The sequence below is a fragment of the Dendrobates tinctorius genome, unplaced genomic scaffold (genome assembly GCF_039654945.1).
Source record: "Dendrobates tinctorius isolate UK_male_01 unplaced genomic scaffold, ASM3965494v1 ptg000165l, whole genome shotgun sequence".
Classification (NCBI taxonomy): Eukaryota; Metazoa; Chordata; class Amphibia; order Anura; family Dendrobatidae; genus Dendrobates; species Dendrobates tinctorius.
The window spans coordinates 16,219,529-16,363,707 of NW_027361832.1; the positions used below are offsets into that span (position 1 = coordinate 16,219,529).

A 144,179-nucleotide genomic window follows, 5' to 3' on the forward strand; every position below is an offset into this window, starting at 1 on the left:
TACTCGGGAGAAATTGCACAACAAATTGTATGGTGCAATTTCTCCTTTTACCCTTATGTAAATGCAAAGTTTGTCTCTTCTTCCCTTGTGATGATGATGTTAGCCCTTGCTCCTCCCTTCTTCTTCATTATCAGTTTGCTGTAGCCATCTTTGGATGCACATGTATACTTCCCTGTTTGGGATTACTCTTTCCACCTGCTGCATTGTACTTAATACAAGATTTCAGAGAATATCAACTCTGTTTTTCCTGGATTCTTATTACAAGTCACTGTTGGCTGAGTTGGCCCTATCTGAGGATGCCTGGCATGTGAGTACAACAATCATACAGTTATCTAAGGGATTAATGGCTAAGGATTTAGAGGCTCACACTGCCTTGAAGAGTCAGAATAGTGGAAAAAGTGATCTGCCACCATGAACGGTATAGCAGCTTACAATCCAGAGAAAGGAACTTTTATAAAGCTAATTGTGATGATGCAGCAGCTTACATACAGTCTGCAGCTACTGCCTGTGCTGCTTATAAATTGCAACATTGTATGTGAGCTCCTCTGCAGCTAGGAGCAGAACAGCCCCACCTTTGCATTCCTGTGTACATTGGAAAAGACAGGAAGAATTTCTAATTCTCTGCCTGATTTACAACAGCAAGAAAAAGTCAGGATCTCATACAGCCTTCAGTTAACGATCCAAATGCTTGACTAAACCTACATGGAAGATCGAAGACAATCTCGAAACCGCCAAATGTGAATTACTTTCCAGTGTAACTTCCCTATGGGAAAGGGTGATGAATTAAGTGACTGTCTTATCTATGCCTGGAGCTCATAAGTTAACACCAGAGGGAGCCGTGGAACGACTGTACTCAGCCTACCTGTCTTTCAAGGACACTTGTGAGAAATATACCTCCATCTTGGTGAGACTAAACATGCCAGAGTCTCTAAAGGAACTTCAGAGCTTTCAACAACTCCATTTTGAACGAGACTGCACTGTACGCTACATCGTGAATAAAATGGAAGTAATAATTGGCAGATGTCGGAAGCATTTTCCAACAAATCCAGGTCTGCTAAGTACTCAAAGCACTCATCCATATCAAGTGCATCAAAACTCTCAACCCACAGTGAACAGCTTATAAAAGCACGAAACACGAAGCAGAAACTACAAAGGTGCAAGCAATCCTTGCCCAAAAGAAGGCAGACATGGAAGCTGAATCTGCATGCAAGAAAGCAGACATGAAAGCTGAATCACATGAAAGCTGAATCTGCACGTAAGAAGGTGGAATAGAGAAGTTCTATAGAAAGAATGCTAACATGCGACAGCCGTGGCAAGGTTAAAGGTCATTGAACAAGCTCTAAGTGGGAGTCAAGGGGACAGTATCAGCTTGTGTGAGATAGATACAGAAGACCCCCTTAAGCGCACAAGAGACTGTACTAAGCCAAAACAGTGAACCACCGATCACTACTAACGTTCCTGTCAGTTCCGACACTTCTCTAAGGCACCAAGACGCTGATCCACCTGCAGCTCCCAGCTTTCAAGGTCAGTCCAATGCACAATCAATGTCCAAACCCAAATCTCATTCATGCTCCAACACGCAGCCAAACACTGCACCTCAGCAAACTCCATATGCCAGTGTCTACATGCAACCTAACATGACAGCAAGTCACCATACCCTTGACAACCGCACGGCTCCAGCCTCGCATATGACAGATACTGTATACACCAAACCGGTCCTGGGTTTAATGTTTATGCCGCTCCATACGTTCCCACGTTTCTGAACCAAGAAACTACAACCAAAGTGAACAGCACTACTCAGCCAGCAAGTGGGCTCCCAAGGTCAGAAAGAACAGACATGTCCGACTTTGCGAGGTACATGATTCACCGAGAACTTGCCAACACCTGTCTCACAAGGTTCGACGACCAACCCGAAAACTACACGGTGGAAATGTGCCTTTTAGGCTAAGTGCACACGTACCGGAACTCTCGCGGAAATTACCGCGAGAATTCCGGAATTCCAGTCCGCGGGAAAATCGCATTTTAAATTCCCGCGATTTTCCCGCGGAAAAACTAGCATTTTGCAAGTGGAATTAGCTTGCAGAATTGCTAGCATTTTCCAAGCGATCTGGAGCATCGCTTGGAGATCTGATTGACAGGTTGGTCACACTCGTCAAACATAGTGTTTGACAAGTGTGACCAACTTTTTACTACTGAGGCCGCTGATGCAGCATCAGTAGTAAAACATAGAATGTAAAAAAAATAAAAAATGGTGTTATTCTTACCCTCCGACGTCCCGCGCAGCCGTTCCCAGTAATCCTTTGCGAAAATGCCCGCGATGACGTCCGTTCTCGCGGGATCGCGATGTCTCGCGGTCATTCGCGATGACGTCGCGCAAATGACCGCGAGACTTTGCGATCCCGCGAGAACGGACGCCATCGCGGGCATTTTCGCAAAGGACTACTGGGAACGGGAGCGTGGAGAGAGACGGGAAGATTGCGTGGGACGTCGGAGGGTGAGAATAACAATATTTTTTATTTTTAAATTCTATTTTTTACAGGGATATGGTACCCAAAGCCTGGAGGACAGTCTCCTCTCCTCAGGACCGTGGGTACCATCCGCAATTGTTCTGCTTACTTTCCGCATGGTGGGCACAGCCACATGCGGGAAGTAAGCGGAACAATGCAATCCTATGGGTGCGGGATCGCCGCGATTCCGCAAATTAATGACCATGCTGCGGTTTTTACCGCAAAGCGATTCCGCCGCGGCAAAAACCGCAGCATTAGCACAGCATTGCGGAATCCCATAGGAATGCATGGGATGCTTATTTTTTGCGTTTTCGCGGCAAAATTGCGCGGTTAAAACCGCCGCGGAAACGCGAAAAAAACGCCACGTGTGAACTCAGCCTTAAACCACTACTAGTGACCTTGGCATTACTGCTGCTGAAGAGCTGGACCTGCTGATCAGGTGGCTGGGACCACGATCCACAGAGCGAATCAAGAGACTCAGATCCGTTTACATCAGCGATCCAGCGGCTGGTCTCATGACCGCATGGGACAGACTAGAGAAAGGTTTCGGCAGTCCTGAAGCTATAGAAGACGCACTGCTCAAACAATTACAGGATTTCCCTAAAATATCCGGCAAGGACACTTCAAAATTCCAGGAACTCAGTGACCTGCTGTTTGAACTCCAGCTGGCCAAGACAGACACACATCTACCTGGCCTCAGCTATCTGGACACCGCACGTGGGGTGAAACCCATAGTCGCCAAGTTTCCATATAACGTGCAAGAAAGGTGGACTACACTAGGGACAAGTTACAAAAAGGAACACCAGGTGTCCTTTCCTCCGTTCTCCTACTTCTGCGAGTTTATCAAAGACATTGCAGAGCGTAAGGCTAACCCAAGCTTCACCTGCGGAGAACCCACTGGCACTGCTTCACCAGCTCCTAAATGTGAGTGCCATCGTCAAATTGACAGAAAACTTAGAGGCCCAGTATCTGTAAAAAAGACTGACGTTCTTCCCACACCAGCATCGGTTCCTGACAAGGACGACAAGGGCGAAAGAGTAAAGAAACCAAACTGTCAGTGTCCCATCCACAAGAAGCCACATCAACTGAAGAAATATATGGGCTTCAGAAAGAAATCACTCCAAGAACGCAAAAATCTTCTAAAGAAGTTCGGAGTGTGCTTCAGATGTTATGCTTCTACCTTGCTAAGGACTGTAAGGTTACAATCAAATATATGGAGTGTGACAGCGACCATGTACAAGCGCTCTATTTATCCCAGCTTAACCCTACACCTGCGCCTTCTCCCACCACAAGCCGTGGCAGGGAGAGTACAGGCCAAGCAGCAGCAAGTCATCTCACAGTATCTTCTTCATGCACAGAAGTCTGTGGAGAAGGTCACCCAGAGAAGACCGTGAAAGTGTATATCATCCTGGACGATTGGAGCAACCGATCACTAGCAAGGTCAGAACTCTTTGATCTGTTCGATTTAAAGGGAAGCGCCTACCCCTATACCTTAGGCACCTGCAGTGGCATCTCAGAGGACTTCGAAAAAAGGGCCAGTGGTCTTATGGTAACATCTCTTGAAAATACCATAGAAATACCGCTACCCATACTAGTCGAGTGCAATCAGATTCCGTCCAACAAGGAATAGATCCCAATGCCGAAAGCCGCTCTTATTCACCCTCCCCTGAAGACTATAGTCAGCAAGATTTCAGCTCTTGATCACAATGCAGAAATCCTGATTCTACTTGGGAGAGACATCCTCCATTTACACAAGGTGTGCCAGCAAATCAAAGACCCACATGACGCATCATTTGCTCATTGCTTCGATCTAGCCTGGTGATCATAGGGAACGTCTTTGTAGACAAAATGAAGAGACCTATTGCTATCTTCTCCCACAAGATGCACATCTTGCCAAATGGTCGCAGCACTCATTTCCAGTCATGCCCACATCATTACTGGGTGAAAGAGAATCTTAGCGACACCAAGTGGCGACAGCCACCACTTGACAGTGCAAACTCAGTCCCTGGGACGATGACCTTGGGTCAATGGTGTTCAATTCCACAAGTGAAGATAACACGTTGGCACCCACAAGAGAAGATAGAGTTTATAAGGGTTATGAACAAATAATTCGCTCAAGATGACTCCAACAGCTGGGTGGCTCCATTATCCTTTCGTTCTCCAAGACCAAGGTTGCCAAACAATCTGCAGCAAGTAACTGCAAGGTTCTCTTCTTTAAAGTGCACTTTAAAAAGAAGGCCAGAAATGCAAAGACTTTTCATCGATTTCATGCAAAACATCTTTGACAGAGATCATGCAGAACCCGCACCACCACTGAAGGAATGAGAAAAATGCTGGTATCTTCTATCCTTCGGGGTCTACCACACTCAAAACCCTAACCAGATCAGGGTGGTATTTGACTCCAGTGCTCAGCATGAAGGCATCTCCCTCAACAACTTGCTGCTTACTGGACCCAACATGAGCAACAGCCTCATAGAAGTGTTGATTCGCTTCAGTCAGGAACCGTGGCGATAATGGCCAACATCCAGCAGATGTTTCATAGTTTCTACTGTCTTCCTTCACAATGAAGCACTCTCCGATTTCTAAGGCACAAGAGCAACGACATCCCCGATGAGGTCGTAGACTACCGGATGAAGGTACACGTCTTCGGCAACAGCCCTTCACCTGCTGAAGCAATTTATGGACTGAGATGGGCAGCCCAGGAAGGTGAGAGAGAATATGGAAGCGATGCTTGTCAGTTTGTAAAGAAGAACTTCTATGTGGCCAACTGGCTCAAGTCTTTATCCTCGAGTGAAGAGGCTATTGATCTACTCACCAGGACTCAGGAAATGCTCTCTTCATCAAATCTCAGGCTCCACAAAATTATCTCCAACAGTCAAGATGTAATGGAAGCGTTTCCATCTGAAGACTATGCAACGAGCTTAAGAGACCTCGATTTAGGTTCCAAAGTCCCTCCACGCAATGCAGCCTCGGTCTGCTATGGGATATTAAGCAGGACACATTCACCTTTCAAGTGTCACCCTGCAACAATCCATTCACCAAACAAGGAGTCCTATCTGTCATAAACAGTTTCTACGATCCTCTTGGGTTCGTCGCACCCATCACCATTCAAGGCAAGATACTGCTAAGACAGCTCACTGCCGAAAATACTGATTGGGATGCTCCGCTGCCGTCCCAGAAACAACAAAGATGGGAGACCTGGAAGAAGTCACTAAAGGACTTAGAACAACTCCAAGTCCCATGTTGTTATTCTGTAAAATCTTCAGTTGCTGCCAGAAGAGAAGTCCACATTTTCTCCGGCGCGTCTACAGAAGCCATAGCTGCAGTAGCTTATCTGAAGACCTCAGGAGCGCACAATGAAGTACACTATGGTTTCATTCTGGGTAAGGCCAAACTAATCCCTAAACCTGCACACACAGTACCAGGGCTTGAACTTTGTTCTGCAGTATTGGCGGTAGGAATCCCTGAAGTTGTGAGAGATGAAATGGACATCACAATCGATTCCTTTACATTCTACACAGATAGTAGAGTGGTACTCTGATATATAGATTCTATGTTGCTGGATCACAAGCTTCCCCTCTCCCTTGAAGTGCTGGTCACTTTCCTCGCATAGGTGTCAGCTATAATAAATGCAAGACTTTGGTTCCGGTATCATCCAACCCTGAGGCTCCAATGATTCTCACTTCAGCTACACCCCTTGCGCAGAAGATTGGAGCTGTTCCAGTCCCTCCCGGGGACTTTGATCACAAAGACACTTTCAGATGTCAATGGAAGCAGGTACAACATCTGTCTAATGTATTCTGGCACCGGTGGAAGGCTGAATATCTGCATCTACTTCAAAACCGTCACAAATGGCAGGATCCAACTCGTAACCTGCAAGAAGGAGGTCTTGTCCTTTTAAAAGACAAAGCAGCTCATTGAAACCACTGGCTGATGGGTCTTATCACCAAGGTTGTGCCCAGTGATGACGGAAAGACTCGGAAGGTAGAAGTCAAGGTGACAGAAGGGGGTTCAACTCGAATCTTCTTTCGCCCAGTCACCGCACTGGTGCTACTTTTACCAAAGGAGGACTTCACATGAACTGAACATTGTTGCTGGACTCCATTACGGCAGGGAGCATACTTCCTCATACCCCAGCCTTGTTAGGGCATAAAAAGCTCTGCGTGCAACCGGACTTGGACACTTCCCCGTGGATTAAGCATTACTATTGGATTGTTGGGTTGGTGGAGGAGTTGGCTTGTTGCGGCTTCCCCAACCTGAAGATGGGTTTTTCTACTGAACTCATATTCATTTTTTATTTTTTTTCAAGGACTACACATTGTCACTTAAGTATGGACTTGAATTCTTACATAATATTTTCTTCTCTCTCCTCTTTTCAGGTTCCATGTTGGCGTTGGACAGCAATGAATCGTCACGTCATACAGAGACATTGTGAAATCTGAAGATTTCAGACGGGGAATGTTGTGTCCCATCAATGGAAACAACTTGTTATGTATTTCTATGTTATGCATTGCATTCTGTCATTGCTAGAGAGAATCCCTGCTCTTTGAAATTTGTCCCTTCTTCCATTCTGTAGTTGATGGTTAGCCCTTACTCCTACCTTCTTCTTCATTATCAGTTTGCTGTAGCCATCTTTGGATGCACATGTATACTTCTCTGTTTGGGATTACTCTTTCCGACTGCTGCATTGTACTTAATACAAGATTTCAGACAATATCGGCTCTGTTTTTCCTGGACTCTTATTACAAGTCACTGTTGGCTGAGTTGGCACTATCTGAGGATGCCTGGCATGCGAGTACAACAATCATACAGTTATCTAAGGGATTAATGGCTAAGAATTTAGAGACTCATAATGCCTTGAAGAGTCAGAATATGATATGTGCTGGGAAAGATGTGGGCTCACCACCGGAACTCACATCAAAGGGAGGGAATCCGACATCAGCGTACTATTACGCCCGATGTCGGAAAAGGGTTAAACTGATCTCCTGGTTTGACATTGCAGATTGCAGTAGTACAACACATACCAATTTGGGCCTTTTACTCACCGTTTAAAAGCATAAAATGGTGCTGCTTCGCCTGTTCTCATCTTTTATATAGCTTTGAGAGGGACTCTCTTGATTGGCTGCGCTAGACCATGTAATGTGATCACTGCAGGGGATTATAGGGAAGCACCTCTGACCATCCCATTGTAATTTATTTATCTAGTAGACTCACACAATATGGAGGGCACCGCTGTATGGGATCACCAATTACATGCTGAGAAACTCCAACATAGACCAATAGACCATAGACCATGGACCAATAGACCATGGACCATAGACCAGAAAAGAGGCATGTAAATAATAGGGATCACCACTAGAATATATAAAGATGCAAAATTAATAAACTTTTTATTGAAACATCCACAAAAAACAACACGCAATATAAATAAAAACAATTAAAACCGCACAATGCGTTCATTTAACATGCCCAAAAAAGGGTAAAAACCTCTAGCACATAACCCTCATAATCCATATAGATAGCATATGTACTAACAATATGACAATAATGGTAATATGCTCACTATCAAATAATAGTAAAACCCAAATATGGCACCTAGCCCCTATATGATTATAAATGCAAAAATAGCTAATGAATCCAACAAGAAGATAGAATATGCATGTATACACTAGAATAGTAAATAGATCTTGGAAAAAATACCCCTAGAAAATAAGGAGTGCACATTCCGCAGTGTATGCACAAAGTATGGAAATTGGGTATACTGCTGCTATAAAGTAAGCAAGCAAAAGATCTAAGGGCCCAATGAAAAAATGGCCCCCTGCATACAACCTGTTGGAGACACAATAAAGCCGGCAAGCGGGAACTAGGTCCAATAGACAGTGTGGGTGAAGGGAAGAGGGATAAGGCAGAGGCACAAAAGCCCGACGCGTTACGCCAGAACAACTGGCTTCATCAGGAGCAGTAGCATGTTGTGGATGAGCGGTGTATAAATACCTGAAGTATAAACTCATAGCCAGTGGAAACAGGTGTGGAGTAGATGAATCATGCGAGGTCCGGACGCAGAGCGAGTGCTCACACGCCGGAAGGGGATTTCCGGCCCTGCGCAACCGCAGTAGGCCGAGATGAAGTATAATAGATGGTGTACCAAGATGGCGTCAAAAAGGATCTATTGCGCATGCTCGAATCCGCGCAACTGCCGGAGGCAGTCAGTTGACGAGCCCGGACACAAGATGGTGCTCATGCACCGGAAAATAAAATAAGGTAAGGTGCCCACCTTTGCGCAGCCGCAATAGGCCGGAATAGACTGCATTTGATAATATATAGAACATAGCATCAAGTGAAGCATGTTACGCATGCTAAAGACAATGCGACTACTAGATATGGACTGCCATAAAGATAATATATCACCCACATCAGTTGGAGTATGCACAATACCTTCGAAAATTAGAAACTAATGTATACATATATAAACTCATAATTTATCCAATAATTAGAGCACATACCTATGTATATTCGGTAAACACTATACTTTTCTTTTTAAAAAACCATGGTTTTTTATGTAGATCGAATGCAATTCATCTGCAGAATTTAGAAGTAACAACAAAATATGTATATACTCCTTATATTTTTATTCAATTATATTTTATTTTAAATTATACCACCATGAGTCTCTATAGACATATAGTCCGAATAATATACATACTTTATGGGTATCAATATAGCAACTGTCATCAAAAAACCACAAGAGTGCATAGCAAATGCGTCCGTCGAAAAGCCAGATATTTGATTGCAGTAGATATAATTCTTGGCCGAAGAGTACGTCTGCGCCCAGGTGTTTTCCAACTTTTCAGAAGGCAGTTCCAGCCAATTATTAATAGATTGTATCCCAATTCAGTATTTCACAATATACCAAGAGCATACACGTGGACTAAATAGAGGGTAGTGGAGATGTCAATATCCAATTGGATCAAACGAAGGGCGGAGCCAAAAAGGGCTGTTGAAAAAAAGACATATAGAGATATATAAGAACCATAAATGGCTGAAAACAGACCATAAGAGAGTAACCCAAAAGGAACCGTTCAAAATATCATAATTGTTTGTAGAACCCTGTAAAGAGTAATTCTTCATTAAGACCTCCTGGAGAGAGACTGCCCAGATTATGGATCCATTTGGATTCACACCTGAGCAGCCTCAGACCTACATCCCCCCCTCTGATGTTTGAGGGCACCTCTTCCAAACCCATTACTCTTAGTCCCGTAGAACGTCCATGATGTACCTCTAGAAAATGTGCTGCCACTGAGGTAATGTGTTTGCCTTTGTCCCGATCCCTATTAGCAGTAGAAATATTAGACAGATGTTGTTGTAGTCTCCTTCTAAGTTCTTGGGTTGTCTGTCCCACATATATTTTTGGACAGTTGCATACAAGAGCATAAACTAAATTGCGTGACTTACAATTGAAATATGTCTTTTTGGGTACAATCTGAAAAGGACAAATGGGCAGAACAATGCCATGTTGAGCAACCATGTACTGGCAAACATTGCAATCCCCACAAGGGTAGGTCCCCAAAATCCTAGCCCCCCTATTGAGTCTAACCGTGGGGCGTACATAATGGCTCTGACAGAGCCGATCCTTAAGGTTACGAGCTCGTCGTGCTACCAAACTAGGTGAATTAGATATATGTGGAACCAACTTGGCTTCACTCAGTAGGATACCCCAATTTTTGCCCAAAATTTTTTTTTTTCTAGAGGTACATCATGGACGTTCTACGGGACTAAGAGTAATGGGTTTGGAAGAGGTGCCCTCAAACATCAGAGGGGGGGATGTAGGTCTGAGGCTGCTCAGGTGTGAATCCAAATGGATCCATAATCTGGGCAGTCTCTCTCCAGGAGGTCTTAATGAAGAATTACTCTTTACAGGGTTCTACAAACAATTATGATATTTTGAACGGTTCCTTTTGGGTTACTCTCTTATGGTCTGTTTTCAGCCATTTATGGTTCTTATATATCTCTATATGTCTTTTTTTCAACAGCCCTTTTTGGCTCCGCCCTTCGTTTGATCCAATTGGATATTGACATCTCCACTACCCTCTATTTAGTCCACGTGTATGCTCTTGGTATATTGTGAAATACTGAATTGGGATACAATCTATTAATAATTGGCTGGAACTGCCTTCTGAAAAGTTGGAAAACACCTGGGCGCAGACGTACTCTTCGGCCAAGAATTATATCTACTGCAATCAAATATCTGGCTTTTCGACGGACGCATTTGCTATGCACTCTTGTGGTTTTTTGATGACAGTTGCTATATTGATACCCATAAAGTATGTATATTATTCGGACTATATGTCTATAGAGACTCATGGTGGTATAATTTAAAATAAAATATAATTGAATAAAAATATAAGGAGTATATACATATTTTGTTGTTACTTCTAAATTCTGCAGATGAATTGCATTCGATCTGCAAAAAAAACCATGGTTTTTTAAAAAGAAAAGTATAGTGTTTACCGAATATACATAGGTATGTGCTCTAATTATTGGATAAATTATGAGTTTATATATGTATACATTAGTTTCTAATTTTCGAAGGTATTGTGCATACTCCAACTGATGTGGGTGATATATTATCTTTATGGCAGTCCATATCTAGTAGTCGCATTGTCTTTAGCATGCGTAACATGCTTCACTTGATGCTATGTTCTATATATTATCAAATGCAGTCTATTCCGGCCTATTGCGGCTGCGCAAAGGTGGGCACCTTACCTTATTTTATTTTCCGGTGCATGAGCACCATCTTGTGTCCGGGCTCGTCAACTGACTGCCTCCGGCAGTTGCGCGGATTCGAGCATGCGCAATAGATCCTTTTTGACGCCATCTTGGTACACCATCTATTATACTTCATCTCGGCCTACTGCGGTTGCGCAGGGCCGGAAATCCCCTTCCGGCGTGTGAGCACTCGCTCTGCGTCCGGACCTCGCATGATTCATCTACTCCACACCTGTTTCCACTGGCTATGAGTTTATACTTCAGGTATTTATACACCGCTCATCCACAACATGCTACTGCTCCTGATGAAGCCAGTTGTTCTGGCGTAACGCGTCGGGCTTTTGTGCCTCTGCCTTATCCCTCTTCCCTTCACCCACACTGTCTATTGGACCTAGTTCCCGCTTGCCGGCTTTATTGTGTCTCCAACAGGTTGTATGCAGGGGGCCATTTTTTCATTGGGCCCTTAGATCTTTTGCTTGCTTACTTTATAGCAGCAGTATACCCAATTTCCATACTTTGTGCATACACTGCGGAATGTGCACTCCTTATTTTCTAGGGGTATTTTTTCCAAGATCTATTTACTATTCTAGTGTATACATGCATATTCTATCTTCTTGTTGGATTCATTAGCTATTTTTGCATTTATAATCATATAGGGGCTAGGTGCCATATTTGGGTTTTACTATTATTTGATAGTGAGCATATTACCATTATTGTCATATTGTTAGTACATATGCTATCTATATGGATTATGAGGGTTATATGCTAGAGGTTTTTACCCTTTTTTGGGCATGTTAAATGAACGCATTGTGCGGTTTTAATTGTTTTTATTTATATTGCGTGTTGTTTTTTGTGGATGTTTCAATAAAAAGTTTATTAATTTTGCATCTTTATATATTCTAGTGGTGATCCCTATTATTTACATGCCTCTTTTCTGGTCTATGTTATTTATTTATCTAGACGTGAGCATCACTGATAAATTGTGTGTCGATGAGACCTCATCTTTGCTCTCAGTTTCTGTCCTGTTTCTCGCACATAGAGGCCCCCAATAGGACATATAGTTCACAGAATTAAGAACACCACATTGGAGGAAGAGCATGTGAATGTCCTGGGAACCTTATAGTCCTGCTGTTTATTGGGAATCGGTATCCTGTCTTTGGTCTCTAAATGAGTGCAGGTTTTGCAGTTCTTCACATTGCACAGATAAGTTCCTCTCGGTGTATCTGAGGGCATTGAACTTCGGATCATGAGGTTTCATCATAGATAAAATGCTTGGAGACAAACAGAGCAGTATAATCTTAATTACTATTTAGCTCTGTAAGGGAGAGCTAGCACCAGAACTGAGACCACCCATGGACATGGAGCTTCTGTCTCTCCCATTATCTTTGCTGCCTGCTGGGAATGTTACTTGTGTAGGCCTTACTATTGCTGTACTTTGTCTACTAATTCACTGGGTGAAGAACAGAAAAGGACAGAATTATCCCCCAGGACCCTTCCCTCTCCCCTTGGTGGGGAATGCCTTCCATCTGGACTTCAGCAACTTACCTGAAAGTTTATCCCAGGTAAAACTATAGGAATAAGTAGGAGGGATGAACTACTAAAAACATGCAGAGCATTTGGCATAAGCCTTATTTCATACATCCGCGTGATTGTTACCATAACTCAAAATTCACCACACACTATGATGAATTATTTTATGAATAGCATATAGATTTATTAACCAAATCAAGGGAGAAAACAGAAGTATATAGTGGAGGCGACTATACAGAATGACGTTTTAGCTTTAATCATATTATCGCTTTATCCAGTGCAAATTAGATAATTAAATACCAGGGGGACCACATAGAAGCTAGACCATAGGGAAGTGCTGATTGAAGTTGCAGGTAAAAAGCCTGATAGCGTTAGGGACCTTGAAATAGTAGGCCTGGTAGCACCTTTCCCTCTCTACTGGATAAAGCGATAATATGATTTAGGCTCCGGTGGAACCGAAACGTCATTCTGTATAGTCGCCTCTACTATATACTTCTGTTTGCTCACTTGATTTTGTTAATAAATCTATATGCTATTCATAAAATAATTCATCATAGTGTGCGGTGAGTTTTGAGTTACTCGTATCAGGATCTATAAGGTCCGTTACACCAGCACCTTTATTTTATGACTGAGTGCAGGCTAACCTTACTTCTTGATTGTTACCATAGATTTTTTTTTTCTCTTGCGTTATCCCAGTTGTTTCTTCGTGTCTTCAGTTTTTTTTTCTACAGAAGCGGGTAGATTTTTTTTAATTCATTGACTCTTAATGTATCAGTTCTAATCAGATGTAAATCTGAAGTACAATTAGTTTTCATCTGCGTCTCACAAATTCCCACAGACTTTAAGGCCACGTGCACACGTTGAGTATTTGGTGGAGTTTTTTCTACCTCAGTATTTGTAAACCAAAACCAGGAATGGAACAATCAGAGGAAAAGTATAATAGAAACACGTCACCACTTCTGTATTTATCATCCACTCCTGGTTTTGCCTTACAAATACTGAGGTAAAATACTGACCAAATACCGAACGTGTGCTATATTCCCACACTGAGCTTTTGACGCTGCAGAATTTCTACAGCATTTAAATTAGGTTCAGAGGCATAGCTAGGGTTTTGGTTCAGGGGGCGAAACTTCTGAGTGGGCCCCTAACCATGTAACCTTGATGACAACTGGGTGACGCACCCTAATAGTGTAGGAGAACCTCAGCAGATGACTGCGCTGTTACTGAAAATAATTTCTATATAAAGACCAATATTGATATTACCGCCATATGGTTAGTGGTAAATACTAGTCCTACAGAACATATAAGAGATCACCGCGCAGTTACAGATGGCGACTTACAGCTGACGTTCTTTCTGATGGAGTCGTTCACGTTTCATATCTTTTCCATATGGCCCAGACCGACATGACGACTTCTTCCAGACAGGAGTTGGCTGCAGAAATTACAACAAAGACACATTTCTCTCCTCACATTTTCAGAACTGTCCCCATCTAGTCCCAACCTGCACAAACTCCTCATCCTGCTGATACCCCAATACTGAGCCGCTGCTGCCGTATGTGTCCCTATTACTGCACCTACTGTGTGGTTCTCTGTGCTCTCTAAATTCTAAAGCAACTCTAGAATATAGTAATGCCAGGTGCATTTGCCCTAGTAAACAGTGCCCACATTTGGTCCCCTAGAAAGTAATAATGCTCTGTGTGTGCCCTTTGACAGTCACAGTAACCTGAGTTCCCCTATAGCAATAAGTACCCACTTTACCTTTAATAATGTCCCGAGTCTCTTATCTGTACAGCCCCCGCATACACAGTATGATGCTCTCTTATACACAGTCTAATGCCCCCTCACTGTATATCTACTGACCCGACCCCTTAGTATCCCCCAAACTGGTTGATAGTTCCCACACTCTAATCTCCATATTGTATGATGGCCCCCTAGATAGCCTCCATATAGTATAATGCACCAAACAATCCCCAATATAGTCCTCAATATAGTATAATGCACTCCCCATAGGCCTCCATATAGCATAATGCACCCCCCATAGGCAGACTCTATAGTATAATGCACCCCCATAGGCAGCCTCTATAGTATAATGCAGCCCTTAATATAATGCACCCCCATAGGCAGCCTCTAAAGTATAATGTTGCTATTAATATAATGCATTTATTTTAAATAAAGCTGCTTTGTTTTTGATACTCCCTGGTATTTGGCTTTGACAAAACTTTATTGATATACTTAGGTTACATGCGCTTTTGATGTGTTTCAGTAAAAGGTGTGGCGTTATGAGCAGATTAATTCCCGTTCTAGCCAGTTGCTTTTGGCACACTTTTTTATGGTATTTTTATTGGCTGCTTCATAAAAACGGGAAGATTTTATGTATAAAAGCCCTGTTTTTTGGCCAGTTATGCCGTTCGTCTCATCAGGAGAAAGAAGATTGAAGATGGAAAGCCCCTTACAGAAATTGGTGAGGAGGGCCGGGGAGGAAGATGGAGCTGAATGGCTGAGAAGCTGCCTAACTATGAAACCTACCTCAGCAGCAGGCGAAGCCATATCTTCTCTTCCTGAACGGTGTCCCCCCCCCCACCAGTCTGCGGGTGAAGCCTCGCCGACGTCGCAGAGAAGCAGGGGTGCTTTGAGGATTCAGAGACCCAGGGTATCGTACTCACCGCTAGCATTTTCAGCGAGGTCCGTTAGCTGCACACAGGAAGTGCACATGAAGAAGCCGCAGCCCCGTCTCAGTAAGCCTTGCCGTCTAGCGCGAGACATCCAACACGAGTAGCCGGGGACACGTCCTGCTGCCGCGGTCATGAAAGCACTGCGGCGGCTCATCCTTCTTTTGTTGTCAGTTGTGGAAGCATCCCTATCTTGGAGAGCTGCAGCCACAGATGCGGAGGAAGATGAGGATCCCACAACACAAGCATATGCACAGCAACGCTCGCCCCACAGACCGAGCTTGAGCGTGAGCTGCGCTGAGATCAGGACCTTGGACATTCCAGGAGGGGTGAGATGCTCCATATGTCCATGTCTGTTTCACACACTGACCTCAGATCTTTGGTGAAAAAGCTGTTAGCTGAGGCTTTAGGCGGAGAAACTAATCCTGCTTTGCCTATAGCCAATCAACGTCAATTTGATTATAGCATTGCACCTGTAAGTTCTAATAATTGTGTACCACAGAACCTTTTGAAGGAGGCTCTGACTTGCGAGCTATCCTCATTAGGTTTCCATCTGAGATCTTATCTGGAGTAGGAATTATGTCGATCTGTTCTCCTTAATGCCAACCCAGAGGGAACAGCATAGTAAATTTGAAAAGAAGGATGACAAGTATGATTGGAGCTCTTTTTTTAGTCACAAAAATGATTTTTCCGCAATGATTTTTATTTACACCCGGGTAAAAGGAGAAAATGATCCACTAAAGTTGTTGTGCAATTTCTCCTGAGTACACCAATACCCCATAGATGGGGGAAAACCACTGTTTGGGTGCACGGTAGGGCTCAGAAGGAATGGAGCACCTTTTGACTTTTTGAATGCATGCTTTGTCACGTTTGAAAAGCTCCTAATGTGCCTAAACAGTGGAAAACACCCACAAATGACCCCATTTCAGAAACTAGACCCTTCAAGGAACTTATGTAGCTGTGTGGTGAGCATTTTGAATCCCCACGTGCTTCACAAAAGTTTATAACATAGAGCCATGAAAATAAAAGATCACATTTTTTTCACAAAATTGATCTTTTGGCCTTGATTTTTTTATTTTCTCAAGGGTAGCAGCAGAAAATGGACTGCTAAAGTTGTTGTGCCATTTTTCTTAAACGCCAATACCCCATATGTGGGGGAAAACCACTGTTTCGGAGCATGGCAGAGTTCAGAAGGGAAGGAACACCTTTTCACTTTTTCAACGCAAAATTGGCTGGAATTGAGGATGGACACCATGTCGCATTTGAATAGCCCCTGATGTGCCTAAACATTGGAAAACCCCCACAAGTGACCCCATTTTGGAAACTAGACCTCCCAAGGAATTTATTTAGATATGTGGTGAGCACCGTGCACCTCTAAGTGCCTCAAAGAAAATTATAACGTTAAGTCGTGAAAATAAAAAAAACATTTTTTCCACAAAAATGATCTTTTAGCCCCGATTTTTTTTAATTTCACAAAGGTACCAGGAGAAAGTGGACCGAAAAAGATGTTGTTTAAATTCTCCCAAGTACGTCGATACCCCATATGTGGAGGAAAATCACTGTTTGGGCGCACAACAGGGCTCAGAATGGAAGGAGTGATGTTTTGGATTGCAGACTTTGATGGAATGGTCTGCAGGCGTCATGTTGAGTTTGCAGAGCACCTGATGTGCCTAAACAGCGGAAATCCCCCACACATGAACCCATTTTGGATACTACACCCCTGAAGGAATTTATCTAGTGGCATAGTTTTTTAGTAATGATTTAAAATGCTTTTGGTTTTACTGGTGTTTGAATTTATAATGTGGTGTTATGTGTAAGGTATGCAGGGTACATCAAATTATAAAAGTGTGTTCTGTCAACAGGGTATAAACTAATTTTATTAATTTGTGGACGTGTGGTACACTTTTAAGCAATGGTTAATGCAAATGCCAGGTTTCTCAGGGCAGGTTTTACAATGGTAAGCTGTGTCCTTTTGGATTCCCCTCTTGGAGCATACTACGCACAGTTTTTGTGATCGTCCTGTCCTCGCTGCTTGGGAAAACCTGTCCTGGCAAATGTTGACCTGGGACTATATGGGTACTATCAGTTTCAGAATTGCTGGAACCCTCACCTTCCTGAGTGTCAAACATTAGGCCCTTGATGACTACCTCCGGAAACTGAAGGAAGAACCCCGTATTGCCTGCAGATTGGAACAGCACAAAATCATTGTATAGTGCCATCTGTAAAATGTGCATGGCCAATTTTTTCTACCATACTTTGGCTTTTCGCATGGCATTGCATGATTTGAGGACTTGATCTGAAAGATCTACACCCCCATGTACCGATTGTAATCCAAGATACAATCTGGCTTTGGGACTTGTGTTGTGGTCCCATGAACAGTGACAAGGAAGCTGTTGTCACGGTGTATGGTGGTCAAGATAAGGACATCCCTTTTGTCCTTATACTGGACCACCAGCATGATGTCGCTGCATTGGGCTCTGCTTTTGCCTTTTCTCAGTGTTTGCCCAACCTCGCTGATTTTTTTGCATGGTGCTGCATGCAACTGTACCTCTGACAGAGAGGGTCTTAAAGAGCGGGATGCTGTAACAACCCTGCCGGCATCACTGCATGGCCTCCCATCCCCCACCTATCTTACTCAATACTCATGCTGTGAATTCTGTCTGCTGCCGGCTCTATGCTGTTTGCCTCTTGCCTCATGCCTGCATACTTCCTGGCTGTGTTCCATAAGGGGGCAGCGCCGGCACTCTCTAGTTCTTATGGAATCAGTGTGCACCTGCCTATGGTGTTCACAGCCAATTACCAAGAGGCCTCTAGTATTTAGGGCAGATCCACCTGGTGGAAGCTGCCTGAGCAATGCCTTTACTCAGTCAGTGTCTTGCTGCTGAGTTGCCAGGCCCTGTCCTGTCTCTGCCTGCTCTGGGGGCTTCATTCCCAGATCTGTTTCTGTGTACTTTGTGTCTTGTTTTATGCCCACCAGGAGGCTGTATATCCTGGTCTCTGTATCTCTGTCTCTTGTGCATTTCTCATCCCGCCCACCAGGAGGCAGAATATCCTTGTCTGTTTCTTTGTTCCTGTGCACTTATTCATACCTTGCTTTGTCTAAACTCCGTCCTATACCTGTGTCCATCTTGTCCCTGTCTCTGTTCCTTGCTCGGTACGTTGCTTAGTCTGAACTCTGTCCTATTCCTCTGTCTGTTAGTCTCCTTGTCGGTGGCTCCTTTCCCTGCTGTGTTTATTCTTGAGTCCCCTCCCTCTGCCTGCTCTGGTTCCTTGCTCTGTCTGTGCTCTGTACTCTTGCGGTTCTGCCTGTGCTCCGCACTCTTGAGGTTCTGCTTGTGCTCCGCTTCTGTTGCTGCAGAACCTCTTGCTGCAGCTCCTCTCTGCATACCTTGCGGTTCCGCTTTGCTCCGCTCCTGCTGCTGCAGAACCGCTTGCTGCATCTTCACTCCGCTTACCTTGCAGTTCCGCTTTGCTTCGTCCTTGCTGCTGCAGAATGCTTTGCTGCAGCTCCTCTCTGCATACCTGCGGTTCCGCTCTCCTTCTCTGTGGCACCTGCTGCTGCAGAACCTCTTGCTGCAAAAGAACCTCTTGCTGCAAACTGCAGTTTCTCTCTGCATACCTGCGGCTCCACTCTGCTCTCCTTTCCTGTGGCACCTGTTGCTGCAGAACCTCTTGCTGCAAACTGCAGTTTCTCTCTGCAGCCTTGCGGTTCTACCCTGCTCCTCAACCCTGCGGTTCTGCTCCGTTTCTGTTCCGTATCCTGTGGATCCTTGTCCTACCTGTCTGTACTGGTTCCTGAACCAGTTTCTGCATCTTCTGTGTGAAGAGCTCTCTACCTGTTCCCTCACACCATTTATCTGTCTATGTTCTGTCCTTCCCAAACCAGTTCCTGCACCTTCAGTGTGAACAGCCCCTACCTGTTCACATATCCTACTCATCCCAGTCTGTGTCTCTGTCTTGTCACTACCGAGTCAGTTACTGCCTGCCAGTGCCTCCGCCGTGCCTGCCTGTCCTGCCAGAGTGCCAGCCTGTCCTTCCAAAGTGCCAGTCATGCCCGTCAGAGTACCAGTCATGCCTGTCAGCACCTGTCTGCACCTGCTATCAGTGTCCAGTCCCTCAGTGGGATCAGCAGCCACAGCCAGAGACCACCCAGAAGTGGTACCTGGCAGCTACCTGCCGCACAAGCCTGACCTCACCATCAGAGGCTCCAGTGAACACCAAGGTAGCTGATTAGTCATGCCCCTTCCAGGGTAGTCTGGTTTGTGGCACAGTGGGGCCACTCCCCTCGCTCACGCCCTGGCTGGGCGCGAGCTTTATAGATGCTGGTGTAAAAGTTATCAATATAGAGATGATAACCTATTTCCAGCAGTGGGTGCAGCAATTCCCACACAATTTTCCCCTAGGATGAGGGGCATTCAGGGGGGTTAATCTGGGTGTCCTTACCCTCATAGACCCTAAATCTGTTGGTTTACCCTGAGGTACACTCGCACAGTGTCACCGCTGCCGTGACTGCCACCACTGGTGCCATGCCAGCCGCTACCGCTGCCGTCTCTGCCCGCCGGTCACTTACCTGGTCCGCCTCGGTCCGCCCTCCTGCTGTGGGCAATGGCCCATCTGGCTCCTCTCCCGGGTTTCAGCATGCTGTCCCTGCTCAACTCCGCCGTGTCTTCCCTCTGCTTCCGCTCTCACGCTCTTCCCTCGTCTGCGCATGCACTGGGTTCCTTAAAGAGCACCCGCACATTTCTCTGCCTTTTATGCCTTCGTATGCCTCATTCCCATAAAGCTCAGTAGCCAATCCAGGTAAGTCATGGGGTATTCCTGGACACCTCCTCTATGGGGAGGTGCCTGGTTATTCAGTTCCTATCCGCTCTGTATCTCTGGCCTGCGCCTGCTGCCTCGTGTGCTTGTGTTCCTACTGCTTACACTTGCGCTGCCCTGTTTGTTACCTCACGCTTGTGTCCTAGTGCTTCTGCAGCCCACTATATACCCGTACTTCCGTATACTGCCCTGGCTGCATTCCCCTTCCTGTGTAACTCCTCTCTCCACAGCTACCTCCCGCTGCAGCCGTCTTGTAGTCCAGTCCTGACGTCAACTCCCGGAGTCCCTCCTGTACCCACCTGTTGTCCTGGCATCCGTGTCTCTGGCTCCTGTACCTCTGGATCCCCTCTTGGTCCCCATTCACTGTTTCAGCTGCCCCTCTTGGTATCGGCTACCGTGGTCCAGTGACCTCTGGGCTTGCTCCTGATGGTCCCTGTATAGCCTCCACTAGGTCAGCTTGCCCAGGGGTAGGTCTGTTCCACGGGCTTGAGGGTCCACTCTTGCGCTCACTTCCCCTGCGTTGTTACACACAGTTTGTACAGTTTTATTCCGTACCTGGCCCTCTTACTGGGGAGGTATTGTAGGAATTTAGCCGAGATTCATCTATAGCGATGTCCCTCTGGGGTGTGTATGTGGCGCCCCTGAGGGTTCAGTCGCCACAGAGGTACTGCACCTCCTCCTGAGGTGTGGTACCCCACCATTCAGGTAAGGTGGAGGCACCTGACCACACTCCAACACCTGCATCCCACACAACATAGTAGTGTAGCAAAGCACCCTTTGGTGGCTCCCTGCTTGGAACACCAAGAGTGCTGGGAGGTGGGTGGAGCTTAGTCTGCACCAAAAGATTGGGAAGAGTTTAGGATGAGGGGGAGTCTGACGGGGTCAGTCGGTGAGAGATCCCCGGAGAGGGATGGACGAGGGATGTGCTGCAGCGGACCTCAGTGACCTAGGTCTGCTGGCACAGGAAAGAGACATAGATGGAAAGCCTGACTCTTTATAAGAAAGATAGATTTGTACGGAACGTAAGGAGAAGAGGAGGACTGAGGATTAGGGTTAGAGCAGAACCCTTCCCAAGTTCACAGCGCATGGCCGGGGTCCGGTCCCCGAGGTTGTATGGATAATAATGGTCCTGCAGCAGACATCGGAGGAATAGAAGTTGTCACCACTTTATTACCACACAAGACTTGGGGGCACAACAGCAACGTGAGTGAGCCGGGACTTGGTAGCAAGGAGTCCCCGAAGCAGGCTACAGCTGTCTGCCGTACAAGTAGAGTTCATAGGAACATCTGACAGGAGGAACTCCAGTGTAACTCAGTACTGAGAGTACTTCACTATAGGCGCAAAAGGGAGACGTTCAGAAAAGGCACATATGTTGGCGGAGTGTTGGAACGGAGTACTTCATCTTGCCTGGAAGTTGGCTGAGCTCCTGACCCAGAGGACACAGCAATGATGTGGGCACCTGTATGCACAACAGACTGTGAGTAAAGCTTTGGAACTACATGCCCTGGTGTCCTCCGCTTATTCCTGCGCCAACACCCTCAGCGCTGCTACATCTCTGTGCCTGACACTGCACCATCTACGTCTCTCCCCTATCTCTTCACCTACACTGCCCTGGGACTACTGCCCTACCTGTGGAGGGCCACAACATCATTTCTGCACTACACCATCAGTTCCAGAGGATCTGTTCGCAGCATCAGCTTAACACTTTTCTTGCCGAACACCACAGGTGGCCTCACGAGTCATTCAATGAACATTTCCGCTATTTATAATGGGCGCCCAGGGCCACAGACCGGATCATAGCTGCCGTGACAACCACCCCACTCGTGGAGATCCGCGGGCCCGGTACCGAGTACCCCGCCGCCCTGGGTGCGAGGGCGACCCATGTACGCCTCAGCAAATTTTCTGCTGAAGTGTTCAACCACTGACTGAATTTTATATAGACTATGAAAGTTTGGATCGTCTCGGGGAGGACACTGCGCATTATCACTAAAATTTTTGGATTGCTTCAAATCGTGTCCTTGTCATGGCCATGCAGCATACTGGTGTACTGTAGAGTATATTAGTACTCCAGTATTGCCGAAGCTCTGGTTTTTGGATTATGCCCATATGCAGCAAAAGTCCCCAAAATGTCATTATCTCTACTGCATTTACAGGGGTCCAGGTGAAAAATTGATGGGCATACAAGTTTGACATTTATTAGTTCCTCACTGAAAAAAGAATTTGAAGAAGTCCATTTCAGTGGGACAGGGTTGTCAAACTGGATTCCTGAGCTGCTGATGAAATACGGAATGACGAGTTAATAATTTTCGGTATAATGTCCCCAAATAATGCTCTAGATATTGCTCCACACAGTATAATCAGCTCCATACATTAAAAATTTTTTTTAATAAAGAAATAAAATACCTCTCCTGTTCCCCGCAGCTCCAGTCTCTTCTGATTCTCTGCACTACTTGGCAGAGGGCGCTCTGTAGTGACGCCATTGCGCCCTCAGTCTTGGCCACTGTGCTTTTAGTTTACTCATCATAAACTGACCTGCGGTGCGTGTTTCCAACCCACAACATGTCAATTCCTCTTGTGTTTATGATGAATTTTATGTGCAGATTTTCCCCATAGACTTAAAGGTAACACAAAAACCCTTAGAAATACATTAAATAAAAACACAAAACTGTGAAAGGATAATCGCCGTGGTGTTTATTTAGGGTAACCAAATAGTCTTTATAACATTTTAATAAATTAATAACTAAAATAGCAATAAAAGAACCATCAAATCATCCAATACACCCAGATAGCTGGGCAATTTTCCCAGACTCCATGACTCAGAGGCATGCCCCGCCCCCCATAAAGCACCAGAGCCATTTCTCAATTATGAACTGAAGATCCACGTTAAAAATGTCACGTCCAATATCAGAAAGATGGACCAAATTGGTCCTGTAAATGCCAGAGGTGAAATCTTCTAAGTCCAAATGCCTGAAAGAGAAACCGCTAAGTAAAACCATAAATCTCTCAATTCCTTCTCAATTCTCAATTGATCCTCCTTCGGATTTTATGTAGAAAAAAAGAAGTTGGGCCTAGACCAAATTAATCTGGGAACAATCTCAGAAAAAAACAAAGCAAGAACGGTTAAACTCTACTTTCAGGCTGGAATGATCCTTCCTCATTAATTCCATACTGGCTAGTTTTCTCAGTTCTGTAATCAAATTCTTCTACTTCATTCCCCTGATACTGTGCGAAAAAACTTGAGGAAGATTTAAAGGACAGGTTCTCGGTATAAGACCTCTGGCTTGCCCTCCTCTGAGCACAGATTATATATGAATGTCCAACAATCCATACTATCAGGGGACCTAAAAAGTGAATATTAGAATTAATAATCATAGTGATCATGGTGAACATACAGTTTAAATCTTTCAGATTCCCATCTACCTATCCTCATAATTTTTTTCATCATGTAGACCTAACCTGGAAGCTTCGATCGCCGCTCCAGTCCTGAAAGAATGGGACGTAATTTTTAGATCTTCTTTGCCTAATCTAGCTAAGCATATCTTGAGAACGGAATTAAATTGATAAATGGTAGCATGTTCCCCATTGGAATGAAAAAAGAAAAGCCCAGAGATTTGGGCAACCTATCCAACCAACCATCTTTTTGCATTTGCTATCGGGCAAATATTAGAATCAGAAATGGGATCTAACCTTATACTTGCGCCCTTAACCGTCTGAAAAGTTTTGGATTTCCTTATAAATAAGAGCATATGAGAATCTTTCAACTAACATCAGAAATCAGCAAACCAAAAGGTTCAGACTTTTTTAATAAAACTAGTTCACCCACCCTAAGTGCTGAAAAGAAGGCTAAGCAAAAAGCTGAACTAAACAGGCTTTGTCTGATCAGAATTAATGCATACTGAATTTAAGGACAAGCATATGTCCTTCAACAAAGCGAAAGATATTGGGCGTCTACTCTCTGCTTTACAATTGCCTCTCTTGAATCCTTTCAAAAATTGTTTCACAGGGAATAATCTAATTAAAAGGGGTCTTACTGGCTACCCTTAAAAAGAAAGAAACTCCAGCCAGAGATTTCGATAAAGCCGAGTATGATAGCTCTTTATTAATTAAAAACTCAGCGAATCTTAAAGCTGGTACAGGACTAGATTCCGCATAGTCAAAATTGTTCTTAAGGCAGAAATTAACCCATTGATGCCAAGTGGCTGAATAATCAGCCCATGATCTATCAGCTAAAAAATTCTCGATGAAATAAGGAATTAACCCCAAATTATGTCCCAAACATCAGGAGGGTATGGCGTTGCTTCCTTGTCGGCATCTGGAGGCAGCTGGCGGAATACTGACCACTGGCAGAGACAAAAGGGAGTTTGAGGGGGGGGGCATTATACTGTATAAGCTGAGGGGGGCGTTTTCAGCATAGAAAAATTTGCTGAAAAACTATAGTATAGTATAGACGGCAGTTTTTTATTTATATTACACTGCAGGGGTTAACTACTGGGACAGTTTTATAGGGCGTATCATTCCAGGAGTGACAATACCGAACATGTACTTTTGTGCTTATTTTTACTTCTACATAAATAAATTTATTTATTAGATTCATATTTTTTCTTTTTTTGTTCTTTATTTTATGACTTTTTTTTATTTTTCCAACTTTTAATAACTTTTTTTCTTTACTTTTTACATGGTCTCAGGATGAGACATAAACCACTGTCTGATCGCTGATCTAATACTCTGCAATACTTGTCATAGTACAGCCCCACTCACCAGCGCACCTGTCAGTTTCCAGAGCAGGGAAGTAAGGGAGAATCTAAGGGCTCGCTCACACTTGCAATGATTGGACGAGTGCAATCTGATAAAAAATCGGATAGCACTTGCCCCAGTGTTAGCCTATGGGGCAGTGCAGATCAGAGTTTATTTTCTCATGCAGATTCGACATGCGAAAACAATCGCAGTGTGGTCTGATTGCATCCGAGAATAGGATCGCACAAACCCATACAAGTCTAAGGGTGCGTGTGAATCATTACACTGCACTCGGATATCACTGTGCAGTGCGATTCCTGCGGACGTCAGCAATGAAGGGAATGGATAAATTAATTTCTCCATCTTCTCCCCACCTGTGCTCTGATTCTCACGTACGAGAAGATTGAGGCACAGAGCCCTGACACTCCGCTCCCACTTGCAGCAGAGCTGGAGCCGAGTGTCATTATCATATTGCATATGGGTCACCCTCCCAGGGCTGTGGGGTACTCGGTATCGGGCCAGTATCAGCGGGATGTGTCACAGCAGCGGTGACCCGGACCGTGGCCCTGGGCGCCCAGTTAATGGGGGAATGTGTGAATGTAATTAGATGAATAGTTCGTGACACCACCTGTGGTGTTCGGCAAGTGAGATGTTAGCCGACGCTGCATGCAGATCCTCTGGGGCTGATGGTGTGCTGCAGCCAAGATGGTGAAGCTCCCCACAGGTGGAGCTGTAGCCCCAGGGCAGTGTAGATGCAGGGAAGAGGAGAGGCACAAACAATGTGAAAGCTGGTATCCAGATGTAGCAGTGCTGGGTGCATTGGCTCGGGAATGAATGGAGGACACCAGGGCTTGCAGTTCCAAAGCTTTACTCAATGTCTGTAGTGCACACAGGTTCCGGCCTCCGTGCTGTGTCCTCTGGGTCAGGGACTCAGTCAACCTCCAGGCAAGATGGAATGCTCCCTTCCAGCACTCTGCCAACATATGTGCCTTTCTGAACGTCTCCTCTATAGCGCCTTTAAGTGTGAAGATCTCCTAGTACTGAGTTACACTGGAGTTCCTCCTGACAGATGTTCCCAAGAACTGTACTTGTACAGCAGACAGCTGTAGCCTGCTTCGGGGACTCCATACTCCTGAGTCCCGGCTCACTATCCAAGTTGCTGTTGTGCCCCAAGTATTAGATGGGAGTAGTGCATTTACAGCCTTCTATTCCACTGGTGTCAGCTGCAGAACCATAAGTGTCCATACAACCTTGGGGACCGGGCCCCGGCCTTGCGCTTAGAACCTATAGGCAGGGTTCTTTCTCTAACCCACGTCCTCTCTGTTCTCTTCTACTCCTTCTTTCCGTACTTGTCTTTCTTTCTTATGGAAGCTTAGGTTACAGTTCAATGTCTTTCTCCTTCTTTCCTTTCCCACACCAGCTGGCTCAGATCACTGAGGCAGCTGCAGCACTCCTTCCTCCATCCCTCTTCCAGGGATCCTCCTTCCTCAGACTCCCCGTCTGACTGACCTCCTACAGACTGACCTGTAATTCTAAACCGTCTCGCTCTTTTATGTATTCTAAACTCCACCCGCCTCCCAGCACGTTTAGTGTTACAAGCAGGGAACCACCAAAGGTGCTCTGCTAAAGAAGTAAGGGCAGAGCTGCAATGTGGTTCTGCTGAACTACTGTGTTGTGTGGGTTGCGAGTGTTGGAGCGTGGTCAGGAGTTCCCACCTTACCTGGATGGTGGGGCACTACACCTTAGGAGAAGGTGCAGTACCTCTGTGGCGACTGAGCCTCAGGGGCGCCACACAATGTTGTCCCCTCAGATGCTATATGCTAGTGTTACTCCGGCATAAAATTGAAAATCGCATATGTGTGAAGTGGCCATGTGATGACTGCTGAATGCAGCAAGCAAAGCTGAATCCTTACAGTGAATATATTACATGCTGTTAGGACTGATAGATGACTGCAGGCTTCTGAATTTTCACAACACAATACACTGCACATTTTTAGGATTCTCCCTTGCAGATGGCGCCACTACCGGCATACAGGAGGCCAGGGGCAGTGCTCTCCTAAATAAAATTAAACAATCCCTTTAATGGAGGCTTAGAGTCATTGATACCAATACACCATTTGCCATAAATGCTCATTCTTACATTCTTAGCACATGCTATCCTTACCTTTTTTTGTTAGAATTTTATAAAATCATTTTTTTGTTTTTTTACTTGCTATCATTACAGAAGTGCAGTTATTAAAATGTATTTTTTTCTTCATTTCTCTTACAGTTGGGGAAGCAGTATGGAAATGTTTTCAGCATGCAGATTTTCTCTGAGAATGCTGTAGTATTAAATGGATATGATGCGATAAAAGAAGGACTAGTAACTAAATCAGAGGACACCGCTGACAGACCCTACATACCAATATTTGAGCATCTCGGATTTAATAAGGGTAGGTGTCAATAATTACATATGAGGCACCCCCAGGAGTATGGTCGCCACAGTGGCATTACCTTCCTCCTAGGGAGTGTGATGTCATGCTTGGAAGCAATGAAGGGTCTCTCTATCAGTTAAACATGACACACAGCACAGTTCCCACTCCAAGCCAGCAGAGGGAGCTCTGAACCAAAACTGGGGAGGAGCTGCTCTCTGGGGGCCAGGAAGGGGAAATTAGTTAGTTTGTGTGAGGGGGGAAACGTGTGTGGACATGAGGAGAAGAGCTGGAAGACTGAGCAGAGTTCGGGCTCACTTCTAGCTGTAGTGCATGGTCTGGAGTCCGGTCTCCAAGGTTGTACGGATACTGATGTTCCTGCAGCAGAAACCGGAGTAATAGGAAGCTGTAAATGCTCTGTTCCCATATAAGACTCGGAGGCACAACAGAAACGGGTGAGCCAGAAGAAGAAGAAGGCTACAGCTGTCTGCCATACGAGGGAGTTCTAAATGAGAACAAGCAAGTGGAACTTCAGTGTAACACAGTACTGCAAGTACCTCAGATAAGCACTAGAAAGGAGACTACACAACCAATCTGCATAGAGAGATTCCTAAGTTGCTTCCAAGCTGGCCAGCCTCTGTTCCATCTGTAATCTGGACCCTGGACTGCACTTACAAAGCACAGTAAAGGTAACAGAAACTGCACCCTGTTGTGTCATTGCATTCTTCCTGCAAACCCTCCAGCACTGCTACATCTCTGTGCCAAACACTACACCCTCTTCCTCAACACCTATTACCACTGCCCTGGGACCACAGCTCTACCTGTGGGGAGCTATTACATCTTGCTGCCTTATACCATCTGTCCCAGAGGATCTGCCTGCAGCGTTGGCTTAACCCCTTCATTGCCGAGCACCACAGGTGGCATCACGTATCATCCACTTATAAACTTTAACAAGCCACTCTTAACCCCTTTTACATGGATGCCCAGGGCCACGGACCGGGTCCCAGCTACTGTGACACTTCCCTCTGAGATACCAGCCCGGTACCGAGTACCCCACGGCCCTGGCGGGCGACTCACATACAGGAGTATATAATAAGGTAATATTCACATGAGGCAAATCTCATCTCAGGAGAACATACTGAGCCAGACTGCAGCTGTGACCTTTGTTGGCATTTGCTTTTTTCCCTTTATTACTTTGCCATGTTTTGATTGGCCAGTGATATAGAGGAGAAAAAGCCAATGTAGAGCAGTACCAGTTGGATGAGGTACTCAGTTCAAACTGATAAAAATCCAGTTAAAAACAGGCTATTTATTCTGTAGATACGAAGTGCTGACCTATATATCACAGAATTTTTGGTGTAGAGGATACAATCTATAGTCCGATTCAAGGAAAATACATGACAAAACCTGCAGGTAGTTTAAAAAAAAATGAAAAAACTGCAAATTCTGTCCGTGCCTCCACTTACACTGCAAGGGCCAAGTGTGCACACATAGTGTTAGTGTGCCTGTGTGCACACACTCATCTTTCTCTGTCAGCATTACCTAACCTAGCGGCCACTGCAGACAGCAAAGGAGGATGAGAAAGCACCTAGACAAACTGAAACTGTATGCTCTCAGTTCATGCATTGTCGGTGTGTGCAGAACTGAGAACTTTTTCATCCAGAAAAGTGGGATGATCTTTTTTCTCACTTGTCATCTGTTCAATCAGTTTTTTTTCTCCTCACAGCCAACCAATTTCAAAGTGGGAAAAAGCCCCACAGATCTGCACTGCCCCATTGAATAACATCAATCAGATAGTGTGGTGAGCTACTGTCCAGTGTGGCTGTTAAATTTACCTTCCAGCATTTTTTTCTTTTTTGGACATTACTGAGGTCCACAAATAAAGCCAGCAGGGCACATGTTGTGCACTGTTTCTATTGTGCTCCATGCGTGAGGGAGAGCCAGGGCTGTAGTCGTGGCCGAGGACACCGGGGCATCTAGGCCCTGGCCTCCCATCACATGAAAATAATGTCCATTAGTCAGCATACCTGTAACTTCAGGTCCAACATCATCAGGATCTCTTCTGCGGCACTGAATGCTGTTTGCAAACGGTATCACATGAATTGAAACATAGTCCATTTCAACTTGAAACTGAACCACTTTACTGTTTTCATTTCTCAACACATCCAAGTATTTCACAGCATTAATCACATGTTCAATCTTACACATCTCTTCCTCTTTCCCTGTACTTCTCTTGCTTTCACACAGCACGTTCCCAGGTCGGACTGCATTATACGGTTCCTCAGTGTCCTCCCTGTTTACCTCTGCGACGGTTAGACAGTCCTCTGTTTGTTTCGCCCCAGACATCAGATCATCTGTTCCCGAAGTCAGTTGCCACATGGTGAGTGACCTGCCCTTCTGTGCTCTCATAGCTTCTGTTTTACTTCCTGTGGCCTCCAGTACATTACGGGGACCTACCACCTTTAACAGTAATGCAGCGTCCTCTCTGCTTACACTGACTGTGGTTGGGGACTCCCTCAGCCGTTTTGCCCCGGATCTGAGGGCATCAGCCCATGCAATAAGCTGCCACATCATGGAGTCTCCTGTGTCCCTGTACTCTCCTGGCCTTTCCTTTAGCTTCTGCACCACACTGCTGTAGCCCACTGTAGTTCTGTCTTGCTGCTTTCCAGGCCTGTTGTTACAGATGGCTGGGCTCCTCACTTATTATAGCGTTGCGTGGTCACTGCTACGGTTCTGGACACTTAAGTCCATGCTATAATCCTGGGCACTGAAGCCCGTGAAGGCAGTTTGGGCACCGTGGCCCGTCTGAACACTATGAGGAAAATCTCCCTCTCTTAGCAGCAGCTGACCCCTCCTACATTAACTATTTACTCTGTGAAGCTCCTATGCTAACTTCCTACCATACTATGTACAATGCTAAACCTAGAATCATGCACCCCATCCTGTGGCCATAAACGGGTACTACACTATCCCTACTTACTAAACACTTACAATATTAAATATGTGCATAGAAGAAACAGTAAATACATATAACATGGGACATTTTACAGTAGCACAAATCAGCAATAAAATATTATGTCAAACAGAGCATATGGTACTGGGATGAGTAAAAAAGCAAGGACATAATATATCCCCTTACACATGCACAAGTGTAGCATTCTAATTTACGTGTAGCTAGTGAAAAAATATTAAACAGCCTGCTGTATCCCACCTTGTTATTTAGTGCTGTGGTGATATGAACATGTCTGCAGACCTAAGGCACATTAAAAAAATTATAATTTTTCAGTTGCAAAAAGTTAGACAACCCGCCGTATCACATCTTGTCAATTTGTTTGGGTTGAAATTAAGCAGTAGAGGCCTGATCCAGAGGCCACAAAAAATTATTCTGTTATTACCATCATAGAGTAAGGGACCTGACTTTAAAATTAGTTTGCAGAATCTGGTGTATTATAGAGACCATCTGCATCTGCACTACACCAAATCCATCTGCTAGATTTGCTGCAGTGGAAGACCTGTCTGTCCCTATTATACTATTTCTACGCTTGTGAAATTTATGCCACTTCTGTGGCGTAAGGCCCTCTTTTGTTTAAATGTGAAAACTACTAGTTGGGTGTCCATATGTTGGATTGGGTGTAGTGAAAGACCTGTCGGTCCCTATTATACTATTTCTACTGTGGTGAAATTGATGACACTTTTATGGCGTCTGGCAGTCATTTTTGGAAATGTGAACACTCCTGTTCAGGGCTGCCACTAGGAATTTCGGGGCCCCATACTGGCAACATTTCGGGGCCCCCTTTAGACTCCAGCCAGGCTCCACCCCAGCCCCGCCTCCACCCCTCAAACTGTCCACAGTCCCACCGCCCTCTCTTGGAAAAACTCCACTTCTCACCAATCACATATTAACAGTTCCCATCACCAGATCACACATATAGCCGGCAGCTTTTGTTTGGCCAAAAGATTTTTTAAGCCGCCATCACAACACTGTAGACACTTTTGGCCGAGCTCTACTCTACTGTAACCTATTAAATATTTGTTAAAATATGCAATACAATTTAGGTATATTTTTATTTATTTTTCAATTTTTAAAATGACCAATAATATCACATACAAGGGACAAATACCACCGCACCATGTCCAGACCACATATTACTACCACAAAGTGACCAAATAATAGCACATACAAGGAACAAATACCGCCACACCATGACCAGACCACATATTACTACCGCAGTGACCGAATAAGATTTTTTAAGCCGCCATCACAACACTGTAGACACTTTTGGCTGAGCTCTACTCTACTGTAACCTATTAAATATTTGTTAAAATATGCAATACAATTTAGGTATATTTTTATTTATTTTTCAATTTTTAAAATGACCAATAATATCACATACAAGGGACAAATACCACCGCACCATGTCCAGACCACATATTACTACCACAAAGTGACCAAATAATAGCACATACAAGGAACAAATACCGCCACACCATGACCAGACCACATATTACTACCGCAGTGACCGAATAATATCACATACAAGGAATAAATACCACCGCACCATGACCAGATCACATATTACCACCACAAAGTGACCAAAAAATAGCACATACAAGGGACAAATACCGCATCACCATATCCAGACCACATATTCCCACCACATAGTGACTGAATACTACAATACTGATCAGTAATAAAAAAACACAATACTACCACCATAAGTGCCATTATACACAGGGGATCTGTAATTAGCATGCAATGTCTGTGTACAGGTAATACAGTGATCAATGACATTATACACAGGAGCTCTGTATATAATGTATAAGTAATACAGTGATCACTGGTGACATTATACACAGGACCTCTGTATATAGTATACAGTGTATAGTGTCAGTGTATAGGTAACACACTAACTCACCAGTGATGTCTCTAGGTGAAGTCCTTCATCCTTGCTTTTCATCTTTCATCCAGCACAGATCACCATCACGTATTCCGGCCAGGGCTCGTCTCTGCAGGAAATAGCACAGTTATCTAGAGCTCCACTTGCAGAACACATTACTTATTTTTTCCCAACTTCTACATTACACCACATGAAGAAGAAAAGGCGACATAGTATCACTCTACAACACAGTAACAGGACCTCCCACCATTTAAAACAGTATACTAAAAAAATAAAATAAATACATCACTGGAGTAATAATAGCCCTTAATTAGCCCTTATGGTAATATTATCCCCCATCCTGGCCCCTGTGTGTCTCATTCCTGGCTTCAGCTATATGTTCTCCCATCCCGCCCTCATGAGTATCCATTGTGCCCCCTAGGATCTCCCCATCTGTCTCCATCATATCCATCCTGCCCCATAATCCTGCACCATGTGTCTCCCATCCTGCCCCCTCCTGTGTCTCACATTCTGCCCCTTCCTGTGTCTCACTGTCACATTCTGCCCCCTCCTGTGTCTCACTGTCACATTCTGTCCCCATGTCTCGCATTCTGCCCCCGTCATGTCCAGCATTCTGCCCCCATCATGTCTGTATTCTGCCCCCATCATGTCCAGCATTCTGCCCCATCATGTCCAGCATTCTGCCCCCATAATGTCCAGCATTCTGCCCCATCATGTCCAGCATTCTGCCCCCATCATGTCCAGCATTCTGCCCCCATCATGTCCAGCATTCTGTCCCCATCATGTCCAGCATTCTGTCCCCATCATGTCCAGCATTCTGCCCCATCATGTCCAGCATTCTGCCCCATCATGTCCAGCATTCTGCCCCCATCATGTCTGCATTCTGCCCCCATCATGTCTGCATTCTGCCCCCATCATGTCTGCAATCTGCCCCATCATGTCCAGCATTCTGCTTCCATCATGTCCAGCATTCTGTCCCCATCATGTCCAGCATTCTGCCCCATCATGTCCAGCATTCTGCCCCATCAGGTCCAGCATTCTGCCCCCATCATGTCTGCATTCTGCCCCCATCATGTCCAGCATTCTGCCCCCATCATGTCCAGCATTCTGGCCCCATCATGTCCAGCATTCTGGCCCCATCATGTCCAGCATTCTGCCCCCATCATGTCCAGCATTCTGCCCCCATCATGTCCAGCATTCTGCCCCCATCATGCCTGCATTCTTCCCCCATCATTTCTGCATTCTGCCCCCATCATATCCAGCATTCTGCCCACATCATGTCTGCATTCTGCCCCAATCATGTCCAGCATTCTTCCCCCATCATGTCCAGCATTCTGCCCCCATCATGTCCAGCATTCTGCCCCTATCATGTCTGCATTCTGCTCCCATCATGTCCAGCATTCTGCCCCATCATGTCTGCATTCTGCCCCCATCATATCTGCATTCTGCCCCCCATCATGTCTGCATTCTGCCCCATCATGTCTGCATTCTGCCCCCATGATGTCTGCAATCTGCCCCCATCATGTCCAGCATTCTGCCCCCATCATGTCCAGCATTCTGCCCCATCATGTCCAGCATTCTGCCCCCATCATGTCTGCATTCTGCCCCCATATCTGCCGTCTGCCTTCTGCCCCAATCATGTCCAGCATTCTGCCCCGGGCCCCCCCCGGATCGCCGCTTTCAATTTAAAAAAAAAAGTGCTGCTGAAGCGCACACTCGCTGGCGACTGACAGTGACGTCAGACGCCGGCGACGTGTGCGCTGCAGCTGATGTCAGCTGCCAGCCTCCGATTGGCTGGCGGCTGTTAACTATTAATGTGCGGGCCAACGGGACCGCATGTCAATAACGTTCAGCTGCCCCAGCGCCGCGCTAAGGGCCCGGTCTCCTCTGCTCACCGGGCCCCATACCCCAGTCAGGGCAGTAATGCCCTGATGGCGGCTCTGCTCCTGTTTTGGTCTCCTTCATGTGTGTTGCCTGTAGCAGTAGGCCTCCGAGACCGTCAGGTCTCCACTTCTTTGAACTCAAATACCCGTGTTACTATCCTTAAATTTTTCTGACAATGGTAGTCTACAAAACTGATATTTGTGCCATCTCAGTGTATCTCAGCATGAAATCAGGTAGAGTTGTTGCATGTGGTATCAGGGCTCCCAGCAAAGGAGGCCTACACCGATCCTTCACCCACCTCATCTTACTGTGAAGTTCAAATGAACGCTGTAAATGCTGTCCCAGAACCTGATACCTCATGCCAGGCTGATTGTTGCAGTTCAATGCTGCAGTTTGTACTGTGGGTGAACTGAGGCCACTTTCTTGGTGTCTGTCCCTCATTTGATGTGTTTTGGCAGCATTTGGGGCCGTTATAAGGTGTTGTGCATGTGTTTGTTTTTGCCTCCTATTGACATGAATGGCGTTCGGACTGAATATTGAAAAATTCGCTCACCTCCACTCAGCAGCAACTTCTGATTTACAGATGTTCTTCTGCAGGGATTGCATTCACTGGTTACGGCCAACATTGGAAGGAGCAAAGACGATTTACCCTATACACGTTGAGAAACTTTGGCATGGGAAAGAAATCTATGGAGGAGCGTATACGAGAAGAAGCCGGCTACCTCTGCTCTGCTTTTCAGGCAAATGAAGGTACCTAAAATTACAATCTTTTATTCTAGCTATTAGTATCAATTATACTAAAAAGAGAAAGGATGTACTAAATACAATGTAGAACTGTTTCTTTTTTGGTTGTCTGTTTTCAGGACGTCCCTTTGACCCCTTTATGGTGATTACTAATGCCGTCAGCAATGTCATCTGTTCAATTGCGTTTGGAGACCGATTTGAATACAGTGATTCGTCATTTCAGAGAATGATTTTTCTGCTCAAAGAAATGTTTGAGCTGGAAACAAAACCCATCTCTCAGGTAAATATTTATTCAGTATACATGTTGAATACAATATCTATATACTGTATCTTTATACTGTATGTATGTATCAGCCAATTTATTAACTTCTCACACTTCTCACCCATTTTTATGACTTTGTTGGCAACTCTGGTGATGGCATCTCTGGGCAGTGTAGGCTCCATACTAGCTTGTTATAATATCAAAATAAAGGGAACCTGACATCACTAAAACACGCCACCAATGTGCAGGTAAAAAGCATTAAATTCCGTTGTAGCCAGCTACACAGAGGAACTGAAGGTATAATTATGGTGTAATTATCATGCAACTACTCTCTCCGAATCACCGGGGTAGTGCATGACACTGTTTAAGTCACTGCTCCATATACAGGGAGCTCGGCCCAACACTGAGTGACAGCCTGCCCTCAGTGTAAGTGTACAGAACGAGCTGTCACTCTAAGTGCCGGGGCGTGATTACAGCCGAGCTCCCAGTATAATGAGCAGTGATTAAAAATTTTCTCTGTGATGCCGCACTTCGTCAGCCAGTTACATTGGATTTTAATGCTATATACCTGCAGATGAACCCAATAACTGCAGGTCAGTATCATATTTTATTATTGCATGATGGTTATTTTTGGGCTGGTCAGACAATTATTGTAATAGGTTTATCCCTATACTCCTGGTGCGCTATTCTTGATGCTGCATTGTGATCGTTCTTGGCTGACCTCCTGGTATCTGACCCCAGCTACTCCTCTGACTTCGCTACTGACTTTGTTTGCTGTCCCTGTTCTTGTCCCTCCAGTTTTTGACACGGCTAGCCTGACCACTGTTGCTTCAAGCTCATACCTCTGGCCAGCAGCTACACTGAGGTCACAACTTTCTTATTGTATATGTTGCATAGTTTGGTCACAGAAGAAATTTGTGAGAGTAGATTATATGGTATAATTCAACTTTTACCTTCACAGAACATGAGGTACATGCATCAGCTTCTTAATACAGCATAACAGGAAGTCTGAATTTTTTTTACCAGAGAGAGCTATAATTGATATCTATAAATAGCCCATATACATAGTGAAATCAGGCTATGACAGAATATACACTGCCCCCAAAAATAAAGGGAACACTTGACCCCTTCACCCCAAAGCCCGTTTTCACCTAACTGACCAGGTAAATTTTTTCAATTCTGACCATTCTCACTTTATGAGGTAATAACTCTATTTCATGGATTCCATTGATTCTTAAATTTGTTTTGTAACTTATTATACTTCATGATAGTGGTAAAATTTCTTTGATATGACTTATGTTTATTTGTGAAAAAATCAGAAATTTGGCAAAAAATTTAGAAAACTTTGTAATTTTCAAACTTTTAATTTGTATGCTCTTAAATAAGAGTTATATCAAACATTTCCAACATGTCTACTTTACATCAGCACAATTTTTGAAACATTTTTTTTTTTAGGAAGTTATAAGGGTTGAAAGTTGACCAGCGATTTCTCATTTTTACAACAAAATTTGAAAAACCTTTTTTTTAGGGACCACCTCACATTTGAAGTGACTTTGAGGGGCCTATATGACAGAAAATACGTAAAAGTGACACAATTCTAAAAACTGCACCTCTCAAGGTGCTCTAAACCACATTCTAGAAGTTTACTAACTCTTCAGGTGCTTCACAGGAATTAATAAAGGAATGTTGAAGGAAAAAATAAACATTTAAAATTTTCCTTTAGACTTACCCTTGCAAAAGTAAAAAAAGTTAATAGGAGAAAATGGACCATACAATTTTTTGTGCAATTTCTCCTGAGCATGCATTAGTCCATATGTGGGAGAAAACGACTATTTGGACAAACAACAGAGATCGGAAGGGAAGGAAAGCCATTTCACTTTTTGCAAGTAAAATTTGCTGGTAAATGTCACGTTTGGAGAGCCCCTGATGTTCCTAAACAGTGGAAACCTCACACAAGTGATACCATTTTGGAAACTAGACCCCTTAGCGAACTTATCTAGATGTGTTTTGAGACCTTGAACACCTAAGTGCTTCACAGAAGTTTATAACGTTGAGCCATGAAAATAAAAAAAATCACGATTTTCCCACAAAAAGGATTTTTAGCTCCAAATTTTGCATTTTTATAAGAGTAAAAGGAGAAATTGATCCATACAATTTGTTGTGAAATTTCTCCTGAGTACACAGATACCAAATATGTGGAGGAAAACACACAACAGGGCTTGGAAGGGACGGAGTGCCATTTGACTTTTTGCAAAATTTGCTGGAATAATAAACGGACGCCATATCGTGTTTGAAGAGCCCCTGATGTGCCTAAACAGTGGAAACCCAAAGTTCCTCCATTTGCCTCATCATAGAGAATCTTCCTCCAGAGTTTGCGTCTGAATCACGTATTTCAGAGAATTACATGGAAACCCCTGTGGAAGCACTCAGTGCAGAGCGCAGGATAAATGTATGCCTTGCTTTGATCTTTGGGAGGCAGAATGAAAAAAAATCAACAGCAAATTAAGAATTGGTTTTGTTTCTTTTTTTACGTTGTTCCTCGTGTGGTATAACTGATACGGTGACTTTATTCTGGTCAGTGAGATGTAAGGAGGCTAATGGCCGTGCAATCAATGGGAGGTATGTGTTACAGGGATGACTGCTCCCTGTGTTGTAACCCAGAGTATTTTTCTTTAGTGTTAGGAATGGCAGAACGCACTAAATAAAAATAATAATAAAGTGCGTTTGCCGCTCAGGGTCCACCGTGCAGTAGATGATATGACTGCTGCTAGGTGATGACAGAGGAGCAATATGGCGGTATAATGCGCACGGGTTCAACTTCACCCAAAGTGCGCAGAGCGGGCTCTGTTCACACACAGAGACACCGCAAGTAAAACATACAAAAACTCTGAGCCTGTTAGTGTCACAGGCCTCAGGTAAATGCTCACACGGTATCTGGTCAGAGGAGCAGGACCTAAGACAGAGGAGCTGCGTCCGTCTAGACCTACCGTGTGTGCGGCGTCGCTACTGCGAGCGCCAAGAAGGGCTGCAACTGCAGCGCGGCGTACGACACTGCCGCTCGACGACAGCTAGAAAGCAATCGCAATGTCGGACGCTAGCGTAGAGGTGCGGTGTGCACAGTGGCCTAAGGCTTGCCACTGACTGGCGCTGACTGCTAAACTAATTCCCTATCCACATGCCTAATATCAGAGGGAAGGGGTTTTATAATGAGTCAGTCACTAGAAACATACATCCGTCACCATTCATACATAGCAAGTATAGTCTATACTAAAGCATGGCGGAACGGCCATGCGCGCTTTTTATAGCCGTGCGGGACCTTCCAGATCACCGAGATGGACCAATGAGATCTGGAACAGGACCTGGGCACATGACTCCCAAGCTCCAATGGGAGATCATCTCGTGAGCATGCCCAGTAGGAATAAAGAGGGATGTCTCTGGAACGGTCTGCTGCAAAGTAATCTCCTCTGCAGTAGAAAGACAGCAGGAGACTGCAGAATGTGAGGCTCTGGATTCCTGCAGAGCAGACGCAGAAACCTGACGCCTAACATTTAGTGCATAAAAGCACTAAGTTGTTGTTTAGTACACTTGTGTCCGGGTTGTGGGTAGCTATGAGAGATGTGTCACATGGAACCGTCCTGTGTCACATGACCCACAGGTCGGTAACTAAAACAACAAGACACGGCACGTGTAACTGTCCTGTGTGACACGACCCGCAGGCCGGTAACTGAAACAACAAGACACGGGGGAAGGGGAAATAGTTACAACGGTGGGCCCTGAGATAGGGAACGGGGACGTGGAGACCTTCTGCACTCCCCTGAGTCAGTGTCCCTCACACTCCTAACGTTCCCTATACAGGCTCCTCACCTGTCGCCGAGCCGGAACCTGTCACCCTAGCACACCCTACACCTATCCCTTGCTAGGGAGCTGGGTGGTGCAGGCACTGGCCCCACTGCTGTACTTATAGACACCAGGGAAAAATACAAACAGGGATAACAGCACTTAGCTCTGCTCTGTTGCTCTTGCTCCCAGCAACAGAGTCCAGCACCAGAATGCAGCTTTCCTCCTGAATAGCTGCTACGTCACCAAGCATTGTCAGAGCTGCAAGGAACTCCTCATTGTGTGTCCTTCCACACCGGGACTCTGACCGTGCTGGAAGGAACTCTCTCTAGCTCCTTCCTCCACCAAGGATGGTTGAAATGACCAATATCACCAACACCTGCTCATAGACCATGTGACCCTATATAGGAAAGGGGAATGGTCAAATGATCAGGTGCCAAAAGCTGCTATAATCCCAGTGACCACCGGGGGCAAAAGGCAAAGCAAAGAAAACATCAAGTGCAATGACCCTAGCGACCAAAGGGGGCAAAACTAGAAATGAAACCACCAGCTTAAGGAAAAAAAAGGTTAATAGTGCTTTTATCTGTCATAATCCAGCATGGATCATGACAGTACCCTCCCTTAATGAGGGGCCTCTGGACCCTCAAGACCGCTCCTCATCAGGAAACCACCTATAGCGGGGACACCCAGATCCAGAGTTCATCCCTGCAACTACCTGCACGTCAGATTGATGACAAACGAGCACCGCTGGTATTAGCAGCGTATGTTCTGGAGGCACCACACATCTCTGAAGTGCCGATCTGGGGAACGAGTTGTGTATGTGCATGTTTGGGGGTAACGCGAGCTGGTAAGACTCCGCAACACACTTCCACTGGATGTTTTTTGGTGGCCACCCATACGTGTTCGTTCACACACAGGTCCGGACCTGAACATTTATTGCCTCACATTCGTTTGTCACAATTCGGTGAACTCATTCTGGGATTGACAATAGAGGCGTCCCCCTGTGTCACCACATTCACACCCCCGCAATTCACCACGGGGTACACCACCCTCCAACCCCTTCCACCACGAGGTCTGCGCCTCCCAGGGTTGGCTAATGGCGAGGGTTGAGACTTGCCCCTACTCTCATGCAGCACATCTGCTGCTCTCACTGGATAGAAAGGGGTTGGTTGAAGTGAGACAGCAGAGACTGTAGTCCCTAGGCAGCAGCCCTCACACGACTGCCCCCAGCTGACCACTTCCCTTGCCCGCCAATCTATTACCGGGTTGTGTTTTTTCAGCCAAGGGAGGCCTAAAACGATAGGTACTGGCATTCCCTCCAAGACGTAGCATGACAAGGACTCCTCATGATGTCCTATACGTAGATGGATATTTTCTACGAGTTGGGTCAAGCTCCCCTGGCTCAATGGAACAGAGTTTACGGCCTGCACACTTATAGGTTGGGCTAGCGTCCTACACCTCAGGCCATGAGTCTGGACAAAGCGAGCATCCTCCAGACTGACTCCTGCTCCGCTGTCCACAAGCACCGGTATCACCTCCGATACCCCGCCAGTAAACAATTCTGCTGACATAGTACCTTGAGAGGACAAAATGGAGGAAATAAACACTCCCTGGTCGCCTCCCTCCAAGCGACCAGGGGAATGCGGCTTCTGAGATGGCATAGATAATTTGGCGCGCATTGGGCAAGCCTTCAGGACATGACCAGTCTGCCCACAGTAAAAACATACCGCCACCACTCCCTGAACTATAGGCAGCCCTGTACACAAATTAGCTCCTCCTACTTGCATGGGTTCGTCTGGAGACTTGGCACGAACTGGGCAGGCTCTCATGAAATGGCCCGGCTTCCCACAGGAAAAGCATACCCCCCTACCACGACAAACCGCAGACAACCCCTTTTTTGTACCAACAACACCGGGCTGCTTGGGTTCCTCCAACCGCACTGGTGGGTCCTCCTCCCTAGCGAGGACTACAGGGGGCACATTTTGAGTATGTTTCTCCCTAAGGTGTCTATCTACCCGGATGGCAAGGGACGTGGCGGCCTCCAGCGACCTGGGGGCGGCGTACTGCACTAGAGTATCCTGCAACTTTGGAGACAGACCCTGCACAAATTGACTCCTAAGTGCAGGGTCATTCCACTGAGTGTCAGTGGCCCACCTCCTAAACTCTGAGCAGTACTCCTCAGCAACCCGGGCTCCCTGTTTACACCTACAGAGTCGGGATTCCGCCAGGGAGACGCCATCAGGATCCCCATACACAAGCGCCAAAGCTGCAAAAAACTCATCCACGGACTCTAATGATGGTGAATCGTCCGGCAGGGAGAAGGCCCAGGATTGGGGATCCCCCTTAAGAAGGGACATAATGATTCCCACCCGTTGCTCTTCACTCCCTGATGAACGAGGGGGCAGCCTGAAGTATAGTTTACAGGCTTGCTGAAATACCAAGAATTGATCTCTCCCTCCAGAAAACCTGTCAGGGAGGGATATCTTGGGTTCTGGCTGAGCCTGTCGCTGAACCAAGCCCCCAAAGCCCACCAACAGCTGCAGTTGCTGCACCAACTCACCGCACAGCCCCCTAATTTCATCCGTAAAGATTTGCAGCATTTTGGCAAAGGACTGCATTGGGTCCATGGCTCAGCAGAAAAAAAAATGTATGGTTGGTGATAATGTCACGTGGAACTGTCCTGTGTGATATGACCATCAGGTCGGTAACTAAAACAACAAGACACGGCATGTGTAACTGTCCTGTGTGACACGACCCGCAGGCCGGTAACTGAAACAACAAGACACAGGGGAAGGGGAAACAGTTACAACGGTGGGCCGTGCGATAGGGAACGGGGACGTGGAGACCTCCTGCACTCCCCTGAGTCAGTGTCCCTCACACTCCTAACGTTCCCTATACAGGCTCCTCACCTGTCGCCGAGCCGGAACCTGTCACCCTAGCACACCCTACACCTATCCCTTGCTAGGGAGCTGGGTGGTGCAGGCACTGGCCCCACCGCTGTAATAATACACACCAGGGAAAAATAAAAACAGGGATAATAGCACTTAGTTCTGCTCTATTGCTCTTGCTCCCAGCAACAGAGTCCAGCACCAGAATGCAGCTTTCCTCCTGAATAACTGCTACATCACCAAGCATTGTCAGAGCTGCAAGGAACTCCTCACTCTGTGTCCTTCCACACCGGGACTCTGACCGTGCTGCAAGGAACTCTCTCTAGCTCCTTCCTCCACCAAGGATGGTTGAAATGACCAATATCACCAACACCTGCTCATAGACCATGTGACCCTATATAGGAAAAGGGAATGGTCAAATGATCATGGGCCAAAAGCTGCTATAATCCCAGTGACCACCGGGGGCAAAAGGCAAAACAAAGAAAACATCAAGTGCAATAACCCTAACGGCCACCGGGGGCAAAACTAGAACTGAAACCACCAGCTTAAGGAAAAAAAAAGGTTACTAGTGCTTTTATCTGTCATAATCCAGCATGGATCATGACAGATGGGTGGGTCTGGCTACCCACATACCTCACCTCTGGGTGAGGGTGCTCACTATACCTCTTTTCCCTGCAGAACCTGCAGGTGTTTAAGGGCTTGCAGTGATTTCACGATCACGTGATCAGCCCATGTGATATGTACCTCACCTGTGGGTGTGGTTACAGCCTACATAGTGAAGGCTGTTGTTTAGCACATGGTCTGTGACTTGGGAGGTAGAAGACCCCCTGTGTGTGTGACTCCAGACGGAGCCTCCAGGCTGGTGTCTTGGGAGAGCAGGAACTTCCACATAGCTCTTGGAGGAGCAAAAGGGCTATGCTATAGACACTGATGCTTTGTTTTTCCCTGTTGTAAAGTCTGTTTACCATTTGTTGTGACTGCTGGGTTTATGGAGTAAATAAACCCGGACGGACTTTTCTTTAAAAGAAGAACGCTTCCTGTTTTCCTCTAGCTCACCTGAGAGAGGACAGATCCCTACATTTAGTGCTAGACTACAGGCATCAGTCTCGGAGGTACCTAGAAGGACTGCATCGGTGGATCGGCGGGTCCATGAATTCTGCAGAGAGGAGCATTGCGGAGCCGTGCAGAACCTTGCAGAGCAGTACAGAGCCATGCAGAGCCGTGTGGAGAGGTGCATTGCCTTGCAGAGCCTTGCAGAGCAGTGTGGAGCCATGCTGTGCATAGCCGTGTAGAGCTGGATAGTGCCTGGCAAAGTGGTGGGGAGCCTTGCTGTGAGGAACTGTTGGGGCAGATGGACGGTAAGGGGCCTGAAAGGGCATGGGGAGTCCACGGCCTGCACCCCAAGGAGAGATGTTTGCCTGAAGGAGGGTGGAGTCCCAAAAGGGGCGGTGACCCAAACAGGGATGGTTACTCAAAAAGGGGCGGAGTCACAAAAGGGGGGCAGTAACCCAGGCAGGGATGGTTGCCCAGAAAGGGATAGAGTCACAAAAGGGGAGATGACCCTATAGGAGTGGTGGCCCAAAAAGGGGCGGTGGCGAATGCGCCAAAGGACTGTTGCCGCGAACAACATTAGAACAACGCATGTTCAGGATTGTGTACTGTTTATCCTTCTGACAAGATGGTACAGAGGTGTACTGTGGAGGTCAATGGAGAGAGTGTGAGTGGACTTTTGGTCTCAGGAGCTCGGTGACCATGGTGAGCACCACACTCCCGGTCTACCTGATTCCCGGAAGAAAGATGGAAGTCCACTGCATCCATGGGGTTGCTAGGGATTATTCGGTGTCCGGGGTAATCATTGAGATGCCCAATGTTATTACCAGCCATGATGTCACTGTAGTCCCAGACTTGCCATATCCTATTGTAATCGGTCAGGACTTTTTAATGTTTTGGGACTTGTGGGAGGAAAGGGGAGTGTCGGATTGCTCAGAGGGGAGCCGGAGTAACCCTAAGTGAGCTCCACTGCAGCAGGAGGCTGTAGGGTTTCCTAGTGGTGGGATGCATAAAGAGGAGGAGGTAGCATCCCCTAAGGTCGATAGTCCGGAGTTAGGAGTGACTGGATGGAAGTGTGGGTCTGACCAACTCTGGGACTTGGCAGAGGTGACAAAAAGTGTGACTGTTGAAGATGGGGTAGCTCCAGGAGAGGGGTCCAACACCTGTTTAAGTGGGGACTGTTTGATCCAGGATGACAAAGTGAGCAGTGGTGACTCCCATTCAGACTGTGACGTAAGGGGAAGAGTGCAGTAAGGTTGACCTGGGTACAAATGACAAGTCTTCCTCTCATCTCCGCGGACACAGTGGCCACAGAAAGGCAGGTCAGGCTACACCCTCTGAGAAGACAGATAAAGAAGAAACAGCGTCAGGAGCCAACAAGGTTAATGTCCTTGATAAGGGGGTCACTTTACTATTGACAAATCCTAGCACAGAGGTAGTCGATGACATACGGAAGATAAAGCTGACACAGAGTGGCGGAAGAGATCCAACAGTGAAAATCGCAGTAGGGGAAGAACTCCAAGCAAAAACGGAGATCTTGCAGGCGAAGCTGTCTAAATTCACTGTTGCCACTCAGCAACGAGAGGATAAAGTTGACAAACTGGCAAAGGAAATGTGCAAGTGGAACGAGTACGACTAGGTCTGTCAACAGCTGGCAAATGAGAGGTTGAAGATGTTGAGTATGGATGCCGCCAACTCCGCCCAGCTGGATCAGGTACGTCACCAAAAGTCTGAGCTCTCGGCATTGAATGCTCAGCTCGGAGAGAAGGAAGCGCAGGAGCAGAAGCTGTTTCATACCATCCGCTCCACCGAGGAGAATCCGGGCTCTGCTCGGCAGGAGGTCGCAGAACACATGTCCCAGCTGGAAATGACCTGCTGCAACAAACCACAGGAGCTTCAGGACCTCACCAAAGAGTTTGTTCGTGAGAAGGAAAAAGTGACAGATTTGCAGGCCGAGCTAAAGCGTCTGGAAAAGCAGAAGGCTGAGGATATCGAGGCTTTGGAGTCAAAGATAAGTTCAATGAGAAAAGCGAGGACACAAAGTGAACAAGCCTTCGGGGGACTGTCTGCAGACTTGGAGGAGAAAAAAATGCATGCCTCAGAGAGGCCAATGAGAAGCATAAGCAGGAGCTTCACCGGAGAGAGGACAAGCATCGCTACCTGGCAGTGGAGAGCTCAGAGAGCTCAAGATTGAGCAGGAGGATAAGCAGGAGGCTAAGGTCCAGCTCCAGAGATACCTGGGCAACTAGAAAAATGAGCTCTCCCCTCTACAGAATGAACTGTCGTGCTCTCCTGATGTGATCGCAAGGAAGGGGAGTGAGCGGAAGAGACTGACCAAATAAATGGCCTCCAGTGAGGAAGAAATCCAGCAGGGGAAATGCCACGCAGACGGCCTCACAAGGTAGGTTGACATCTTGGAAAGCCTCTCTAACTCCTGAAGAGGAGATCAAACACTATATCCAAGAAGGTGAGACTTCGCTCTTTCAGTGCGTGGTAGAGGTACCCGAGGATGTGCAAGAAGTGTGTGCCAGTGAGGCCATGCATGAGGCATTTAGAAAAGCGGTGGAAGCGTGTAGTGTGAACTGGGCACCAGAGACAAAGCAGTTGGTGATACTGTCGACTAGAGAAGTCACAGTGAAGCGGGTGGCTATCCTGAGTGACATGCACCTACACCGTCTCCGCACAAAGCAGATGATCCTGTTGATGAATAAGGAAGCCGCTCGACGTCTGGAGCATGCAAGAGAAGCTCAAAGTTGGATTGGGTTTGTGGAAGACATTGTTCAAATGCCGAGAAGTCTGGTGAGGAAAGTCATTGGGAGACTTGGACAAGTGATGCAGGAAATTGTGAATAAGTCTGGTGTGGTGAGTGTGAGGATCCCGGCTGACGCCGAAGCCCAGGTACTGGTGAAGATGGAATGGTTCCATTCTTCATTGTCAGATCAATGGAGAGCCTTAAAAATATTCAAATGCTCCTGGAATATCGTGTGGCGTACCTAAGAGAGGTAGAGCACCTAAGATTTGACAGACTACAGATTAATAAACAGCTGCAGGAAATGGAAAGAAGATGGCGACCATTTTCAACCCGAGGTAGAGAAACGAAGGGGTTCTCTCAAGATTGGGAGTACTCCATCTGAAGCTGGAACAGAAAGTAGAGATAAATGGAATGACTGGTCTCTGGTTAATAAAAACAATAGGAGAAATTGACAACAGAGAGACAACCAAAGGTGGCCTGATGGACACAGAGTAGTAGTGACTCCTCTAACTCAGTGCTGAGTAGCCTAGGCAGGAGACCCTGTAGTGGACATGGTGTCAAAGAGTCAGACCAGACAGTAGGTATTGGGGCAAGGGAATTGCCATACTGTACTGACCGCCGGGGGTGGTGGTTGTCTGACAAAGGGGTAACTCTACCAGAGGAGGTGATGGAGTCAGATGATACCTTGTTCCAAAAAGGTTCAGTGAAAGGGCCCGACTTTCAAAGACGACCGAGAAGGGTCTCTGGTTGGGTAATGGAAGGTGCCAAGCCCCAAAGCTTTAGGCAGAGGGGTGAGGAATGTAAGGAGGCTAATGGCCGTGTAATCAATGGGAGGTATGTGTCACAGGGATGGCTGCTCCCTGTAATGTAACCCGGAGTATTTTTCTTTAGTGCACATAAGCACTAAGTTGTCGTTTAGTACACTTGTGTCCGGATTGTGGGTAGCTATGAGAGATGGGTGGGTCTGGCTACCCACATACCTTATTTCTGGGTTAGGATGCTCAATGTACCTCTTTTGCCTGCAGGACTTGCAGGTGTTTGAGGACCTGCAGTGATGTCACAATCACGTGACCAGCCCATGTGATATGTACCTCACCTGTGGGTGTGGTTACAGCTTACATAATGGAGGCTGTGGTTTAGCACATGTTCTGTGACTTGGGAGGTAGAAGGCCTCCTGTGTGTGTGGCTCCAGACCGAGCCTCCAGGCTGGTGTCTTGGAAGAGCAGGAACTCCCATATATCTCTCGGAGGAGCTAAAGAACAGTGTTAGAGACACTGATGCTTTGTTTTTCCCTGCTCTAAAGGCCATTTACCGGTTGTTGTGACTGCTGGGTTTATGGAGTTAATAAATCCGCATGGACTTTCCCTATTTTCCTCTAGCGCACCTGAGTGAGTACAAATCCCTACAGCGATTACAGCAATACCAGATTTAATTATTTTTTTTGGCAGTTGTCATACACTAAAAGACACTTTTTTACTGCAAAAACTAGTTTTTGGATCACCATATTTTGGGAGCGATATTCTTTCCATATTTTAGTCGACAGAGTTATGTGAGGGCTTGTTTTTGGTGGGATGAGTTGATGTTATTATTGGTACCATTGAGCCCATGACATGTTTTTGATTGCTTTCTATTCCTTCTTGGGGGGAGAGAATGAACAAAAAAACAGCAATTCAGGAATTGTTTTTTTTTAAATTTTTTAAATACCATTACGCATCTCGTAAAATTGTGAAAGAACCGATCGTGGGCATTGCTGCAGGGTGTCAGCTCTCAGCTCTCACATATATCTACAGAACTTTGCAGGAACGCAACTCCCACAGCGCCATATATATATGGCGCATGTTGTGAAGGGGTTAAATAGCACAATGTAATTCTAAGTCAGTAACACTTCTGTGAAATCAACCTGTTCAGTTATGAAGCAACACTGATTGTGAATCAATTTTCACTTGCTGTTGTGCAAATGGAACAGACAACATATAGAAATGATAGGCAATTAGCAAGACAACCTCTATAAGTGTGTGGAGTGGTCCTGCAGGGGGGACCACAAACCATTTCTCTGTTCTTATCCTTTTTGGCTGTTGCTTTGGTCACTTTTACATTTTTTCATTGCTCTCACCCCTAGAAGAACTGTACAGTAGCATGAGGCAATGTCTACAACCCACGGTAAGGGTTCCAGATGTTTCATGGAGCCTGTTTTGCCCTTGTCCAAGATGGAATCTGATACTTCGCCCTGCCCTTGAACTTCTTGTCTGTCCTGTTACGTATATCCGGCTCAGGAGATCCTCCTTGCCTGAGTATTTTGTTGCTGCTGGCTTCTGAGCTTCCTCCTGGTCTGCTTCTGGAGTTGCTGCTGGTGCTCGTTACTCAGTGCTCTGCTTCTCCACTTACAGTTGCCTTCAGTCCTCTGTGCGACTTCCTGATCCTGGCCGGTGTTACTTATTGTCTGGATTTCTAGTGTGCAGCTACTCATCTTTGGAACTGCTGTGGTCAGTAAGAGATTCTGACACCGTTATCACTTCTTGGACTGTGTCTGTGTGGGCTGCGGTGGTGGACTTGTGCGGGACTTTTCAGCCCAAAAGGTACATTTAGTAACCTTCTCCAGTTAATTCTCCACCTGTGTATTGCTGGATTTCTATGTTAAGTGCTATGCGCACTCTTGCTCATATTATTGCTGGACTTCTGCGCTAAGTGCTGTGCGCACTCTTGCTCACATTATTGCTGGACTTCTACGTTTAAGAGCCGTGCGCACTTTTGCTTCATAGAATTGCTGGATTTCTATGTTAAGTGCCATGCATACTCTGACTTCATATTACTATTGGACTTGTGTGTATTAGCGATCACGCCCCACTATTAAGTTTGCTGAACATTTCTGTTTTGTGCTGTGCACTTCGTTACAATTACAGGAAAATCTCTGTCAGTTTTTGTTTCACTTCTTGCTTTGTTAAATACACTTATTTGTCTCAACTTTGGTCTCAGATTTGTTTTATCCCACGCAGTCTGATTCCATAGTACCCACATAATTGTTACACCCATAAAAGTTGTTCAGGTAGTGCAGCTTATCCAGGATGGCACATCAATGCAGCTGTGGCAATAAGAGTAGCTGTGTCTGTCAGCATAGTGTCCAAAGCATGTAGCAGATACCATGAGACAGGCCAGTACACCAGGAGATGTGGAGGAGGCCGTAGGAGAGCAAAAACCCGGCAGCAGGACCGCTACCTCTTCCTTTATGCAAGAAGGAACAGGAGGAGCAGTACCAGAGCCTTGCAAAATGACCTTCAGCAGGACACTAACATCCATGTGTCTGCTCAAACTGTCAGAAACTGACTCCATGAAGGTGGTATGAAGGTCTGACGTCCAGAAGTGGGTGTTGAGCTTACAGCCCAACACCGTGCAGGGCGATTTGCATTTGCTAGAGAACACAAAGATTGGCAGATTCGACATTTGCGCCCTGTGCTCTTCACAGATGAGAGCAGGTTCACATTGAGCACATGTGACAGAGTCTTGAGATGCTGTGGAGAATGTTCTGCTGCCTGTAATATTCTCCAGCATGACCAGTTTGGCAGTCAATGTAAAAGTCAGTAAAAGTGTGGGGAGGCATTTATTTAGAGGGCTGCACAGCCCTCCATGTGATAACCAGAGGTGCCCTGACTGCAGGGACGGACTGGGATTGAAATTCCGCCCTGGCATTTAAAATCACACAGGCCCATCCTGTCCTCGCCCCTGAACCTCAGATGGGGAAATATTACTAATATTACCCTGCCTGGAGGAAATCAAGATTAGAAGACCAAATGTCACGATATATATAGCGATTCAATGGGGAGGTCGGTCAGCGGATGGCACGACACACAACGGGATAGAAATGGGGAGAGGAATGCCCTACTGATAGGGAAATGGGGATGATCACCACCTGAGCTCAAAACTGAGCCTGTCCCTACACTCCCCTAGCTCCCTAAGTGGGTCCTTCCCCCCACTGCCATCAGGAACCTGGTCCCTCGCTGTCACCTAGCACTGCCCTGGCTAGTGCACTGGCTAGCAAGGGCACTAACCTTACTACTGCAGATGGAAAAACACAGGGGACAGTGACAAACACGAGGCAGATGAGGAAAAAACACCACACTTAGCTTCCAGACTCAACTGCCAAGCTCCACACCGCAGATGACACCGAAACATGACTCCAAACTCCAGAAGTAGCTGACACCAGAGAGCTGCAACTGCACGGCTGGTCTCCATAGAATAACTATATCACCAACAGTCAGCTGATGCATCAGGTGACCAGGATGCTGGGAGTGTTCACTATCCACATCAGCTGACCTAGCAACTCTGCAGTTGCAACAGATTGCCAGCGAGGGGAACTGACCCCTGCTGGTCCTGAAAGGAAAAAGCTACATTTAAAACATAGTGGAACCAGAGTTGCCACAAATACAAAAATGGATCGTAACACCAATTTTTCTAATAATATCAATAATATTGCTATGTATGATTAAATAATTATAAGATCAAAATAATATTTCAATATTACAGACAAATACCAGCAAACCATAACCAAATATTACCAGCATATACAGTTATAATAATACCACCATACTGATTTTTAAAGCGGTTGAGGTTAAAGTCTATGTAACTTCAGACTTCTGAATCCTCATAGCGCACACTGTGAGGATTCTCCAGCACCGGCATTGGGAGCGGGTCATCATGGCTTTGCTAATTTCACTTGTATTGAGCGAGGCCGTGCACATCTAGTCAGCACGTGACCGCATTTATGCAAATTGCATACTTGCAGGAAAATGATCAGGTACAAAACTACAGTAGGTGTGAGGGTTGCAATCGCACCTGGGCCCTGGAGCCTAGGCAGCTCAAAAAGTTCCTTTGGCCTATATAAAAAGACTAATCCTATTAAAGACTTGCAATAACTATTACACCATTAGAGATTTAGCTTTTTTGCCAAGGAGAGGTGACATATCACGACAGGGACCCACCTTTGAATGATGGCAATGGAGCTCACATATTTTCTCCAATCTATGCACTATTTTACTGTATTTTTCATAGCAATTTTGCAGAAAAATATTTCATATATACACTATATAACACTTTTTTCCTTTTTTTCCCCATTTTCTATGGCAGTAATATAGTTTCAATGTTCTAGAGTAATCATTCTTGATAATTGATGGTGTAACCTTTATTGTTTTTCAAGTTATACCCTTTTTTGGTTGGCACCTGTTCACACTAGCTTGGATGTGCTGCTCTTTTTATCTATTTGTATCAAACCCTTTTTGGACATGTTGACTCCCACTCCTATCAGCTACAGGTGATTTTAAGTAGTTAGCTGGTCCATTCCTGCCCCATAAATTGTAGGCTATTTTGCCCAGTAGAGGTGACATTTGAGGACAGGGACCCAACTTTGAAGGATGCCTTGACATGGCAGTTGAGTTCACATATATTGGCCAATCTATGTGCTAAATACCTTCTTTTTTGCTGTGTTTTTCATAGCATTTTTGCAGATGAATATTTCATATATACAGAGCTGCTTTCTTTTCTTTTCATTTTTTTCCCATTTTCTATTGCAGAAATGCAGTTTCAGTGATCTAGAGTAATCATTCTTGGTAATTCATGGTTCAACTTTTACAGTTTTACAGTTTTTTATGTTACCATGTTAGTGCTGGTCTCGGCAGGTCACAGACAAAAGGAATGCCTGTGGCCTGCTGGAGTAGGTGATGAAGCAAGCGACTTTGTGCTGTGTAACAACTGCTAACAGTGTGGGTGTCTTGAGGAGGCAGATCCCGATAACAATGTAACAGCCAAAGTGGCTCAAGACCAGACAGGCCCTTCTGGCATTTGTCAGAATTGCCAGATGGCCAGTCCGGCCCTGCTTGACTGCCATTAGGTATCAAAATGAGATCCTCAGATTCATTGTGACTCCATATGCATGTGCAGTGGGCTCTGGGTTCCTTCTTATGCATGACAAAGCTAGGCCTCATGGAGATGAAGTGGATAATAATAATATTAATAATTTTTATTTATATAGCGCCAACATATTCCGCAGCACTTTACAATTAAGCGGGGACATGTACAGACAATAAATTCAATACAAGTTAAGACAATTCAAACAGTGACATTAGGAGTGAGGTCCCTGCTCGCAAGCTTACAATCTACAACAAGTGGATCAAGTGGATCAGCAGTTCCTGCATGATGAAGGCTTTGATGCTATGTATTGGCCTGCCTGTTACCCAAACTTGAATCAAATCAAGACATCATGTCTCGTTCCATCCACTAACGCCATGTTTCACCGCAGACTGTCCAGGAGTTGACTGATGCTTTAATCTAGGTCTGCGAGGAAATCCCTTAGGAGAACATCCACCACCTCATCAGGAGCAAGCCCAATGTCATACAGACATATGTAGGCCAGACACACTACTGAGCATCATTTCTGTCACGCTGTGACAATCTTCGGTAAGGAAGGGGGGCCTCAAACTGTCCCTGGAACTGGGACCCTAACTATCCCAGTCCCAAAGGTACTCTTGAAGGTAGAGAGGCCCCGAGTATCCAACCTTACTATGCTATGCTCCTTTTAAACATTGATCTGTCCCCTCCCCCACTACATGAGGCTTGAGACAGAAATGTATAGTAAACAAGACCCAAAGACAAAACAGGGATAACAGAAAACCTCTATCATACAAAAGCAATAACTAACAATAAGGCCGGTTTCACACGTCCTGATATTTCTGGTACCGAGTGGCACCCGTGTACCGCATCAGTACCACATGGACACACGGACGGCCACTGGGGAAGTAGCACTACTGTTAACCCTCTGTCCCCCGGCAGCTGGTGCTGAAGCCGGCTGTCATTCTCCCTGCTCTGCCTGAGAGCAGAGTAGAACTATGAGCGGTATATTAAAGTCCGAATGACAGGAGGAATCGGATGATGGGGGTAGCATCTGCTGTCGTTCGGACTTTAATATACCGCACATTGTTCTCCTCTGCTCGCAGGCAGAGCAGGGAGAATGACAGCCGGCTTCAGCACCAGCCAATAGGGGACAGCGGCTTACAGTAGCCGCTTCTTCCCAGCGGCCGTCTGTGTGCACAGAGGATCTGACTAGTTTTTATATGAAGAGGTAATGATCATATCAGTAGCAGCTGAAATGGAGCTGCATGTTTCTGACTAGCATAGAAAGGGTCGTTAAACTCTTCAGCACTAGAGGAAACTAAATCCTTTTAATGTGGAAGGCAAATCTCACCATTTCTAAAGAAGACCTTTGATTCATTACCAGATGTGACTGTCTGATTTCAGGTCTTCAAGGGGGATCTGAGACCCTCGTGACAATTTTCTTGCCTTGAGGCATTTCCATTGAAGTTGGATCAGCCTGTAATTTGAATTTCCACTTTGATTTTGAGTATCATTCCAAATCCAGACCTCCAAAGGATATTAATTTTGATTTACATTGATCATTTTTATTTTTCTCATTTCACTATGTAATGAATAAAGATTTGCAACTGGAATATTTCATTCAGTGATATCTTGGATGTGATATTTTAGTGTTCCCTTTGTTTTTTTGAACAGTGTATTATCATCCTCCCACAAATAGGATTTATCACTTATTTCAGTTATTTCACAAGTAGAGTTGAGCGAAACGGGTCGAAAAATTTCAAAAGTCGCCGACTTTTGGCAAAGTCGGGTTTCATGAAACGAAACCCGACCCTAGGATGAGGTCGGCCACGAGGTCGGCGACTTACGCGCCAAAGTCGCGTTTCAAAAGTTTGTTTTGCGCTCTTTTTCAGCTAATCAGGATCCACGGACACTGTGGGCAACGTGATGACATAGGCACGGGTCACCACCATCTTTCAGAAGGGCATGCAAGTGATTGGCTTGCTTTGGTGGGCGTCACAGGGGGTATAAAAGGGCGTGCACGCCGACCTCCATCTTACTTCTGCCGATCTCAGTATAGGGAGAGGTTGCTGCTGATTCTGTAGGGAGAGCGTTAGGCAGGGAAGAAGACAAAAAAACTGCTTCTGCTGCTAGCGATTTGGCCTGCACAACACACAAGTCACTGTGTGTGCAGTGCAAGGGGAGGCTATATAGTGGTGTATCAGTGGTGTTGGTTGTTGGGCTGCCTTCTAAGGCTTCCTGACATTCCTGCATTGCTGTTTACCCACTGCTCCGCAAACTGCTTTTTTAAAAGCAATCCCAATTTTTTTTTTTTGTCCTGCTGAGAAGAAAAAAAAACTGCTTCTGCTGCTAGCAATTTGGCCTGCACAACACACCAGTCACTGTGTGTGCAGTGCAAGGGGAGGCTATATTGTGGTGTATCAGTGGTGTTGGTTGTTGGGCTGCCTTTTAAGGCTTCCTGACAGGCTGGCATTGCTGTTTACCCACTGCTCTGCAAACTGCTTTTTTAAAAGCAATCCAATCTCCCTTATCCTCTAGTCACTTTTGTCACAGCTGTGCCATCGAGCCAGTGACATAGCGCTCAGATATCAGTGGGCCTCACACAATCCAAAAGTGTCCAGTGTCCAAAAGTGTGTGCAGAGATTCAAAATCTCCCTTATCCTCTAGTCACTTTGGTCACAGCTGTGCCATCGAGCCTGTCACATAGCGCTCAGATATTCATTGGGCCTCACACAATCCAAAAGTGTCCAGTGTCCAAAAGTGTGTGCAGAGATTCAAAATCTCCCTTATCCTCTAGTCACTTTGGTCACAGCTGTGCCATCGAGCCTGTCACATAGCGCTCAGATATTCATTGGGCCTCACACAATCCAAAAGTGTCCAGTGTCCAAAAGTGTGTGCAGAGATTCAAAATCTCCCTTATCCTCTAGTCACTTTGGTCACAGCTGTGCCATCGAGCCTGTCACATAGCGCTCAGATATTCATTGGGCCCAACACAATCCAAAAGTGTCCAGTGTCCAAAAGTGTGTGCAGAGATTCAAAATCTCCCTTATCCTCTAGTCACATTGGTCACAGCTGTGCCATCGAGCCTGTCACATAGCGCTCAGATATTCATCGGGCCTCACACAATCCAAAAGTGTCCAGTGTCCAAAAGTGTGTGCAGAGATTCAAAATCTCCCTTATCCTCTAGTCACTTTGGTTACAGCTGTGCCATCGAGCCTGTCACATAGCGCTCAGATATTCATTGGGCCTCACACAATCCAAAAGTGTCCAGTGTCCAAAAGTGTGTGCAGAGATTCAAAATCTCCCTTATCCTCTAGTCACTTTGGTCACAGCTGTGCCATCGAGCCTGTCACATAGCGCTCAGATATTCATTGGGCCTCACACAATCCAAAAGTGTCCAGTGTCCAAAAGTGTGTGCAGAGATTCAAAATCTCCCTTATCCTCTAGTCACTTTGGTCACAGCTGTGCCATCGAGCCTGTCACATAGCGCTCAGATATTCATTGGGCCTCACACAATCCAGAAGTGTCCAGTGTCCAAAAGTGTGTGCAGAGATTCAAAATCTCCCTTATCCTCTAGTCACTTTGGTCACAGCTGTGCCATCGAGCCTGTCACATAGCGCTCAGATATTCATTGGGCCTCACACAATCCAAAAGTGTCCAGTGTCCAAAAGTGTGTGCAGAGATTCAAAATCTCCCTTATCCTCTAGTCACTTTGGTCACAGCTGTGCCATCGAGCCTGTCACATAGCGCTCAGATATTCATTGGGCCTCACACAATCCAAAAGTGTCCAGTGTCCAAAAGTGTGTGCAGAGATTCAAAATCTCGCTTATCCTCTAGTCACTTTGGTCACAGCTGTGCCATCGAGCCTGTCACATAGCGCTCAGATATCAGTGGGCCTCACACAATCCAAAAGTGTCCAGTGTCCACAAGTGTCTGCAGAAATTCAAAATCTCCCCTGTCCTATAGACACCTTGTACCTTGTTTTACATTACTATATAGTTTGTTGGATTTTGTCTACATTTCTACCAAAAATGAGGAAGGCTGGTGAAGAGGCCGTGGAATTGGGCGGGGGTTGGCAGCTGGTAATGATGGTGTTGGTGGTGGATCTGATGGTAGTGGCAAGAGCAAAATAGGACCGAATGCAGGAGGTGTTGAGCCTGCGTCATCGTCTGGCTACATAAGGCCTCGAACGCTTAGTTTTCTAGGAGTTGGCAAACCGCTTTTAAAGCCAGAGCATCAGGAAAAAGTTTTGTCTTACATTGCTGACTCAGCCTCCAGCTCTATCGCCTCCTCTTCTTCAGTTGTAAAAAGTAAAAACTCTGAGTCGTCATTGGAGGCTCATGTTCATGAACCACACCTTTCCTTGTGTCCTTCACCCCAACCAAGATTGAAGGATGACGCAGGCCATACTACTGATTACTCCATGGAGCTGTTTTCACATACCATGCCTGGATTATCAAGTGAAATGGTGAATTAACCAGGCCAAGATGAATCTGACATAGAGTGCACTGATGCACAGCCGCTGATGGATGATTCTGCTGGTACATTCACTCAGAGCACTACATTGTCCTCGCAGTGTACAGAGCCAGATTCTGACCCTGATGAGACTCAGGTGCCCCTTCCCGCACACTATACCACCATACACGGTGACACAGAGGAAGGTGCACATGACATAGAAGAGGAGGTGATGGATGACCCAGTTGTTGACCCAGATTGGCATCCATTGGGGGAAGAGGGTGCTGCTTCCAATAGCTCAGATGAGGAGCATCCACAGCAGACATCGACATCGCAACAGCTGTTATCTGGCAGGCCCGGAGCACTCCAAAGACAGGTTCCAAACATCAAAAGAGTTGCTGGACAGCTTGTCCAGAGGGTCAAAAGATCACAGCGTGCTAGGCCGCAAAATGTCTGCCAAAGTAGGAAGAGTGCAGTGTGGCACTTTTTTGAACAAAATCCTCATGATCATGCCAAGGTTATCTGTAAGAAGTGCGCAAAGACCTTTAGCCGAGGGAAAAATCTGAAAAATTTGAATACCAGTTGCATGCTTAGACATTTAACCAGCATGCACTTGCAAGCGTGGACACAACACCAAACCTCAAGTGCCACATGTGCAACTGATCACAACGAAGGTAGTCAGCAACGCTACATTGTTTCCCCCACTGTAAGCCCACCGGTTAGCACAGCAGCAAATGTTGAGGTGTCGTTGCAAGGCCACAGCAGTCAGGGAATCCCACTGTTATATCAACGAAAGACTGATTCTAGGCCATCAGAAAGAACACCAACTCCATCACCATCATCAACCCTCTCTCAGTCCGCCCTGTCCACCACTACTTCCACCATATGCAGCTCTCAAGTCCAGCTCACCCTCCCAGACACTATGAGTAGGTCAAGAAAGTACTCAGTCTCTCATCCGCGTACACTGGGTTTGAATGCCCACATTGCCAAACTAATCTCGTTTGAGATGATGCCCTTTCGGTTGGTGGAAAGCACAGCTTTCCGCGAACTCATGGCCTATGCAGTACCACACTATGACCTACCCAGTCGCCACTTCTTCTCTCACAAAGCCATCCCAGCCCTCCACCATTATGTGAAAGACCGCATTGTCCATGCACTCAAGCAGTCAGTGAGCGGAAAGGTGCACCTCACAACTGATGCATGGTCCAGTCGGCATGGCCAGGGCCGTTACGTGTCCATCACTGCGCACTGGGTTAATGTGGTGGATGCAGGGTCCACAGGGGACAGCGGTGGTGGGACAGTGCTGCCTAGCCCACGGTATAGGAAACAGTTGGCTGTAGGCGTTCGACCCTCCTCTTCCTCCTCCAGAAGCGAAAGCTCGTCCACAGAGCGCAGTCGTACGAGCACTCCATCTGCAGCTGCCACTGTTGCACACGATGTGTCCCCCTATCGAGCAGCTAGTGGAAAGCGTCAGCAGGCTGTGTTGCAGATGATGTGTTTGGGCAACAGACACACCGCCGAGGTGCTGGCCGAGTACTTGAAGCGACAAACTGAGTCATGGCTGGGCAGTGTACATCTTGAGGCAGGCAAGGTAGTTAGTGATAACGGCCGTAATTTTGTGGCAGCCATAGCCCTTTCAAAACTCAGCCATATACCTTGCTTGGCTCACACCTTGAACCTGGTGGTGCAGTGCTTCCTCAAAAATTATCCGGAGTTAACAGCCCTGCTCCAGAAGGTGCGAAGACTGTGCGCGCACATCCGCCGGTCGCCTGTACACTCCGTTCGTATGCAGAAGCTGCAGCGATTGCTCCACCTTCCCAACCACCGCCTCATTATCGACATTGCAACAAGGTGGAACTCCACCCTGCACATGGTGGAGCGGCTGTGCGAGCAGAGGCAGGCCATAATGCATTTTTGGGAGGATACACGGCCAGGCACTTTGAGAGCAGACATGGAGTTGACAGGTGTGCAGTGGTCGAAGCTGAAAGACCTCTGTAAAGTCCTTCAGTGTTTTGAGGAATGCACACGGCTGGTAAGCGCAGACGACGCCATCCTAAGCATGAGCATCCCACTTATGCGTCTGCTCATGCAAACTTTGACGCACCTTAAGGAGCAGGCGTCTGCAGCCGATGTTGATGAGGAGGAAGAGGAGGAGGGAATCCTTGATGACATTCAGCCATTGTCTGCTCAGGGACCTCTCCTGGACGAGGTGGAGGAAGAAGAGGAGGAGGAGGAGGATGATGGGGATGATTACTTAGGGGAGGAGGATGCATCTCGTGGGGCAAGTGAAAATGTTGGCGTGGCAAGGTCTGGTACAGGGTTTGTGCGTGACTGGAGGGATGTGGATTTGCCAGAAAGTGCTCCTCCAACCAGCACTCGCTGTGCATCATTGACACCGGGAACATTGGCCCACATGTCAGATTATGCCTTGCAGATCCTAAAAAGGGACCCACGCATTGCCAAAATGATGAACGATGACGACTACTGGTTCGCCAGCATCCTGGATCCACGCTATAAAGGCAAATTACAAAACATCATGCCACAGGAGAACCTTGACCTAATATTGGCTAATAAACAAGCAACTCTGGTAAATCGGTTGCTTGAGGCATTCCCAGCACACAGCAGCGGTGATGGTTCTCACACGAGCCGTACGGGCCGGGGGCAGCTTGGCAGAGGTGTTCGTGGTGCACACAGCAGAAGTGGCGTTGGAGACAGGGGTTTCATAACAATGTTGTGGACTGATTTTTCAAGTACCGCTCACACAACTGGTAATACTGCATCGATGGAAAGTGACAGGAGACAGCAGTTGTCAACTATGGTTACAAACTACTTTTCCTCCCATATCGATGTTCTCCCACACAGGTCATTCCCCTTTGACTATTGGGCCGCTAAACTGGACACCTGGCCTGAATTGGCACAATATGCCTTACAGGAGCTCGCTTGCCCAGCTGCAAGTGTGCTATCGGAAAGAGTCTTCAGTGCAGCTGGATCAATCCTGACAGAAAAAAGGACCCGTCTGTCAACCCAAAATGTGGATGATCTAACCTTCATTACAATGAACCACGCATGGGTTTCCAAGGATTTTGTCCCACCTTCCTCTGATGACACATAGGGTGACAGAAAAATGGCTTGCTTTGGTCCACCTCTTCCTGGGACTTGACCTATTTCACCTTTTGCATCAGCTGAATGTCCAACATCAACATATGCCACTTTCTAAAACTCCCTAACTGTGCTGCCTCCCCCCCCATGGCCAGGGTCACCACCTAGCGCACGACACCGTGCGAGTGCCGTTGCCCTGGACAGGTTGGTAGGCCGACTCTTGGGCGCGGGCACTGGTACAGGGTCCTTCATAGTGCAACCAAGTGTCTCTGACGGTGGTGGTGCACACCCGCCGTCAGACACACCGCCGTACTATGAGGGGCCCAGTGCCAGTACCGACGCCCACGAGTGGGCCCCCCTTGCTTGGGCAGGGCCCCAGCATTTGCAATCTTTACCTCTCCCTGCTCCTCCGCTGTGTAGTCTGGGCCGTCAAATCCATACTGTGCCTGACACCGTCTGAGCCTGCCTCCTGATGTATAGACATATATTTTGAATGTGTACGCTATCCATACATGTTATCCGGGGAAACGGTACCCTTTCTAACCTTTGTGCAATCACGTGCAATCCATACTGGGCCTAACACCGTCTGAGCCTGCCTCCTGAGACATATATTTTGAATGTGTACGCTATCCATACATGTTATCCGGGGAAACGGTACCCTTTCTAACCTTTGTGCAATCACGTGCAATCCATACTGGGCCTAACACCGTCTGAGTCTGCCTCCTGAGACATATATTTTGAATGTGTACGCTATCCATACATGTTATCCGGGGATACGGTACCCTTTCTAACCTTTGTGCAATCACGTGCAATCCATACTGGGCCTAACACCGTCTGAGCCTGCCTCCTGAGACATATATTTTGAATGTGTACGCTATCCATACATGTTATCCGGGGATACGGTACCCTTTCTAACCTTTGTGCAATCACGTGCAATCCATACTGGGCCTAACACCGTCTGAGCCTGCCTCCTGAGACATATATTTTGAATGTGTACGCTATCCAAACATGTTATCCGGCGAAACGGTACCCTTTCTAACCTTTGTGCAATCGCGTGCAATCCATACTGGGCCTAACACCGTCTGAGCCTGCCTCCTGATGTATAGACATATATTTTGAATGTGTACGCTATCCATACATGTTATCTGGGGATACGGTACCCTTTCTCACCTTTGTGCAATCACATGTAATCCATACTGGGCGTGAGAACGGCTGGCGAGCTGTTAAGCAAGCTACAGCACCTGTGGTTTGCACACGTAAGTTTTTCATTTTTTCAGGAATGACGGTTAGGCCTAATTCCGGAACTGCGGTTGACCTGCACTTACTGGGAAATCATTGTTCGCGGGTAATAATTGTAAACAGTGATCCCCATCACTAACGTTGTTCAGCGGGTTATCTGCACCTGTAAGCGACAAACGCTGGCCTTTTCAGTGTAGCGCACATGCAGCCACGGACATGTAAGGGCATGACACACCAGTTATTGGCCAATCTCATGTGCCAGAGCCTCACGTGTCCCTCTAGTAAGCCGGACTCGGACCGTGGGGCATGACGGAGTCTCGTTCGTTAACGGAATTAAGCTTGCAATGTGTGCATCTGTTCTGTAGCTGGCATGGTTGAGGTTTCCCAGGTGGAGTCGAATTTAACCGTAGGCTCCACTCCTGGTGGTGCCCTTCTGGACATTCCTTTAAGGTTCAGCTTTGCAACCATACTGCCCAAGTAAAAGAAACACTTTGCCTTCATGAACGCTGTTTGGAGGGTCATGACTCGTGGGAATAACGCCGCCCAATCAGTTAACCTGCTAGAGAGATCCTTCGTTGCTCCCAAGCATGACATCACACTCCCTAGGAAGAAGGTAATGCCACTGTGGCGACCGTACTCCTGTGGGCGACACAAGTGCACTGATGCCCAGCCACTGCTCGATGAATCTGCTGGTACATTGACCCAGACCACTACATTCCCCTCGCATGCTACACGACCTGAATCTGACCCTGATGAAACTCAGGTTACCCTTCCCATATACAGTTCCATCTTACACGGTGACAAAGAGGAAGCTGCAGATGAAAGTGCAGGTTCGGCCCACCCGCCATCAGACACACCACCGTACTATCAGGGGCCCTGTGCCAGTGCCGTCGCCAACGAGTGGGCCCCCCCTGCTTGCCCAGGATCACAGCACTTGCAAAGTTGAAATACTGTGCAGTGAGATGGAAGATGGGGACGACGAGGAATCCAGACAAGTACAGGGATTCCCTAGCGAGGAGACTTATTTGATTGTTTTCAATGTTGGGACAGCAATTTTTGGGGAGCACTATACTCTGGAGAATGATAGATGGGGCCCACCATACACTGGAACATTCCAAAGGTGGACATAAGACACTGGGGCAGCATTTACAGGGCCCATTATACACTAGAGCATTAGAAATGGGGCCCATTATGTTTGGAGCATTATTTGGGCCCATAAGACAGTGGAGCTTCATCCATGGGGACCAACATATACTGTAGCATTATGTGGAGCTCATCATATACTGTTTCAAACATTATATGGGACCAATGATTCTGTATGGAGAAATAGATGGGCCTCGTCATGAGATGTAAAAAGTGAGGTATTTTTCATTGTACTATACCGCTATTTCTCTGCCGTATCGGAGCATGATGAGTTGTGGTATGTGTTAAAGGGGCGCTCTTTCGCCCAGGGCACATGAAAACCTGCAGCCAGCCCCCCCTCCCCACAACTTTAGCAAAATAACCCCCATTTTTCAGTGCGTAACTTGTATTATGAAGTTAATTAAGGTTGACAAGCTTAAGTAAGAAGAATTGATGCTTTTGGCATTCAAATGGGCACTGTAGGTGTGTTTCCTGTCCTCCTCTCACTGCCGACTTTTATTCCCCATTGACTTACATTGGGTTTCGTGTTTCGGGACGACCCCGACTTTTCCCTATAATCGGACGATCTTGCTCGACCCGACTTTTGGAAAAGTCGGGTTTCACGAAACGAAACGCGACCCTAAAAAACCAAAAGTCGCTCAACTCTATTCACAAGTACAGTCATGGCCAAAAGTATTGACACCCCTGCAATTCTGTCAGATAATACTCAGTTTCTTCCTGAAAATGATTGCAAACACAAATTCTTTGGTATTATTATCTTCATTTAATTTGTCTTAAATGAAAAAACACAAAAAGAATTGTCCTAAAGCCAAACTGGATATAATTCCACACCAAACATAAAAAGGAGGGTGGACAAAAGTATTGGCACTGTGCGAAAAATCATGTGATGCTTCTCTAATTTGTGTAATTAACAGCACCTGTAACTTACCTGTGGCACCTAACAGGTGTTGGCAATAACTAAATCACACTTGCAGCCAGTTGACATGGATTAAAGTTGACTCAACCTCTGTCCTGTGTCCTTGTGTGTACCACATTGAGCATGGAGAAAAGAAAGAAGACCAAAGAACTGTCTGAGGACTTGAGAAACCAAATTGTGAGGAAGCATGAGCAATCTCAAGGCTACAAGTCCATCTCCAAAGACCTGAATGTTCCTGTGTCTACCGTGCGCAGTGTCATCAAGAAGTTTAAAGCCCACGGCACTGTGGCTAACCTCCCTAGATGTGGCCGGAAAAGAAAAATTGACAAGAGATTTCAACGCAAGATTGTGCAGATGTTGGATAAAGAACCTCCACTAACATCCAAACAAGTTCAAGCTGCCCTGCAGTCCGAGGGTACAACGGTGTCAACCCGTACTATCCGTCGGCATCTGAATGAAAAGGGACTGTATGGTAGGAGACCCAGGAAGACTCCACTTCTTACCCCGAGACATAAAAAAGCCAGGCTGGAGTTTGCCAAAACTTACCTGAAAAAGCCTAAAACATTTTGGAAGAATGTTCTTTGGTCAGATGAGACAAAAGTAGAGCTTTTAGGGCAAAAGCATCAACATAGAGTTTACAGGAGAAAAAAGAGGCATTCATAGAAAAGTACACGGTCCCTACAGTCAAACATGGCGGAGGTTCCCTGATGTTTTGGGGTTGCTTTGCTGCCTCTGGCACAGGACTGCTTGACCGTGTGCATGGCATTATGAAGTCAGAAGACTACCAACAAATTTTGCAGCATAATTTAGGGCCCAGTGTGAGAAAGCTGGGTCTACCTCAGAGGTCATGGGTCTTCCAGCAGGACAATAACCCAAAACACACTTCAAAAAGCACTAGAAAATGGTTTGAGAGAAAGCACTGGAGACTTCTAAGGTGGCCAGCAATGAGTCCAGACCTGAATCCCATAGAACACCTGTGGAGAGATCTAAAAATGGCAGTTTGGAGAAGGCACCCTTCAAATATCAGGGACCTGGAGTAGTTTGCCAAAGAAGAATGGTCTAAAATTCCAGCAGAGCATTGTAAGAAACTCAGTGATGGTTACCGGAAGTGGTTGGTCGCAGTTATTTTGGCTAAAGGTTGTGCAACCAAGTATTAGGCTGAGGGTGCCAATACTTTTGTCCGGCCCATTTTTGGAGTTTTGTGTGAAATGATCAATGTTTTGCTTTTTGCTTCATTCTCTTTTGTGTTTTTTCATTTAAGACAAATTAAATGAAGATAATAATACCAAAGAATTTGTGTTTGCAATCATTTTCAGGAAGAAACTGAGTATTATCTGACAGAATTGCAGGGGTGTCAATACTTTTGGCCATGACTGTATATGAATCCTGATAGATAGATGTAACTTGTATGTGTACCGATAACTGTTTACAATATAGTGACAAGTAGGTATGTGATTGGATCACTGTTGGGCTGCTTTCACAATAATTTCCTGGTGGATTTCAAGTACAAGTGTCCAACATTGTTGGGAATATAATTGATCATGGCAATGAACTGCTGGATGTCTTGTGAATCAAAAGTACGAAACTGTTGACATGAAAGTTTTGCTGTATTGATATATTGTTGCATAAAATGTGCTCCTTTTGTATTCATCAATCATTGAACTCTCCACTCTGTTGAATCTTTTGCAAGTTGGTCTCATGAAGGGTAAGATCCTTTCAAAATTGTTTTCCCTTTAGCTGTACAAACTCTTCCCCTGGCTGATGAAGGTGCCTGGGCCGCATCAGAAACTTTTCACTATCCAACGCACTTACCTAGACTTTTTACGAGCGATCATCCAGAAACACAGGGACACCTGGGATCCCGCAAGCAGGAGGGACTTCATTGATGCCTTTTTTGAGGAAATAGAAAAGGTAAGCAAATACTGTATTAGGCCATCCTCCACATGTCTGTGTTTCAAGTACATGTGGCATTCATTTTGTTTTTTTTCATGGATACCACATGTACCTATTATAATCTATGGTGCTGCACATGTGTCTGTGCAAACCACATGAAGACTTGTCTATTTTTTACCAGCAGCATGGATAACAAGGGCCAATAAAAGCCTATGGGTCCGTGTAAAGCACACAGATGGCATCCGTTTGTCATCAGTGTTCCGTACATGTGCTGTATGTGTTTAACAAGCAAGTTTAGCAAGTTCAGAAAAGAGCGACCAGAATGGTGACCGGTCTGCAAACCCTGTCTTATGAGGAAAAGTTGCAGGATTTGGGAATGTTTAGCTTGCAAAAGAGAAGACTGAGAGGAGACTTAATAGCTGTCTACAAATATCTCAAGGGCTGTCACATTGTAGAAGGATTATCTTTATTCTCATTTGCACAAGGAAAGATTAGAAGCAACGGGATGAAACTGAATGGGAGGAGACACAGATTAGATATTAGAAAAAACTTTTTGACAGTTAAAGTGATCAATGAGTGGAACAGGCTGCCACGAGAGGTGGTGAGTTCTCCTTCAATAGAAGTCTTCAAACAGAGGCTGGACAGACATCTGTCTGGGATGATTTAGCGAATCCTGCATTAAGCAGGGGGTTGGACCAGATGGCCCAGGAGGTCCCTTCCAACTCTACCATTCTATGATTCTATGAACATTGCAAAGTATAGGAAAAGTTTAGAAATAAATTTTTCTTAAGCCATACCGGAAAAAAAACTGATGGTACACTGACCTGAAACACTTAGGACACCGGTACTGGAAAAAAATTATTAAACAGACTTGTGAAGGTAGACCTTACATATACCATATATGATATTTCATAATCATTAATTTTATAGGTTCCATTTAATCTAATCTGTAGGTATACATTACGTATTACCAGTCCACCTAACCTCTAAGGCTGGAGTCTCTTTAGCAATTTTAAAATCGTTCCAATTTTGTTCTTGCAAAGTCATACGAGTGTAATGCAATTGTCATGTGTTTTTCTTGCGAGTACAATTCGATTTTTCACACTTAGCATCTGATTTACATCGGAATACAGTGTGATTGCTATCCGATTTTAATGTGATTTTTAACATGAGCTTTTATATAGAGAAATTCTCTATGTCATTTACACATCGTTTTCAAAGGAATATACTGTACAGTATATGTAATAGATAAATAGAGATGAAGAGCCGACAATTCATCTGCCGTGTACAGTAAAATCACACCGTGACAGCTTAGTATAGAATAGATACTGTATATACTCATAGAGTAGATAGATATAAAGATGTCACTGATATACAGTATATGATAGCATAAAAGTTGGCAATTCAACAGCCGTGTACAGTAAAATACAACAAGACCCGACAGGATAGAATAGATGGATTACATACAGTATATGGAGCGCCCGCCAGGGTCGGGGGGGTTACTCGATACCGGGTCGGTTCTTATGGGGATGTGTCACAGCAGCAGTGACCTGGTTCGTGGACCTGGGCGTCCAATGAAAATGATGATAAAAGGGTATAAAGGCTAGAAAGTTTATAAAAGATCGTTACTCCACCTGTGGTTTTCGGCAAATAAGGTGTTAGCTGACGCTGCAGATTCAGTCCTCTGGGGCAGTTGTTGATGCAGCAGAATTGGTTCAGCTCTCCACAGGCAGAGCTATTCACCAGGGAAGGTATGGTGTTAAAGATGATGGCGGTTGTAGTGTAGGGCAGAGGGCGCAGTAAATAAGCTGAGGACACAGCTGGGTGCAGTCTTTACACTTTTACTCACAGTTCTGAGGTTACAATCCCCAGTCTGAGAGCTGTGTCCTCCAGGTCTGTGGTCCAGCCAGCTCTCAGGTAACTTGGTGGTCACGCTACCAGCATTCCCTTCAGATGTTCCTTTCCTGGCCGTCTCATAACGCTGGCTACCACCTCTCCTGCCCTGCGTCTTCACACACAGTGTCTCGAGCCAGCAGACTCTGATCTTGTCGGGCAACGTTGGTCAGGCCCCGGGATCCTATATGTCTGCCTTTTCAGTGAATGAGTGTGGATTGGCTGCAGCACTTACAGATACTGCTGCCTCCGATTTCCTAGCTGAGTCCTTAGTTTCTCCTCTAGTTTTGGGGCCGGTCCCCTAACTGCGACCTGGTCCCTCCACTGACCACACCGGTGGATGCGGCCCCCACGGATGGATTGCTCACTATCCGTGCCCCTAAGACCTCTTCTTCCTCTTCTCCTCTGGAGCCTATCTCTCTTCTCTCTCTGTAGTCTGGGGACAAGCTGCTCTCAGCTTCAGCCACCCCTGTAGACTGTCCCTCTGGTTTCAATTCAGTCTGGGGATGATCTTCTCTCTCTGCTTCCATCCCCTTCCCTCTCCTCTCCCAGACTGTCTGACTCACTGTCTGACTACACTCTTCTAGACTCCTCCCACTTAACACTTTCTCCACTCACACCCTCTATCCAGCTCTCTCCAGGCCTTTGAGAGATCTGGTGTTGTGTGCAGGTGTTAAGAGTCCTGGGTAGCGCCCCCTCCTCACCCGAGATGAGGTGCAGTACCTCTGTGGTGACTGGACCGCAGGGGCACCATATATATACACATAGAATGGATAGGTATATACTGTAGATGTCAGTGACATATACAATTAGTGCACGTGCAGCTTATTGTACATGTATTTAATTATTAAAAGATTTTTCTGAAAAAAACTAGCGTGGGCTCCCACATAATTTTCTTAACCAGCAGAGGGAAAGCTGACGGCTAGGGGCAGATGTTTATAGCCTGGGAAGGGGATGTAATACCCATGGAGCTTCCCAGAATATTAATATCAGCTCACAGCTGTATACATAGCCATTACTGGCTATCAAAATGGGGGACCCCAAAAAAATTAAGTAGGGTTCACCTATAATTAATAACCAGCAAAGGCTATGCAGACAGCTGTGGGCTGATATTAATAGCCTAGGAAGGGGCCATGGATATTGCCCCTCCCCAGGCTTAAAACATCAGCTCTCAGCCACCCCAGAAAAGGCACATTTTTAAGATGTGCCAATACTGGCACTTAGCCTCGTTCTTCCCACTTGCCCTGTAGCAGTGGCAAGTGGGGTGATAGTTGGGAGGGTTGATGTCACCTTTGTATTTTCAGGTGACATCAAGCCCAGAGAGTTGTCAGTAAGATGCCCCCATTACTAACCCTATAGTCAAACTGTATATAAGCACACACAAACAGAAAAAAGTCCTTTAATTGAAATAATGACAGACTCCTGTGAGGCAGTGACCCCTGTTATAGCTGGGGGCACTGTGTGTTCTCCCCAGGATATGCACAGAGGCGTATTGAGGCTATGAGGATGCATTGTGGTCACAGGAGTAGCTGGAATTGTAATGGGCAAGCAGTGACCGATATCACAGGTAGGGGTCGCTGTGTGTTCTCCCCAGGATGTGTATGGAGGCGTATGAAGGACATAGATGTGCATGGCCATCACGGACGTAGCTGTGTCTGCAATGTAGACTGATAATAAAAGTGTTAGTCTTGGACATGTTAATGTCCAAGACAGAGGTAAGGCAAACCTGCTCTGGATGTTGTGTATGAAACAGATTGCAGTATGATAGCAGTTTGTGCAGTCTGTAGCATTCCGGACCCAGGTTTTCCATGTGGCGGAAGGCCACAGGTTTCTGTGATAAAAGCCCTGCAAGAAAGGGTTAGAGAGTTCTGATTAAGTCTCTGAGTGAGTGCTTAGTGAGTCTCAGGTGTGTCAGGGCCAGAGTGAGGCTTGGCAACCCGCAGTGTACACAGAGATGCAAGTCGTCCACGGTGACTGGTCTCGGATCTGGACAGTCCTGTGCCCGGAGGTGAACTGGAGGTGGATGTCCTGTGCCCGAAAGAAGACTGGCGTATGTAGCGATTGCAAAATAGGTGGATATGGTACCCGGCTGTGATCCAGAGGATATCCTGGACTGTGTACGGCTGTGTGAGTAAAGAGACTATGATGCAGCAGTGCAAAACACCCATGGGAACTAGTCAGAGGAGGACTAGCGTGTGTAGAGCTTGCAACATGTAATGCTGTGTGAACAGAGTCCTGGATACGGTGCATTAACACCCACGGGAACTAGTCAGAGGAAGACTGGTGTGTTTAGTGTCTGTATAATGAACATTGCTGTATAATATATTTCTGCAAATGGTGAAATAAATACTAGTTATATGCACTGAAGTTATATGCACTTGTGTGGATTGGACTTTTAATGCTGTGATGAAACACATTAAAGAGACTTTTGTGTTTGAATTTTGTGGGTCACTGCCTCTTCATTACATACGGTGCTACCGCTGCCTTACACTCCTTTAATAAATCTTGATTAAACCATACTCATGACATCACCCATTCCACAGACGCCATTGCCTCCTGCAAGAGAATTAAAGTAAAAAAACAACAATATTCCTCAGCTGTCCACTGAGATGATAATCCATTTGTCCCATGATAGGTCTAGCCCTGCTACATCTAGATGGCAGGCTGCATGGTTGTATGATGTGACAGTACAGGCTATCATCCAGCAGAAACACTGAGCATCATGTGCTCACTGTCTCCCTGGAAACTCCTATTATCTTTCTGATGGCATTGCGATCGTGAGAAAATTCTCATGCTTGCGGTGCCATAAGAAAGGTCCTGGGAGTTCACAACCAATGAACTCATTTCACCTATCTGATGTCAGCGCGAACGCCGTGGGAAATTTTCCTACTCACAACATGTGCAATCTAAAATATGGCTGATACCTAAACAACCCCCACTGACCAATCTTGTGCACTGTCTGTACTTCAAAACCCCAGCGAGCTGCTTCCATTGCAGCACCAATCCGGAAAGAATGAGACCCAATATCATCCCCATTCAAACCACACAGTATCAAGCTGTGCCGGAAAATGCTCACGACAGTGCAGACCCATCCTGGTGCATTAAAAAGGAACCTGGGTAGAAACCCCTTATTTCCAAAAATAAGGAAAGCCATCTCACTGGACAGTCCTCCAAATCTTCCAGTCCCCAAAGCTCAATTACGCTACCCTTTCCATAGGTATCAGTCTAAGGGTATGTTTCCATGGTCCATATTGGCATATTGGCAGCGCTTTGAACACAGCACATGCCCACTCCATCCAAAGCGCTGATGGCTTTTGTACACGTAGTGATTCTGCATGTATTCATTGAACCACTTAGTATTTTTACTCACTATTTCACTCACCCTGAATGCACCAAAAGGCCAAAACTAAAGCCATCCCAGACAAACAACATTTGTACTCTGACCTGCAAACAGTCCTAAGATGGCCCAGCAGCTGGCCTAAAATTACGAAACATACTGGACGTCTTCCATCCTTGGCTGTGTATTTCTTACAAAAACCTTTCAATGCCTGACAGACCAAGGAATCCTTGTTAACATCCTTCCAACCCATTAGCTTAAAGAAAAATGTTAAAAGTGCTATCTTGCCAGAAACAACCGCAAAAAATAAATCCTCCTCAAATGCTCTACCAATCATTTATAGTAAAGGTACACCTGAAACACTCAAACACATGCTCAACCAACTGAGTCAACAAGATCCTCGAATGAGTAACAAGATCCTGCCATTCTTGCCACACCCACACATATTTTACCCAGGTGCCATGAGCAACAGAATTCTTCTCCAAATTTAATTTTTGGACATACCTATAAAATACAATGAAGGGTTTTTTGTAACAGAATTGTTTGTAAAACCTACGGACAAAAATAATCTTTTAAGATATGAGAGCTCCCATCCGCGCAGTCTAGTTGAAGCTCTACCATTTAGCCAATTTCTGAGAGTGAAAAAAATAGTCAGTGATGACACTAGTTTTGAATTTTCCCTTAAAGAAATGAAAAAGAAATCTAAACAAAGGAACTACCCCAATAAAGTTTTACAAAAATGTGAGGGTAGAGTGAGAAACATTAGTAGGGAGAACTTGTTGGTTATGCAAGAAAAGAATCTTAGTACACCCCTTAAAATTCCATTTGTGACAACATTCTGTGAAGAAAGTGGAGACGTGGTTGGTGAAATTAGGAAGCATTGGCCCATGTTATCTAAGTGTCTTCCTGAGATAGAACAGTTTCGTTCTCCACCTCTGGTATCTTATAAGCGCTAAGTCAATTTGAAAGATAGATTGGTTCATGCTGACATTGGTTCCAAAAAAAATCTTCTCAATTGTCGTTTACAGGTTGTTCTGCCCATTAAGTGCTGTCCAGCTATGGCCATTAGATGTCATAGTTGTTCTTTTTTTTCCCTATTCATGGATTTAGAAGCCTTTCCCTTTAATAGTTGTTCTGTTTTGAACCACCCCTTCATCTTTCCTGGGCTAGGGAAGTTGTAGCCATTTTCTCCCCGGATCTGTGAGCTACACACACGTACCCTGCTCTCTGCAAATCACTGCTTCTGTCAAGTGGATTCCAGGGAGAGTTTAATGCAGTTATGTGTTGTGCTATGTATCTGTGTTAGCTAGCCATAATGCAGCCCCCGTGATATGTGCAAAGTATTTCCAGCTCGTTGTAATGCTCTTGCACTGCATGTAGTTAGATGCATCCCTGTTCAGGTAGTGCAATGCTGGCAGCCTAAGTTGCTTAGATTTCTCTCTTCACTGCATTGTGTGATGTATTACTCAACCTCTGTAATAATGCCTGCTACTGATGTAATAGCACCCTGTATTACTGCTGTTGTTATCTGCCAGTACTGATATACTGTACTGTCTATTTCTTTGTAGTTTTTACCCGATCTCATCCAATGTTGTGTTCACCAATCTCCTCCACTATATCATCCGTTATCATCTACCATTGTTACTCACATCATCTCAATAAATATAGACTTAAGCACCCATACAGTCTTTTTACTCGGAATGGATGAAGGGTTTAGCCATATGCTGGAATCCACACAGCGTCACATGTGGAAGAAGGCAGAACAGTAAAAATGGACCGCTGGTCGCACGCGGTGATTACCCAGGTTGTACGGGACCACTACCACCCAAACTGCTCTACATATGGGTATTACAGCAGCCGCCATACAACCCCAGGGAATAAGTGCACAGGGCTCAGTAAAAACGGAATCCCCGGTAGCAGGTGGTGGTTACACAGGCTATACGGGACCGCTATCCAGTATCCGGTCCCGTATGCGGTGCAGTCTGGGTAGACTGTACTGCATACAGGTATTACAGCAGCCGCCATACAGCCGCAGGGAACAAGAGCACAGGGCTCAGTAAAAATCAACCGTTGGTCACACGCAGTGATTGCATAGATGGACGGGACAGCTACCACCCAAACTGCTCCACATATGGGTATCATAGCAGCCGCCATACAGCCGCAGAACAAGAGTGCAGCCTGCCAACAAGCACTACACCATTCCCGCCACTCTGAAGTCCGTCTATACATAGACTCGGTTTCCCGCCAATACACTCAGCAGTGCACAGCTAAACGCACAATGTCTCGAAACAGCACATCTTCACTCAAAATGAGATCATGAGCAAGCTCTAGCAGGTTGTCAATAGCAGAGCTCGCTGCTGTCACTCATGCCAAAGCCGAAGCAGCTAAAGCAAGATCCTCTTTCGCCGAAAGAGAGATGCATCTAAAGCTGAGACAAGCAGGTCAAGATACGGAAACTGCACGCCTACAAATGGAAACTGCATGCCTGCAAGCCGAAACCGCATGTTTACAGGCAGAGAAAGAGGCGGAAACTGCACACCTGCAAGCCAAAACCGCACATTTGCAGGCAGAGAAAGAGGCGGAAATTGCACGCCTGCAAGCTGAAACTGCACGTTTGCAGGCAGAGCTAGAAAGACTTGCGCCAGACAAAGAGACAGCAGCTGCAATAGCTAAGGCAGAGTATTTGGAATCTATGAAGGATCCTGATTGTGAGAGACGCGGCAACATTCTCGGACCAGATCTAGAGCAGCAAGTGTAGCAATATGTTATATGTTGATGTGGCCTATAGGGGTCTCACTACTTTGATGTGTGTACTATAGAGTGTAAGAACTTGTTGGTTAGTTGTTAGCAGACATCTTGTAATGGAGGAATGTATCACAAGTCTCATATAATAAACAAGCCTGGAGATATCCAAGGAGTGTGATCCTTGACCGGAAATACATAACAGAACATGGTGGCAGCTGGACACAGAACCTGCAACTCCTCAGAGCTTGTGTGAGGCTGGGACTGTACAGAGGATCACAGAGAATCACAGCACCTGTAAGTACAGACTCCCTGACATTACTGCAAAATGGAGACTGGTCTGAAGCCCCCTCAGGGACTGGATGTGACTTCATGTAATTTGTCCCAGACTTGGAGACATTGGAAGGAAGAGTTTACACTGTATGTGGATCTCACAGTGGCCCCCACTGTTGACAAATGAAAAGTGAAGCTGTTTTATTACCTTATTGGGAAAATAGCAGAGAATTAGCCCACACCTTACTCCCAAACACAGACAACCTCCTTCTAGCAGATATTGTGCAGGCATTTGATAAACACTGTGACCCAAAGAAAAACGAGACAGTGGAAAGATATAACTTTTTCACAAGACATCAGGAGGATGGTGAAAATGTGGACAGATATCTGACAGAGCTGAGGAGGCTGGCAACAACATGTGGTTTTGGAGAGATCAGGGACAGTCTAATCAAAGACAGAATGGTGTGTGGCATAAGAGACAGTCATCTCAAAGAAAGATTACTGAGAGAGGAAGACATGACTTTAGAGAAATGCATGCAAATCTGCAGGGCTGCTGAACTGTCAAAACACAGCCTGAAGATGGCAGGCACCAGTGATAATGATGATGATAAGGTACATGCAGTATCTATGAAAGGAAAGACAAGACCAAGCTCCCCTATAAGCACTGTCCACTGCAAGTATTGTGGGAAAAGACATGAGAGAGACAAAACCAAGTGTTCAGCATATGGGGAAACCTGCAGATCATGTGGAAAGAAGTATCATTTCTCAGCTGTCTGCAGGCAAGGAACAGGCAAACAGTACAGACAGTTCCACACTGTGACACCAGACACTGACAGTGCAGGGGACATTACAATGCTACAACTGCAGCCTGCAACAGAGAAAGTCATGTATCAGGCAGTCAGTAGGCAAGAATGCCAAGCAGCTTTATGCAACATTCTTGTTGGATGAGAAGCCCATTAGATTTCAGCTGGATTGTGGAGTAAGCTGCAATGTAATTCCATCTGCTCTGCTGAACAAACAGGTTTCTATTGAGCCAAATGACAAGGTACTGGTGATGTACAACAAAAGTGTTCTGAAACCGATGGGGACATGTAAGCTCAAAATATGGAACCCATGTAACTGAAAGAGTTATAGAGTTGAATGTACCGTGTTGCGTGGTGGTAACCATGTACCATTATTGGGAGTAAAAGCTGTTCAGGCAATGGATTTAATAAAAGTACAGTCACAGAATATTATGTCTGTTGAAGTTTCCCAGGATATACCAAATCCCAAACTAAACGACGAGCACAACTTGGATATTCAGAAAATAAAAACGAAGTATGCTGATTTATTTGAAGGTGATGGGTGCTTTGAAGGTAAATATAGGCTAGAAATTGACAACACCGTGCAGCCTACCAGATTACCTACAAGGAGAGTGCCTGTAGCTTTAATACAACCGCTGAAAGTAGAACTGCAAGATTTACAGAGAAGAGGCATGATAGCACCAGTCCATAAGAGCACAGATTGGATCAGCAGTTTGGTCATAGTGCAGAAATCATCTGGCAAGTTAAGAATATGCATTGATCCTAAGCCACTCAACAAGGCGCTGAAAACAAATCATTACCCCATGCCGACATTAGATGATGTTCTACCAGATCTATCAAAAGCTAAAATATTTTCTGTATGTGATGTGAAAAATGGATTTTGGCATGTGGCACTGACTGAAGAATCAAGTTTATTGACAACATTTTCTTCACCATTTGGACGTTTTAAATGGCTGAGAATGCCCATGGGACTAAAACCTGCTCCAGAGGTGTTCCAGCAGACGTTAATGCAGGCTTTAGAAGGACTTCCTGGAGTGAAGATAATAGCAGATGATATACTAATAGTGGGAGAAGGTGAAGATATGGAATCTGCAATCAAGGCTCACGATCAGAAGATGATACAATTTTTGGACAGATGCAGAGCAAAACACATAAAGCTGAACTTGGACAAATTCAAACTGAAAATGACAGAAGTGGCCTATATTGGACATCGTCTGACTTCAAATGGTGTAAAAGTGGATTCTGAAAAGGTGAGACCAATACAAGATTTGCCTACCCCTACTGATGTTTGTGGAGTACAACGATTTTTGGGCATGGTAAATTATCTCTCCAAATTTTGCAGTCATTTGTCAGACATGTGTGAGCCACTGAGACAGCTAACCCACAAAGATGTGCTCTGGGAATGGATGGAAATCCAGGAGACTGCTTTCCAATCAGTAAAGAAAGCTATTACAGATGCAGCAACCGTAAATTATTTCGATCCAGATCAAGAAGTAGTGGTACAATGTGATGCTTCAGAAAAAGGCCTTGGAGCTACATTAATGCAGAACAAACAGCCACTCACATTTGCAAGCAGAGCCCTTACAACAAGAGAGCAGGGATATGCTCAGATTGAGAAGGAACTACTGGCTGTGGTATTTGGGTTGGAGAAGTTTCACCAATAAACCTATGGTCAATGGGTAAGAGTACAGTCAGATCACAAACCTTTGGAGAGCATTACAAAGAAACCACTACTGAATGCCCCAAAGAGACTACAGCGCATGCTGTTACGACTTCAGAAATATGATTTTGACATAGGGTACTGTCCAGGAAAAGACTTACTGATTGCAGATACGCTAAGCAGAGCTTACCTTCCTATCACAAATGATGAGGAGAAAGACATTGAAACCATCAATATGTGTAACTATCTTGCAGTGTCAAAAGAAAAGTTGAAGAAAATCTAGACTTTCAAAGAGAAAGATAAAAGTCTCCAGAGTTTAAAGACTGTCACCTTGCAGGGCTGGACAAAATACAAGCAACATGCTCCAAGGGAAGTTTCACCATTCTTCCACATAAGAGATGAATTGTCAGTGCAGCAAGGAATCATCTTTAAAGGAGACAGGGCGGTTATACCAGAAGTTCTCAGAAGAGACATACTGAAAACATTGCACTCTTCCCACTTAGGCATGGAAGGATGTCTACGTCGAGCGCGAGAATCTGTTTATTGGCCAGGTATGAATGACCACATTAAAAATTATATAGCACAATGTGAAATATGTGCATCCTGCAGTGATAGACAACCATAAGGAGACATTGCAACCACATGAAATTCCACATAGGCCATGGTCAAAAATAGGAATGGACTTGTTCATATGGAATGACAAAGAATACCTGATTACAGTGGTCTATTTCTCTAACTTCTGGGAGGTTGATTTGTTGCAGGACACAAGGGCGGGAACAGTGATTAAAAAACTCAAGGCCCATTTTGCCAGGTATGGCATTCCAGATGTCGTTTTCTCGGACAATGAGGTGCAGTTTACTTCGGAAGAGTTCAAATCTTCAGCAAGAAATGGGAATTTGAACACCAGATGTCTTCTCCCAGATATCCTCAGAGTAATGGGAAAGCAGAGTCAGCAGTAAAAACAGCCAAAAGACTCATGCAGAAAGCAAAACAAGCAGGTACTGATGTATATCTGTCTATACTGGATGATAGAAACACACCCACTCAAGGCCTAGACAGCAGTCCGGCACAGAGGCTCATGAGTAGGCGTGCAAAGACACTCTTACCAACTGCTAATCATCGGTTAAAGCCAAAGTGGTTGGGAATCATCAAAGCTAAATTACAGAAGAATCAAGATAGGCAAGCTTTCTATTACAATAAATCTCCAAAGGATCTGCCTGAGCTCCAGAGAAATGACAACATTTGGCTGCAGCCAAGCAGCTCGTTTGACAAACACTGGCAAAAAGCAAAAGTTGTCCAGAAACTAGGACCTCGGTCCTACAAAATTCTAACAGAGGAAGGAAGAAGACTAAGGAGAAATTGGAGATACCTGAGGAAATCATAAGAAAGAGATCATTCATTTTCATGGCCTTTTGAGCAGTATCCTGACACCCAAGACAACGAGGCAGCAAGTACAAGTCAAGTACCAACAGTGACAGCTGACCATCAGGGTGAGGATTCTGGCCAGAGACAGATAATATCAGAAGGCATATTACCAGAATCAGAAGAACTACCAGATGTGGCAGTGACACATCTTATGTTACTAGAGCTGGCAGAATTATCAGAAAGCCGGCGCACCTCAAGGATTATATCTAACTGGACTTATTATGTTATAGCTCTAACTTGGTCATGGCATAGATTGTTTATTAATTTTATTGTTCTTTCAGTTAAAAGAGAAAGGATGTAGCAATATGCTATATGTATGTTGATGTGGCCTCTAGGGGACTCACTACTTTGATGTGTGTACTATAGAGTGTAAGAACTTGTTGGTTAGTTGTTGTTAGCAGACATCTTGTAATGGAGGAATGTATCACAAGTCTCATGTAATAAACAAGCCTGGAGATATCCAAGGAGTGTGATCCTTGACCGGTAATACATAACAGAACAGCAAGATCCAGCGCGGCGTGTCGCAGAGTACGTCCGTCAACATTCCGGCATGGATGACAGCCTTGAAGCATCATGTCAATCAGTCTATGCTGATTACCAGCGATCCAATCCCGAACTTCACTACCATAGACGAGGAGACGTTCAGCACAGAGAGGTCAACCACAGCTACCGTTCCACTGAGCAGAAGGTACAGCTCCCATCCCTCCTTAAAGAGAATCTGTCACCTATCTGTCACCTATTTTTTCGACTATCAGCTGCTGGCACCGCCATCAGGGGCTTATCTACAGCATTCTGTAAAGCTGTAGATAAATCCCTGATGTAACCTGAAAGAGAAGAAAAACGAATTATATTATACTCACCCAGGGGCGGCCCGGTTTTGGTCTGATGGATGTCGCAGTCCGGTCAAGTGCCTCCCATCTTCTAGCGGTGACGGCCTCTTCTTTGCTTCCCGTCACGGCTCCGGCGCAGGCGCACTGCTCTGCCCTGTTGAGGGCAGAGTACTGCAGTGTGCAGGTGCCGTGAAAGGTCAGAGAGGTCCGGCACCTGTGCCCTGCAGAACTCTGCTCTGCCCTCGACAGGGCAGAGCAGTGCGATTGCGCAGGAGCCGCGATGGGAAGCAAAGAAGAGGACGTCATCGTTAGAAAATGGGAGGTACCAGAATGGACCGCGAAACCCATCGGACCAAGACTGGACCCGGTCCGCCCCTGGGTGAGTATAATATAACTTTTTTTTTCTTCTCTTTCAGGTTATATCGGGGGCTTATCTACAGCATTACAGAATGCTGTAGATTAGCCCCTGATTGCGGTGCCGGCAGCTGATAGTTGAAAAAATAGGTGACAGATTCCCTTTAAGGAGACACCTTCCCTTTAAGGAGACACCTTCACTGAGAAGGTACTGCACATACTATCTGAAGTCAGAAGCGTTGCATTGAAGCATTACAATGAAACACTTCAAAGTGCCCTGGATGAATTTGCTCCTTCTATACATAGAACACCACAACACAGATGGCGACAACCCTGGCACACCCTGCAAACACGTTTCCTGCAGCGGTGCTCCAGGTGTGCCGAACGTCTGTGGAGAAAATCCAACCTACCTGAAGATTTCATCAATTATGAGTTTATGCTTCGAACATACAACACTGCCCTTCACCTCTCAAAACAAACCAATTTCAACACCCTCATCACTTCACTGTCCAATAACCCTAAACGTCTCTTTGACATTTTTCATTCTCTACTCAACCCAAGAGTACAAGCCCCAACCACGGAGCTTCAAGCTGACGATCTGGCCAATTACTTCAAAGAAAAAATTGACCAGATCCGACAGGAAATTATCTACCAAACACCTCATACCATGCACTGTCCTCCCTCCCCCACTGCATCTTGCTCACTCTCTGATTTTGAACCAGTCACAGAAGAAGAAGTAAGCAGGCTCCGTGCATCTTCTCTCCCAACCACTTGCACCAGTGACCCATTTCCGTCACATCTACTCCAGCCCCTTTCCCCTGCTGTCACCCCTCACCTAACTAAAATATTTAACCTCTCTCTCTCTTCTGGTATCTTTCCCTCCTCATTTAAGCATGTCGTCATACATCCACTACTTAAAAAACCATCCCTCGACCAGAACTGTGCCGCTAACTATAGACCTGTCTCTAATCTTCCCTTCATCTCTAAACTCTTGGAACGCCTGGTCCACTCCCGTCTTATCCGCTATCTCTTTGATAACTCTCTTCTCGACGCTCTCCAATCCGGTTTCCGCTCTTTACACTCTACTGAAACTGCCCTCACTAAAGTCTCTAATGGTCTACTAACAGCTAAATCAAATGGTCATTACTCCATGCTAATTCTTTTGGATCTCTCTGCAGCATTCGACACTGTGGATCGTCAGCTCCTCCTCACTATGCTCCGTTCCATTGGCCTCAAGGACACCGTTCTCTCCTGGTTCTCCTATCTCTCTGACCACTCCTTTACTACATATTTTGCTGGCTCCTCCTCTCATTTTCCCCTTACTGTTGGGGTACCTCAAGGATCAGTCCTAGGCCCCCTCCTCTTCTCTTTGTATACTGCCCCTATTGGTCAAAAAATCAGTAGATTTGGTTTCCAGTACCATCTCTATGCTGACGACACCCAATTATACGCTTCTCCTGACATCACGCCAGCCTTTCTAGAAAACACCGGCGATTGTCTAAACGCTGTGTCTAACATCATGTCCTCACTATATCTGAAACTGAACCTGTCAAAGACTGAACTCCTTGTGTTTCCTCCCGCTACTTATGTACCTATACCCGACATTGCCATTTCCATGTGTGGTTCCACTATTACTCCCCAGCAACATGCCCGCTGTCTTGGGATCATACTTGACTCCGAGCTTTCCTTTGTCCCCCACATACGATCACTGGCTCGCTCTTGTTATCTGCACCTCAAAAACATTTCGAGAATTCGACCTTTTCTTACTTTTAATTCCGCAAAAACTCTTACTATTTCTCTTATTCATTCTCGTCTCGACTATTGTAACTCCATTCTAATCAGTCTCCCTCTTACCAAAGTCTCCCCCCTCCAATCTGTCTTGAATGCTGCTGCCAGGATTATATTACTCGCCAATCGTTACACCGATGCCTCTATCTTGTGCCAGTCATTACACTGGCTACCCATCCACTCCAGAATCCAGTACAAACTTATAACCCTCACCCACAAAACTCTTCATGGCTCAGCACCACCCTACATCTCCTCCCTTGTTTCAGTATGCCATCCTACCCACGCCCTCCGTTCTGCTGATGACCTGAGGTTAGCATCCTCAATAATCAGAACCTCCCACTCCCGTCTCCAAGACTATACACGTGCTGCGCCAATTATTTGGAATGCACTTCCCAGGTCAATATGATTAGTCCCCAATCCCCACAATTTTAAGCGTGCCCTGAAAACGCATTTATTCAGACTGGCCTACTGCCTCAACACATTAACCTAATCTATCCCTATGTGGCACAGCCAAAAGTTTTTACCATAACCAGGTTCCCCGCATTATGTTCCCACATGCTTTATGCATCCATTAGCCCTCTGCATCTGTACTGTTACACACTTAACATTATGGCTGGTCCATACAATCAGGGCAACTGTTACCACCCACCTTTCGTGTCTCCCCTTTTTTTCTCATAGATTGTAAGCTTGCGAGCAGGGCCCTCATTCCTCTTGGTATCTGTTATGATCTATGTGATTATTGTTATGCTATAATGTCTATTGTCTGTACAAGTCCCCTCTGAAATGTAAAATGCTGCAGAATATGTTGGCGCTATAGAAATAAAATTTATTATTATTATTATTATTTGAAGCGTCTTACAGGTATGGAGATACACCACACACTAGACATGACTATAACACACCGGCTCATGTCAGCACTGACCGAGCCACCATGGACTTTGCAAAGTTCTTTGCCCACCGAGAACTGGTTACAAAGGGACTTGTAAAGTTCACTGATAAACCCGAGAACTATAGGTCATGGCAAGCCTCGTTCCGGAACGCCATTCATGGCCTGGACATTTCTTGTAGGGAGGAGTTAGATCTCCTGGTAAAGTGGCTCGGAATTGTGTCGGTCGAGCATGCCAAAAGACCAAGAGACATTAATATAAAGCATCCACGCACAGTTCTACGTAATGTGGGAAAGACTTGATGAATGCTATGGGACAGTAGAAGTCATAGAGTATGCTTTATACAAAAGAATTGATGATTTTCCTAAGATAGGACCTATAGGTTATCAAAAGCTTAGAGAATTGAGTGATTTATTGATAGAGTTGCAGGTTGCCCAGGAGGAAGGAGACTTGCCGGGATTTGCATTCTTAGACACCGCTAGAGGTGTCAATCCAATAATAGAAAAACTTCCTTACAACCTACAAGAAAAGTGGGTTACATATGGTTCACGGTATAAACAAAATTATAATGTACCGTTCCCTCCTTTCACTGTATTTGCAGATTTTGTCACCCAACAAGCTAAGATCAGAAATTACCCTAGTTTTGACTTTACTCTGTCATGTTCCACTGCCCCTGGTGTCAAACCCAGTAGGACACCCGTGGCAGTCCACAAAACTAACATTGTTTCCACAGGCCCTCCTCACAATGAAGATAAACCCTCTCCAGATGAGAACAAGCCTCAGGATGTCAGTAAACAGTGTCCGCTTCACAAGAAACCACATCCTCTACTAAAATGCAGAGCCTACAGTGAGAAGTCTTTGGAGGATCGCAAAGGTTTCCTCAAGGAGAACAACATCTGCTTCAAATGTGGTGCCATAACCTCTCACCTTGCCAGGAACTGTGAAGCTAGCGTGAAATGTGCAGAATGCAGCAGCACGGATCACAATACAGCCATGCACCCTGGATCACCTCCACGAGTGTTGTCACAAGCAGAGGAGCACAATGGGAAGCAGAAGGTCATTGATGAAGACACCCCTGAGGTCAGCTCTAAATGTACGGAGATCTGTAAGGGACTCACAGGAGGAAGGTCCTGTTAAAAAATCTGCCTTGTCCGAGTCTATCCTGCAGGCCGCAAGGACAAAGCCCTCAAGATATATGCAATCCTGGATCACCAAAGTAACAGGTCCCTAGCCAGGTCCATCTTCTTTGGCAACTTCAGCATTGTAGGCCCTTATTCTCCCTACACCCTGAGGACGTGTTCAGATACCATTGAGACGGCGGGGAGGAAAGCAACCGGATACAAGGTGGAGTCCAAGATGGCCAAACCTGGATATCGCTACCGACCATCTTGGAGTTCAACCAGGTTCCTGGCAACAGGTCAGAGATACCTTCACCGGAGGTGGCAACACATCACCCCCATCTGAAGCGTATAGCCCACCTGATACCTGAGTCAGACCCAGAAGCCCCAATAGCTCTACTCCGGGGAAGAGATATACTATGAGTCAAGACTAGAGAATGTGTAAACGGCTCCAGGAACGCTCCGTACGCACAGAGGCTCGACCTTGGATGGGTCATTATAGGAGACATCTGTCTAGGAGGAGCACACATGCCGGCCTCAGTCAACAGTATGATTAAAAGCACACTACAAAATGGATGTCCATCTCTCTTTCAGCCATGTCACAATAGTCTGCTGGCAAAGGAATTGTACGGTCTTCCACAGGTCAAAGGAGGACAAAAAGGTAGCGAAGTCCATAGAAAATAGGATGTTCCTGGACATCATGGATAGACAAATAGTCAAAGACAAATCGAACAGTTGGGTCGCACCTTTACCATTTCTATCTCAGAGAAGGCGCCTACCCAACAACAGGGAACTGGTCTATAGCCGATTCATCTCCCTCAGGCACAAGCTTCAGAAGTCACCTGAGACGAAGGAACACTTCTTTACCTTTATGGGGAAGATATTCCAGAACAACCACGCAGAGATTGCACCTGCACTTCGGCCATCAGAGGAGTGTTGGTACCTGCCCATCTTCGGAGTATACCATCCTAAAAAGCCAGGGCAAATAACAGTGATATTTGACTCAAGTGCCAAATGCGAAGATGTTTCATTGAATGATGTCCTACTGTCGGGTCCAGACCTCAACAACAGACTTCTGGAAGTACTACTCTCTGACATACAACAGATGTTACACTGTTTTCTCGTCAAAGAGAAACACAGAAACTACTTGAGGTTCTTCTGGTACCGTGACAACAATCCGGACAAAGACATGGCAGAATACCGGATGAGGGTGCACATCTTCGGGAACAGCCCTTCCCCAGCAGTCGCTATCTACAGCCTCCGAAATTCCGCCAAAGAGGGCGAAGAAAAGTATGGGTCAGAAGTCAGATCCTTCGTAGAAAAGGACTTCTACGTAGACGACTGTTTGAAGTCCACACCGACAAATGAGGCTGCAATCAGTCTACTAAAAAGGTCTCAAAAAATGCTCTCTCAGTGTAACCTAAGACTACACAAGATTTCCTCCAACTGCCGAGAGTTGATGGAAGACTATTCCAGTGATTTAAAGGACCTAGACCTAAGCATCGACTCCCTTCCCATGCAGCGGAGCCTTGGATTGCTTTGGGATCGGAAAACAGATGCCTTCACCTTCCAGATCAGTAAAGACGAGAAACCCTTCACGCGCAGAGGAGTTCTCTTTCGTGAATAGTCTATATGACCCCCTGGGATTCGTAGCTCCAGTAACTATCCAAGGAAAAATGATGCTAAGAGACTTCACCCAAGACACATCTGATTGGGATTATCCACTTCCAGCAGAAAAAGCAGACCTGTGGGCAGAGTGGAGGAGGTCTCTCAAAGTCTTAACCGACCTTTGTCAGAAACGACCATATGCTCCTGTGCCATCCACAGAAGTCAAGACACAAAGACTTTGTATCTTCTGTGACGCATCAGTCAAAGTGATTGCAGCAATAGACAACCTCAACAAGAGACGACCCATTCCTGGAGACAGTGTGCTAAAGAAGCTTGATCCAATTGTTGACGAAGATGGGCTGCTGAGATTAGGTGGCCATCTTCAAGAAGCCAAGGTAAAAGTTTCAGAGAAACACCCGGTGATAATCCCTGGACGTCATCACGTCACAACCCTGCTCATTCAGCATCATCATGACTTAGTGAGACACCAAGGATGTTTACAAAGCGTGTCCAATGTCTTCTGGGACAGATGGAAGAAGCAATATCTCTCCACTCTGCAAACCAGGATAAAGTGGCAAAAGGTCCACCCAAACATCCAAACCGGTAATGTTGTACTTGTCAAAGACAGTCAGTCATATCGAAACGAGTGGCCACTCGGCCTAGTCACCAAGCCTCATCCCAGCAAGAATGGAAAAGTGCGTAAAGTAGAGGTCAAAGTGTGCAAACTTGGGGAGAACAAACTGTTCCTCAGGCCAGTTACTGAACTTGTACTGTTATTGTCCTCAAAAGAATCAAATAGTGGCATCTGTTGATGCCAAGCGGGGAGTGTTCTACCCATTCATGTGCAGCAAGAAATTTCTTATGTGCTGTTCCAGCTATAGCCATTAGATGTCATAGTTGTTCTCTTTTTTGCCTATTCATGGATTTAAAAACCTTTCCTTTTAATAATATTATAAGGACCTGTGTCCCTATAGATAGGTCCATCAGCAATTAGAAGTTATCTGGAGGTTATTTTGTGATCTCCTTATTGTCAGAGGACCCTTCTACCAAGTATAAATTGTCCAGAGCCGAGAATCATTCCTGAGAAATCTATGCATATTATTCAATGTACTGTATATAGAAGGGATAATCGAAGTCAACCCTATTTTAGATGCCCTTTTTAGGAATTCAGGGTGTTTGTCCTAGTTTGGCTGCTCGCAGGACCATAATCTATAAACCAGAGCAGACAGTGGCAACCATCAGCATTGTTAGCGTCATTATTGAGACAGCTAATTGCTTTCAATCTGAATAGTCCTGCGATCTGATAATTGTCCAGGACCATTCTAATTGAAAGAGTTTGATAGTCACAAGTGTCCACTAGAGTGGGTGACAGTCTATGCTCCTTGCTAAAATGCCACCAGTCAGGTCAGTAAGTGTATTATTAGTATAGGAGTTTTTTTTAAATTTACGGCTTTATTTTCCAATAGCGAGAAAGTATATTTGTCTCTGAAGTTTCCTATAATATCTATTGTTTCTGTGCACCCAGAATAAAGACAGTCCTACCAGCAGTTTCACCGAAGAGACACTTCTCATGGTAATAGCGGATCTCTTTGTAGCTGGAACAGATACGACATCTAACACTCTGCACTGGTCTCTCTTGATGATGCTGCTTCATCCTCACATCCAGAGTAAGTGGTTAGTAGTCAATAGTCATTTTCTTGACGTATACTTCCAAAGGTGATTACACTTGTGTCTCATGACAGAAGTTGAATGGTAGGTAAGGCTGTGTTCACAATGTCCTGTAATCATCCATTAGAACAGATCCAGCAGCAATCTGTTGGCAATAGTTGTGCAAGCACAACTTTTGTCCGTTGCGATCCAGACTAAGGAAAAGGAAAGGTGGAACATGAAGGTCTGTGCTCATCAAGCCATAGAGTGTGTCTCCACGGGACCACTGCGGGGGTAGGTCTCAGTCAGAGCTTATTTGTGTTGACAGGATTAGGGGGTGGGGGGGGGCAAAGGTGGATCCTCTCACCCCTTCGAAGTAAGTGAAATGACATTGTACCTTTTGTAATTCATACGTTCAGAAATAGTATCTGCTGGCTCTCCTTTTTGTCTTTTCTGTAGCTAGAAAAATAAAGTTATGGCTCTTTGAGGAAGCGGGGGAAAAAATTAAAGCCCAAAAAAGGAAAATCGCAAGGTCATGAAGGGGGTTAAATATTCATTTTTTCCACCTCCAGTAAGCAAAAACAGATCTGCTTGAAATGGGAGAAAATCGGATGGCTAATTAATGGATCTGTTTTCCATAGATTTTAATGTTAAAAATGAATCCAGCTGAAATCCTGTTTTTAAAAAAGGACAAAAAAATTGTGTCTGCGCAACTTATTTGCAACAGATTGGATCCATCCTAACGGATTATTGCTGGACATGTGAACATAGCATTATAGGGTTAGAGAGTTTGGAGAGTGGGTGGTCAGATTATCTGCACAATATTTTTCCCTTTGCAGATATTTTTATTAAACTGGACAGATATAACTTAATACAAAACTCTCAGATAATTCTCCTACAGCTCATGATAAAATTTTTTTTTTTTTTTTTTTTAAAGCATTCAATTTGTTAAACAACTTTGAAACCAATTGATCAGTTCCCATCTCTGGTGGGATCCAACAGCAAGTATTTAGTTTAGGCCCTGTTCACATCACACTTGTGAAGTCCATTTATTTTGTATGCTAAGAAAACTCCTAACATACATGCTAGAGATGTCCATAAAGTACCAGTAGCCAGTAGCACAAAGGAGGATGGTATGTCAGTACGCTGCAAAAAAATTATGTAGTAATTTTCATGCATTGTTATCCAGATATAATATACAGTATACAATATATACAGGCGCTTCTTACAAAATTAGAATATCATCAAAAAGTTAATTTATTTCAATTCTTCAATACAAAAAGTGAAACTCATATTATATAAAATCATTACAAACAGAGTGATGTATTTCAAGTGTTTATTTCTGTTAATTTTGATGATTATGGCTTACAGCCAATTAAAATCCAAAAGTCATTATCTCAGTAAATTAGAATAATTAACAAAAAACACCTGGAAAGGCTTCCTAAGCATTTAAAAAGGTTCCTTAGTCTTTTTCAATAGGCTCCACAATCATGGGGAAGACTGCTGACTTGACAGATGTCCAGAAGGCAGTCATCGACATACTCCACAAGGAGGGTAAACCACAAAAGGTCACTGCTAAAAAAGCTGGCTATTCACAGAGTGCTGTATCCAAGCATATTAATGGAAAGTTGAGTGGTAGGAAAAAGTGTGGTAGAAAAAGGTGCACAAGCAAGAAAAGGGTTGTTAAGAAAAGTGTAGTGACCCTGTCCACACTGGATATGTCCCTTCAAGTAACCCTGGACCGTGAGTAGCTTTTGGACACTGCAACTCACTCCTAAGTTATCCTCTTACTGTTATATGGTTTAAATGAATCCAAAACTCACAAATCTCATATATTCCTCAGGTATGTGTTTCAGTGTTCTATTAAGTGCACTTTTCATTATGTGTGTTCCAGCAACATCTGCTGGTGAAATGCATAATTTATATTATTTTCACAATGTTCGATCTCACACAGAATTGAGCATAGATCCTATTGGTCACTGACCCTGTCTCCAAGATTCAATAGGAGGAGCGACCTCCAGTCTCTGGCTAGACTAGACAGGGATCGAAAAAGTTCCCTGGGGAGCCTGGTACAAGATGTGACCCAGAACAGACCTCATGTGAGGGGTCTCCTCACCCCCTCCAGGCTCCATGCCTGGAGGTTCAACCTTCTCTTAATCTTATTCATCTCAAGACTTAATGCCAGGTCTAATGCCTAGGATTCTTCCCTTGGCTTCTACAGCCAAGATGGCTAAAGATTTTTATTTTTTTAACCCTGGGTCTTGCGCTGTCCAGATTTACCCATGCTTCTCCAGGATTAGGTCACACTGAAGTACAGAGAAGAACCTATTGCCCCGCGTTTTGAGGAAATCGAGGGACTCCCGCCTCACCGCAAATTATCTGTTATTTACTTTAAGTATATTTCTGCACAGACCGCAACAAGCTGTCAAATAGATACAGGACTCCAGGTCTGAAAATACACTTACAATGCATCTCCTTTTCTACTTATATGCCCCAAAAGACTTTAAACTATCTTATAATTACCTGCAAGTACTGCTTCTAACTAATACAGGTTCTTAAAGTTCCAAAACCTCAATTCTGTGTCAGAATCCAATCCAGAACTGTATTGGATTCCCCATGTGAACTGTAAACCATTAAAACATGTTATATCTCCCCATTCTGCTGAAGTAAAGCAGCTGTTATCCCCGAGACCTGTTGTCTGTGGTTATTCAATCGGCTGTGGACACTGCATGGGGGTGGATAACAGTGACCGGGATAGCTCTCTTCCAGGGCTACTACAAAAGGCCATTCAAAAATTTGGGGGAGATTCATAAGGAGTGGACTGCTGCTGGAGTCATTGCTTCAAGAGCCACCACACACAGACATCTCCAGGAAACGGGCTACAAGTGTCGCATTCCTTGTGTCAAGCCACTCATGACCAATAGACAACGCCAGAGGCGTCTTACCTGGGCCAAGGAGAAAAACAACTGGACTGTTGCTCAGCTGTCCAAAGTGTTTTTTTCAGACAAAAGTAAATTTTGCATTTCATTTGGAAATCAAGGTCCCAGAGTCTGGAGGAAGAATAGAGAGGCACACAATCCAAGCTGCTTGAGGTCTAGTGTGAAGTTTCCATAATCAGTGATGGTTTGGGGAGCCATGTCATCTGCTGGTGTAGGTCCACTGTGCTTTATCAAGACCAAAGTCAGCGCAGCCGTCTACCAGAAAGTTTTAGAGCACTTCATACTTCCCTCTGCCGACAAGCTTTTTGTAGATGAAAATTTCATTCTCCAGCAGGACTTGGCACCTGTCCACACTGCCAAAAGCACCAATACCTGGTTAACAAACAACAGTATCACTGTGCTTGATTGGGCAGCAAATTCGCCTGACCTTAACCCCATAGAGAATGTATGGGGTATAGTCAAGAGGAAGAGAGACACCAGACCCAACAATGCAGACGAGCTGAAGGCTGCTATCAAAGCAACCTGGGCTTCCATAACACCTCAGCAGTGCCACAGGCTGATCGCCTCCATGCCACGCCGCATTGATGCAGTAATTGATGCAAAAGGAGTCCCGACCATGTATTGAGTGCATTTACTGAACATACATTTCAGTAGACCAACATTTCGGATTTTAAAATCATTTTTCAAGCTTTTGTTATAAAATATTCTAAGATAATAACTTTTGGGTTTTCATTGGCTGTAAGCCATAATCATCAACATTAATACAAATGTAAATTAACTTTATGATGATATTCTAATTTTGTGAGAAGCACCTGAATGAATATATATATATATATATATATATATATATATACTGTGTATATATTACTGGATAACAATGCATGGAAATCAACGCCTCATTTTGATTTATGTATACACATTTCTACGGAGAAATTTATGTGTTATGGTATCCATTGCAGGACTAATTTACATGCATACATTCAGGACGCTTCAGTAGTGTACCTGTCAATAACTTTAAAGTTATTACTGAAGCTTTCCTAGTGGGAGGTCTACAGAATGGCCTAACACCCCTATGCTCCTCGTTCCCTGCTACAGGTAATATTTGCCAAATCCAAATTATCATTATTAGTATCATTTATTTATATAGCACCATTGATTCCATGGTGCTTTACATAAGAAGGAGTTACATACAAATTACAGATATCACTTACTGTAAGCAAACTTACAATGACAGACTGATACAGAGGGGAGAGGACCCTGCCCTTTCGGGCTTACATGCTAAAGGATGGTGGGGAAGGAGACAGTAGGTTGATGGGTTGCAGCAGTTCTCGTGTGGGTGGAGGTGATATCTCCAGTAGTGGTGAGGAGGCAGCGGGGTCATTGCAGGCTGTAAGCTTTCTTGAAGAGGTGGGTTTTCAGGTTCCGGCTAAAGGATCCGAATGTGGTTGATAGTCGGACATGTTGGGGCAAAGAATTCCAGAGGATGGGGGCTATTCGAGAGAAGTCTTGGAGGCGGTTGGGTGAGGAGCGAATAAGTGTGGGGGAGAGAAGGAGATCTTGGGATGACCGGAGATCACGTGAGGGAAGGTATCGGGAGATTAGTTCAGAGACATATGGGGGAGACAGGTTATAGATGGCCTTGTAGGTCAGTATTAGTAATTTGAACTGGATACGCTGAGGGAATGGAAGCCAGTGAAGAGATTTGCAGAGAGGAGAAGCGGAGGAGTAGCGAGGAGAGAGATGAATTAGTCGGGCAGCAGAGTTAAGGATGGACTGGAGAGGTGTGAGGGTGTTAGCAAGGAGACCACAGAAAAGGATGTTGCCATAGTCGAGGCGGGAGATGATGAGGGCATGCCCAAGCATTTTAGTAGATTGAGGGTTGAGGAAAGGACGGATTCTTGAAATATTTTTGAGCTGGAGGCGACAGGAGGTAGAAAGAGCTTGGATGCGTGGTTTGAAGGACAGGGCAGAGTCAGTGGTTACTCCAAGGCAGCGGACTTCTGGTACTGGGGAAAGCATGATGTCATTAATTGTGATAGATAGGTCAGGTAAGGAAGATCTGTGAGATGGAGGAAAGATGATGAGTTCAGATTTGTCCACATTGAGCTTGAGGAAGCGAGAGGAGAAGAAGGAGGATATGGCTGATAGACACTCCGGGATTCTGGACAGCAGAGAGGTGACGTCTGGGCCAGAGTGGTAGATCTGAGTGTCATCAGCATAAAGGTGGTACTGGAATCCATGGGAAATTATGAGTTGACCCAGGTCTAGGGTATAAATTGAGAAGAGTAGGGGTCCTAGAACAGAGCCTTGGGGGACTCCAAAAGAGAGAGGGTGGGATGAGGAGGTAGTGTGGGAGTGGGAGACGCTGAATGTGCAGTTTGAAAGGTATGAGGAGATTCAGTATAGGGCGATGTCTTTGATGCCAAAGGAGGAGTGGATCTGTAGTAGGAGGCAGTGGTCAACTGTGGCGAATGCAGAGGACAGGTCTAGAAGCAGGAGTATAGAGTATTGTCCATTTGCTTTGGCTGTAAGTAAGTCGTTAGTAATTTTGGTCAGGGCTGTCTAAGTGGAGTGATGGGGCGGAAACCAGATTGTAGATTGTCAAAGAGCAAGTTAGATGAGAGGTGGGAGGAAAGTTCAGCATGGCCATGCAGCTCCAGGAGTTTGAAAGCGAATGGGAGCAGTGAAATTTGGCGATAGCTGGACATAGCGGTTGGGTTGAGGGTTGGCTTTTTAAGGATAGGCGTGTTTGAGGCATTTTTAAAAGCAGAAGGGAAGGTACTGGACATTAGCGATAGGTTTAAAAGGTGGGTTGTTGTGAGTTCATTTTCCCCTTCATTACTGAGGCCCGAGGAACTCCCTCTTCTGGTAAAGAAAGGTAGTGAGCCTGATTATCAAACACCTGAGGCTGATGATGATGACTGGCTGAGTGGAGTTACTGACTGGATATAAGGCTGCCGACGCCCTTCTGCCCTGCGGGTGATTTCTCTGTGGGATCCTTGGAGACCAGTCTGAATTCCTGCTCCTCTAAAGCTAAGTTTGCTGCTCGGCCTTTTGCTTTTGTGCTTGACTTTGTTTTGCTTTGTTTTTCTGGATTTCTGCCATTCCCTGCTGGGGTGTGCTGAATTCATTTAGCTCTGTCTTCTGAAAATAACTGAGTGCTGATTTAGTTTTTGAAGCCTAGCTGCTTCAGGGCCTTTTTCATATCAGCTTGTTGGCTTATGTCTTTGATAGGGTTTTGGCAGATTGCAGACAGCAGCCTTCCTGTCCTTTCCTAACTAGGTAGTTTTTGGGCCCCGTCTTTGCTCAATCTATCTTTCTGTCTGTGTTAGTATTTTCATCTAGCTTCATCGTCATTATATGTTGGGGGCTGCCTATTGCTTTGGGGTCTGTTCTGGGGCAGTTTAGATTTCCCCTTTCTTTCTTTAGGCCTATGTGATTCTCCGGCTGTGATCGAGGGGTCTAGGGCATCGTAGGAGCCCCCCACGGCTACTGCTAGTTGTGTTGATAGGTTCAGGGGTCTGCAGTCTGATAGTTGCCAACTTCTCTGGTTTTCTGGACTTAGCTTGTATTTCTGCTTTTGCCTCCTATGGTGACTCATTCATAACAGTGGGTTAAGGAAGGGATAAGTGTGGTGGTGAGGTTGGGGAGGAGGTGGGATGGGATGGGGTCAAGTACACAGGTTGAGAGGCGATTAAGCTCCCCTTCAGTCATGTTGGAGAGGGAGGTTATGGGGTTTGGTCATTGGTCTGGTATACAAAGGGGTTGTGGTGGTTGAACAATGAAGATTTGCCTTGTTTGGTCAATCTTATTTTTGAAGTGTGTGGCAAAGTCCTCAGCAGAGATGAGGGAGGTTGGAGGGGGCAGTGGTGGGCGGAGGAGGGAGTTGAAAGTTTTGAATAACTGTTTGGGATTGTAGGATAGGGAAGATACGAGGGTTGTGAAGTAGGCCTGTTTAGCAGAGGTGAGGGCAGATTTGAAAGAGAGTGTTGCCTGTTTGAATGCAGTGAAGTCATCTTGCGAATTTGTTCTCTTCCAACGCCGCTCTGCAGCCCTGGTCACTTGCCGGAGCTTTTTAATGGTGTTATTGTGCCAGGGGTGTCTGTTGGTATGCCGCATTCTGCCATGAATGAGAGGGGCGACCGTGTCAATAGCTGATGTGAGAGTGGCATTGTAGAAAGCAGTGGCACTGTCTGTGTCTTGGAGTGAGGATATGGATGCCAGTAGTAGAATAGATTCAGAGAGCGCGTGGGTGTCTAGTTAATTAAACTAAATAGTATCTGAAATTTATTATTATTATTTTTTGCAGAGAAGGTCCATGAAGAAATTGACCATGTAATTGGCAGAGACAGAGTACCAACAATAGAAGATCAATCTAAAATGCCATATACCAGTGCAGTCATCCATGAAGTCCAGAGATATGGGAACATCTTGCCTATAGCTTTGCTCCATATGACTTACAGAAACACAAATATTCAAGGATTTGACATCCCCAAGGTTGAGTATTATGAGAAGAAAAATGTACAATGGAAAGCTTTTAATTCAGCATCCAATATTCCAGATAGTCTGATAATTCAGTTGTTGCTATGTTGACTCCTGATATTAAGGCAACTACCAAAGGATTTCCACTTTTGAGGGCTTAGCCCAAACAACTTTCCTGATGAAATTGCAGTTCCTGGGATTTCTGGACAAATTTGCTACTGTTGGCAACTATGTAATTTCATTTCATAGAATAAATCAATAAATTATGATATGCAGTCCTGTCCATAAACTACAAAAATAATAATGTAAGTAAAGTTTATGAAACAGACAAGTTAAAAATACTAAGTAAGCACAATATTTATAGTGCATGCTAAGTGGCATTGCAATTGTTTTTGCAAGTTTATTGTCATTTCAACCCCCCCACCCCCACAAAAAAAAGAGGTGGGATTGATTTTTTAATTGCATTGCAACACTCCAACAAAACTGAGTAAAGCAAATTAATAAATATAATATAAAAATGGGGCATGGAAAGCAAACTTAGTTGAACATAAAATATTATGCAAGTTAAGGATTACAGTAAACATAGAAATGGGTACTGTGTGCTGACCAGTTAATATCGTAGTTTTATGGAACCTGTCACATTGCAGAACACTATTTACCTGCAGATATAGCGCTAATAGTGTTAAAAAAGTCCCTGGCTGCCGTACAGAAAGCGTACCTCTCGGGAGAAAATGAACGTTATATTCATCCCAGCAGCCTTCAGCTTTGTCATACAGTCGTGGCGGCCCAGCTCTAGTCACAGAACAGTATACAGTGAGTGGCAGCTATAACCACATCCTGACACTTTGACTGACAGCAATCTCTGCAGTGTGAGAGGTGACTGTAACCGCACCAATACACATGTGTGACTGAAAGCTGATGGGTCCCAGGAGGAATTAAGTTCATTTTTTCAGGAGCTGCGCTCTCAGTATGGCAGCCTGGCACCTTCGTTACACCATTAACTCTATATCTGCATTTTAATAAAGTTATCTGACATGACAGGTTCGGGGTTTTTTTACCTATTTTCTATAGTCTTCTATATGTAGCCAAAAATGAAAACGCTGATACATAAAACTTCGTCCTCAAAAATGAGCCCTATAGGAGTTACAATGAAGGGATTATCCTCTTTCAATAAACTTCTGCTGTTTTTTGCATGTACCTTAGCTTCACTTGTCTCCCCGGGTCTACTGTTTAATTTCTGCCACTGTCCCGGTCTCTGCGTGTCGTTACACTGCTACAGCCAATTGCTGAGCTCAGCGGCTCTGCCGTCTACATCAGCAGATGTTTTTTGAAAGGCAACAAACTCTTTTAACAGAACAATAGAAGCGTTACTGGTCTTTGAGCTTAGCGGCATGACAAACTGGAGAGCATCCTTAAAATAGTATTCTCAATCAAACTTTTAGTCTATAAACCTTTCTAACTAAGTATGTGATGTAGCGTAGGTTCATTAAAATACTTATCGATCCCCGGTTTCCAGCGCTGCTCCGATCCTCTTCTGACTCTTGTGACTAGAACTCTGGCTTGCCGGATCACTTTGGGGTTTCTGTGTGAACCAAAAGTCACTTTTACGATGTAAGTCTATGGAGCCTTAGAATGAACCGACCTGGTAGCTGAGGAAGACTGTGATCAGTAAGTATTTTAGTGCACCTACACTACCTCACATCCATATTTAGAAAGCTTATGTAATAAAAGTTTGAATAAAAATTCTGAGCAAATACAATAAGTGAATAAATAGTAATAGCACATGTAAATAATATAGAGTGTTTTAGTTGACACTATTTTGATCAAAAGAGTGTAAGAACATGCCGCCACGACAAGGTATACCCAATCAGGATGGTCCCTAACTCTAGTATCTCACTTCACTATATGCCAGGAGCCCTTTAACACATTCTGTGCACTCTCTCCATATCCACCCCTCCCTTCTCCCCTCTCCCATGTATAACTCTGAGGCTCTACTGACATTTCTTACCCACTCCAAACCATCCAATACCTTCATGCAGCACTCAAAACGTTCATACAAATCATCCCACCACCTGCTCTTTCTGTTTTTTCTCCTTTTACTAGTCGCAGGTGACATCTCCCCCAACCCTGGGCCTCCCTCCACCAGCATACATTACTCTCCTCCAGCTGCATATAGAAACCCTGCTAATCTTATTAACATTCAGTGCATGCCTTCTCCTATCGCTTTCAATGTGCTCTCTGGAATGCACCTTCTGTGTGCAACAAACTAACTTACATTCACAATTTTTTCCTCTCTAACTCCCTTAACCTTCTGGCTATTACAGAAACCTGGATCCAGCATTCAGACACCACCGCTGCCACCGCTCTCTCGTTTGGTAGGCTGAAATTTTCACATACCGCCAGACCTGAGAACAGACAGGGTGGAGGTGTTGGTTTCCTCCTTTCATCACAATGTGCTTTCCAGGTCATCCCCCCGGTTCCCTCACTTACATTTCCTTCCTTTGAAGTCCACACCGTCAGACTCTTTAAGCCCTTTTCCTTACGAGTGGCGGTTGTTTATCGCCCTCCAGGCTCCTCCCGCCAGTTTCTAGACCACTTCGCCACCTGGCTTACTCACTTTCTATCCTGTGACATCCCCACCCTCATCGTGGGAGACTTTAACATCCCCATCAATGATCCCCTCTCCCAATCTGCCTCTCAACTTCTTTCTCTAACTTCTTCATTCGGCCTCTCACAGTTTACTAATTATCCTACACATGAGGACGGGAATACTCTGGACCTGGTTTTCTCCCGTCTCAGCTCACTGCACGACTTTACTAACTCCCCTCTCCTGCTCTCGGACCACAACCTTCTTTCCTTCTCTGTCAAGAATTGTCTCCTCACCCGGGACACCCCCACTTACCACACTTATCAGAATACACGTACCATTAATACCCAGCAGCTTATGGACAATCTCCACACATCTTTAGCCCCCATCTCCTCCCTCTCCTGTCCAGACTTAGCATTGTCACACTTCAATAATACACTGAAGAATGCCCTAGATGAAGCAGCACCTTCTACACGCAGAAAGACCCGACACAGACAATGGCTGCCCTGACACACAATGCAAACACGCTTTCTTCAGCGCTGCTCAAGGTGCGCAGAGCGGCAGTGGAGAAAATCTCTCTTAGCAGAAGACTTCATCCACTATAAGTTCATGCTCAAAACTTATAACTCTGCCCTTCATCTGGCCAAACAATCTTACTTTACCACCCTCATCACCTCACTATCCAACAACCCAAAACGACTTTTTGAAAACTTAAACTCCCTCCTGAAACCTAAAGTACAGGCCCCCATCACCAATCTCAGCGGTGAGGATCTAGCCACTTATTTCCTAGAAAAAAATCAACCACATCCATCAGGATATCTCAGCCCAATCTCCTCAGTGCCTGGATCCCCTTCCCTGCCACACCTCAAGCTCACTAGACATCTTTGAGCCTGTTTCAGAAGAAGAAGTTTCCAAGCTCCTCACCTCTGCTCGGCCTACAACCTGCAACAGTGACCCCTTTCCCTCATATCTCCTGCAGTCTCTCTCACCAGTGCTCACCACTCACCTGACTAAAATATTTAACCTCTCTCTTTCTTCAGGTATATTTCCCTCCTCATTTAAACATGCCATCATAACCCCTTTACTTAAAAAGCCATCCCTGGACCAGAACTGCACTGCTAACTACAGACCTGTCTCTAACCTTTCCTTCATCTCTAAACTCCTGGAACGCTTGGTCCACTCCTGCCTATTCCGCTATCTCTCGGACAACTCTCTTCTCGATCCCTTACAATCTGGTTTCCGCTATTTACACTCCACTGAAACTGCCCTCACCAAAGTCTCTAATGATCTAATAACAGCTAAATTGAAAGGTCATTGCTCCCTGCTGATTCTTCTGGATCTCTCTGCCGCATTTGACACTGTGGACCACCAGCTCCTCCTCACTATGCTCCGCTCTATAGGCCTCAAGGACACAGCCCTCTCCTGGTTCTCCTCCTACCTCTCTGACCGCTCCTTCACTGTATCTTTTGACGGCTCCTCTGCCTCTCCTCGTCCCATTACTATCGGGGTCCCGCAGGGCTCAGTCCTAGGCCCCCTCCTCTCTATACACTGCCCCTATTGGGCAAACAATCAGCAGATTTGGGTTCCAGTATCATCTCTATGCTGATGACACCCAATTATACACTTCTTCCCCTGATATCACCCCTACCCTAATTCAAAATACCAAGGATTGTCTGTCAGCTGTCTCTAACATCATGTCCTCCCTCTATCTGAAACTAAATCTCTCCAAAGCTGAACTTCTTGTGTTTTTCCCGTCTACTAACCTCACTCTACCTAACATCGAAATAACCCTGGAGGGTTCAACCATAACTCCCAAGCAGCATGCCCGCTGTCTTGGGGTCATATTCAACACCGAACTTTCCTTTACTCCCTATATCTGATCACTCACTCGCTCCTGTCACCTGCATCTTAAAAACATCTCCAGAATCTGACCTTTTCTCACCTTTGAAACTGCTATGACTCTTACTGTTGCTCTTATTCATTCTCGTCTGGACTACTGCAACTCTCTTCTGATCGGTCTCCCTCTTACCAAACTTTCTCCTCTCAAATCCAATTTGAATGCGGCAGCCAGGGTCATATTTCTGTCCAGCCGCTTCACCGATGCCTCCATCTTGTGCCAGTCATTACACTGGCTACCTATTCGCTACAGGTTCCAGTATAAACTCATCTCTCTCACCCACAAAGCTCTCCACGGTTCGGCACCACCTTATATCTCCTCTCTCATTTCTGTCTATCGCCCTACACGTGCCCTCTGTTCTACAAATGACCTAAGACTAACATCCCCCGTAATCCGAACCTCGCACCTCCGTCTCCAAGACTTCTCTCATGCTGCGCCAGTTCTTTGGAATGCACTTCCCCAGACGATCAGACTGATACCTAGCACCAACCTATTCAAGCGCGCTTTGAAAACCCATCTCTTCAAACAAGCCTACCACATCAACTACTCAGTAAACTAACTTTGCCCTGTTCCCTCCTTCCAAATATTATTCTGAATCTGCACCCTACTTTTCATCTGTCTCTACACCCTCCATGAACATGATAACTGCACTTGATACTTGACTATTGCACTTAAACACACAGGCTGATGACTGGATCATGCAGCTTTATATTAAAATCCCTATTTATTATAATTGCCAGACCTGAAATAACAAGCACTTTTCACCTACTGTGTCCCCCCATTTCCTTGTAGATTGTAAGCTTGCGAGCAGGGACCTCACTCCTAATGTCACTGTTTAAATTGTCTTAACTTGTGTTGAATTTATTGTCTGTACATGTCCCCGCTTAATTGTAAAGTGCTGCGGAATATGTTGGCGCTATATAAATAAAAAATTACTATTATTGTTATTAATATAGGAGACTCGCTGTTTTGGGACTGTGCATCTTCTCTATTTACAGTGGGTACGGAAAGTATTCAGACCCCTTTAACTTTTTCACTCTGTTTCATTGCATCCATTTGGTATTTTCAAAAAAGTTCTTTTTTTTTCTCATTATTGTACACTCTGCACTCCATCTTGACTTAAAAAATACAGAAATGTAGAAATGTTTGCAAATTTATTAAAAAAGAAAAACTGAAATAACACATGGTCATAAGTATTCAGACCCTTTGCTCAGACACTCATATTTAAGTCAATTGCTGTCCATTTCCTTGTGATCCTCCTTGAGATGGTTCTACTCCTTCATTGGAGTCCAGCTGTGTTTAATTATTTTCAAAATATTTTTATTAGGCATTTTAACAGATTTTACAAAACATGCTCTTTGTTTGTGTAATAATTCGCATTGATAAGTAGGGGAAAAGGGGAAGGAAAGGGTTTGTGATAGGGAAGGGAGAGAAAGAATTTTTAATAGTAACAAAGACAGATCTGTAAAGACTTGAATATCTACTTCAATATTGAACTGTCTTGGTCTTCCATGAATTTCTATGTTCAAACTATGTACATTGAAAATAGCAAGAAAGCTACCTTTAACACAAAAAAAGAAAAAAGTCATCAACAAAGAAACCTTAACTAATCTAGGACTTGGTATTTAGTGTTCCATAAGCTCCATTTTTTGTCGTATTTATGGAAGCATCCATTTGCTATTGAGAATTTTAAGTCCAAGGTATTATGCGTCTTTAGTAGAGTTGAGCGATACCGTCCGATACTTCAAAGTATCGGATCGGAATGGATCGGCCGATCTTAAAAAAAAGTATCGGTATCGCCGATTCCGATACCGGAAGTCCCATTCAAGTCTATGGGACTTCCGGTATCGGAATAAGAAAAATCCTGTTTTTCCCTTGTACAGCCTCTCTGGGGTCTGTACGGGCCTTTCGGGTTGCTGTGCCGGCCTGCCAGGGGGTCTGTGCAGGCTCCGGTGGTCTGTGCAGGCCTGCCGGGGGGCTGTGCAGGCTCCGGTGGGCTGTGCCGGCCTGCCGGGGGGCTGTGCCGGCCTGCCGGGGGGCTGTGCAGGCTCCGGTGGTCTGTGCCGGCCTGCCGGGGGGCTGTGCAGGCTCCGGTGGGCTGTGCCGGCCTGCCGGGGGGCTGTGCCGGCCTGCCGGGGGGCTGTGCAGGCTTCGGGGGTCTGTGCAGGCATCGTCCGATGGGACTACAAGTCCCATCGGGCGATGCCTGCTACCATGACAGTGATTGACACATTAGCCAATGATGGGACAGTAGTAGTCCCATCATCCGGCTAATGTGTTAAATGTTAAAAAAAAAAAAAAAAAATACTAAATACATACTACATACATACTACATGCATGCTACATACATACTACATGCTACATACATACTACATAACACATATATACTACATACATACTACATACATACTACATGCATGCTACATACATACTACATGCTACATACATACTACATGCATGCTACATGCATGCTACATACATACTACATGCTACATACATGCTACATATATACTACATACATACTACATACATACTACATACATACTACATACATGCTACATACATACTACATGCTACATACATACTACATATATACTACATGCATGCTACATACATACTACATGCTACATATATACTACATACATACTACATACATGCTACATGCATGCTACATACATACTACATATATACTACATACATACTACATACATGCTACATACATGCTACATACATACTGCATGCTACATACATACTACATACATACTACATACATACTACATGCATGCTACATATATACATACTGCATGCTACATACATACTACATGCATGCTACATACATAACACATATATACTACATGCATGCTACATACATACTACATATATACTACATGCATGCTACATACATACTACATGCTACATACATACCACATATATACTACATACATACTACATGCTACATACATACTACATATATACTACATGCATGCTACATACATACTGCATGCTACATGCATGCTACATACATACTACATACATACTACATGCTACATACATACCACATATATACTACATACATACTACATACAATACATTCATACAATACATACATAGACATACAGTACATATAACATAGAGTAACATACTTACCAATACTTGTCACATTGTTCCCCGAAGCCATTGTCTTTTACGGAATAAATATTAACATAACAAACCACAAAAATACTCACCCACGATCCGAAGCAGTCCACGAGTGTGTCCCACGACGATCTTGGGTAGAGAACTGCAGCATCAGCTGTTGCTGCCGTTCTCTACGGGCTGCAGGAATCCAATGACGGAAGGTAGGTATCCTTCCGCACTGTATTCCTCCGCCACTTAAAAAAAAAAAAAGTCTCTAGTCTCACTTTATGCCATTGCTGTGTGGGAAATTCCCACGCAGCAATGGCATAAAGTGAGACTAGGGACTTTTTTTTTTTTTAAGTGGCGGAGGAATACAGTGCGGAAGGATACCTACCTTCCGTCATTGGATTCCTGCAGCCCGTAGAGAACGGCAGCAACAGCTGATGCTGCAGTTCTCTACCCAAGATCGTCGTGGGACACACTCGTGGACTGCTTCGGATCGTGGGTGAGTATTTTTGTGGTTTGTTATGTTAATATTTATTCCGTAAAAGACAATGGCTTCGGGGAACAATGTGACAAGTATTGGTAAGTATGTTACTCTATGTTATATGTACTGTATGTCTATGTATGTATTGTATGAATGTATTGTATGTAGTATGTATGTAGTATATATGTGGTATGTATGTAGCATGTAGTATGTATGTAGTATGTATGTAGCATGCATGTAGCATGCAGTATGTATGTAGCATGCATGTAGTATATATGTAGTATGTATGTAGCATGTAGTATGTATGTAGTATATATGTGGTATGTATGTAGCATGTAGTATGTATGTTGCATGTAGTATATATGTAGTATGTATGTAGCATGCATGTAGTATATATGTGTTATGTATGTAGCATGCATGTAGTATGTATGTAGCATGCAGTATGTATATATGTAGCATGCATGTAGTATGTATGTAGTATGTATGTAGTATGTATGTATTATGTATGTAGCATGCAGTATGTATGTAGCATGTATGTAGCATGTATGTAGTATGTATGTAGTATATATGTAGTATGTATGTAGCATGCATGTAGCATGTATGTAGTATGTATGTAGTATATATGTAGTATGTATGTAGCATGTAGTATGTATGTAGCATGCATGTAGTATATATGTAGTATGTATGTAGCATGTAGTATGTATGTAGCATGTATGTAGTATGTATGTAGTATATATGTAGTATGTATGTAGTATATATGTAGTATGTATGTAGCATGTAGTATGTATGTAGCATGCATGTAGCATGCATGTAGTATGTATGTAGCATGTAGTATGTATGTAGCATGCATGTAGTATGTATGTATGTAGTATATATGTGTTATGTAGTATGTATGTAGCATGTAGTATGTATGTAGCATGCATGTAGTATGTATGTAGTATGTATGTAGTATTTTTTTTTTTTTTTTTTTTTTTAACATTTAACACATTAGCCGGATGATGGGACTACTACTGTCCCATCATTGGCTAATGTGTCAATCACTGTCATGGTAGCAGGCATCGCCAGATGGGACTTGTAGTCCCATCGGACGATGCTTGCACAGACCCCCGGACATCAGCACAGCCCCCCGGCAGGCCGGCACAGCCCCCCGGCAGGCCGGTACAGACCCCCACAGGGTGCACAGACCACCGGCAGGCCGGCACAGCCCCCCGGCAGGCCGGTACAGACCACCACAGGGTGCACAGACCACCGGCAGGCCGGCACAGCCCCCCGGCAGGCCGGTACAGACCCCCACAGGGTGCACAGACCACCGGCAGGCCGGCACAGCCCCCGGCAGGCCGGTACAGACCCCGGGCAATCCACACAGCCCCCCGGCAGGCCGGCACAGCCCCCCGGCAGGCCGGCAGAGACCCCCGGAAGGCCCGAAATGACGGCGCATCATGATGCGCACACACCGCGCATCATGATGACGTCAGGCTGTCAATCAACTTTGAACTTCCGATTCCGATGCCGACTTCCGATATTGAAAAAATATCGGAAGTCGGTATCGGAATTCCGATACAGCAAGTATCGGCCGATACCCGATACTTGCGGTATCGGAATGCTCAACACTAGTCTTTAGTCTATCCACAATGTCAGAGAACCTTGGTATGTCAGTTCTCCTCCAGAAGGTGGCTATCATATTTTTAGTTATCAGTAAAAGATGTATTATGACTTTTTTAGTTGAGTGGTGTACGTCCTCCATGTCTAAGAAAAAGAGAGCTGTTTGAGGGGAAAGAGTAAAGTTCTTATCAAGAAGTCCACCAATATATATGGAAATCTTATTCCATAACTCTGTGAGAGCTGGACATGTCCAGAATATGTGTTTCAAATCTCCCTTGAACCCACACCCTCTCCAACATAATGGGGATGAATCTGGTTTGAAATGTGCTATCCTAGAGGGCGTAAGGTACCATCTTGTTAATAATTTGTAAAATGATTTGTGAAGCGGTATTGATATATTTGAAGAATATGAATCTTTTATTGCCCTCTCCCATTGATCTTTTGTGGCGCAGAACTGGAGATCCTTCTCCCACTTGAACATATATTTGTTTTTTGTGAAATCGCTATCCTTATTGAAAGAGCTGTAGAGGAATTTAGTGCTCCAAAAAATTTTATGGTTTGAATTGTTTAAAAGGAAGTGAATCACTACTGTTTTCGGAGGGACCATGCTAATAAATTTTTGTAGGTACTCCTTGATTATGCAATATTGCATAAAGCCTGAGGAGGGTAGATTGAATTTGTTTCTAATCTCGGAAAAACTGAGTAATTTATCCGTTGCGAGAATATCTCCCAACTTTCGAATGCCATTTTTTGGCCATATTTCAGGTACAGAGAATCCGTAGACAGAAGCAATCAGGGATATTGGGAAATTTTCTTTCAGTTTTGACTTCCCAGTTTTATTCAGTGAGGCAAGATGATCCCAAGCTTGGGTAATTGCCAGAAAAATAGGGTGATTTAGTCTGTATTTTTTTAGATTGAATTTATGGTTGAGAAGATTTTTAAGGGGGCATGAAGTGCTATGGTCTCTTTCTAGTACCATCCAAGATGGTTTGACATCCTCATTTATCCAGTATTGGCTTTGTTTGATTAGAATGGCGTGATAATAAGCTAGGATGTTTGGGATCCCCATTCCTCCATTGTATTTATGTTTATAGAGAATTGTTCTGTCTACTCTAGCTCTTTTCTCTCCCCAAACAAAGGAGAAGATTTTTTTGTTGCAGCTATTAAAGAATGTTATTGGAAAGGTAAGAGGGAGAGCCCTAAAAATGTATAATAGTTTCGGGAGAATCACCGTTTTTATTGCTAGCACTCTGCCCATCCACGACAAGCCTATGCTTTTCCAGGGTTGGAGGTCTTTTGTGATAGTGGCCAGAAATGTCACGCAATTTGCATTAACTGTGTTGCGTATTGTTTTTTTAAACACAATACCTAGGTGTGATATTTGTTCCTCTTCCCAACCAAACTCTGATTTATTTTTAATAGAGTTTATTGTGGTGTTTGAAAGGTAGAATTGCAAGATTTTCGATTTACTATTATTAATTTTAAAGTTTGATATTTGTGAAAATTCCTCTATTATCTCAAGCAATGTTGCAATGGATTGTATCGGATTTGTGAGTGATAGCAACATATCGTCTGCAAATAGACTTATTTTGAATTGTTTAGACGGGGTGTTGATCCCCGTGATTTTTTCATTTATGCGAATTGCTTCGGCTAATGGTTCTATCGCCAAGGCGAACAGCAGTGGTGAGAGGGGGCACCCCTGTCTTGTCCCATTATTTATATAGAATGATTTGGATAAGGTGTTATTTGTGTAGATTTTGGCACTTGGCTGGGAGTATAAAGTGAAAACCATTTCTATCCAGTTGTTGTTGAAACCAAAATTTAGAAGAACAGTTTTTAGGTAAGACCAGTTGACCCTGTCAAAAGCCTTTTCGGCGTCTAATGTTAGGAGTATTGAGGGGGTTCGGGTAGAGTTAATTCTATTAATAATGTTGATAAGCCTCCTAGTGCTGTCAGATGTTTGTCTGCCTTCAATGAAGCCTGATTGGTCATCGTTGATTAGTTTTGGTAGGATTCCTTTTAATCGTGTGGCTAGTATTTTGGAAAAGATTTTTATATCTGAATTTATCAGGGAAATTGGGCGAAAGTTTTTCACTTCTTCTAGATTATTTGGTGTCTTGGGAATCACAATGAGAGTTGCTTCCAACATCTCCCCAGGGAAAGTCCCACCCCCCGAAACTTGGTTAAAAATTTTTGCCATATAAGGGATAAGAATATCTGCAAAATTTTTGAAGTATTCGTTTGTTAGACCGTCTGGGCCAGGCGATTTTTGTAACTTTAGTGAGTTTACCGTTTCTATAATTTCTGAGATTGGTATAGGTGAGTTAAGTTGTGAAGGGTCTGGTGGGCTGATTTTAGGAAGTTGTAGTTTCTTAATGAACTCATTTATTTTTTGGGGATCTGGTTGAGGAATTGCGTTCTCTCCATTTAAGTTATATAGTTTTCTATAGTAAGATGCGAATTCCTCTACAATATCAGTCGGGTGTTGTTTTGTATCTCCGGCTGCGTTTTTAATTTTGTATATTCTACTACGGACTCTCTCATTCTTCAGTTTGGACATCATGAATCTCGTTGGCTTGTTCGTTTCAGAGTATACTTTAAACTTCGATACTTTAACGATTTTATCAAAGTCATAAAGAATAGCCCTATTTAATTCTTGTCTCAAATTGAGGATTTCCCTGTAAATTTGCTGTGATTTTATGTTAGTTTTAGAGAGATCATTTTCCTTTGAATTTATTTGTTTTTGTATAGTTTTAATTTTTTCTCTTTTTTTCGAATTGTGTCTTGCTGCAATTTGGATCAATTTCCCTCTTATTACCGCCTTATGTGCGCACCACACTGTGAGTGGGTTCACCTCCTCTGTGTCGTTTTCTTTAAAATATTGTTTTAATGTCGTGGCAATTTCGTTTCTATATTCTGGAATGTTCAGTAGGAAATTATTGCACCTCCATAATGTGTAATTTTTGAAAAAAGGGCCAATCCACATTTCTGATACGATGGGAGAGTGGTCCGAGATTGATCTGTCTAGTATGGATGAGTTTTTTATTTTAGTGAGAGTGAATACGTCTGTGAGAAGCAAGTCTATTCTCGCAGAAGTTTTATGTGCTGATGAGAAATGTGAATACTATCTGGATGAAGAGTTTAGGCACCTGAATGTGTCGTATAGTTCGTTATTTTGAATCCTTTTATTAAGACTACCCGATAATTGGCGAGTTGAAGAAGTGGAGTCCATATCTCCGTCAGGCACCATATTAAAGTCTCCCAGAATGAACAAATTGCCCTTCTTTTTTAACTGTACTTTCCTCATCACTTTATTGAGAAAACTCAGTTGTTTTGTGTTAGGGCAGTACACATTAACAATTGTACATTGAGACGAGTTAATTTCACAGATCAGAATATGGTACCTGCCGGCGGGGTCCACCACCTCCTCTATAAGATGAAATGGCACTGTGTTTTTTATTAACGTGATTACTCCTGCCTTTTTTTTGGGAGATGAGGATGAGAAAGAGTGTAGAAAGTCCCTGTGGGTGAAGTTTGGATGATTACCTTTTTTAAATTTCGATTCCTGAATGCAGACGACGTCTGCATGTGAATGCTTAATTTCTTTCCACAATGTGTACCTCTTCCATGGGCTGTTAAGCCCTCTTGACATAGGAGGACATAGGACATACAATTTAGTTGCATAGTTTGAAGTGTTAAAGGAGCTGTAGGAACACCAAGAAAAAAAACAAAAAAGGTTTAACAATCAGAAACAAATGGATTTGTCAAATACAATACAATATAACTGGTATGAGCAAGAAATTCAAGACTGGGTCTTTTCCCTGAGGAAGTCTCGACCTGTTGGGGGAAAAGTTTGTGAAAAAGAAGAAAGCTCTCCATTTTTACCCCATGGTTATTGAGACGATAGCCCTGAATTTTCCGAAGTCTCTTTAGTTCTTTAAAGTCAGATCAGGAATGAGATTTGAATAATGCCATACCTTCCTCCAAGGTGTTAATCACTACGAATTTATCTCTATAGTTGAACATCAGTTTAGTGGGGAATCCCCATCTGTACTGGATATTTTTTCCTCTTAAAATGTCTGTTAAAGGCTTGAAAGATCTACGAGTGTCCGGAGTATGTTTTGAGAGATCTGTAAATATTTTTTGTTGGTGATAAGGTTCCGGGAGCGAACCCTTGGTTTTGACGTAATTCTGTATCTTTTCTTTGGTGCCAAAAAAATGTAGTCGAAGGATCGTATCTCTTGGTTTGTCTGCTTTGATGCTTTGGGGTTTAGGGAGTCTATGGATTCTGTCAATGCATAGATCTAGAGCATTGAGGTTTGGTATTGTTTTTTTGAAAATAGTTTTGACAAATTCTGGTAGTTCTGATTGGCTTACTTCTTCTGGAATACCCCTGATTTTCAAATTATTTCTCCGACTCCTGTCCTCTAAATCTGCCATTTTGGTTCTGAGATCGTTAATTTCTTTTTTTAAAACTATATTTTGGCTGGTTAGTGATTCTGTCTTATTTTAAAGGTCAATTATTTTGGATTCATAGATTTCCAGTTTTTGGGTAAAACCTCTGCAGACCTCCTCGAAAGAGGCATTATGTTTAGCAAAGCCCGAGTTTAGTTTTTCGTCAATAGTGAGGTTATTTTTTGAAAGAATATTTCTTCGTGGCTCATTTTTGGAGTCTTTTCTTCAGATTCTGGTCGGTCTTTTTTATTTTTATTTTCTGAGTCCGAATTTCTCTCCTCTTCTGGAGCACTTCTCTTGGTCGAGACAGAAGTATCCATCAGCTGACTCGATGCTGAGGAGGCAGCTGTCGCAGAGGGTGAGTTTTTGCTCCTAGTAATTGGGGTGGTATTTTGAGAAGTGGATTTAGCACTGTTTGATTGCGTTGTTATTTTATGAGTTTTGTAGTCATCAGCTTTTTGGGGAGATCTGAACTTAATTGGACTCAACAGGGTGGGAATATCTGTATTTGATCTGGAGTAAGATGCAGAGGCTTTCCTTTGGCTTTGTAGTGGTTTTTCATTTTCAGACTTTTGTTCCATTTGGGAATTATGATATATAAGCGAGTTATTTAGAATGAGTCCCCTAATTTGAGTGGACCAATTCCCGGCTTTAAATAAGTAAGGCGGCAAGAGGGACACCTTCCGTGTATCTTCTCTGTTGTCACGGAGAAATATTTATTTATCCACCAGGTGGAGCTGTGGCACTGTCAGGAGTCACTAGGTCAGACTTTGTTATGGGTACTATGTACCTTAAAGATTTATTCTCTGTATCAATCCACAGAGTCTGCTTTACATTCCACAGCGTTGCTCCCTGCCCCTCAATAAATGGCGATTTCCCCTACAGCACTTCCCGTCCACTTTATGTAAAACACGCGCTCTGCAGGCTATACTTCTACAGCCTAACTCCCGGTTCCTTGAACATTGGAGTGTATATATTACCCTTTGTGATGTTCCACAGCAGGCTTCCCGCTTAACCAGTAACCCCGTCTCCCTCTCAAATATTAGTGCTGGGATGGTAATTTACTAAGCATAGATCATATCAAGTTCCACAATATTGGCTCCCGCTGGTCAGTCTAGGGTACAACCCCTTCTTTACACTTGCTGAGCGCTAGAGTCTATGGAGGATTCCCGTTACCGGGCTTACCTTGTGCCCCTACTTGCAGGGAGGGCACTGACGCTGCTGAGGGGTCTGTAGCGGTCTGGAGCGCTGTTCACTGAAAACAGTGCGGCTCCCTCTCTTGTCTTTTGCAACAGTCCGCGGCTCTCGTTTACTGGCACCTCTATGTGTCCAGCTGCACTGTCCTCCGGTAGATATGTGTGTAAACGCCTGCACAGCGGTGTCCTCAGCGATGGTCCGGGTAAGGCCTGGTCGCTGTCAGTCTTGGGTCCTCGCTGCGTTTGCATTTGGCAATGTAGCGGCGTGTAAGAGCAGGAGCCCCGACTATGAATCAGGCGGCACTTAAGCTGCTGCCGCCTCTCCAGTAAGCTTCTCCGCAGCTGCGGTCTCAAAATTTTAGATCCCCACGCTTCCTCAGCTGGCAGGCGGTGGTCCTAACCGGGGGAGGACAGTCAATATCCTAGCAGCCGCCACTGTCTTCTGCTGCGAGTCACAGCGTAGCTCCGGCGAATGGATGCCGGTGATTGTTATAATCCCTCAGGGGGAAGGGAGAAGTCTCTTCCTGGGGTTAGTTAAAGATGCTTGTGTCGGAGAGTATCTCTCATAAAAGTCCGGTGAGGCTCTGGAGTTTGTCTTCCATGTTCACAGGGTAATCGTAATCTCTTGAGATGTAGTAGCCGGGATCCAAAATGGCAGAGTGACCATGAGAGGCCACCAGCTCAGAAAGTTCAAATCTTCTTTTTTCAAGTTCTCCTTTACCTAGAGATCTGGTTTTGGTCTCAATTTAAGCCCTGAGTGTTAGGCTTTTGGTAAGAGGCAGAATCTTGAAAAAATAATTTCTAACAACCAACGGCGCTGTGTAAGGGTATAACAGCTGCAAATTAACAGACTATGCCACCTTTTTGTCTGAATGTTAAAACAATTCAAAATAAAGCAGGAATTTGCGCTAGTAATACCCACATGGAATCACTCTCTCAAAAAAGCAAAATTAATGCCAAAGAATTTTGATATACGTCTATATATAGCAATAATAATGATACCCCTTAATAACTGTGGGGGTGTATTATAAATATATATCTCACTGTAAAAACTGTATGACAGTCTAAAAAATACAACCAGTCTCACTGCCCAATATACATAAATGCGTCTGTCACCAGAGAGGAGACATCATACTAACCGTCCAGGTTACTGTTCATACCGTGTGCGATAATGGCAGTCTTGGATTCAACACATAGCAACTCCTCTCCTGATAGGCTTTGATGAATTCCAATGGTGGTATATTGCTCAGTCCAAAAAATGCACAATCCGAAAAAAAGCAGGCTAATTTTGGGTAAAGTTCAAAAGAGTCACCTCTGCTATAGTGACGGGCGATGCTCCGGCCGGTAGCAATCGCCCAATTCTCCCGTTGTTGCGCTGCCCGTTATTGGTGGGACATGCAGCGGGAGAAGCGGTTAGTGCCGGCAAGGTACAGGACCTTGCGTGACGTCACAGTCACGTGTTGAGTCACGTGACCGGCTTAGAAAGACTGACAGAACCAACAACCAATCCTACGCGTTTCGGAGGCTTACTGCTTCCTTCCTCAGGGATGATTTCTGTCATAGAGGTGACACATATATACCCAATCCGTATAGTGTATTGGCCCTATTTATTAAAGGCAAATAATTCGATCTCGCTATTTAAGCCATTTAAGTTTAAATATAAGGGTTATGATGAAAAATCATTGGAAAAAACTACAGAAATGGTTAGAAAAATACCAAGAGACCAACTATTGGACCCTATAAAAGAACGTACTCCTAATGATTTTTTTGTTAAAAATGAAATTCCGATTATTTTACAATACAATTCCAATGTCAGGATTATTAGGAATATTGTTAGTAGACATTGGAACATCTTACAAAATGATAAAATTATTGGGGAACTATTGCCTGCGTACCCTAGATTTGTTTTTCGGAAGGCAAACAATCTTGGGAATTTGATAGCACCTTCACTCCCAAGAGTCCCAAATGGTATAACTAATGGTGAACGAAACCTTTTAAGTGTTTTTTTCCCATGTAAGAAATGTGGACCATGTAAAAAATTAAATACTAAGAAACAAAAAATGATCATCAATAAAGGTATTGAGAATAACATAACTGATTTTATTGATTGCAATACAAAAGGGGTTATCTATGGGGTAATTTGTCCATGTGGTAAATTATATATTGGAAGAACTATCCGTCCAATGCGGGTACGAATTGCTGAACATCTTCGCAATATTATTAACAAATTTACTGGTCATCCTCTTTCCAACCATTTCTTTACACATCATGGAGGCTCTATTAGGGGAATTATGGTAACTGGTATTAAAATAGTTAAGAAAAGCTGGAGAAAAGGTAGCTTCATTGAACAAATGTCAAAAGTAGAAAGTGAGTGGATATTTAAAATGAACACGCTCAGACCAAATGGCTTAAATAGCGAGATTGAATTATTTGCCTTTAATAAATAGGGCCAATACACTATACGGATTGGGTATATATGTGTCACCTCTATAACAGAAATCATCCCTGAGGAAGGAAGCAGTAAGCCTCCGAAACGCGTAGGATTGGTTGTTGGTTCTGTCAGTCTTTCTAAGCCGGTCACGTGACTCAACACGTGACTGTGACGTCACGCAAGGTCCTGTACCTTGCCGGCACTAACCGCGTCTCCCGCTGCATGTCCCACCAATAACGGGCAGTGCAACAACGGGAGAATTGGGCGATTGCTACCGGCCGGAGCATCGCCCGTCACTACAGCAGAGGTGACTCTTTTGAACTTTACCCAAAATTAGCCTGCTTTTTTTCGGATTGTGCATTTTTTGGACTGAGCAATATACCACCATTGGAATTCATCAAAGCCTATCAGGAGAGGAGTTGCTATGTGTTGAATCCAAGACTGCCATTATCGCACACGGTATGAACAGTAACCTGGACGGTTAGTATGATGTCTCCTCTCTGGTGACAGACGCATTTATGTATATTGGGCTGTGAGACTGGTTGTATTTTTTAGACTGTCATACAGTTTTTACAGTGAGATATATATTTATAATACACCCCCACAGTTATTAAGGGGTATCATTAGTATTGCTATATATAGACGTATATCAAAATTCTTTGGCATTAATTTTGCTTTTTTGAGAGAGTGATTCCATGTGGGTATTACTAGCGCAAATTCCTGCTTTATTTTTAAGAGGCAGAATCTTGGCAGGTGTTGGGTCTCAAAGTCGATTTTGACGCTTTTTGTTGCAGTCTCTGTGAGAGCTTAAGACTCTTGCTTCCTCATGTGGCAGAAGCCAGGCCACGCCCCAGCTGTGTTTAATTAAACTGATAGGACTTGATTTGTAAAGGCACACACCTGTCTATACAAGACCTCACAGCTCACAGTGCATGTCAGACCAAATGAGAATCATGAGGTCAAAGGAACTGACCAAGGAGCTCAGAGACAGAATTGTGGCAAGGCACACATCTGGCCAAGGTTACAAAACAATTTCTGCAGTACTCCAGGTGCCTAAAAGCACAATGGCCGCCATAATCCTTAAATGGAAGACGTTTGGGACCACCAGAATTCTTCCTAGACTTGGCCGTCCAGGCAAACAGAGCAATCGTGGGAGAAGAGCCTTGGTGAGAGAGGTAAAGAAGAACCCCAAGATCACTGTGGCTGAGCTACACAGATGCAGTAGGGAGATGGGAGAAAGTTCCTCAAAGTCAACTATCACTGCAGCCCTCCACCAGTCGGCCTTTATGGCAGAGTGGCCTGATGGAAGCCTTCTCCTCAGTGCAAGACATATGAAAGCCTGCATAGGTTTTGCTAAAAAACACATGAAGGACTCCTAGACTATGGGAAATAAGATTCTCTGGTCTGATGAGAAGAAGATAGACCCTTGGTGATAATTCTAAGAGGTATGTGTGGAGAAAACCAGGCACTGCTCATCACCTGCCCAATACAATCCCAACAGTGAAACATGGTGGTGGCACCATCATGCTATGGGGGTGTTTTTCAGCTGCAGAGACAGGATGACTGGTTGCAATTGAAGGAAACATGAATGCTGTCAAGTACAGAGATATCCTGGATGAAAACCTCTTATGGAGTGCTCTGGACCTCAGACTTGGCCAAAAGTTCACCTTCCAACAAGACAATGACCCTAAGCACAAAGCTAAAATAACAAAAGAGTGGCTTCAGAACTACTCTGTGACCATTCTTGACTGGCCCAGCCAGAGCCCTGACCTAAACCCAATTGAGCATCTCTGGAGAGACCTGAAAATGGCTGTCCACCAACGTTCACCATCCATCCTGGGTTCTGCCAGGAGAGGATCTGCAAGGAAGAATGGCAGAGGATCCCCAAATCCAGGTGTGAAAAACTTGTTGCATCATTCCCAAGAAGACTCATGGCTGTACTAGCTCAAAAGGGTGCTTCTACTCAATACTGAGGAAAGGGTCTGAATACTTTTGAACATATGATATTTCAGTTTCTTTTTTAATAAATTTGCAAAAATGTCTACATTTCTGGGGTTTTTTCAGTCGAGATGGGGTGCAGAGTGTACATTAATGAGAAAAAAATGAACTTTTTTGAATTTACCAAATGGCTGCAATGAACAAGAGTGAAAAATTTAAAGGGGTCTGAATACTTTCTGTACCCACTGTAGCTTTCCCAATGTGAAACAGTCAGGTCTATGTCCTTCTCTGTCCCGTCTATTCTGAGACACATTCTTTTGTTTGGTCTCCTTTAACCTGAATCGTATCCTGATTTCTTAGGATATGTCTACGCAACTAAATACGATCGTATAACATTATGTCTCCTGAAATTTCTGAAAATAAAGCAAAAAATCTAAGAATATAATGGTAGTACATATTTTATCTTTATCATTTCAGGGCACCACAATCATACCTAACTTGACTTCAGTCTTAAAGGATGAGAGCATTTGGAAGAAACCGTATCAGTTTTACCCAGAACATTTCATGGATTCTGAAGGAAACTTTGTGAAGAATGAAGCGTTCATTCCCTTTTCTGCAGGTACCAGCAAATAATGAATAGCTACAGCTAAACTTTTGTTTTGAGTTCTGATGCGGACAGAATTAATCTCTAATTACTCTAATTATTTTAAGTCTCCAAATAGTTCTCATGTTGGGGCTGTTCACATGACATTTTAATTCTTGACCCAGTAGTGCATACGTTTGGTAAAGCTCCCAGCTGCTATGTTAAAAGGAGGCTTTGACCTATGTCAAATAATGTTATCCAATAAAAATAAATAAATAAATAGTAATCAGAATTAATAAATATTTAGATCTGTATTGTGGACATGGTCTTTAAGGTGGTCTTCAAAAATGTAGGTTGGCTATACACATTAGATGGCTGTCGGCAGAATGCTGCTTCGACTGATCGATAGACCTACAGCCATCTTTGCAAACTCTACAATACACAAAAGTGCTCATTTGGCAGCTTATTTCAGGAACAACATGATTAGCAGTGGACACGTGCGGGCAACATCAGTTGGCCATAGCCCCCATAGACATTAGACTGCCGGGCAGACAAGTCGATATTGGTGGGTTCTGCCAACATTACTTTAATGTGTATGGTGTTCTATAAAGATTGCTGGGCTATCATAAAGATGTTTAATTGGTTAATAAATTAGCACTAATCGGCTGCTGTGCTCCAGTGAGCTCCTTCGTTTTAACACATACAGTAATTTGTCCATATGCTCGCCTATGAATGGTGCTACATTGATGCCTTTAAGGCAGCCCCAGGAGTTAGACCTCCACCACATACTGTACCATCGAAGATCTTTTACCTTATGAACCTTAAATGTCACTCTTTGGCTGTCCAAAAACTTAAAAGAATGTCCCATCCCATCATCAATGTTTCTTAAAGCCCTTTTATTTAATTCACAGGGTCTTTTGTATAATTTGCCTATAACTCCTAAAACGTTTTCTGATCTAGCCAATGCTGTTGAGTGGAAGCATTGTTGGTCCTCAGTATCTGGATTCTTGAGCTTTGGCTTTCTTCACATTTCTCTCATTTGTGTTTAGGCCGCAGAGTATGTGTGGGAGAGCAGCTGGCAAGAATGAATCTCTTCATCTTCTTTACATCTCTTCTGCAACGTTTTGAATTCAACATTCCAGATGATCAGCCGTTTCCCAGGCATGATCCTGTATTTATCTTCAGCTACTATCCTCATCCCTTCCAAGTCTGCTGTATGGAACGTTAATACTGAACGGACAGATACACCATACTCAATAACAATTTGCTGAAATTAATATTTATATTATAAACTCTGAACAGTGTTCTTACAAACAGAAAGTCAAGCTTTGAATGTCAATCAAATCAATATCTGGTCAGTTTACACCAATATTTTAATGAATGAAAATGTACCTCACCTGCCAAAAAATGTATTTGCAGATTTATGGCCCTTATGAATAAAACCTTAATAAAAAGTGAGTGTTCTCTCATTTTTTTATAACTTGTAGCACAAGCACATATTTATGCATGATAGGAATAGTCTGAAGAATTTTATAGACTGCAATTTATGGATTTAAGGCCCCCATACACATTTAATTTAAAGTGGATCAAACCCAATGATTGATTTGGATCCGCCGACCATTCAATATTCAGGCCTTGTTCAACCTTGCATTTTACTGCAGAAAAAACACAGCATTTTCAAAACTCCCATTCACTTTGCTGGCATTGTAAATCTCATGCACACGAGACATAGAGCCTCAAAAAAACATCAACCAACCGCAGAGACACTGAGTCCAACAGAAGTGAAAAGGCCAAGAATTGAGGAGCTCCTTGAAGGAGAGAAATAATAATCCCAACCCGTTGCTCCTCACTCCCAGAATAATGAGAACAAAGCCTAAAATACAGTATGCAGGTTTTACGGAAAACAACAAATTTATCCGGTTCCCCAGAAAAGGTGGCCCTCCCGGATAGGTTAAGTTCTGATTCAGCCTGACTGCCTGCCAGACTAACAGTCTGCTGCTGTGAGAGCCTAGAATACAGGCCTGCAATTCTGCAATTGTTTGACAATGACTACAACAGGATCCATATGATGGTACAAAATGTGGGGCTAGTGAAAATGTTATGCTGTGACGGTCTTCGGTAAGGAAAGGGGACTTCCAGCTGTCCCTAGAACTAGGAGTCTAGTTATACCTGTGTAAGGAGGTGACAGAGGCCGTTATATGCCTTCTCCCTCTTTGGACAGTATTCACAGTAAATGTGTCCGGTTCCATAGTGCTTATGATTATTAATGTATTAATTTACTGTTACTGTAATGTTTTTGTACTTGACATGTATAGTGTATAGGATTAGGGATAGCACAGGACAATAGTGTGACTAGAATAGTGGAGCACACTAGAGATAGGGAATGAGAGTGCCAGCATAGACTTAGTTAAAATAAGGGGTTTTCCAGTCTGGGAGGCGCTACAAAGTACAGTCATATGTAAAAGTTTGGGCACCCCTATTAATGTTAACCTTTTTTCTTTATAACAATTTTGGTTTTTGCAACAGCTATTTCAGTTTCATACATCTAATAACTGATGGACTCAGTTATATTTCTGGATTCAAATGAGGTTTATTGTACTAACAGAAAATGTGCAATCTGCATTTAAACAAAATTTGACCAGTGCAAAAGTATGGGCACCCTTATCATTTTCTTGATTTGAACACTCCTAACTACTTTTTACTGACTTCCTGAAGCACTAAATTGGTTTGTAACCTCATTGAGCTTTGAACTTCATAGCCAGGTGTATCAAATCATGAGAAAAGGTATTTAAAGTGGCCACTTGCAAGTAGTTCTCCTATTTGATTCTCCTATGAAGAGTGGCATCATGGGCTCCTCAAAACAACTCTCAAATGATCTGAAAACAAAGATTATTCAACATAGCTTTTCAGGGGAAGGATACAAAAAGTTGTCTCAGAGATTTAACCTGTCAGTTTCCACTGTGAGGAACATAGTAAGGAAATGGAAGAACACAGGTACAGTTCTTGTTAAGCCCAGTAGTGGCAGGCCAAGAAAAATATCAGAAAGGCAAAGAAGAAGAATGGTGAGAACAGTCAAGGACAATCCACAGACCATCTCCAAAGACCTGCAGCATCATCTTACTGCAGATGGTGTCACTGTGCATCTGTCAACAATACAGCGCATGCATAACGCCTTTTTGTATGACCAAACAACTCAATCTTTGTTTCATCAGTCCACAGGACCTTCTTCCAAAATGTAACTGGCTTGTCCAAATGTGCTTTTGCATACCTCAGGCGACTCTGTTTGTGGCGTGCTTGCAGAAACGGCTTCTTTCGCATCACTCTCCCATACAGCTTCTCCTTGTGCAAAGTGCGCTGTATTGTTGACCGATGCACAGTGACACCATCTGCAGCAAGATGATGCTGCAGGTCTTTGGAGGTGGTCTGTGGATTGTCCTTGACTGTTCTCACCATTCTTCTTCTCTGCCTTTCTGATATTTTTCTTGGCCTGCCACTTCTGGGCTTAACAAGAACTGTACCTGTGTTCTTCCATTTCCTTACTATGTTCCTCACAGTGGAAACTGACAGGTTAAATCTCAGAGACAGCTTTTTGTATCCTTCCCCTGAAAAGCTATGTTGAATAATCTTTGTTTTCAGATCATTTGAGAGTTGTTTTGAGGAGCCCATGATGCCACTCTTCATAGGAGAATCAAATAGGAGAACTACTTGCAAGTGGCCACTTTAAATACCTTTTCTCATGATTTGATACACCTGGCTATGAAGTTCAAAGCTCAATGAGGTTACAAAACCAATTTAGTGCTTCAGGAAGTCAGTAAAAAGTAGTTAGGAGTGTTCAAATCAAGAAAATTATAAGGGTGCCCATACTTTTGCACTGGTCAAATTTTGTTTAAATGCAGATTGCACATTTTCTGTTAGTACAATAAACCTCATTTGAATCCAGAAATATAACTGAGTCCATCAGTTATTAGATATATGAAACTGAAATACCTGTTGCAAAAACCAAAATTGTTATAAAGAAAAAAGGTTAACATTAATAGGGGTGCCCAAACTTTTACATATGACTGTATAGGGAAGGTACTTCCTGGTTAGGGAGGAGTAATGATGCAGCAGTGAAAGAGGACAGTCAGATAGTCATGGGGGTGACGTTGCTAAGGCAAGAAGGGACCCCAGGCTGGGCAGCGTGCAAATGGTCACCAACTTATACAGTAACCATTCCAAGGAGGATCCAAGGCCTACAGCAGGGATTAGGTAGAGCTGAGATTGCGAGCCTTTTACCTTTCCCTATGGAAACCGGACAAGGGGAATGGGAGGAAGCTGGAGGACCTAAAGAAACGGAACTTCACAGAAGGGACAGAGATTGTCCAGTGAGGCAGAGATTTCTGGGAGGGACAGAGATTGTCCAGCGGGGGAGAGATTGCCGGAAGAGACAGATTGTCAGAAGGGACAGAGATTTCCCATCACGGCAGAGATTGCCAGGAGAGACAGATTGTCAAAAGGGACAGAGATTGTACAGCGAGGCAGAAATTGCTGGGAGAGACAGATTGTCGGACGAGGCAGAGATTGCTGGGAGAAGCAGAGATTGCTAGGGAAATCTCCAAGAATGTCGTTGCATGAGAACTGTGTTGCATGTGTAATAAGAACAAACACATACAAACACATGGGCCTTGCACACAGTGAACAAGTCTGTAGGACAGTGTTCACACCACCAAAAGACTGAAACACAGAAAAACACAATAAAATGTGTAAAAATACTCTGTTATAAAAAAGTAACAGTAAACAGCAAGTGCTAGTCAAAAGATTATAAAAATAGGGTATTTGGTTGATACGTTTTTTGCAAACAATGTATACTAAGTCACTCTACCAAACGTCAAGGTAACCATTATCAGAGCAGTCCCTAAATGATTTATTTAAAAACCTGATCATGTGTATAGTACCTATATGAGCAGGGTTGACAGGTAATGTCCAATGTGGACACGCTGCAGAGAACGGCTTTCATGTGCATGGCCCACAAGGAAGGGGTGGAAACCTCCCTAATCTTGTAAAAACAAGAAATCAATTAAATACAAACACATGGGCCATGCACACAGTCAACAAGTCTGTAGGACAGTGTTCACACCACCAAAAGACTGAAACACGAAATGGTGTCCTTTCCGTTGTTCTCTCCTTGTATTCTTACTCAGTTTCCACAGAACTCCCAGTCTCTGAAGCTTCAATCTCTGTGCAGATATACGCTTTTCTAACATACAATGCGACACCTACTCCTCGTTTATCAAATCTGTTTCTTGCAAATAATTTGTATCCGTCTAGCCTTGTATTCCAATTATGTTTATCGTCCCACCAAGTTTCAGTAATTCCAATGACATCATATTTCTTTTCCTGCGTTAGTAGTTCCAGTTCTCCTTGTTTGTTGCCCATGCTTTGTGTATTTGTATAGATACATTTTAGTTTGTGATTGGCTTCTCTTCCTCCAATATTTTGGACGAAGAGGTTCTCAAGATAAGTTCCATGAGGGGTATAGTTTCCAAAATGATGTCACTTGTTGGGGGTTTCTACTTCATTCAAAAAGTTAAATGACGCTCCTTCCAAGCCCTGCCGTGCGCCCAAACAGTTGTTTCCATCACATTTTGGGTATCGGTATACTCAGGAAAAATTGCACAACAAATTCTATGGTGCAATTTCTGCTGTTACCGTTATGAAAAGGAAAATTTGGGACTAAAAATAATTTGTGTGAAAAATGTGATTTTTTTTAATTTTCTTGGCTCAACATTATAAACTTCTGTTAAGCACTTGGGGTCTCAAGATGCTCAATACCCATCTAGATAAGAGGAGTCTAGGTTCTAAAATGGTGTCACTTGTGGGGGATTTAGACTGTTTAGGCAAATCAGGGGCTCTCCAAACGTGACATGGCGTCTGCTAATAATTGCAGCAAATTTTACGTTCAAATAGTGAAATCGCGCTCCTTCCCTTCACAGCTCTGCCATGTGCCCAAACAATGGTTTTCCCCATATGGGGTATTGGCATGCTAACAAGAAATTGCACAACAACATGTATGGTCCATTTTTTCAAGTTGCCCTTGCGAAAGTAAAAAAAATTAGGTCTAAAAGAAAGTTTTTGTCAAAAAAAGTTAAATTTTTTTTTCCTTCCTCATTCCTTTAATTCCTGTGAAGCACCTGAAGAGTTAATTAGCATATTTAATGTGGTATTGAGCACCTTGAGGGGTTTAGTTTTCAGAATGGTGTCACTTTTGGTTATTTTCTGTCATATAGGCCCCTCAAAGTCACTTCAAATGTGAGGTGTTCCCTAAAACAATGGTTTTGTAAATGTAAAATAATGCATATCCTGTAAAATACTCAGGACTAGTTACCAGATAAAAATATATTGGTTTATTTGGTTTCTTCCATCAAAGAAAGGTTATTACAGAAAAACAGGTGAATAAAAATAAGTGAAAGAGATATTGTCCATTGTTCATAGCAAAGCAGCATGTATTCTTCTTTCTCTCCGGGATCTCACATGGCAAATGGCGTCTGTCTCTCAGTTCGGCTTCTTCGTACTAAAGTAACATACCAGCTGTTGAGTTATGTCATCTTGCGGCTGTGTCTCATGATGGTGAGGGAAGAAGACAGCACCCTCTACAGTTAGCCATGAATTATATACGTCTCTTGAAACACGTGATCTCGGTATATATGGAGTTTGACATTTACCTCAAGGCTAAACTTAAATATGTAGTGAGCTGACATTTCTACCATGAGCCAAGCTTAAAAATAGCCTATGTCATGTAAGCTAAAGCATTCTACAGAACTGGGTGTAATAAGAAATATTTAACGAATTATTAATATTTAACAATTCCCCCTTTTGAGGGAGACAGACATTAATTGGAACCCTCAAATATAACAAGATCTTTTTTTTTTTTTCTTCTTTTCTTCTTCTTTGACAAAATAATTTAATATCAATAATAATAATAATATCAGATTACCGTTATAAGTACTCAATAACATAATTGAATTCATGTTATGGTAAGCCGTGAACAATATTCATATAAAATATGTATAATTATACTTCCCTAAGTCTAAATTGAAGCATCTCAGGTCCAGTCATCATCATCTGATGTCATCTGGTCTTCATTTTGATGTCTTCTGTCTTCTTCCTGGTTCTTTTAAAAACACAGTTTTTCTCTAGCATATAGATGTTGTAGAAATCGTGTTGTGTATAAAATCAAAGTTCATAAATTCAAATGTTAATACGAAAACAAAGTCTATGCAGCTTTAATATCTGTGCAGTGTCACATTTTAAAAACCTGGGCTTACATTGGCTCGCCTTGGATATTCTGGAATCCTCCATCGGTACTGGTCTTTGAACAGGTGTGACGTCTTTGGTCAGCAAAGCAAGGGTTAAAATGACTCTTCCTTGCTAAACATAGCACCATAACCAGTCCTTGTCCTAATGCACAGGACATATGTCAGGGTTGTAGCTTCCTGACAATTACCTTATTGTTCACCAGCTTTACATCGAAGCTTTACAGGTGATTGAAAACTTCTGGAACTTGATAAGAACGTGATAACACAGTTCACATCAGCATCATAGGATCATCGTCCTCTGGTTGTCAGGTTAGACACTTTAATCGTGACTGTCAGTGGTGGATACTGCACTTGTGACTGTCAGTGGTGGATACTGCACTTGTGACTAACACAGTCTATACTCAGAAATCATAGTTTTGTTACCTTCTGGGACTTCTGGATCGCGGCATTCTTCTTCTTGCAACTGATAAGAATCAATGAAGTTTAGAAATGTGAAAAGTCTTTATTAACATAATTTCAGTATCTTGCTTGAAGTCTTCATTCCCTAGTCTATACCAAATCCGGTAATTTTCCTATCCTATAATATCACAGCGTACCATAGCAATCAGTAATATCCATATAATTATTATCAGAATTTGTACTGTATATGGATTTCAATGTTTGAAATAATAAACCAATAATAAGTGATAATACATTATTATCCATATTCTTCATGTGATAGAACATTTTTTTTATGTCTTAGGTGTAATTACCTTTTTCAACCCATAGGTGTCACTGTGTTTTATGTAACCAGTGTTTTCATCTTTATTTATAAGGAATATATTTATTATACTAATAATATGTAGGAATGTATAGCCATGAACCAAAATAAGAATATATGAGTGAGCGAATGAATGAATAAAAGAATTGTTGCATATAACTCAGAAGTGAAACATTTTCCTTAGTAATAGAACCATATAATTGCTATATTTAATGAAGCAATATTCTCAGTAGATATTACTTTACTAAATATTGGTGAAAGAATTAAAAATAATGAAAAATAAGAATAAAAATAAAAATAAGAATAAGGCCTTTATGTTGATGCAGAGTAGTTATGTCTTCAGTAACATATACCCTTAATATTTCCATGATCTGGATTATTTCATAATTGTCATAAACTTGTGTTATCAAAATATTCAAATCATGCAACTTTGCATGTAATATTCCTCTTACTGTAAGGAAATGACTCTTTATAATACTTATTATTATACCCAATACTTATACCATTGTACCTTATTAATATTTTTTTTTCCTATTAAAATGTGTGAAGAAGAGGTATTAATCAAATGTGATGATGTAGTCAGGATCAAAAACATATTTTCCCCCTTAATACCAAAAAATATTGTTCTATGAAATAATTCATTTATCAAAACCAAAATTAAAAATAATTAATTTATAAATTGTGTAAATATTATACTTGCTTATACCATTATTTGTCTGAAGATGTGTAACCATCAAAATTAATTTGAATATCATAAAATTATCCTTTGGAAAAATTAATTTGCATAAACCATTTTGATGTGCGATTGCACTTTGCACTTATCCACTATTAACTAAATCAAGAAATAATAATTACTATAGAAATATAGAAATATATGTTGTATAGATAATATTTCATTATGTATCTTAATATTCTATTAATTTAACTGATCTGCATATTTCTCCTAAAGATAAAAGCTTTTGGGGTTTTTTTTTTTTTTTCCTTTCTCTCATGCATTCAGGATCCTGAGGCCTCACAAACGTATCACATTACTCGCTCAGCAGCTGCTCATACACTCAGTCACTGTCACTCAGACTGTGTCACATATTAAGTTTAAACCAAATACCTCACATACGAAGGTGTGATGAATACACGTGTTTTAACCCAAATTATCCTAATTATCAATGCATTGTAAACTATTTCAATTTAGTCTCTTAATTTCTTTGAATATTCCCCAAATACACATGACATAAATATATGTTGTATAGCTATACTTGACATTTAGGCCTGGAAAAAAAAAAAATTCCATTGCTTTGCAAAAGTTGAGACGCCCTTAAAAATTCTTTTCCTAAGGAACAGGGACATAGTATACTGGTCTGGTATACTTGTATTATTAGAACAAGGTTCAAATTCCCCTGCTGTGGTTGTCATTCAAACCATGCAGTAAAGCACACACCCAGAACATTTTAAAAAGCAATTAGTTATTTCCTTTTAAGGGTTAGATATATAATCATGCAATTATTGCAACATCCTGTGTAAATAAAGGCATAAATCCTTGGAAGAGAATTTTTCTCGATTAAGTCCTGCTTTGAAATGAAAATTCTAAGGAAACATAAAAAATAAGGTTAATATCATATTCATAATTCTAAATATTATTACTGATGTAGATTTTAATTTTCATTAAAAAATACAGTTCTACTATTTCTACTTCTACAAACACTCTATATATACTGTATGACTATGTATATATCCACAAACTATAAAACTACAGGATTATACTCTATAAAATAATTACATATAACTCACTAATTGTATAACACTGTTACACAATATATATAATTACTTTTTCTAGCCAATTCCTACACCCATACTTATTTCTCTGCAAAAAATATCCTGAAAGGTTCTTGCCATTTTAAAGCTGATAGATTCTTGGAGCAGAGTATTCAGTTTACAGGCCATGATGTCACTCACCACCTGTTTCTGTCTGTCAAATTCGGCCATCTTTGTTACAGAAAGAAAATCAGAACTCATCATTTTTCTTAATTCAATTTGTGTCTTTTCGGTGATTCTTTGCATCATTCCATATGGCTTATAACAAACATGTGATTTTCTTTTTCTTTCTTCGTAGATTTGATTTTGGGGAAAACTCATTTTAGAAGGCTTTGCTAATACAGGCTTCTGATAAGATTTTACTCTGCCTGTCTTTACAAAATTAGCACAATTTACTTTCCTCTCACGATTCTCGTGTTTTCTGGCAAAATCAAGGGATTGCGCACATTCAAACAAAGAATCTTTTTGTGACGCAATAACACGAGATGCAGGATTTAGAAACCAAAATTTGCTTACAAAACTCCTTATGAGGGACGGTGTTTTGACATTCTCACTCAGCATTCTATACAAACGTTCATATATGGACATGAACGTAAAAATACATTCCTTCCGACCAATCCTTAATTTTTGAAGAATATCAATATCTGGATGATTTTCATTTGATGAACAAAAAATGAGAATTTTTAATCTGTCTTTATCAGTTAAATTCTCATGTGTTTCACCAGATAACTTTAAAGACAATCTCCTAGCAAAATTTACAGGGATCCACATTTTGAACAACTGATTCTTCTCCTCGTTAGATAAATCAAATTTATCAGTACAACTTTCAAAAATCTCAGAGTTTCTACAAACATCTATTTTGTTGTCATAAGCAGGAATTATTTGGCATATCTTTATCAAAGTTTTCCTTCGGATTTGGGCCTGTGAGTCGTCTATTTTTAGTGGTACGTCTTTCCCTTGTACGTCCTCTACGTCAGTTCTGAAGTCTCCTCCTACTTCTCCATCTTGTTCCACGTCTGCAAGGTCACCTTCAATAACTGCTGCTACTGACACTTGATTACAGTCAATCTCACTAACTTTACAGCCAATCTCGAGAACATCACAACAATCATTTTTGGATTTCTCTGACACAGATCTATGAAATATATCTACCATCTGTAGAATATTTTTTAATCTCTCTCTTTCTCTATTGAAAAACTTAGAATCTAACCGCTGATTCTCGAGTTCACACTCGGCATATAAACTTAACCATAAAACTTCTGAATTAGAATTGTCTACAGACTTAAATTTCAATTTACTCTGCTTAGCAAGACAATTAATGACATCCATTTTATCTTACCTTGAAATGTCTCAGCTTGTTCCTTTGATGGACAACGCTGGGTTCCTGTTGTCTTCACGTCTGGCTTACGTCTGGTACTTTTGGCACTTGTAGTACTTCTCAATCTATCTGGTACTTCTTACTTCTAGGTTCTGTATGATTCTTGTAAGTAGTGGAATTCCCGATAACTTGCACATATGATTTGACGTTAGCAAAGTCCAATCCCCCGTGTGTGCAAGTTGAGGGAAATCCGCAAAAAAGTACAAAAATTCAGATCTGGCTGGCTCTCCAATGTAAAATAATGCATATCCTGTAAAATACTCAGGACTAGTTACCAGATAAAAATATATTGGTTTATTTGGTTTCTTCCATCAAAGAAAGGTTATTACAGAAAAACAGGTGAATAAAAATAAGTGAAAGAGATATTGTCCATTGTTCATAGCAAAGCAGCATGTATTCTTCTTTCTCTCCGGGATCTCACATGGCAAATGGCGTCTGTCTCTCAGTTCGGCTTCTTCGTACTAAAGTAACATACCAGCTGTTGAGTTATGTCATCTTGCGTCTGTGTCTCATGATGGTGAGGGAAGAAGACAGCACCCTCTACAGTTAGCCATGAATTATATACGTCTCTTGAAACACGTGATCTCGGTATATATGGAGTTTGACATTTACCTCAAGGCTAAACTTAAATATGTAGTGAGCTGACATTTCTACCATGAGCCAAGCTTAAAAATAGCCTATGTCATGTAAGCTAAAGCATTCTACAGAACTGGGTGTAATAAGAAATATTTAACGAATTATTAATATTTAACAGTAAATTTTGCTGTAAAAATGAGAAATCGCTGGTGATGAACTTTTAATCCTGATAACTTCCTAACATAAAAAAATGATGTTCCAAAAATTGTGCTGATGTAAAGTAGACATGTGGGAAATGTTAACTATTTTGTGTGACATAACTCTGATTTAAGGGCATAAAAATTAAAAGTTTGAAAATTGCTAAATTTCCAAAATTTTTGCAAAATTTCTCTTTTTTTCACAAATAAACATAAATCATATCAAATAAATTGTACCACTGTCATGAAGTACAATATGTCTTAAGAAAATAATCTCAGAATCAGTGGGATCCATTGAAGCGTTCCAGAGCTATGACTGACCTCATAAAGTGACAGAGGTCAGAATTTAAAAAAATTGGCCTGGTCAGGAAGGTGAAAACAGTCTTTAGACCTCATACTCACTGGCGATAAAATCGGACGATTGCAATACGATTTTTAATCGGATTGCACTCTGACCCATGTTAGTGACATCTCACTTGAGATTTCTTTTTCTCAACCAAAATCGGTCTGAGAAAAAAATCGCAGCATGCTGCGATTTGCAGCGATCTTAGCCAATAGAAGTCAATGGGTGCGATTAAAAAAACGGACCAAAAACGGACCATCCGTTTTTAACGGAATACATCACCATTCTGTGGTATAGAACACTGTAAATGGTCCTGTAAATGACTGTAGAAAAAGAGTTGCTGGGGAAAAAAACGGATGAAAAATGGATGGAAAACCGATGGAAAAATAAAAAAATCGCATAGAAATCGCATGACACTAGCATAACACTCCACCCTTTTTTCCAGTCGAGAAATCGGACCGTTTTTTTAATCGCCAGTGGGTATGAGGCCTTAGCGTGAGAAGGAAAGAGGTTCTCTCATGTTTATTAATAGTCAACATTGCAAAATTCTTGTAAAAACAAGCAACATTACAATTTACCTCTTATTAAAAATCCTCTCTCATTTTATCAATAGTTTACTGATCATTGCCTAGTTTAACCAGTTTAATAGTCAAATAGTGCGCTTTTGCAACCTCCTTAGTATACAGCTTGCAAGCGCTGCTCTGAAGCTGGTGAGATTTCTGGGCCTGGATAGCTTCAGGGCCCTTACACTTTTCTTATGCTGACAGTGAGTCGCCCTCGCACACCCAGGGCAGCGGGGTACTCGGTAGCGGGCCGGTGTCAAGGCGGGAATGTGTCACAGCAGCGGTGACCCGGTCCGTGGCCCTGGGTGCCCAATATCAATGGCGGTGATGTTAATGGTGTTTAAGTTTATTAGAATAGTTTGTGACGCCACCCGTGGTGTTTGGCAAGTAAGATGTTGAGCCAATGCTGCATGCAGATCCGCTGGGATTGATGGTATGGTGCAGCAAAGATGGTGTAGCTCCCCACAGGTGGAGCTGTGCAGTGTAGGTGCAAACCAGGGGAAGAGTCTTGAGGAGCATTTTGGCTCATCTTTCATCGTTTTTAAGAAATCTCAATATGGAAGAGGCCAGGAGCCATTTGGTGAGCTGCATTTCATGCTACATGTTCACAGACTTACCAGTGGAAAAGCCAAACTTCACATGCCACAAATGCAAGCTTGTGTCCCTGTTGGAGGAAAAGTTGCAAAATCTCGAAGAGAGGTTAGCTACGTTGAAGATCATTAAGGAAGGTGAAGAGTTCTTGGACAGAGCAGAATTATCTCTTCATGTTACAGAAAGAGAAGAAATTCGAAGTGCACCTGAAGAAACAGAGGAATGGAGACATGTGACCCAGAGAAGCAGGAGGATCAGGAGGCAGTCAGCACCCATACTTCTCAGGAACCAGTACCAGGCTCTCACGCAGGAAAACGATGAAGAAATACATCATGATAAGACTTTGCCATCAAACAGCAACCTTGTACGCCTTCAGAGTCCTCCTGGATGGAGAAAGAAAAATGTTGTGAAGAAGAAACGGAGAGTGGTGGTCATGGGGGATTCCCTGTTGAGAGGAACAGAGGCCGCTATCTGCAGACCGGATATAACTTCAAGAGAAATGTGCTGTCTTCCAGGTGCAAGAATTAAAGATGTGTCTGACAGGATATCAGGACTCTTCAGACCTACAGATGAATACCCATTCCTGCTACTACATGTGGGGACAAATGACACCGCAAAAAATGACCTGGAAACCATCTGCAGAGACTTTGAAGACTTAGGCAAGAAAGTGAAAGAACTGGGAGCGCAGGTGGTCTACTCTTCCATCCTCCCAGTGGATGGCCATGGAACAAGGAGGTGGAATAAGATTCTGCAGGTGAACAACTGGCTACGTCGATGGTGCCGTCAGCAAAGATTTGGATTTCTGGATCACGGAGTGAATTACTTATACGATGGACTACTTGCTAGAGATGGGGTGCACCTTACGAAGACTGGAAAGCATGTATTTGGAAGTCGCCTTGCTATACTTGTAAGGAGAGCTTTAAACTAGAACAACATGGGAAGGGAAGCAAAAGACCAGAAAAAGCCATACACCTGACAAATGCTATTGAGAACTCTGCTATTAGAAGTGGAAAGGAAGAACAAAGACAAAAGAATCTAATTAATAAAAATATTGGAGAAAGAGAAACCTATCACAAACTAAAATGTTTCTATACTAATGCACAAAGCATGGGCAACAAACAAGGAGAACTGGAACTACTAACACAGGAAAAGAAATATGATGTCATTGGAATCACTGAAACTTGGTGGGACGCTACACATGATTGGAATACAAGACTAGAAGGATACAACTTATTTGCAAGAAACAGACTTGAGAAACGAGGAGGAGGTGTTGCATTGTATGTTAGAAACGCGTATATCTGCACAGAGATTGAAGCTTCAGAGACTGGGAGTTCTGTGGAAACTGTTTGGGTAAGAATACAAGGACAGAACAATGGAAAGGACACCATTGTAGGCATTTACTACAGGCCGCCTGTGCAAGCTGAAGATATGGATGAACTCTTTAAGCATCAAATGGCCAAGTTCTCCAAAAAATATGACATAGTTGTCATGGGAGATTTCAACTATCCAGACATTTGTTGGGAATCTCTCTCAGGCAAAACTAACAGGTCAAGGAAATTCTTATCCTCTCTTGCTGACAACTTTATCTTCCAAAAGGTAGGGGAGAAAACAAGGGGAACTGCTACCTTGGATCTAATCCTTATAAACAGGGAGGAAATGGTTGAGGAGGTAAAAGTGGCTGGGACCCTAGGAGGTAGCGACCATGCTATTTTAGAATTTTGGATAACTAGAGGCGGAAGACCTGTGAAGACTCAGACGTCAAGGTTAGATTTCAGAAAGGCAGATTTTAAGGGATTCAGAAAGAGAATTGGAGGGATCCAATGGCTGGATATCCTTAAAGACAAAAATGTCCAGGAAGGATGGGAAATCTTGAAAAATGAAATTCTCAAAGCACAGTTGTTAACAATTCCGAAAAGAGGGAAGAATAGGAAGCATTTAAGGAAACCAGGATGGATGAACACAGAACTTAAGCACATGCTAAAAAGGAAGAAAAAAATGTTTATAAAATGGAAAGAGGGAGGCATATCTAAAGAAGAATATAATGCTGTATGCAGAACCTGCAGGGCACAAATCAGATTAGCTAAAGCTGAAAATGAATTGAGGCTTGCAAGAGATGTCAAAAGCAATAATAAAGGATTTTGGGGATATGTCAAAAGTAAAAGAAAAGTCAAAGATGCTATAGGATTTTTACAGGATGAAAATGATGAAATGGTAAGACAGGATGCTGAGAAGGCTGAACTTTTAAATTCCTATTTTGCATCTGTTTTCTCTCAGAAAGGAAATGTAACATCAACTGTTCTTCACTGTCCTATTAAGGGAATAGAAGAATCCAGGATATCTATAAACAGAAAGATAGTGAGGAAACACTTAGCTAGCCTAAATGAATTCAAGTCTCCAGGTCCAGATGAATTACACCCCAGAGTACTGAAGGAGATAGCAGAAGAAATTTTTGAACCCCTCTCCATAATCTTTGAAAATTCTTGGAGAACAGGAGAAGTGCCAGAAGACTGGAGAAGAGCAAATGTTGTTCCTATCTTCAAAAAGGGGATGAGGGTGGACCCAGGCAACTGTAGGCCGGTGAGTCTGACTTCTATACCAGGAAAGATCTTTGAACAAATTATTAAACAACATGTATGTCAGTACCTGGATAAGAATGAAGTGATTAAACAGAGTCAGCATGGGTTTGTAACTAATAAGTCATGTCAGACTAACTTAATTTCCTTCTATGACGGTATCACTGATTGGGTGGATCAAGGAAATGCTGTAGATATAGTATATCTTGACTTCAGCAAAGCATTTGACAAAGTCTCTCATACAATCCTTATTGAAAAAATGACTAAGTATGGAATGGACAAGGCAACTGTTAGGTGGATTCATAACTGGCTTAGTGATCGGACCCAAAGAGTGGTCGTAAATGGCTGCACATCCAGTTGGAAGAATGTCTCAAGTGGGGTACCACAGGGCTCTGTCCTGGGCCCTGTATTGTTCAACATATTTATCAACGATTTAGATGAAGGAATTGAGGGTAAACTGATTAAATTTGCTGATGACACAAAGCTAGGAGGGATAGCTAATACTAGAGAAGAGAGAGAGAGGATTCAAAAAGATATAAATAAACTGGAGAAGTGGGCAGCAACTAACAGAATGGTTTTTAACAGGGAGAAATGCAAAGTACTACATCTGGGCAATAAAAATGAAAAAAGCATATACAGAATGGGAGGAATAGGGCTAAGTGATAGCACATGTGAAAAAGACTTGGGTATACTAATAGATCACAGACTGAATATGAGTCAACAGTGTGATGCAGCAGCAAAAAAGGCAAATGCAATTCTAGGATGTATTAACAGAAGCATACAGTCTAGATCACGTGAAGTCATTATTTCCCTCTACTCCTCTTTGGTCAGACCTCATCTGGAATATTGTGTTCAGTTTTGGGCACCACATTTTAAAAAAGACATCAACAAACTGGAGCAAGTTCAGAAAAGAGCGACCAGAATGGTGACCGGTCTGCAAACCCTGTCTTATGAGGAAAGGTTGCAGGATTTGGGAATGTTTAGTTTGCAAAAGAGAAGACTGAGAGGAGACTTAATAGCTGTCTACAAATATCTAAAGGGCTGTCACATTGTAGAAGGATCAACTTTATTCTCATTTGCACAAGGAAAGACTAGAAGCAATGGGATGAAACTGAATGGGAGGAGACACAGATTAGATATTAGAAAAAACTTTTTGACAGTTAGAGTGATCAATGAGTGGAACAGGCTGCCACGAGAAGTGGTGAGTTCTCCTTCAATGGAAGTCTTCAAACAGAGGCTGGACAGACATCTGACTAGGATGATTTAGCGAAACCTGCTTTGAGCAGGGGGTTGGACCAGATGGCCCAGGAGGTCCCTTCCAACTCTACAATTCTATGATTCTATGATTCTATGATTCTATGATGAGGAGAGGCGCAGAATGGTATGTAGGCTGGTACCCAGGTGTAGTGGTGCGGGAATAACTGGAGGACACCAGGGTGTGCGGTTCCAAAGCTTTACTCACTGTTTGCAGTTCACTCAACTGCCTGCCTCCGCACTGTGTTCTCCAGGTCAGGGCTTCAGCCAACCTCCAGGCAGGGTAGGATTCTCCCTTCCTCACTCCGCCAACATGTGCCTTACTGAACGACTCCTCCAATGCGCCTTTAGGTGCGAAGCACCCCAGTACTTAGTTACCCTGGAATGCCTCTCTCTAGGTGTTCCTAGTCTTTACTTGTATGACAGACAGCTGTAGCCTGCTTCGGGGACTCCTCACTGCGTCCCGGCTCTCTATTCAGTTGCTGTTGTGTCCCAAGTCTATGATGGGAGCAAGGCTTTAGCGGCTCACTACTCCTCCGGTGTGTGTTGCCGGACATAAAGATCCAATCAACCTCGGGGATCGGGCCCCGGCCTTTGCACTCTCTGGACTGGAAGGGTTCTCTATCTTTATTCAACCAGCTTCCCATCGTCCTTCTATTCTCCTTCATTCCGATCTGTTCTATCTCTCTTATGGAATCTGTAGTCTCCAGTCTACGTCTCTTTCTCCTTCTCTTCCTTCCCTAGGGAGCTCGTTCCACTAAAACCAGTCCTCAGCCTCTCCTGACTGCCTTCCTCCGCCTTGAGCTCCTCTCAGGCTGACCTACTGTCAGCCTACTCTCTCTCTCTCAGACCCTCGTCTGACTGACCTCCTTCTCTGGGACTCACCCCAGACTGACCTGAAATCCTACACCTTCCCTCTCTTTTATATCTAACTCCACCCGCCTCCCCAGCACCTCTCGTGTTACGAAGCCAGGGACCACAAAAGGCACCCTATGACCTTTCCAGCATAAAGCATGGATGGGTCCCTGCTGAACTATCCTGTGTGTGGGGTGCAGGTGTTGGAATGCGGAAAGGAGTTCCCAGCCTACCTGGATGGTGGGGCACTACACCTTAGGAGAAGGTGCAGTACCTCTGTGGCGACTGAAGACTCAGGGGCGCCGCAACAGCAGCATAGGAGAATGCACAGTTCAGACCAGCTGTGCTGCCATGCTGCTTGTCTGAACTGCCAAACTTCTGAAGTGCATCCCCCCGCCAAGCAGGAGGCCAAGAGACAATTTTAAAATAAATTTATAATTTTGTGAAAGAAAATTGCACTTGTGGAATTCCAAGAAGTTTTGTATTTTAATTTAAAAAAAAGTTTTCTTTCTATGTCCTGCCCTGCACAGGAGGAGACCAATTCTGTGCAGAGTGCTACCAGGAAAAGTTACCTCAGATAAAGGCACAATCAAATTTAATTTCACCAAAAACTAGAAAAAAGTGAGTTTTATAGTAAAGTTTGTGCACAGAACACAATAAATTTTGTTGCTGAAAAAATTTAGCATTTTGTGCTCAAACCTAGAAGGGTCGGCTTTTAGTACAATACATAACGACGGCTAGGTATCATCCATTGAGGTTGAGCGCTCAAAATTATTTCACAAAAGGTAGTATAATCTATAATATAATATAGATTATACGGCATCCTTCATTTTTCAGACACTAAACACGCCAGTCTTCCTATGACTAGTTCCAATGGGTGTCTATGTGCCATATCCAAGACTCTGTTCACACAGCATTACATGTTGCAGGCACTACACACGCTAGTCCTCCTCTGACTAGTTCCCGTGGGTGACTTGCACCGCTGCATCACAGTCTCTTTAATCACACAGCCGTACACAATCCAGGATATCCTCCAGATCGCAGCCGGGCACCATATCCACCTGTTTTGCAATTGCTACACACGCCAGTCTTCTTTCGGGCACAGGACATCCACCTCCGGTTCACCTCCGGGCACAGGACTGTCCACATCCGAGACCAGTCACCGTGGATGACTTGCATCCCTGTGTACACTGTGGGTTGCCAGGCCTCACTCTGGCCCTGACACATCTGAGATTCACTAAGCACTCACTCTGACCTTTCTCTTTCCTGCAGGGCTTTTATCACAGAAACCTGTGGCTTTCAGCCACATGGAAAACCTGGGTCCAAAATGGAACACTATCATACTGCAATCTGTTTCAAACACAACATCCAGAGCAGGTTTTCCGTACCTCTGTCTTGGACACTAACATGTCCAAGACTAACACGTACTTTTATTATCAGTTTGCATTGAAGTCACAGCTCCTCCTGTGACCGCAATGCATTCCCATAGCCTCAATATGCTTCCGTGCATATCCTGGGGAAAACACAGCACCCCCTAGCTGTAACAGGGGTCACTGCCTCACACATATTGCCAGGTCATTTATATCACATAATAAATACTGTAAAAAAACAACTATCTAAAAAACAAAGGAGGAACAGTGTTTTTTTTATTCACAGTTTTACCACACCTGGATTTTTTTTGGCTCTCACTACTTTACATGGTAAAGTGAATGCCGTCAACTACAACTTGTCTCTTAAAAACATGCCACCATATGGCTATAATGATGGATAAATGAAAACAAGTTATGGCTCATGTAAGAAGGAAGGTGAAAAATAAAAGCGCAAAAGTTAAGCATTTTACAGTCGTGAAGGGGTTAACATGTGCTTTAGGCTTTATTCACACATCAGTATTCCATCAGTATTTGTATGCCCAAACCATCCGTGCCTCCAAAACACAGAACAGGTGCCAGTCTTTTAATTATACTTTTTCTCTGCTAGTTCCACTCCTGGATTTGGCTACAAACACTGATGCCAAATACTGCAGTGTGAATAAGGCCTTACAGTTTGTGCGCTTCGCCGCTAGGTACTCCACTCTTGTAATAGTTGTGCTCTGGATTACTAGAATCTGTTTTCTAGAAATTCACCCTTTTACCCAGAGAGTTACTGCAGCTCAGAATTGTGATCCAAATTGAGAGGGCTGGACTGGGCGCACGGCCAGTAAGGAAGAACTCGGCACAGTGGTGTATATAACATCATAGATCAAACGCTCGGAGACAAACAGTGGCAGACAAAGGGCTGAACATACCAAATAGTGAGCCTCTGTGCAGTTCCTGCGGTATTATCTTAACTACTATTTAGTTCTGTAAGGGAGAGCTAGCACCAGAACTTAGACCACCCAAGGACATGGAGCTTCTGTCTCTCCCATTATCTTTGCTGCCTGTTGGGAATGCTACTTGCATAGGCCTTGCTATTGCTGTAGTTTGTCTACTAATTCACTGGGTGAAGAACAGAAAAGGACGGAATTACCCCCCAGGACCCTTCCCTCTCCCCTTGGTGGGGAATGCCTTCCATCTGGACTTCAGCAACTTACCTGAAAGTTTATCCCAGGTAAAACTATAGTAATAAATATATCTGTGCGTGAGCAAGCGAAGGATGAACTACTAAAAACATGCAGAACATTTGGCAAAAGCCTCAATTCACACATCTGCGTGTTTGTTACCATAGGCCTTTTTTTCTTGTAAAAAACTCTTCATTAAGACTGTCATATACAACTTCGTTCTTAAAGGGAACCTATCTACCAGGAAAAAATAGAAATGGGGTTAATCTGCAGAATAATAGCATTACTAACCTGCCTGCTGTATGCTGCACCGGGGTCGCAGTTACAGCCGCCACTCTCTATACACAGAGCAGTGACTGAACCAGCGCCGGTGCTGCCCCAGTGTTTGAAGCCGGAACGTGCCAGGGGGAATAAAGCTCATGTTCTCCCCACAGAGTTAGGCTAAGTGCAGGCAAGGGCAGGTTAATATTGCTATTAACTCTGGTAATAACTCTGGAACGCTTCAATGGATCCCATCAATTCTGAGAATGTTTTCTTGTGACATTGCACTTCATGACAGTGGTAAAATTTGATCAATACAATTTGCATTTATTTATGAAAATATCAGCAGTAATAAGGGTTAAATGCTGACCAGCAAGTTCTCATTTTTCCAACATAGTCTACAAAACCTTTATTTAGGGACAACATAACATTTGATGTGACTTTGAGGGGCCTATATGACAGAAAATACCAAAAATTGACATCATTCTAAACTGCACACCTCAAGGTATTAAAACCACATTAAAGAAGTTTATTAACCCTTCAGTTGCTTCACAGGAATTAATGGAACGTGGAAGGAAAAAATGAACATTTAACTTTTTCTCACAAAAATTTTACTTTAGACCAATTTTTTTTTTATTTTCGCAAGGGTATCAGGAAAAAATGAACCCCCAAATTTGTTGTGCAATTTCTCCTGAGTATGCTGATATTCCATATTCCCAATATTGTATGGGCACATTGCAGCGCTTAGAAAGGATGAAGTCATGTTTTGGAATGCAAATGTTGATGGAATGTCCTGCGGGTGTCATGTCATGTTTGGAGAGCCATTAATGTGCCTAAACAGTGGAAACCTTCCACAAGTGACCCAATTTTGGAAACTAGACCCCTCAAGGAATTTATCTAGATGTGTGGTGAGCACCATGAATCTCAAAGTGCTACACAGAAGTTTATAACGTTGAGCCATGAAAATAAAAAAAAAATCACATTTTTTCCACAAAAATGCTCTTTCTGCCCTGATTTTTTTATTTTCAAAAGGGTAACAGGAGAAAATGGACCCCAAAAATTGTTGTGCAATTTCTCCTGAATACACCAATACCTAATATGTGCTTGAAAACTACTTTTGAGGCACAGTAAACCACATTATTTTTTGTACATCCTAATAGCTGTATAAGGGTACAAAAATTAATTGAAGCAACCAAAAAAGGTTAATATTAAAACATTGAAATGTTTATTAAATCATTAAAAACAAAATTTCAGGAACAGAGGTTAATGGAAAAACAGAGTTTATCTACAAGTGTAGTTAAAATTTTGACTCCATGGGTGTTTTCCAGAAACAAGCAGCAGTGGTGGTTGGTTAGTGGAAATTTCAAACTGACATTGTATTGACCAGTACATTGTAGTGCCCACTACGTTGTGGTGCCCAGCTCATGCTTCTGGAGGCATGGACTTGTAAATTAGATGGGCTGTCATCACTACAGAAACGCCATTTGTGGACTCTAAATGTGGTTGAGAAACACTGTGGGGCTCAGAAGGTAGGGGGCATTTGGATTTGGGAGCGCATAATTTGCTGAATTTCTTTTGGGGTGTGAGGAGCTATAGTGCTTTTACAGAGCCTTTGTGCTACCAGTAATGTGGAAGCCCCTATATTTCAATTCACAGATGACTGACATGAGGGGGATTTGCTTTTTTTGTAGATTGAGTTGAAGCTTTTGTTGGGAACATTTTACATAACATTTGAGATCACATTTATTTGGCGCTCTACGCTGTGCACTTACATAGGGGTTTGCATCTAAATCTCCAATGAAACCCCCGAGAGAGCCATTAACTATAATGAGGCAGCAGAGTTACTCTGGACTCCGTATGGCCTCTGTTCAGTGGTGTTCTTTTCAGAAGTGCACAAAACTGTGGCAGACTGAGCTTTTAGGCACGTCTGAAAAGACGACAACTTTGGATTATAGGTCAGACTGCGTCCGCAGTACCTCCAGCTGCCTCATTATAGGGAATCTTCCATTGGGGGTTCCATCTGAATCACGTATTTCAGGGATTTACACGGAAACCCCAATGTAAGCGCTCAGTGCAGGAAACATGTGAGCCGAGCCTTACTGCGATCTTTGGGAGACAGAAAAAATCAATAGTGTGACGGAGTCACCTTACGCTGAGTCGTTTTCTTTAGAGTGGACCCTCTGGGTCCTGGCATCCACCCACCTAGGGCGAGCTGACCTTATGAGGAACCACCCCCTATACAGGGAGTGTCAGGGGCAAGACCAAGGGGGTGAGCCGCCACGACAGCTGGAACCAGACGGCCGGCTCAGGTAGACACTAAGTACGAGTGTCTGACGACAAAGGATGTGCAGGAAACAAGACAAGACGTGAATTCAAGATATCTTCATTAAGGTAAACTCAGGGTTACATCAGGTGCAAGACGTGATAACAGGGAAAACACAGCAAGGTGCGTGCGAGGGCACGCCAAGGTCCATGGCATGGTACGTGCCAGGTGGCACGCCTGGGTACAGGCAAGGGCTCAATGGCATCGGACTCCGGACAGCTGGCAGCGATCGACATGATCAGGGCATCAGGCTGCGGACATCAGCTCCGGACCTCAGGCCACAGTCATCAGGCTTACAATCTCTGGCAGCGATCGGCAGGTTCCGGGCATCCGTCAGGCAAACCAGGGTTCAGGCAAGGTGGCACGATAGATCTCCAGACATGGTGTGTGTTAGGGAACACGCCAAGGTCCAAGGCAAGGTTCCAGGCAGGGTCCATGCTAGGGGCAGAGAACATAGGAAGTACTACAAGTCCAAAGATAGCAGAGACAAAACATGGCACAAAAGACAACACAAGACATGGCACGAGACAAGAGGCAGAATACAAGCACAGAGCATGTGCAGAGAAGCACTACAGGGCAGAGTGCAGGGGCACAGCATACTGGGAGCAACCCAGCAGACCAAGCAGCCATGCAGGGAAGCAACACGATACTCCGGCCCCGACCTTAGGAAGGGGCGGTCTGATATAGCACCATAGCACCTGAACTTCCGGGTCAGGACCAGGGAAGGACTTCCGGTTCAGATCCTTCAGGATCATAGAGAGCTATCTAAAAGCTATCCGAAAAGTTGGATTTTGGCGTGCACGGCGCACCGTCAAAAGTGCGCAGCGCAGGTCAAAGCGCAACTAGCGCACGGCCTGCGCACGATCTGCGCACCCTATGCTAAAGATAGGGTGCGCCGATCGCAGGCGCCGCTGTGCGCTAGGAGGCGGCGCTACAAGCAAGGGGCGGGCACGCCGGGCAGAGAGCCGGCTCGGGGGCGGAGCTACCCCCGGCCGTGCGTGCGCTTAAAAAGCGCTAATGTGAAACCACCCATAGAGATGCCATTTTTATTTACATTTGTCTTTTTGATTGCGTTTTATTCCATTTTTGTTTGGCGGTATGATGATAAAGCATAGGTAGTTTTTTTATTTATATTTTTAATGGTGTTTTATAGGGTGGGTAATTCCAGGGGCGACAATACCAAATATGTATACTTTTTTTATTTTTACTTTTACGTAAATGGATTTTTTGGAGTAATAGTTTTTCCTTTTTTTCTTTATTTTGTGATTTTTTTTTAAATATTTTACAATTTTTAGTAACTTTTTCACATTGTCTCAGGATGAGACATCAACCACTGTCTGATCACTGATCTAACTAATACTCTGCAATACTTGTCCCACTCACCAGCGCACCTGTCAGTTTCCAGAGCCGGAAAGTGAGCAAGAATCTGTCGTGACATCACAGGAAGCGGAGATTCTCAGCCAGAGATTGTGTGACCAGGGGAGCAGCTTAGGTTACAGAAGGATCTGATATACAAAAGTGTTTAGTGAAGTTCTTCTCTAAAGTAGTTAGGCAGAGGTGCATCTAGGTTTTCCAGCACCAGAGGCAAGAATTCAGGTTTGCGCATCCCCCACTACCACGCACATATGCAATTTGTGTGATTTACAATGTCTGCAAGATATGTTTTCTGTTGCAATGTGCTAAAAATCCTCCATTTTGTAAGAAGCTGCCTGCCAGTGTCTCACTTACATTGCACACTGCAGCAGCTTCCCTTCCCCCCAGGTGTCATAAATCAACTTCCTGCCACACCATTTGGCTTCTCTCAGTCTCAGCTGAAAGAGGGAAAAAAAAAGTGCGGGAAAGGAAAACTCTTTGTTTGAAAGCAGGAGTTAGAAGTAAACCTTTAAGAGCCTGCCCTTCGAAAACCGTACCAAGTAGAGATATGAAAATCATATTTTTGTAACCTGAGCGGTCCCAGCTTCGATACCGCATATCTTTCGAAGTTCTACCCTGTCCAGAACATGAGATATGATTTGTTCCCAAATGGACGGTCATATTGCATAGATGTTTGATGTTTTCTTGATGGGCTCATTACGCTGGGAAACATGATACCACTGATGAGTCCATACCAGCTTCTCCCATAAAGTTATAGCTAATCTAAGTTTTGTAGCCAAAACATAACTTGGATGAGAGAGGTGGGATCAACCCAGAATGCACCTCTCCGTGATGTCACATAGGAAAGTCTATAAGGCATTCCCTGGCAAAACCAGCGCAGAAGAGCTCCAATCCTTGTGCTGAGCAGAACCCAGATGAGTGGAGACGTGCAGCTCCGCCTCCACCCCCCTTAAAGCCACATGGGATGCCTAACAACAACTGACTAAATGTGAGTGTACCTTCTTCTTTCATCCACTTTGCTTTATACTTGTCTAATGTACATATTTTATGTCTCAATTTTATAGCAACTTTTATCTGTAATCACTGCCCTACTTTTTTGGGGAATAAATGATATAATTATTTAGATATGTCTCCATGCTCTAAGACTCGAACTATACGCCTTTGTTAGATAATCGCTACTAATTCAAGGGGTTTGCCACGGACCCTCTTAATTTAACACTGTGAATTAAGTAACCGTGACTGGTGGCAGCGCGTTGCGTACGGCTATTGCGGATTGCTGGCAGTACAGAAGGGTCTCATATTGTTGAATAAGGGGCTGCGGCCACAGCATTGATAATTCCCTTACTGCAGAAGCCTAATTGCCGGTTCACAACAGGCAGCCCGTCCGGCGACTAATTATCCTAGGTGCAGTTCCCTGACTGACCTGAGGGTAAGGGGGGCGCCGGAGAGCTGCGAGTTCCAAAGTGGAACTGAGAAAGTGGGATATACATAAATCCCCGCAGTACTTGGAAGATTGATAGCAGTGGTGGGGCATCCAAATTAAACTCCCCCTGCGGCAAATTGTAGAGCGAGAGTAGCTTGCTGGATATTTTTGTCACATGGTGCCAGTGGTGGGATAACTAAGATAAGCCCCAACTGTGCCTGTGATAGCCGTGTGCCGGCATTGTGTCTCGTCCCTCCGTCCACTGATACACCCGTGTCAGTGGTGGGACTGTGACATAGTGGTGACACAGGGTCCGCTGTCCGTCGCATTTTGGTGGCAGCGGGACCCCCGTTAGTCGCCTCCGTAGTTGGACAAAAGGCGGTGGGCTGTTCGTCACATATTGGTGGCAGAGCGGTGGGATAATCCTAGAGCATTAGTGATTTGGTTTGAGCAATCATTCCTCTCACTAAAAACCTGCACGGTTCCTGCGGGAATCCTGCATCATAGGTTTTGGAGAACAGACTCAGTGGTTACTAGTCCTGAGACATTAGTGTGTACTTGCAAGTATTCCCTCCCTTTTTCTCCATTTTTCTTTTCTATGTTTTATTTGGCAACCATGGCGGCAAAAGGAGAACCTTGGTACAAATGGCACACAAAGGAAGTTCTTGCTGGGTTATGCACGTACCAAGGCCTTGACGCCACGAACAAAAGCAGAGCTCAAATGATCGCGGATCTAGTGCAGCTGGACAACGACCAGAATCCAGCGAGCGCAGAAGTTGGCCCAAGTGGCAATGGGGCTGCAGCAGAGGCTCCACTCCTGAGCGCTGGCCCCACATTCAACCAGAATGGGGTGGACCCCTATCTGCAAATGGCCTTGGATGAACTCCCCGCCGAAGACAGTGATGGGCGGGTGAGGCTGATCCAGCAATATCGGCAGGATGCCCAAGCCGAGCGTCAAGCCCAGGCTGAGAGAGCTGAGCACCGAGCAGAGGCTGAGAGAGCCGAGCGCCAGGCGCAGAGGGCCCATGAACTGGAGGTACTCCAGCGGGGTGGGAATGCCCCCACAGCCCGAAGCGGTGAGCCCAGCAGCATCCAGACTCCTAAACCCCGGCCAGAGCATTTTCCCGTGATGGAAAAGGACGGGGACTTGGACACGTTTCTGCGAGCCTTTGAGAAAGCCTGCAGACAGTACCGGCTGCCTAGAGACCAATGGGCAAGGTACTTGACCCCAGGGCTAAAAGGCAAAGCCCTGGAGGCATTTGCTTCTCTTCCGCCAGAAGCCGATGACAACTATGACGCCATAAAGCAGGCGCTGATCGGCAAATACCGGCTGACACCTGAGGTATACCGAAAGAAGTTCCGGCACCTCCAACGTGGCCCACACGATAGCTACAGTGATGTGGTGCAAGGACTCAGGACCCACTTTGACCAGTGGATCCATGGACTGTCCGTTGAATCCTTTGAGCAGCTACGGGACCTGATGATCAAAGACCAGTTCCTGCATCTCTGCCCAGCTGAGGTCCGACAGTTCATCCTGGACCGCGAACCAACGAATGCGGACAAAGCGGCGCAGATCACCGACAACTACGAGGCCAACAGGAAGCCAGAGACGCGGAGGACAGTCACCACCAGCTGGAGAGGGGGTAAGCCTGCACCCAACCCCAGTGCCCAAGCTAGCCGTCCCTCCGGAGGCCCTGTCCCTGTTGCCAACAACAGGCCGGCTACTGACAATCGCCGGTGTCACCACTGCCAGCGGCCTGGTCACTTCTTTTACGCCTGTCTGAATAGGCCGAAGAACCCCCCAGCCAAGGCCCCCGGGCCCAACGCCTCTGTTCTTTTGGTGGGAGGTGTGGTTGGGAGGGCTGACGACAACGTTCAACCTGTTCAGGTGGGGGCCCGTCTTGCTACAGGCCTCAAGGACACCGGGGCTGAACGAACCCTCATCCGTCCTGGACTGGCGGCCCCTGAAGAGTTTGTTGAGGGGAAAACCCTGACTGTCACCGGGATTGGAGGCACCCGTTGTCCCTTGCCAGTGGCCCGGGTTTTTCTTGATTGGGGTGCCGGGAGCGGGTTGAGGGAGGTGGGAGTGTCTGAAAATTTGCCCACTGATGTTTTATTGGGGACTGACTTGGGGTGGATGGTTGCATACTATGTCCCTGACACCCTTCCCCAAACTGATAATAAGGGCAACGTTAACCCTGATGATGATGATGATGATGATGGGAAACTGAATGTGTTACCTGCTAATGCCTTGATGAGTAATGATGCAACTAACAACCATTCTTTCCCCAGGTATGATGCTGATGCTGATGTGAATGTGCCAAAGCAAACTGATAACCATTCTTTTCCTAGGAAGGATGATGATGATGTTGATGTATCTGTGCCGACTGAACCCGTTAACTCTTTCTTTGAAACGGTAGATGTGTCCACAGGTACCGAGGTGCTCAGCCCCGTCACTCTGCGGAGTGAGACGGCTGAGGAACCCCTGGCAGGAGCAAGCAACGGTGCTCAAGGAAATGGGGAGGTGCATGGGGACCATGAGGAAGGTAGTGCCATGCCACCGTCCAGTGCCACTGAGAAAGGTAACTGGCCCATAAGTAGCAATGCTCCTGAAGTGTTGGGGGTGGATGGGGAGGTAGAGCCCAGGGCAGCACCGGCTGGTGGGTCTGTAGAAATCCCCAGGGAGGCAGCGTACATAGCAGCTATCACACGCAGTCAGAGTGCCCAGATCGCAGGTAACGCACTGTCTTCTGGACCCTCTGCTGCTACAGGAGAGACTGAACCAGAGGTGAACCCAGAGCCGGTTCCAGAGGGTCCCAGTAAAGGAGGCACCCTGACGTCACTTCTGGCAGCCTCCAGCATGGAGTTCCAGGCTGCTCTGCACTCAGATGCCAGCCTGGAGAAATTGAGAGGTCTCGCCGAGACGCCCACCTCCGAGTCTGATAAGGATAGGGTGTTCTGGGAACGAGGAAGGTTGTACCGGGAGACAGTACCCGGAGATCCTAAAAAGGAGTGGTTGAGGGAAAGACAGTTGGTCGTCCCCTATCAGTTCAGAACTGAGTTGTTGCGGATTGACCATGAGATTCCACTCGCTGGACACTTGGGGTTCAGCAAAACAAAGGCACGGATGTCTCAACACTTCTATTGGCCCAAGATGGGGACAGATGTAACACACTACTGCCGCTCCTGCGCCACCTGTCAAAAAGTGGGTAAGGCGGGGCCTGCTCTTAAGGCTCCCCTTATTCCTTTGCCGGTGATAGAGGAGCCTTTCCAGAGAATCGCGGTGGACATTGTAGGCCCGCTGTCCGTCCCCAGCAGCTCCGGAAAGCGATACATTTTCAATGTGGTAGACTACGCTACCCGGTACCCAGAGGCAGTAGCTCTGTCTTCAACCAGGGCAGATAAGGTGGCTGACGCACTGGTGACCATCTTTTCAAGGGTAGGATTTCCCAGGGAGATGCTTACCGATCAAGGGCCCCAATTCATGTCTCACCTAATGGAGGCTCTCTGTGAGAAAATGCAGGTGATGCACCTGGTATCGAGTCCGTATCACCCACAGACTAATGGTTTGTGTGAACGCTTCAACGGTACCCTCAAACAGATGCTCCGCATACTGGTTGAGACCCAAGTGCGCGACTGGGAGCGGTACCTCCCACACCTGCTGTTCGCTTACAGAGAAGTTCCGCAGGCCTCGACCGGGTTCTCCCCCTTCGAGCTCCTGTATGGCAGGCGAGTCCGGGGACCCCTTGGGTTCATAAGAGAATCCTGGGAAGATGAGCCAAACCCCACAGAAGTGTCCATCGTGGATTATGTCATGCGCTTCCGTGACACGATGCAGACCTTGACGCAGTTGGTGCATGACAACATGACGCAGGCTCAGGCTGACCAGAAGCGCTGGTACGACCAGAACGCCCGGGAGCGGACCTACCAGGTGGGTCAAAAGGTGTGGGTGCTGGTCCCTGTACCAACGGATAAGCTTCAGGCAGCCTGGGAAGGTCCGTACGTCGTCCACCAACAGCTCAACCCGGTCACCTACGTGGTCACGCTTGACCATGCTCGGGGTAGGCGCAAGGCCTTTCACGTCAACATGCTGAAGGCGCACTACGAACGTGAAGCTTGCGTCCTACCGGTCTGCAATCTGCCAGAGGATGGGGAGGAAGATCCCCTCCTGGACACGCTGGCCCAGGCCAAGGCCAATGGGTCCATTGAGGACATGGAGATAAGTGGTTCGCTCACCGTGTCCCAGCGGTTGCAGTTGATGGCCACCCTGGAACTCTTCCGGCCCGTGTTCACCAACCAACCGGGGAGGACGGAGTTAGCGGTTCATGAGGTGGACACCGGGAATCACGCCCCATTACGGCGAACACCTTATCGGATCTCTGACACGGTGCAACAAGTCATGCGCCAAGAGATCGATGAGATGTTAAGGCTGGGGGTGATTCGACGGTCAAAAAGCGCGTGGGCTTCACCTGTAGTCCTCGTGCCTAAAAAGGATCGAAGCACCCGGTTCTGCGTGGACTACAGGGGGCTCAACGCCATCACAACCTCTGATGCCCACCCGATGCCGCGCATAGAGGATCTGCTCGAGCGGTTGACAAACGCCAACTACATATCCATCATGGATTTGAGTCGGGGATACTGGCAGATTCCCCTGAGCCCTGAGGCGCAGGAGAAATCCGCCTTTATCACCCCCTTTGGACTGTACGAGTCAACGGTCATGCCCTTCGGCATGAAGAATGCCCCTGCCACTTTCCAGCGGATGGTCAACCACCTGCTTCGGGGACTGGAGGAGTACGTGGTGGCGTACTTAGACGATATTGCCGTCTTCAGTTCCACCTGGGAGGAACACCTTCAGCACCTCCAGGACGTGCTCAAGCGTCTTCACCAGGCAGGCCTGACCATCAAGCCGGGGAAGTGCCAGATAGGCATGCACAAGGTCCACTACCTGGGGCACCGGGTAGGCGGGGGTTCCATGAGTCCGGAGCCAGAAAAAGTGGACGCAATCGTGTCCTGGCCCACCCCCAGGACCAAGAAACAGGTGAAGTCCTTCTTGGGCACTGCAGGGTACTATAGACGGTTCGTACAGGACTATAGCGCCCTTGCCAAACCCTTGACTGACCTCACCAAGCAGAGGCTACCCCAAACAGTCAACTGGACAGATGACTGTGAGGCGGCTTTCCAAGCTTTGAAAGCAGCCCTGTGCAACTCTCCAGTGTTGAGAGCAGTCGACAGCAGTCGCCCGTTTCTGGTACAGACCGACGCCAGCGAGTTTGGCCTCGGTGCTGTGCTTAGCCAGGTCGATTCGGGGGACCAAGAGCACCCCGTGTTGTATCTGAGCCGGAAACTTTTGCCGAGGGAAGTGGCATACTCGACCATCGAGAAGGAGTGTCTGGCCATGGTGTGGGCACTGCAGCGTTTGCAGCCCTACCTGTACGGGCGCGCCTTCAGGGTGGTAACTGACCACAACCCTCTGAGCTGGTTGCACACAGTGTCCGAAACCAATGGAAGGTTGCTCCGCTGGAGCCTTGCCCTTCAACAGTACGACTTTACTCTAAAACACAGGAAGGGCAGTGAAAACGGCAATGCCGATGGGTTGTCCCGCCGGGGCGAACCCGCT

The 144,179-nt window shown here is 44.4% G+C and overlaps 2 protein-coding genes across 3 annotated transcripts in view; both read left to right on the forward strand.

Annotated features, from left to right (window-relative positions):
* The first annotated feature begins 12,568 nt into the window (after positions 1–12,568).
* LOC141053167 (cytochrome P450 2D17-like) lies at positions 12,569–113,905 on the forward strand. The gene is made up of 9 exons (XM_073550530.1): positions 12,569–12,835; positions 27,294–27,456; positions 34,815–34,967; positions 35,081–35,241; positions 64,217–64,390; positions 84,616–84,757; positions 91,986–92,173; positions 112,346–112,487; positions 113,501–113,905. Exons 1-9 carry the CDS (start codon positions 12,626–12,628, stop codon positions 113,677–113,679), a joined length of 1,512 nt encoding a protein of 503 aa, XP_073406631.1. The 5' UTR covers positions 12,569–12,625; the 3' UTR covers positions 113,680–113,905.
* An 18,956-nt stretch (positions 113,906–132,861) lies between these two features.
* LOC141053169 (cytochrome P450 2D15-like) overlaps positions 132,862–144,179 on the forward strand; it is a 130,636-nt gene continuing 119,318 nt past the window's right edge. Inside the window, exon 1 of one of the 2 annotated variants that reach the window (XM_073550532.1) lies at positions 132,862–133,231. In XM_073550532.1, coding sequence (XP_073406633.1) covers positions 133,028–133,231 — 204 coding nt within the window. In that variant the 5' untranslated portion in view covers positions 132,862–133,027. The remainder of the gene's footprint in view (positions 133,232–144,179) is intronic. The other variant, XM_073550531.1, reaches the window with a different exon arrangement.

Excerpts from the sequence above, each read along its gene's own strand:
- LOC141053167 (XM_073550530.1), top strand. The coding sequence starts at position 12,626 with ATGGACATGGAGCTTCTGTCTCTCCCATTATCTTTGCTGCCTGCTGGG. Across the intron at positions 12,836-27,293 it reads TACCTGAAAGTTTATCCCAG|TTGGGGAAGCAGTATGGAAA; the intron begins GTAAAACTATAG and ends TTTCTCTTACAG. Across the intron at positions 112,488-113,500 it reads GTTCATTCCCTTTTCTGCAG|GCCGCAGAGTATGTGTGGGA; the intron begins GTACCAGCAAAT and ends ATTTGTGTTTAG.